The following is a 144179-nucleotide window of genomic DNA, read 5'->3' as shown; positions in this document are numbered from 1 at the left end:
TTAAAGAGGTTCTTCAAAATCGATTTCTTCTTTCAATCATTTTATCTTTATTATTCCTAGCTAAAAGAAATGAATATTTCTAAGTTTTGAATCTACATGAACAGTGCACAAATTTTATTCAATAGAGGTATGAAGAATACTCATGATAGATAGTCGTTGTCAGTACACTCCAGAATATTGTCAGCTGGCTTGTTCTCATATGTTTTGATTGTCTCCAAGTAACGAGCACACTCTTCCACACTGTAATCTCCAAACAATAATCCTAATTAAAGACAAAAAAAATCTCCCATTTAAAAGAAAATTAAAAAGTTTTTCATGCATGTTTGACCCTATGTTCTAAGTGTTCCTTGGTGGGGTAGTACAAAGGATCTGTGGTGTCTTCCTAGGCAAGTCTGCAAGAGGTTGGAACACAGTAAATTAGAAGAAAATCCTAGTAACAAATGTATAATGTATAGTAATATTAAAACCTGGAAGGATTGCTACCGAAGAGGCAAAACTGATGCTAAAGATAACAATCTAATTTTGGAAGGTGAAGTAAAAGCGATTGCAATAGATGATCTAGTACTCAATTATGAATTATTTTCCAAGACTTCAAAAATTGTGGCAAAACATTCATGTGAGCCAGTATTTTAAGAAAGAAGCCCCATTTTATACATTTGTGAAGTTGTAAAGTAAAAGTGTTAGTCAGCATTTTGACTTTTACTAGCTTTGAGGATGAGTCTCTTTAAGGAAAAGGGCATGTTGTGTGCCTAGACACAAAATAACATTATACTTGTGTTGGTATGATTTTTCACATGAAAAAATTTCCTTTGTTTAGGTATAAAAAGTAGGTTGGAATTCATTAGTGGTGACTAGGGTTTCTGATTTTATCATCCATTTGTTAGCCTTTGAATTTTTTTGTTAGAACCCTATGTCTCAGTCCTTTTAAAAACTTTGGGCACGAAATCTTTTGAAAAGGGAACTTGGGAAAATATTTTGGTTTCCTTTTATTCTACACCCCTTGGGTAGCCTTTTCTCTCACGTTCCCCACCGTCCGATTTGGAAAGATCCACAGTTATCGCTATCTCGCTATAAAAAGATGTGCACTTTTTATGCATAGCGAAGTAGCTAGCACCAAAAATTCTAAAAGAACAAGACCGTAAAATAGAGGGACAGTGTTCGAGGATTTGTGTTGCGACCAAAAATTTAGTCACATGCACCATGTTAGTACCGTCAGGCAGGAAAAGGGACCTAGTAAAAGATAACCAGAAAATGGCGTCGGAACAAAAGTTTTCTGATGCCTCACTACCTCGCTATCGGAAAAAATAAGCATTCCACCATTAGTGAAGTAGGAGTAGTCGTGCAATCAAAGAGTCCGGTGACCTTCAAGTTTTTTGATAACTATACTTTGTCCAAGTGGCATGATGAGTAATAACTGCTATTGTCAGAAGCAGTTAATAAAGGCGATGGTGATTTGATTGGTTATTATTCTTCTGGCATCAAGTTTTGTTGAAATCACCGAAGCTTGCTACCTCACTATCAAAAAAATTTGGCATCTCGCCATTAGCGACATAGTGAGACACCGTGAAATGAACACATGGTGGGACCTCAAGCAACATGGAAAGGTGACTAAGATTTAAGAAAGGTTTGGCTTGTTGCCAGTAGTGTAGATTTTCCTACATCACCAATGCCTCGGACCCACACCCCATTCATAAAGCATATAAGGGATTCTGATCGTTAGATCAAACTAGAATCAATAGTCCTCACTATCTCACTATGGAAAGTTGCAAGTTGTTTACTCTATGCGACATAGCGAGTATGGGACCCACCACTCTTTAGGGTACTTTATGTAGTTTCTCTACCTTTGATTTGGTCTTAGATCAACGGCCATTGCTATCTCACAATAAAGAATAGCTCGGAGGATATGTATAGCGAGGTAGTGAATAAGGGTCCACCACTATTCTTCAAAGCAATGTAGTAATATGTCATCCACAAGATCAACATCGAATCAATGCCTATCACTGCTTCGCTATGGCAAGGTGCTCATTCTTTATGTATAGCGAAGTAGCGACCTATCAACATGTGTCCTCAATCACCAGTGGGTCCAGACAGAAATTCCATCAAAGATAAAGCTATGTACATGGTCAATTTTTATTGGATTGACTAGCCAACTTGTCAAGTGGAATGCCAAGTTGTCTTTTTTTGCATCCCTTTATCATAGGATTTTCAAAGATCGACGGCACAGATTTAAACGCAAAATGTGGTGCCACTATGTGTATTAATTAGATTTGACAGGTACTTCACCTCCAAACTAAGGTACCCCATATTGAGTGACAATCCCAGGATCCCTAAGGCACTAATGCATCTTGTTAGGCCTATGGATAAACCCCATAATTTGAAGGTTTCACATAATTGGGGAGATGTCATCCCATATTCAGTTTCAACTGTTATCAAAATTTATGGATTCAAAGGGACACCCCATGTACTACCTTACCAGGTGCCCCTAAAGGTAGGAGTAGCTAAATTCTTGTGGCAGTTGGGAGGAGTAGAAGAAGCTTTTTTGCACAAAAGAGGGATGAGATCAATTTTTCCCACTTGCATAGTAGCCCACCAGTTTGTGATAACTAAGGAAGGATGGGTTTCTCTTTACAAATTTTTGGACCAGTATAAGATGGCTATATCTCACCCTCATTTTTGTGATGCAGAGGGTTTCTTTAATCTAGCTCTTAGGCATAGGATCAACCTTCGTCCAATTGAGCGTGAGTTTTATTTCCCTGAAGATGTAATAAGGAATGAGTACTCTCTGCAGGAGAAAGAGACAAAGAAAGAAAAATGGAGAGTCTATTCAAAAGTTTTGAATTTTATTAATTGTTTTGATGAAGATTACAGTCCTCTCAGTAATGTTGTAACTACTGTAGATAAAGTAAATAAGCTTATGAATACATTCCCTGAAATAATGGAGGTAATGAATGAGAAAAGGCAATATTTCATTAATTCTTTTCTAGATAAATCCAAAGAAATAATGAGGAGATTGGGCCTCACTCCTAATATAGGGACAAGTCCATTAATTGTTCAAAGGAAGCCAGGATATACTATCATTCATAATCAAAGGCCCATGGTGGATAAAGGAAAATAGATAGTTGCATCTACTAGTGTTATTTTTGAGGAAAGGCCTTTTGAACCTTCTCCTAAGAGGAGAAGGATAATAAGGGAATTGGAATCTCAAGATGAGGGTTACTCACCTTCCCAAACCCCTATGAGAATTGAGGAGGAACAACTCACTGATGAGAAGATTGAATAAATTGGATCACAAGGGGGAGTTTTTGTTACCCAAGCAAAGATTGATGAAGGGAACCCCCAGGAGCCTCCTATGCCAAGTTTTGAGTTGACTATAATAGATTTCAGGGGAAGGGAATTAGATCCTATTTTAGAACAAGCCAGTTAGCAATTTTTTTCTAATGATAGTTTTGTAAAGTCTAGGGCTTTCCATCAGTTTGCTTGGAGGGAAAACATGCACAATTTTGAGGAAAGATGTAAGAATATGAAAATAGAGCATCTAGAAATGGATGAAGCCTCCATTCAAAATTGAATAAAGGAACAAATGATTCAAGAGTTCCAGAATATAACCCCTAAAGAAGGGAGATAGATGGTAAAGGCTGTAAATATTTTATTATTGCCCAATTAGGACATTGTTGATGCCTTGATTTTCAATTCTGTGTCAAATAATTTGGGATTCAAGATCCAAATAAAAAAGAATTCTTGGGAACTGCATTTAGTAATGACCAAGCTACTCTTATCATGTGGTCATTGAGAAGAGGATCTAGGGCTGCTCCATCATAGCCTGATGATTCAGGACTAATAGGGAGTATCATTGTGAGGAGAGTTGTTGATACCTCACATGTCCAGGCAGCTCACATGAATGTAAATTACTCTCAATTTGTCTTGGCTACTGTAGAGAAGGAGGAAAAGGAAATGATTGAGTTGTAGAATAAGTATGAGGTAGTTGTGGATGCCTACAATAAAGAGGTAAAGAGGAGAATTGAGCTTGAGAATAAGCTAATGGGGAGGTCCACAAGACCAAGAATAACATACCCTCGCCCACCAGTTCAACGTTTTAAATCCACTCCCTTCATAGAAGTACCAGATACACCCCAAAGGCTAGAATATTATACTACTGAGGACTTTGAAGAAGAAAAGAATAAACGGTGGGCCTTGCATGTGGAATTGAATGTGAAATATGAAGAAAGATTAAGAAAGGCTCTTACATATTTGGGGGATAAAATTGAATGGCCACTAGTTTATGATTAGTTGGCTAGGGTGATCAGTATTTGGGATAAAATGAAAGCAAGTGATGAGGCTTTGAAGCCTATTGTAAATAAGTGGGTAAGAAGGAGGAAAGAGGTGACATTTTACCATTATTCTATTATAAAAGTTTCTTGTGATCAAATCGAGAAAACTTTTGATATTGTTTCTGAACTTACTGACTTTGACAATAAGAGAATTCATTTGCAAAGAATAATGGTTGGCTACTTAGATAAGTATAAGACCCAAAAGTTTAGTGTGTTTCCTTGTGCCCTAGATTAGAAAAATAATTTGAAAAGCAAAGATGAATGGACTAAGGAGCTTGATGATTTATTTTTTTTAAGAATGAATCAAGTCATCAATGAAATAGGGCATGCATGGTGGGGCACAACAACTGAAGAAATAGTGAAAGCCCAAATATTATTTGATTCTTTGAAATAGAATTTTTTTACCATTGATAATGAGGCTAAGTATGTGCTCAAGAGGAAAAATGATATTTTGCTATTCAATTGGCCAGATGACACACTGTTTGACAAGTGGATGGTAGAAATAGCTCCTGGTGAACAGTTGGAGGAAATAGAAACTAACAGTGATGAGGTGTAGGGTGATGAGATCCAAATCATTGACATTGTCACTACACAAGGCCAATAGGGAGAAGAAGACAAGAATGATTAGTCACTTTTAGTTGCAGACCCGGGCCCATAGGACACTGATACAACCAAAAAAGAGGGAAAAGTAGAAGTTATTCCCACCATGCAAGATAAAGATGGTGAAAGCCCATAGGTGGAGATTAACTTGCAATCATCAGAACAAACTTCATCATTAGTTAGCTTGGTAGTTGCATACAAAGAGGGATCAGAATAGTTACCAAATCAACAATAATGGAGAATGTAACAGAAGTGGACCCACTAAAAGGAATGTTTGATCTAGGCATCTTCTGTTATCCATATTTTTGTCATTTTGTGATAGGTGTATGTAATTATCTCCTGAAAAGGAAACCTGTCAATTTTTCTTAGCCTGTAGCTTGTTGCATCTCACATTATATAAGTCAGATTCCAGGGCTAGAGAAGGGCCTGATTTTCTAATGCTTAAATTTGGGATCTATTCTTTATATTTTTCCATTTTGGTAATGGCTATTATAGAGAATGGATAGAGGAGAGGAGTCAATTAGCCTGTAGCCTTCCTAAAGTTCCTTGGATTCTTGATGGGCTAGAGATGTGGAATTTGTTAACCTATAAACTTCCTAAAGTTCCTTGGATTCTTGATGGGCCAAAGATGTGAAATTTGTTAACGTATAAAATTTCTAAAGTTCCTTGGATTCTGGTGAGGACATCAATATGATAGGAAAATAAACATACATCTTGTTGTAACATAATACACTTACTTTTTAGATTGAGAAGGGCCCTTAGCTTGTCTAACCCTCTTGAACATAATGAAAAAGGGTCCTTAGTTTGAGCATCACTTGGTTTCAAGAATACTATAATATTCTCTACTTAACAAGGCCAACCACGTGAAGGTGGAAGCTCATCTGGCCTCACCCCCCTCCCCTTAACATCAATCTAAAGTACCCATTATCATCTAATTACATACTTCATTCATTCATTCTTCCATTTATGAACTATAACATTCAATCAATACAATCACATAACATTCATTAATATGATATAAAATTCATTAATACACAATACTAATCAAGACTTAATTAACACATAACAATATTCATTAACATAAAATAAAAATATGTATTAATACACATATTCATACATAATTACTTAAAACAAATTTCTTTCATTATCCAACAAAGTTTATCAAAGAAGATTTTTAAAACATCATTTCTTTTTTTGTTTTTCTGAGCTCTCTTAAGAAAAGCACTCATAGGAGCATCCATATCTGCATCATTCTCCTCTTCTTCTGGCACGTGTAATGTCAAATTATGATGGCTCCTTCTCTTTGGAGGAGCAGGAGGCTATTGCACTAAAGGAAGCTTTGTTGCAAGAACAAGTGAATGGGATAAATTGGCATACTCTTTTTCTTTTCCTAATTGTTATAAGTCTGTAATTAAGTACGAATACAACATAACATGCATTTTTCTTACTTGACAATGCCGCATCATGTACATTAACATTTTGATCTGCCACTGCGTCAACATGTTGAACACTTGGAACATGGTCCACTCCTTCAACATGATGTTAAACATGCTCTGAAATATTCAAAAAAAGGATACACGTTAAATTGCAATTGAAGATGTTAAATTATATTTATAATTGCATAATTAATTTCCAATAGAAAATTAATACCTCCACCGCTATAATGCACATCATGGCCTTCATCATGAGCAGGTTCTGTGGTAGGATATGAAGGCTGCAGTAAAATGTTATGCACATTGTTATGTAGTCAATTTACATTTAAAACTAATACCAAAAAAGAATCTTCTCAACTATTCAATTTCATTTACTTTTCATCTGACCAATTTACCTATGAGATAACATTTGGTGCACTAGATTCTTGGGCAAGGCTTATAGATTCTTCACGTAGGCGTGCAGCCACAACTTTATAGCCTTCTTTCAAGGCAATTTTTCTATCTTCATTTGTGACCTCCACATTGAATTCTGTGCCCTATATTTTTTGCTTGATAACGTCATTTTTCCATGTATAGTTTCATTAAACAAAACTGTTTGCAACATTATATTTTTAAAAAAATGAAATTTCATTGCTCTACTTACAAGTCGAGACTGGAGATTCATATAGCCACTAGAGTCAAGTTTGTGTTGGCCAACCTTTTCTACTCTCGCTTTTGTAGCCACAGATGTGTCCTGCAATCTATGAACAATTTCAAACATCTTAGATTATATATTTACAAATATCAATAATTAGTGCATGATTACAATGTAATCAATACTATAATGACATACCTCTTTTTGCCTTGTGCTACTTCATTATCTCTATCTTCACATAGCCTTTTCTCCTCTGCATCTTCTATTATTTCATTCCACTCCATCGGTGGAATCATAGGAGGATGGTTGTATTTTGGTTTATCCTTAAGAGCCCTTCTATATTGATACCTCATAGTCTTTATATGCTTTGCTGCTCTTTTCAGAAGTAGGTCAGTGTCAAAAATGTTTTTCCCAAATTTCTCCTCAAAAGATGCAATCAACTAATTTTTTAATTCCATATCTTGTACATTCCACCTTTTTAAAAACAAATAGATTGTTATATCAATAACTTTAATATATTACAATAAATGGAAGAAAAAATATATATGTAGCAATGATATGAAACTACGTACCTTTTACGTATGGTGGATCCAAATAGTCTCAATGTCATATGAAAAAGATGTTTAAAGAAAGCATTATTAGCTACAAAAACATAAAGGATTTATCAGTCCAAAATGAGTAATGTAAAAGTAAACTAAATTTACACTTTAAATAATAACAATTTTAAAGCACCTGGAAGCTTTCATTCTTTTAACGGAAACATAGTTTTCTTATTCAGCAATAATGTCCCTTCATATGAATCAGTACTAATCACACAAACTACTCCAGGAAATGGATCAGCTTCAGTAGTACTTCTCTCTATTGGTCTATCAACTAAAATATCATGACAATTAAATGACAATTCTAGTACTGCTCTATGTTGGTCTACCTCCTTGCCTATCTCCATGTCTGTCTATGTGTGGGTATATGTGTATGTATGTATGTATGTATGCATGCATGGTGTGTGTATGCATGTGTTTGTGTATATGCAGGCTTTTGTAGACATCATTTAAGCATTGATATGCTACTTTGTTGTTCATCGACTTGTAGAAATACATTACAAATAGCACATTACAAAATATAGCAAAACAAGGTTTTACCAATTCTAGTGGTCATAGACAAGGATGTTTGCATGGTCCTTGTTGCCGATAATGCACCAGGCAATATTGGACTGCCAACTAAAGGAGGAGTCCGCACTTCATCATGAGCTAAAGAATAGAATATTGTTAGCAAATACATTTGCAATGGATAAAGATCAAATGGGATACTAGTGAGAATTGTCCACAAAAAAAAGGTAAGTGTTATAATGTTGATCAAAACAAACAAAGTGTTACTTACACGAAGGTTGTGCACAACAACCCTCACCATGTTCACCATGTGATGCTGCAACTGGCACATATGTCTATACAAGAACCCATAAAATTAGAGATCATGATCCATAAGATACTATAAAATATTAATATCTATTGAACTTCTATTACTGCTTTAGTCAAATTACTGCTTATCTTCAAAGATTAGATTCTACGGTCCAATTCTATTCTTAGTGCCTCTTTCTCCTCACTTCTGTCACCCTCGATGATAATGTTAACAAGTTCATCAATGTATCTTTTCTTAATTTTTTGGGTGATGAATACAGGGTCAATACTAAGGGCAATATCATGTAGATATGATGCCCATATTTCAAATCACATTTGATCAGTGATCATTCTAGCTTTTTCCTATCATTTGTGACATCAAATATCGATATAATTTCATCAAAATAACTACAAAGCCATAAAGAAAAGAACATAATAATACGACATTTTTTTCTATATTAACATTAAAATTTACAATAATTAATGTTTACCTCTATTAAAGGTATCTGAGATGGTGCATCCATATCGCCCTGTGAAAAAAATTAGTAAGTCTTAGAAATCAGAAGCAAAATTGAAGTAATAGACTTACCAAAAAAAATATTAATAATAAAGTACATTGTATATGTAAATCATTCGTCTTAAGTTAAAAATTTAGTGTAACTAATGTTTATATCTAAAAAAATATTTGACATGTTCTACTTAATGTTTATATGTGCACATATGGTTTGGAAAGAAAAATTTGGTCATACAAGACCCCATCATAGTTGACATTGATCCTACCTAGACATTTCATTGATCATCATGATCTTCATCCATGTCATCATCATCATCATCATCATCATCATCACCATCATCATACTTGTCACTTTGATCGTAATCATCACCACCACCATCTTCATCACCATCATCATCATCTTGATCACTATCATCATCATGATCATCATCACCATGATCATCATCATCAGCATGACCATCATCACCATGATCATCACCATCTTCATCACCATGATCATGATCGTCATTAGCATCATCATCATCATTATCACCATTATCATTAGCATCATCAAAATCATCACCATCTTCTTCTTCTTCATTACTGGGTAATTGTCATTCCTAATAATCATTTACTTCCTCTTGTGCTTCTTCAATATCTTCTTCTTCGATCACATTATACTTTACCGACCTTCCTCTTGGGTCATGTCTAACAACAAATGACCAACCTGGTTTTTGAGGAACACCAAAGTAAAACACTTTCTCACATTGGCTTGGAAGAACATAGGTCTCATCTTTGACTGGCTCAAATGACCTTGTATTAATCATAGTAAATCTACTATTGTGTTCAATAACAGTCCTATCGGGATCATTTTGATTCAATTGTAACTTGAACCACTTGATGACAAATAGAACTATTTTGAATGAATTAAAGTCGCACTCAAGTATATCATCCAAAATGTCATAGTATCAGTTTTTAGATTGTTGAGGATGTATATCAGTTCTAGATGAAATATTTGTGACCACGAAGACAACACTTATCCCAGAATCACAAGTTTTCTTCGTTTCATCTAAATTTTTTGTGCAAAATTTATAGCCATGGTAGTACATAGCTTTGTGGTGTTTGACCTGCAATTATTCAAACATGTCAAGAATCTTCTCATTGATCTATGAGTTGATATTAAACGTACGTCTCATGATTAGTAATCTTATGCATACCTTTGTATCTCTTAAGCCATATATTAGATCAAGTACCATAGTCGTAACATTGAGATCTCCATTACGATGAGATTTTTTAACCAACAATGCAACACCATCCCATGTTAATGAGCAACCATTTTCTTGAGACTGTTCAATCCAAACTATCATGCAATCAATATTTTTTGCAATATACAAGTGTAGTGCATCCCACTCATGACCAATTATAAAGAAGACAATTACACCAGTTAGAAACAACTTATATATATTGATGATGGATAAGAATTATTAAATTACAAAAAAAAACTTATAATTACCTCTCACCCTCCTCAATCTACCTTTCCCCGTTAGGTACTCCCATTTGAATTTGTCATTACAGTTGGGATCCCAAATGCGATCTACATGGATATCTGCTGCAAACTTTGGAAGATACTAACTAATATACACCATGGTCTGATATATCATATATCCCTCTATCATAGAACCCTCAGGACGTGTTCTTTGTCAAACCAAGCCCTTCATAAATTTCAAGTGCCTCTCAACCATCCACATTGATCTAGCTTGTACAGGTCCACACAATTCAATCTCCTCAACTTGATGTATGAGGTAGTGTTCTTGAGCATTGAAAAATGTTGGAGGTAAACACTTTTGCATTTCACACATAAGCTGTGGATTTTTTCTCTTCTAATATTTTATATCTTTTTTATCAATTTCTTTAGATGATAACTACCTAAAAGAGATTCAACAGGCAAAAACACATAAAGGAGATTTCAAATAAAATTATGCAATAGATTTCAGATAAAAAGCTGCAAATCTAAGAAAAAACACTTCTAACCTCATGTATTTTCCAAGATCATATATAACTTGTTTAGAACTGTTGTCAAACTATTGTGGAAGGGATAGAGGTAGGACGAACTGCAATCATTAAAAAATGATCATATCAATATATTATTAAATAATGCAATTGGTACTACATTCAATCTTACAAATATATTGTAAATAGAGAACATGACTTACCTTGACGAAGGTATGTCAATCACGTGCTTTCAACCCAGGACCAAAATCACCTTTCTTTGATAGAAGAGTGCTTATATTTGCAGCAAATCTTGTTGGAAATTTATATTTTTTTATGACTTATTTTAATGCATCACTTTGTTACTCCATTAATAACCAAAGAAGGGAACTTGTATTTATGCAGTCTCCATTGCTATTTGATTCAATGAAAAATTTTAGTGCATGATTGGATTCATGAATGTTAGTACAAATTTTGGCAATTTGTTCTCTATCATGCCTTCCATCCAACATTTTTCATAGTGTCTCTATTACATTCTTTTCAATATGCATAGCATCAAACAAATGTGCAATTGGGAGATCCTTGTAGTATGGTAACCTACTAAATTGAGTAGGATAACTTTTCATTCCTCTAGGAAGTTGGTCATTGATGCCTTGATGACCTTCACGAGCATCAATTACAGTATTAGTAAATATAAGACAATATCAGAATAAAAAATTTAAACTTCGGGCGACAAATTGGAAATTACCTCAATGATTTAGTCGATCGTATTGCAACTTCCATAAATGAGGTGTCATTCTTCGTGGCCTTGATGATGTCTCTTATTTCCCATTGAAAAGATATTTTTTGACAATTCGATACTTGTGATTATTGTGGAGAATGTGTCTAAACTCATCAAACACCTACTTTCCTAAACTTCTCAAATGATGACATTTTATCTTCAGACCACAAACTCGACATGCAAATTTTTCCTTTGTCTGAAGACCTAAAAGATCGTGTATAATTGGATCATGTACAATTATCATACGCAACTTAAGCAGTCAATAGTAATGTGTAAGCACTATAACAGACCAAAAATATGTGATCTTAAGAATATAACATACCGCAAAAATGAGTTAGCCCAGGGGCATTATGTATTGTCCATATAAGCATTGCATGGAATTTAAATTTTCAATGTCCTATCAATCTAGAGATGTCATACATAGTGATGCCATTCCATAACTTCAACAACTCATCAATTAGGGGCTCAATATACACGTTTATATCTTTAACTTGGTATTTGCCTAGCAATTAAATGAATATAAACATTACGTAATTATTATAACCATTTTCATGCACTATTTATAAATTAATTTAGATAACTATAGAATTAAAAAAATACTTGGCACAATCATTGACAACATTATGTGCTCCCTCTTTATGGACATCCAAGGAGGAATGTTATTGTTAATAACAAAAATAGGCCACACTAAGTAAATAGATCTCATATCTCCATATGGATTGACACCATCCGCCGCCAATAAAAGCTTCAAATTACTAGGTTCTTCTTTAAAGTTTGACCATGTTTCTTCTATCTCTTTAAATGCAGAACCATCGACAGGCATTCATATAATGTCATCCTAACTTCTATTGTGTGTGTGGTAATCCATAAATTGTGCCAAGCTAGCGCACCTGAATAACTGTTAAAGATGTGGAATAATGGAAATTTACTGAAGAACCTTATGAGGCACTTTTTTTGTTATTTGATCTGACCAATATCTACTAACATGACAATCAAGGCATTCTGTTGCAAATTCATGTTGTTTATGATATAGAATGTGATCATTAGGACATGCATGTATTGTCTGATACTTCATTTCAATCTGATCCATAATGTTAGATAATTCTTGGTATAAATGAGGCAAAATTTTTGATGGTGGTAACAAAAACTCACTAATCAACCTACAACAACAAATATGCATTGTTAATATAATGAATAGTAATTGTCTGCTAACACTGAAGATGAAAAAAATGACATACCTTAGCATACGTGACATTGCTACATTGGATATACCATTCATAACCTTTAAGCTCACTAACAAAACTATAGTCGAGAGTAGAGTTATTGGGAGCCTTCGTATAAGGGCTCGTGTGCCTTCTCAAGTAAAGATATATCAAGACCATCTTCATCATCATTATCAGATTCACTAGTACCATCATTGTGAGCCTCTTCATCACCTACCCCAATACCATCTTCTTCAATCGTGTCCTTTGGCACATTATCATCTCCTTCCATGGGAGTGTTATCCTCAGCTTGGATATTCACACCTCTATGTTCCTCTAGTAGGAAATCCACATTTAGCAATGGATGAAAATCATGGCCCCCTTCAACATGACCATATTGCCTACAATGACTCTGGGCTGTTGTGATTAGAATTCTTCGATTCTTTAAGCCCTTACACTTTTTGCAAAGACAATAACATTTATTAGGTTTTCTTCATAATTGGGCCCACAATGCAGCCATTGTCTCATTGTTTTGTTATGGGTTCATATTGTCAGGCGTGGTCTTTCTTCACACGAAAATATACCTGCAAATAAATTGGACATGTTGTAATTAATCTTTATATCTGCACATATGAAAATTGTCAATTAATGTTTTCAAATGTAACTAAAATGATCCTATAATTTCTAGAAGGCCTAGATATTTACAAAATGTGGATTTATAGACAATGTATCTTAGTTATTTGAAAAATGCCTCAAAGAGATGTCACAAGGTGAAAATTACTTAGGTGCTAACAGCAGCATGCCATGACTAACCCTGATAGCAATGACTAATGTGATTAATGCATCAACTAATGAAGATGAATAAAATATTGAAACGTATTAATGCAATCTTCAATCAAGAAAATGTGAGCTCAAAAGATGGGTAAATCTCAAAAACTCGTGAGCCTAAGATCATTACAATTTCAGCCATGAAATAATTGCAATTGAAATTTGTTGAAAAATAGGCCTAAGTGGGTTGGCCTAAGGGTCAAAAGAAGAAATCAGATTTCACTTAATTAGAAATCAATTAGCTTATGCAAGTTTGGCCTCATGGTGGTTGTACAATTTTAAAAAACTTAATCCTTAGACCATTTGGGCCTAGCATCAAGGGACATGAATTTAGGACTCAAACGTCTATAAAGGTTGGATGTTGAAATTCTTTGGAACATCCAAAACAATTCCATAAACATATAAGAAGAGCAGATTGGTGAGTTCCACCTTGGAGGATGATTTTGGAAAAGAAATTAGAGATCAAGATATCTAAACTCAAATGGATTTAGTGTTTAACTTAGAGTTTATAAAGGAATATTATATTTGGAGGGTTCAAATGCTTGTATATCTGATTTTAGAAATGCAGCATTTTGTTACAAGCAACAAGGTAAGTGTTGATAAATATTTTGTGGGAATCATAGCTCTGGAGGTGTTAATAGGTGTTGGGACAGTCATAGGTCTGGAGGTTCCATATGAAGGAGGATTATATTTTATGACAAGGAAGGTCATGTTAGGGCTATATGAAGGTGTTGGATCCATTGGAAGGATTAGGAAACGTTTGGAAAGGTGAGTTTGGTAAAACCCTTGGTTTAGGCACCTAGGAAGCAGGGTTTGTTGGTTGGGTGTGTAAAACTTGATGGAATCTCCTATGAATTTGAAAATCCTTTGTTTTGGATGACAAGACAACTCTGTTTGAGGTCAGATGGTTTGTGAAATGAGATATGTTAGTGGTTGCTTTGTAACATAAGGGTTAAAAGAGGGTTAATTGTGGGGCAGCAGTGTTGGTTTGGGCATTTGGTCCAAGAGAGTAGCATGAGCATTTGAAGTATGTTGTGTATAATCCAAAATGATATTTGGATATGGTCTTAGTTTTTTGAGAGTTTTGGGAAAAGTGAGAAAAAAGTGTGAAAAACCGATTAGGTAGGGCTAATTGGGAAATAGGCCTAGTGAAGGGCTTGTAGTGGGTTTTTGGTATCAGATAATAAGATGAGCATTTGGTAACCTTGGAAATAGGTTAGTTGAAGTTGTTTGAGATGTGTGAAGGTGATAGAAACACCTAGTTGAAGTGAAGTCAAGATTGGAGCCTATTGAGGCATTGTGGGCATTTGATGGTTGTTGAACAAGATTGCTTGGTGAATCCATTTGAGGGACATGGGATGATTTCTAAGATGTAGAGCCTATGGTGACACAAGAGAATGTTATGTGCACTCTGATAAGGTTTTTATTTGATTAGATCAAGGAGAGTGATCTTATGAAGAAGCTTGATTGTGTTATGAGAACACTAGGAAAGTCCCTCTTATTGTGAATAACTGAAAGTCCACCTAGGTCTCTGCATCAATGTTGAGAGCTAAAGGTGGAATGATTTCAAGGCAGGAAAGCAAGGTCCAATAATTCCCCTTTAGAATTGCAGCCAAAGTCCTAAGCATTCCAATCCAAATGATTGTGTATCAATAAGATTTAACACAAAATAATCTTAAGAACATTAAGTTAAGCTGAAACATATAAGAAAATGAATGAGAGAAATTTTGTTACCTGTTACCTAAAAATAAAACCAGTTGAGGAGGCAAGGTGATGCAGGGGCATCATATGCTCATCATAGGTACCTGAGGGTCCACGTCATCACAGAGGACATGGAGAATCTCATGGTATCAATTGGTCCATTTTGCAACCAATCATGGCCTTTGAAAGCATAAAGAGTCATAATATTATATAATGTCTTGAAAGGCTTTCATATTGAAAAGTTGTAATTGGGCATGGAATATGATCTAGAGGTTGTCTAAGGTAGAGGAGTCATGTGATAGGGTCTAGTATGATGTCATAATAATCTCAAGTCCTTAAATAAGTTAAAACATTCAATAAGTCCCTTAAAAACATAGTTTATTGCTTTAGAAAATTCAAATCTTGAATGTAACGGCTAGATGGGCATTTTGGAGGGAAACTCCATAGTTTAAATTTTATGAAGGAATAGGAAGTGAAAGGAGTTGGATTTGGTAAGGTACAAAGAACCCTTCAATCAAGCCCCACCATAGTGAATACCCTAAAAATCACATGGCAACAGCAGCACCAATGACAAGAGAACCACCACAAAAATACTCACTGCAGCTTATAAGAAGTGAAAGACTAGTCAATCAAAGTTAATATTGGTAAAGGATGTGAATATTTGGAACTCCACCAATCAAATCACCCAACTCCAAATGTCCTATATTGGGAACTCATGGCACAATGCTAGCAATTTTCTTTCAAGCTAAACGACTTGCTCTTGCATCCTACTCAAATATTGTTGTGATGCAAGCTCTATGGACTGGAAATGAATGATTTGTGATTTCTCCTTGTGAATTCTTCACTTTAAAGACAACCTTAGTAGAACTGAACAAGAAGAATCAGTGTGCTTGAATCCTCAGTTGAGTCATCTTCTCCATGAGTAGTGAAGTAATTTCCCAGTGAGATAAATGAACTTCTACACTAAACCTAGCAAACTTATAACTTCAACAGTTCTCTTTTATTTCAATGCCAAAATCTCATCAATTGAAATGATAATTAATAAATCAAACTTAGCATACAATCATTATTTGAAGCAAAATGATAGCCCACAAATAATATTTATCAATCATTAGATAACTTGCAATACTTTCACCCACCATACCACATTTCATATCGTTTGACAATATATAATGTTACTTAACTTCTAACTTATCAACAGTTTGAAAATGAAGTACATTGGTGAACATTGAAATGAATCTACACCAAAGATGAATTTGGGTTTCCATCCAATCCACTAAGAAATCCTGAAGGTTTATGCCCTCAGGTTTCAAATAGGCAAGCCAAATGCTCGCAAACTTTTCCAAATGAAGATATCAAACCAAGTATAATCAAGCATGAACCTCTCATTCTTTAGTAGCATATCTCGATGACTTTTAATTTTCCCTCTATCTATCTCTTAATATTCTTTCTCTGTCTCTTTATTATTTGTCTCTTGAAAATTAAAATGACTATAATTTTTTTTCACTAAACTCAATCGAAGTCCTTTTATTACTTTATTAAATAATTGATTTAAGTTGTCATCAAATTTGATATAATTTGATAACTCAAAGCTTAATTATCTAATTGATTTCTAATGTCCCAAGAAGGGGACATAATAGCGGTACTACACAAATTAACTTGTAAGGGATCTTTTACTGTTCATAGTTTCACACCTCTATTATGGGGTTATTTTTTTTCCTTATAATCTCAAATTCGCTTACATGTGAGGTGCATGCCCAAGAATTTGAAAGGGAGCTTTTGTTTGAAATTGATTTTCTTAGACAGGCACAACCTTTAATAGGGAAATGCCAAGTTAGAATCAAAATGGAAGTGCCTCTTTTACATGTGTATCTTAATGAGATAATAAAATTAGAGTCTAAATTGCATGGACTCTAGTATGTGCTTCAAAAAGAGCATGGCTTTAAAATTTCACATTTTCAAATTTGTTGTTCCAAATTAGATTTTCATATTAACACTTTTGCAATATACGTTACGTTTCAATGTTACAGTTTACAAATTTCTGAGTCTTGTTTACTATATTTTCTTGCTACTTGCTTTTGTTTCTTATTGGTAAGGTATTTATGTTATTTAGTGATTTTCATCCTTTCTAATCCTCTCTTTTTAGGATAATAATTATTCTTGTTGGTATTTTTGGTCAATCCCAATTCAATGCTTATGCTATGTGAATAAATGTTTACAGTTTGTATAAGCTAACGTGCTATAATAACCCTATTTCATAAGTTAAGAGGAATAAAGCCAAAGGCCACTAAATTTTACAAGAAGTCATAGAAAATAAATTTCAAGAAGGAAATTAAGAGGAGAAATCAAATATTGGCAATATCAATGAATATTCAGGCAACATCAATTTGTTTGCCAACCTAAACATAAAATGATTACAAAGAGAAGTGATTGGTGTTTTACAAAAGAAGCAATTAAAGAAAGTTTAAATTAAAGATTTAAACTATATTGTTAGTCGACTACCTGTGGCATCTCATTACCCAAGTTTTTAGATACATCAGCAGTAAGGTGATAATGATTATGTGAAGATCGAGTGAGTCTTTAAACAATATGTTGGTCCAAACATAATAGTGATTTCACTTTATTAAGGAAGAGCATTATTGAGGCAGCAACATATGATTAATTGTTAAGGTAGCAGTCAACTAAAAGTAGCAACCTTTATTAATGGAAGTTAAAAAAATTGGTAGGCAGAATTTGTGTTTATAGTGGCAGTGTTTCCAAAGGGGCTTGGATTATGACTAGCAATTAGTATAGATGGTTTAGTAACTATCCTCAATCTAAAAATATCAAAATTTTGATTTGTTTGGACGTTTGTTTGTACTTAAATTAGATTTTTTAATTTTTTAGTATTCTAAAATTTTAAGTTTCAATTGTGTACTTTGCAAAATAATGGAAACATAATAAACTAATGCTAATAATTATAGAACAGAAAATACATGCAAAAAGTAAGTTTTTTAAAATTTTATTTAGATTAGTTATTTGGATTTAGTACATACCATGACATATTAGCACAGATCTGATTTATTAAGTATTTGCTAAGTTTAACTTTGAAAGTTACAGATTTGATATCCTCTCTTGAACAACAACGGACAACTATTTTCTTCTATTGCCCAGTATTGTCGGGCAACTCAAATCCCACTAAAATTAAAATATTAACACAAGACAAACTAAACTAATAACAAAACATAACTGCTCTTATTAGTTAAGTTTTTTGTCCGTGCAGAAGATTCAAAAATACCATAGGCATGCAACTTAATCAATTAATTTTTTTGTGTGGTTAAGAAGCAACTTTGCACTGAGACATAAATCTTTTTCTAGTATGACCTTAAAAGCTAAAAATTAGAATTGTGACAGTCCTAAGCACATGAAAATGATTACACTAAGTTATTAGATGGTAAAATGATGATTTCTTCAGTTAATGCTTCATGCTCAAAGACTACAGAGATCTCAATGCCCTTTTTATGCACAAAATATGGCTTTCTCTAGTCTATAATTATTATCAAAAAACAATTTTTTTTTTCCATATTTCACAATGATGTATGTAGCCATGTGATCAAGAAATGTACAGATCTGATATGAAGGCTTTAAAAGGATTAGAATAGTTTTTAAGATATAAAAACCACCAAAATAGATGTTTCCTTCTTTGTTGTTTGCAATGTAGCTAAGGAGTAAATTATGTCCACAAAAGATGTTCTACAAAACTGCCAAAAATTAGAATTGATGCTTATAGGAATGAAGTCCAAACCTGATATATAAAAGAGATCAATTTTAACTTTTGACATCGGGAAACTATCATAGAAGAGAACATTGTTCCAAGTCACGCAAAGTCCATTAAGGATTGTTCGGAGGGAGGCATATTCCCAAGCATGAAATATCATAGAATTCGTTGAGGAGAGGGCATCACCGGCTAGGCAATACCATATGAGGAAAGTGAAGAATGGGTCCCTTGCACTTGCTACCAAGTTCAAAATATAGGAAAGAACAAGGGGGGGAAATGCCCATCAAAGAAAGAGCAAGGAAAAATGCCCATCAAACCGATGGAAGAGAATTGGACGTAACGATTCCTTGGATTGAAAAGAAGCAGCCATGTACAAGTTATACAACTGCATTGAATACAATCATGGAACAAATGATAATGAAGAGATGAAAGAATAAGAAATCTCTTTTGGCAGATGTAAAGGCAACGAATCTAAAGAGAAAACAATTGAAACTCTACCTTATGCATTCGGCCTTTCTGTTTCCAAATCTAAACTTCCAAAATACCGATCACCTCCTTATCAAAATATCAAGTTTCCAACTCCAACCGTGAGCAAGCTAGGGTAGAACCAGGGCATCCAATTTTTTGTTTGGTGATGGCTCATCAAGTATCCAACTCCAACAAAACATCCCATGCGCATGAAAAACAACAAACATGAAATGTTTTTTTTTTTTTTACATCTAAGCCCCCCATTTCAACCAACACGGGGCTTAGTTTTAAAAATTTTTTAAAAAATCCTTCTACATTCTGACCAAACTAAACTTTTTTAGTTGATGGTCAAAATTTTTGGTAGAAAAATGATGTCAAATGTAGTAATGAGATTCTCTCTAAAACATTTGTGCAACATATTTTTCAATCAACAATGTCCTTGTATAATCCTCAATTGATCTATTTCTTCTCTAGTCAATTCCATTTAGTTGTGGTGTCCTTGGTGTAGATAATTGTCTCTTAATACCATGCTTGGCACAAAAGTTAGTGAATTCAATAGACATAAACTCACCACCTCTATCAAATCTTAAACATTTCAATGATTTACCAGTTTCTTTCTCAACTCTAGCCTTATACCATTTGAACATATCAAAAGAACATGCTTTAAATTTCATGAACATGATAGTGATCATTCTAGAATAGTCACAACAAACAAGATGAAATATATGTCACTATAATAACTTTCCATACCAATAGGTCCACATAAGTCAACATGTATTAGTTACAAAACATCATTCGAAGTGTGTCTTTCTTGAAAAAATTGAATTTTTCATCTTACCGAGCTGACATTCTTGATACATAGAATTCTTAGATTTTTTCAGATTCAGTAAGCCTCTCACTCTTTTCTTTCTACTAACTTTCTCCATATTTTCAAAATTTACATGACACAACTATACATACTCAATTTTAGCAAATAAGTATGTATCAACAATAGGATCAAGATAAAATAGATTACCTTTTGTTTGCATCCCAATTCCAATTAGATTTCCTTCATCATCAAATATGTTGACTTTTCTATTATGAAATTCTAGCTAGTGACATGAATTATTGAACTGAGAAACACTCAAAAGATTATACTTTAGCCCTTGTACCCAATAAGCATCATCACATCTGATTTGTTCATTCAACATTAGTGATCCTCTACCTTTCATTGGACATGGAATGTTATCATTACCTAACTTTACAATTCCACCATCTTCAATTTCCTCAAATTCTTCAAACTTACACATGTCACCAGTTATGTGATGTGAGCATCCATTGTCTATGTAATCCATGAATCATTCTTGCTAACATGTGAAATAATGGTAGTTTCACTCTCATACCTTTTTCCATTGGGATCTTCCTTGATAGAAACATATACCATCTTAGCTACTTCCTTATATTCATCAGTACTGGTCTTGGTGGTCCCCTCTTCAATAATGTAGCATTTTTTCTTTCCTTTTTCTTTATAGTCTTTTTTCTTCATGTTATTTTAGTCTTTCTTGTCATTTATGTCATTCTTACTTCTATTAGGACATTTAGTAGCAAAATGACCAACTTCATTGGATTCAAGAAACAAATCAAGGGTAGTTCACCTTTTTAATTTACCTAAAGTTACCTCTTGCTAACTTTATTACACACAATGCTTCAATTTTATCTAGATCATCTTCAGACTTAGACTCACTCTCACCTTTACTTTTCTTCTCTTTCTTTGAATTTCCAATGGTTAGTGAAGAATTAAAATCATTTTCAAGTGTAATGATATTGTTATCATAATTATTAAAATCAAATGTAGTCAACTAGCCAACCAAACTATCAAGCATCAAAACATTTCCAAGAATAGCTCTTACTTCTTGAATTGCAAACACCTTTTTGGCATAGATAGGCAAAAGAGTTCTAAGAACTTTATTGACAATTTTATTGTCACTAATAATACCTCCAGCAACTCTAATTGCACTCACAACCTCCTTGATTATGTTCACATATTGTGCAACATTCTCACCTTCTTTCATTCTCATGTCATCATATTTGCCTCTAAGACTTTCAGCTTTATCTCTCAGCACATTTGGATCTACACTGTGAACAAGTGTCAATTTTTCCCACATCAGTTTAGCATTGGTGCATTTCTTTATATCATCAAAAACAACATCATTGAGGGAAGATGCAATCTCAATCATCAAGGTTTTATGATTTCTCTCCTCAATCATTTGTTCCAAATTTATTGGAATGATGGGTGTAGTGTATTCATTGTCCAACCAGTTGTGTAACATTATCTCCAATTCTAGATAGATGTAGCCTCATTCTATCTTTCCATGAGGATATATTATCCTTATTTATCTTAGATACCTCTCTCCTATACATCTTCTAAACTTTATCTCAAGTTTCTTTAAACTTCTTTCTCCAAGCATTGTGCGCTGATGCCAATTGTTAGATAACTGAGGGGGTGAATCAGTTATATAAAGTTATCATATTGTCCCTTCAAACATTTTAATGCCAATAAAACTTCACAATTAACTCTTATAATCAAATTTTTAACTCAATGCCTCTATTATTACTAAATATCAGAAATATAACTTTACTGTTACCTAGTTTTTACTAAGTTATAGTAATAAGGAAATACCATGAAAAAAATAATTTACAACATTCACACATTTGACACCAATATTTTTAATGTGGAAAACCTATAAAGGAAAAAATCACTTGGGACTAGAAACCCAAAAATTTGACTCTTCTGAAGTGAGCTCTTCTAGGAGCCAGCCTTGTTAAAGGTTCACATACAAATTGTTAGTATGACATGGTTAGAGGATTTACACCAAAAGATCATCTAAACCTTATCACTCATTTATCCTATTTAAAGAGTGGCCTTCTCTAAAGGACTTACAAACATCACTAATCGATGTTATCATATAGGATTTCACAAGCTTGTTAGGTCTACTTAGTTAGGATATTTTTTTGCTACAATTTTTAGAAAGTAACATTTCAAATGATCTGTTAGGTTTAGCACTACCTTTCTTGTTCAAATATCTATTCTTCTCTATCTCTTTTTTATCTCTTTCTTTTGATCTCTTATTGGTTGATTCACAACTTAACACTTTCACTTTTCACTTAAACTCTTCTTTAATCTTCCTTCTACTCTTCTTGATTCTCCTTGCTTCATTTAGCTTCTTCTTTTCATTCAAAAAATCACATCCATTTACCATTCAACCAAAAACCTTTCTTAAACATCTCCTTAAATAGTAGTCTCTCTTCTTCTAGATTATTCCAGATTTTGTCACCTAAACACAATTGTCAATCTCAAATTCATAAAACATGCAATGTATCTAGATACTTGACAAATAGAAATTTTATTGAATTTTGTGCTCATCATTATTCCTTCTTCAATCTCCATCATCAAATATTCATTTGTATTTTTCCATTCATTGATTTTGTAACAAAGTTTGACTCGTGCCTATGAATTTCTCAAATATTCTTTATTATCATCAAAAGTCAGCCTCAAATTTTATCTTTATAAACTTGTTTTAGATGTTACTCTACAAACATCACTCAATTAATAACAGTTACATGCAAATATAATCAATATCAGAAAATAATAGATCGCATAGAAGAGAACACAAGACACAAAGATGTAATTTGGTTCACCCATTCCCTGGGCTACATCCACCAAAAAAAAGTCCAATATTATTATTATCCAGTGATTACAATACACAATCCCTTACAACTCAATATCACCATAAGAAGCTATAATATCACGATTACACTATGAAATCCCTAACCCTAAGTCTTTTATACAATGTTTTCTACTTACAAAATTAGGGCTAGAATAAGTCGTCCAATGGGAAAAATAGTAGTCAACACCTTTTACAATATAAGGGCATTTTTGGTTTTAGGGGTGCTGCCCCTAAAAACCCCTACAAGGGTGTTGTCCCTCGACCCCACCCTATACTACGACAGGGAGTGCACCTAGGGTGCTGCCCCTTGACCCCGTCTTGTGGGTGATGCCCCAAAACCCCCATAGAAATAATATGGGGAGAAAACCACACTGAATAAACCTTTGAGTATAATTAGGCTCCACATCACAACATGGTTAGCACTAAACTTTAACTTTCTTTGCCAAATTGTCAGTGACAATTGTAGGCACTTGGTGAACATTGTGTTCCTTCTTTCACCTTGTCACTCAGTGTAGCTTGTATAGCTCATTACATTACAAGATTGCATGATTGTAAAATAATCAAACCAACTTTACATTATCATTTTCCAACTCATTCATGTGCCCATTGAATACCATACAACTCAACATTTTGTCAGCAACATACTTTCTTCAAATCCTCTTCATCAATCAAGTGATATGGCACTCTATGGAATTAGCATAATGTCTAATCAACTAAGACTTGACATAAATGGAAACATGACAATTGATATGACTCTTTTACAAACATTTATAACATTGTTAGTTACATCATCAGTTGGGGCTAACAATATTTTTATGTTTTCAAGGGCAATCTCAGCTCAGAATTGTTGTTTGTGGAAGCTTTCTATTTTTAGTAAGTTGGTCATGTGAGCTTAGAATGTTCTAATTTCATAGGTGTAGGTTCATTTAAGATATGTCAACTTGTCAAACAAATTCCATTTCCATGTCATATGTATTAGTGAAGTTATTGTGGATTTTTGGTATCAAAACTTCTAGCTCAACAATGAAGGCCTAAATGGCTCTAAAACAAAGTCAAACCTTGGCCAATAGGTGCTTGTCCAATCTATCACTACACAATAATCCTTCCATTTTTGAAAAGGGGTTATGATCACCAGTGGGTCAATGGTTTGTAAGTTGTGGTCTCCAAAAGTTGGTCCATCTAAATATGTAATTTGTAAATTGTCTTGAGATGATTCTATATATTAAAGTGTAATAAAATAATATAATTTGAGGTTGCTCCACCTCAAGAGTTAGGGCTATGTGCCTAGAACCTTTTTGGGTGATGGAAAATTCCTATATAAGGAAGGCTTGTAGATTGTCTAGGTTGGTTCTAAGTGGTAATTTACAACTTTGTCTTGTAGATTTTTGTAAGGAAGGCACCCATATAGGTTTGTATATTGTATTTTTTAATTTTATAATTCCACACTTGTAGAGATAATAACAAGCCCATAATTTGTTCTCGCAAATTATTTTGATTTCTATATTTTATGTTGTGTTTTTGTGGTATTAAGGGGAGCACCCTTCATCAAATGGTATCAGAGAAGGTTTTCCTATGTGTGTCAACAAATCATTGACTATGAGGCAGTTTACACCAGGAGTGTGGTTTGGGCTAAGCATTTAGACAAATCACCAATTGTGAGGCAATTTTCACTAGGGTTTTAGTGATAAGAATGAAAATGCCTCCACAAAGGGAATGTGGTAGAAGAGTCAGAGGTGTGACACCTAAGGGTTTTAGAGCCCTCAAGAGCCAACTTCAAGCATTCAAGAACATATGCAAAGAGGGATGAATCTTACAATAAGAGATGAAAGTGAGGATGAAAGAGAAGGAGAAGTTGATCAAGAAGAAGATGATGAAGTTTTGAACCCATAGGAATAAAGGCTTAAGGATATTTCCAAGATTAGGAAAAGACCTATGTTTGAGGTTCCCATATTTTTGGGAATTCTTAACCTAGAGGAGTTGATTGATTGGATAAATGAATTAGAAACATATTTTGAATATGAAGATACTAAGGATCCTTATACTGTCAAGTTTGCAAAAGCCAAACTAAAGGGTTGTGCAAATATTTAGTGGTAGGAGATTCAATTAGAGTGAAATAGAAGAGGGAAGGATAAAATCACAACATGTGATCAGATAATAGCTAAATTGAAGATAAACCATTCCCATTTGATGAGATTGATCTATTGAAGAAAATTTAAGGGTTAAAGCAAGTAGGAAGATCTATTCAAGATTATAGAAAGGAGTTCTAATAAGTTCTCATCAGAATAAGACATTGAGAAGCTAACAAGGAGAATTTTGTTCATTATCTTAATAGGTTGAGGCCAAGAATTTAGGATGAATTGAGTCTATTCCAAATGAACAATATTGAAGAGACATACCATTTCTACCTAAGAGTGGAGGAAAATATGACCATGAATTTTGAGAACAAGAAAAGAAAAAGAGGTCATGGTGGAATATTTGGTAAATGGTCTTATGGAGGCCGAAATGAAGATCATAAGAAGAAGGATGAGGCCAGATGTAATAGTCAAAACCAGAAGGGAAACAATTTTAATCATTTCCTTGATCAAAATAATAGACATCAAAGAGGAAGAGGAAGAGGGAAAGGATCTGGAAGAAAAGGTTTTAGTGGAACATGTTTTTAGTGTGGAGAAGAAGGACATAGGGAATTTGAATGTCCCCAATGCTAAGAAAGAACATATAGGAGAATTGAAGGTTAGGCCAAAGTTTCAAATGTGGATGAAGTTGTTGAATCATCACATTCTAAAGATGGTGAAATAGGAGAAGTCCTAATTAATTAGAGATTCATGTTGAGTGGTGAGAATGAACCTAATTAAAGGAGGAGCTTGTTTTGTACCAAGTGCAAGTGTAAAGATAAGTGGCGTGATATGATTATTGATGGTGAAATAATTGACAATTTGGTGTCAAAAGAGATGGTCACTAAGCTAAAGCTCAAAAGGCAGAAACACCTACATCCATATTGTATTGCTTGGGCACTGGATGACCAAAAGGTCATGGTGAATGAACAATTCCAAGTGAAGTTCAAGATTGGAAGATACCATGATGAACTTCTATGTGATATCATACATATGCACATATGTCATATGTTGTTGGTTAGTCTATGGACGTTTGACAGGCATGTTGTGCATGATGGTCGTACAAATACCTATTCCCTGATAGAGGATGGAGTGAGACATAAGCACCTAAATCCATTCAAAGAAAAACAAGAAAAGGTATGAGTATCAACTTAAAATAGATGCACTTTCCTTTTAAGACTTTTGAGCTCCCTCCCCTTCATGATTCCCTCTTTGGACCACAGATATACTCATGCTCACTCTTCTTTTCCTCCTTTTTCTCTTCTCTCTTCCATTTTTCCACCTTATCTCTCTAGTATCTACCCTAGCTCTCTGTGGCACCTAGGACTTGTCCTCCTAGACTAGGTTGACCTAGTCCTCCTAGGTCGACATAGTCCTAGACTAGGTTGACCTAGGTTGACCTAGTCCCTAGCAGTTTTGGATCTTAGGGCCCCAAAGTCCTCAGGGATTTAATTAGTTTATGACCGTTATCCAGTCAACCTATATTATTTTCCTACCCAATAACTCATATATAAGGTGACTTGGAGTCTTCATTTTGATATCATACACACTCAATATCATTCATTCATCCAAGATCTTCTCTCTAGTGAGTATTTTCAGCCATTTTCTTTCAAGGAGTTCAAGTATCCATGCACTCAAGCAAGGATATTTTTATCTAGCATTGGAAAATCCTTTGTGAGCATTTCCTCTTCAAGATCTAGTGTATTGTTGACCATCAAAGGAGGAGTTCCACATTGAAGCATTTATCCTCCTTATTGATGCATATCCATATCCATGACACCATGATGGAGTTATGATAGATCCATTGCAAAGTGTGGAGATGTCTTACATCCCTAATTCAAGATCTATATTACATACACATGGGAAAGGTGAATCCTAACATTTGTCATTTTCTTTACAATCTTGTACATTTACATTTCTCATTTATGGTTAATTCCTTAACCTAGGGATTGACCAAGGCAAGCCCTCATCAAACACCAACCCCCAAACCTTTCTTTTTGTGTTGATTTTTAGGTTAGGAGCGAAAAGAATTGTAGATCTAGAACATACAGTTCACAAGATTTCTAGAGTCATCAGTTTTAGAGTTACAGACTATGTCAACTTGGTTGTAACATGTCCTTCCATGTAGACCTAGTCCTTTAGTCTCATATTTTGAGGAGATTTATGGGTTTTTTTCCTTTTGTAATTTCATTCCAAGACTCGCAGATGAAAGTTCAAAAAAGATTCAGATCCAAACCCTAGTTAATTAGATCTATAACACAACAACACTCTAGTAGAAACCTTCAACAAGATCTAAACTCATGCTTGAAAGCCACCAAGTGATCTCTTTTTTTCCCAAGATAGAACTACTAGCTCTTCTCAACTTCACTCATCTTAGCTACTGCATTCTGAATTGAATAGCAACTCTAGACTCCACAAGGCCCCACTTACTTATACCCAACTAAGCCACAATTCAGCCTATCAAGTTACAAATTAAATAAATCCTTATATTAAATACATATTTAAGCCACAAGTCAGCCTACAAAAGATATTAAATACCAAATACTTTAGAAGGATTACAACACTCATTAAATACAACTAGGATGAATAACCAAGACCCAAATAGGTCCACACAAACCCCCATGATCTCTCCACATCATGATCTTGTGCCACACACATTAAATTCTCCAAGATGATTAATTAAATCTATAAGAACTTTGTTCGGCAAGCCCAAACTATCGAGCATCAGTAATCACTAGCCAAGCACTATCGATCTCCTACAAGCATTGTCGAGCAACATAGTATAAGTCAAGCAACAATATATAAGTTGAGCAACAATATATATTGAGAAATAATATATGTTGATCTCCTTTAGTGACTAAGCACCTCATCCAACACTACACTCAATAAAGACTAAGAACCACCCCTTTCATGATTGAGTCCTCAACTCCAAAGCCAAAATCCCTCCAACATGTAGGATTGCTAACCACCCTAGGATGCTCTTACATCAAACACCCTAGGTGCAAAAAGATGTTCTCAGTAGTTGGAAGAACATCTTCTAGGATTGAACACATAAATCCCAAACTAGTTTTTCACATACATGTCCTCTAAGTCTTCAACTTGCATAATCTTTTCCTTGTTTTTTTTATGCTTCATTGCATCCTTCTATGGTGTTCCCACATGTTTTTTTTCCACTCTGATCTCTAACCCTCTCAGAATACTTCAACTCAACTTGGCTACCAATATGCAAGTTCTTTCTACCAAGTTCTTCATTCTACAAATGAATCAAGGAATTCTTCCTACCACCTTTTTCAATGCTAATCACATTCTTGACACAATCATGTGTAGCCCTACAATCATACTACCAAGGTCTACCAAGAAATATGTGACAACTACTCATGTCTACAATATCATACAACACTTGATCCTTATACTACCCAATCTATAGATCAACAAGACATCACTCCTTCACTTCCAAAGCATATTCATCTTGTAATCGACCAATCCTATAAGGACAAGGATGTCTCATTCTCTTCAAACCAAGCTTCTAAGCCATCTCCTCGGCAACAAGGTTATTAGTACTACCACGATCCACAATCACATTGTATATTTTACCACCAAACTTACAACGAGTCTTGAAAAAGTTACTCCTTTGACAAGGTTCTAGTACCCTCTTACCAACAGTATTCATCAAGCTAACAAGCTCTCTCCCTACTCAGGTTCATTGGCTTATCCTTCAGCTTTATTCACAACAATAATTCTTTTATCCCTTGCCTTTTGGGAACATTCATAAGCTCGATGTCCTTCTTCACCACAACAAAAAAAATTACCTTTAAAGGAAACCTTACCCATCCTATTCATCAGCTCAATAGGTTTTGGTTCATCTTTTGCACTCAATTTATCCTTTGTCGAGTGATCTTGTTTCTCTTTCTCATGAGAACTACCTTGATTTCTTCTCTTCAACTTAGCTTTGGCCCTCAGAGCATAATAATAAGCATCCTCAAAAGAAGTAATATTCATCATACCAATCTCATCCTAAATATTGAATCTCAAGCCATTAATGAGCCACCTTCTTCTTAGAAAGTTCTCTATGTCCAGACTAACTAGTCAAATTGTAAAATTCCTTGGTATAATCCCTCACAAACATATCTTTTTGTTTTAGATTGATGGTGACTAAGTTGAATTATTTTCATTTCACCTTTTTCCTATCTATCTCTTTGCAATTTTTTCTACCAAAGAGCAGCTCATGTCCTTTCAAATTAGTTTGTGTCAACCTCACTCTAAGTGGATCACCAATATCCACTAACTCAAAGTAGTCTTCCATCTCACCAATCCAATCAATCAGGTCTGTAGCATTCAAAGTACCTGATAAATTAGAAACATCCATCTTATGCTTCATCTTCAATCAAGTGTCAAATCTATCTAGCCGACCAACTCTATCTTCCATAGATCTCTCCACATGATCAGTTATGTCCTTACCACTTAATCCAGCAACCTCAAAGTCTTCACAAACTTCCTCATTAACATCTTCAGTACCTACATGTCAAGGTACACCAGCGATAGCCCTCATAATCTCATTCTTCATCAACTCCATCTTAGATTTGAAATCTATTTCAACCTTCTCTAAGATCCTTTCTTCCACAACATCATAGAGATCTTCAATCTCCTTAGGATCCAATCATCTCAAAGGAATCTTCCAAGATCTTCACAAACCCTCTACAAAATTCCACAAGATCAACCAGATCCAACCTTTTCTCTCATAATCTTCACCCTAGGTCTTGGTGTAAACTGCCTCAACTTCGGCGATTTGTCTACACACTCAAGAAAACTTAAGCTCTGATACCATCTGATGTAGTGAAAAGTAGGAGAATCCCTGAGATGTCCTAGCCCCTATAAAATAACCACACATTAGAAACACAAATTCAAGATACAAGATCTTATACCAAACTTGATTCTTTATTCATAAAATAATTGATTACATGTAATGTGACAAGTTGTAATGTCTTCCCAGTTGTGGTCAAATACAAAGAAAGTAATAGTTCTACAAGATCCCTAAAGATCCAAATCCAAACCCTTTCTAGCTAGATTTGTAACACAATAGAACTTTTGTAGAAACCTCTAGTGAACCAACCTTGTGCTTGCAAGCCACCAAGAAATATCTTTGTTTCTCAAGCCACAGTTACTAGCTCTTCTCAATTTCGTTCCTCTCAGCTACTCCATTTTGAACTGAATAATGGCTCTAGACTCCAAAAGAATTATACCCAACTAAGCCATAAGTCAACCTATAACAAATAATAAATACCAAATTCTTTAGAAGGCTTACAACACGTGTTAAATACACCTAGGACAAATAGCCAAGACCCAAATAGGTCCACACAAACTTCCACAATCGCTCTACATCATGATTTCACACCACATGCATTAAATGCTCCAAGATGATTTATTAAATCTACAAGAACTTCATTCAGCAAGCACAAACTATCAAGTGTTAGCAACCACCAGCCAAGCACTACCGATCTCCTACAAGCTTTATCGAGCAACATAGTATGAGCTGAGAAATAATGTATGTCGAGCAAGAGTATATGTTGAGCTCCTTTAGCAACTAAGCACCTCAGCCAACACTACACTTAGTAACAATTTAGAACCACCCCTTTCATGACTAAGTCATCAACTTCAAAGCCAAAATCCCCCCAACATGCATGATTGCTAACTATCCTAGGATGCTCCTACATCACTTTTGGGCTAACTAATGCACAAGGCACTTTCATGGGGCTCATGAATGAGGTACTAAAGCAATTTCTTGGTAAGTTTTCCATTATTTACCTAGATGATATTCTTATTTTGAGTAAGATATTGGAGGATCATATCATGAAAATTAATTTGTAAGGTGTTTGAGAAGTTGAGGGGAAAATTTTGCTAATTAACTTGAAGAAGTGTATTTTTGTGAAGGAGTTAGTATATCTAGGATTTTTAGTTTCTATAGAAGGTCTAAAAATAAACCACAAGAAAGTGAAGGCTATCCTTGAATGGCTTTCTCCAAGAATTTCTATGGAGATAATATATTTTCATGGTTTGGCTAGCTTTCACAAAAAAATTATCACGAGTTTTAGCAATATTTGTGGACCCTTGACTAAAAAAATGAGAGGGATAGTAAAGAGTTTAAGTAGATTGTAGGAGAAGATAAGAGTTTTAATTTCTTGAAACATAAAGTTACAAAAAAACATGTTTTAGCACTTTCATATTTTAACAAGGTGTTTCAAGTAGACTATGATGCTAGTGGTACTACAATAGGAGTTGTTTTGAGCCAAGAAGGTAGACTTGTTGCCTATTTCAATGAAAAGTTAAATGATGCCAAAATAAAATAGTATGTTTATGATCAAGAATTTTCTTCTATAGTTCAAGCATTGAATAAGTGGGAGCATTATCTTCTTCATAAAGAGTTTGTTTTGTATACTCATCACCAAGATTTGCAATATTTGAATAGTCAAGGAAAATTAAACTAGAGATATTTGAAGTGGGTTGAGTTTTTTGTAGAGTTATATATTTATTTTGAAACAAAAGAACAAGAATTCTAATAGGGTTGTAGATGCTCTTGGTAGGAGACAACTTTTGCAAATAAAAAATGAAGATTGAGGTGGTTGGGTTCAAGGAACTCACAAGTTTGTATCCAGAGGGTCCTGATTTTGGTGAAGCTCATAAAGGTGTGTGTATAGAACCCGTTGCACTTGATAGGAAAAAGTGGTTGGGTTTCATAATCCAGGATGGTATTCTAATTAGAGGAAGTTAGTTGTATCTTCCAAGAAGATCTATGAGGGAGAATCTCATCAAGGAGAATCATGGTGGAGGATTGGCTTCATATTTTGGTAGAGATAAAACCATTGCTTTGGTTAATGATAATTACTTTTGGAAATAGTTGCATAAAGATGTCAAGAATTTTGTATAGGTTTGTAGACTATGTCAGATGGAAAAAGAGTAAAGCATAACACAAGGTTATATCAACCATTACTTGTACCAGAGAATTCATGCATTAGTTTACGAATGAATCATTGTGGGAATGATTTAATCTTTGTAGTGGTTGATAGATTTTCAAATATGGCACATTTCATTCCTAACAAGAAGTCTAGTGATGTTGTTCATGTGGTGGAGTCATTTTTCAAAGAAGGGGTGAGACTACATAGTCTGCATAAGAGCATAATTTTAGATTGAGATACCAAGTTTTTTGGGTATTTCTAGTGCACATTGTGGAAGAAGTTGAAGACAGATTTGAAGTTCATCTCATCACATCATCTACAGACTGATGGATAAACATAGGTGGTGAATAGGAGTTTGGAGAACTTAATGAGATGTTTGGTTGGAGATAAGCCAAAAGGGTGGAATTTGATTTTAGCATAGTCAAAATGTGCATACAATAATTTTATCAATGGAAGCACATGTGAATCACCATTCTAGATTGTATATGGGGCAGTCCCAAAAATTCTTATGTATTGAGGAATTTGGATAGAGGAGAGATAAGTAGTGTTGAACCTAAGGATTTACATGACATTTGAAGAACATCCATGAGGAGGTGAGGAAGCACATCAAAAGTATGAATACACAATACAAGGCTAAGGAAAATAAGAAAAGGAGGCATACGGAGTTTCAAGTTAAGGATGAAGTCATGGTTCATTTGAGGAATGAGAAATTTCTAGTAGGTGCATATAACAAGCTGAAAATGAAGAAGTTTGGACCATGCAAGATATTGAAAAGGTACGATTCAAGAAATGCCTATGAAGTAGAATTGTCTACTAAATTGAATATTTCACCAGTATTTAACATGTCAAATTTGACAGAGTATCATGATAGAGGTTTTGAAAATGAGATCACAAAAGCACAGTGGAGCATTATGAAAACTGCTTTAACTACAAATAAGATTGAGGAGGTACTAGATAGTCGTGTTGGCAGAAGTAAAAGGAACACAACATATGAAGAATATCTAGTCAAATGAAAAGGAAGACCAGTAGAAGATTCATCATGGCTGACAAAGGAGGAGGTTGATCATCTTAGTTTTCCTCTAAACACTTGAGATGTGACAGGGTTGCTTCTCAAATTACCCTGTGTTTCTGATGCAAGAACATCTTGGATGTGCTCGAGTAATCTTGCACACCCAAAAAATATTTCTATTGGTGTGTTTTCAGTCAAGGCTATTTCAATGCAATTTTTTGGAAGATTTCAATTTTTAGTTTGTTGGTCATTTGAGCTTAGAATGTTCTAATTTCATTGGTGGAGGTTCATCTTACATATACCAACCTTCCAAACAAGTTTCATTTCCATATCATATGTATTAGTGAATTTATTGCAAATTTTCAGTATGGAATTTTGGTCTCAAACTAGGCTTAATGATGAAGGCCTAAATGGATCTGAAATGAGGTCAAACATCAGCTAATGGACACTTGCATGACTAGTTGTTGTAAAGAAGGATTTTTCATTTTTGAAAAGGGATTATAATAGTCACTTACGCTAATGGTTTGTAAGTTGTGGTCTCGATATATTGGGCCATCCAAAAATGTAATTTGTAAATTGTCTTGAGTTGATTATATGTAATAAAGTGTAATAAAATAATATATTTTGAGGGGGGTCGGCCTTAAGTGTTAGGGCTAAGTGAACCTCCATGGGCGATAGAAAATGTTGATATAAGGAAGGTCCGTAGGTTGTCTAGAGCAGTTCTGGGTGGTAGTTTGCGGATCTAACTTGTAGATTTGTATAGGGAAAGTGCCCATATGGATTTACATATTGTTTTTCAAAATTCTATAATTCCACTCTCATAAATATAATAAGAATCGCATATCTTGTTCTTGAAAATTGTTGGTGTTTCTATATTTTATGTTGTATATTTGTGGTAATAAGGGGAGTACCCTTCAACAAAAATACGTATCCAATCTTCCATGCCAAGTTCTAGGAGATTTCTTCAATCCATACAAAGTCTTCTTAAGCCTGCAGACAATATCCAAATAATTTGATGGATTTAATCCTTTCAGTTGTTCAATGTAAACCTTTTCTTTTAGTTATTTTTTCAAAAAAAATATAGTCACATCCATCTAATAGACTCTAAAGTTCTTGGATGCTGCAAATGCCAAAAAAGTTAACTTTTATTTGGCATCAAAAATTTCTTCAAAATTAATTTCTTTAATCTAATTGTATCTTTGCATATAAATCTTGTCTTGTTTCTCACAACATGTCCATCCTTATCTATTTTATTATAGAACACCTAGTTGGTTTTAATAACCTCCTTGTCTATATGTCTAGGAAAAGCTTCAAAACAATATTTTTCTCAATTTGTTCTAGTTTTTTTTTCAATTTCCTTAAATTGGATTTGATCACAACAAGCTTCTTCAATTTTCTTAGTTTCAATTTCAAAAAGCATGTATTTCTTATTCCTATCTTTAATGGTCTAAATTTGACATGACACATTTGGTATAGTATAGTCCTTTTTTCACAAACATCATTCTGGGGCAATGTTGTAATAGCCAAAATAAATCTTTTAATTCTATGTATCTCGCAAAATATGTCAAATCCATTGTTAACAAGTTCTCCTTCTCTATCAGTTCTCAAGTATTTAATTTTTCTATCATTTCATTTCAACTCTAATTTTGAGTATCTTGAACATAACTCAAGTAATTCTAGAACGATCATCAATTCATAACAAAATATTGTTCATTCTATAGATTCATTATTATAGTTGGACTGCCTATGTCTTTGTATACCAACCCTAATGATCTAGTAGCCAATAGATACATGTGTATTGATATTAATTTTCAGTTAATCTTGGCAGATCTCTAACTTCCTTTTCCAGCCTAATAAAATTGTCTTAGTAGGTGTGACATATTCTATGATGCCACAACCAATATTCACCAATCAGGTAATGCCTTATAGAAGTATCCACCAAGCACATATTTCTTCCAATTCTTTTTCCTACAACAACAATAGTTTTGGATCTCTTCAAAGTCACTCAACCATTGTCCTAAAAGGTAACGATGTATCCATTTTTTCATATCTATCCAACACTTCAAAGGTTATGATGCAACCCTTTTTATATAATTCATTATCAATATTATGTATCCCACCAAAAGTAATAGAACTTGTTCCAATAATCTATGTTGTCTGATCGTTTCCAAATCTAACGAATCCATCACCATATTTGTTAAGTTTTACAAACTTACTTTTTCACTAGTCAACTTATTAGAGAAACAACTATCAATCAACTATTCATTCTCAATCTTTTTAACATATGATGCATCTATTATTGATTTGTATCTTTGGTTGGATAAGTCATATCAATAAAATCAAATCATTATCTATTACAGTTCCCCGTTTAATGACTATCCATTGCAGATTGCAAATGTAATAATTTTAGAGTTCACATGATATGAATTATTAATGTTAATAGTACATTAGCCAATGAAGCAATTATCATTAACATTATTCATTAATGGGAAGGGGTGTGTCTCAATGTAGAGACATGTCCCTAAGCGAATGGGACTCATGTAGTGACATATCTCTACATTAAGACATGTCTCTACATATTGATATAAATATATATTGAATAGAAGTGCTCTTGGAAAACACATACAATATGAATTGAGTGTTATTACAAGTAATGCATGCTCTACATGCACACATACATCTGCAAAGAAAAGAGATAATTATATTAGACTAAAAAGATATCATTACAGTGTTGATTCTAACCCATTGCATTGAAAAATTAAAATTACCTCAACATACATGATATGATCTGCATTCTTAACATCATCAACAATTTCAATACTACATCTTAGACATGTCACATTTTAAATTTAGGTTCAAGTTAAACTTCTTCAACATAAAATTAATAGTCACCTTTTGAGTTATTGTTTAAGATAATATCATTTTAATTCACATGATATGTCATCTTATTGAATTTTAGTTTTGTTCATATTGCCTTATCTAGAATTCTATAATAGCAATGTGACTAACCTTTCCTTAGCCGAAACATATTAGAGGTGATATATCTTTATACTTACTATTTCCTTTCTCCACCCTCCTTACAATGATTTTTCTTCATATGTACTTTCATCTTTTGGACCTTCATTAGCTAGTGTTGATTTGAAGAAATTTCATATATAGGTTCATCATTTCCAAATTTCATCATATCAAAAGTGCTTAGAATGTCAAACAATTCTTCTCCGGTAAAATTTGTTAGGTCATAAGTTTCTTCAATTGTTGAGACCTTGTCATATAGTTGTATGGTAGAGTCCTCAATATATTTTCTAATCCTTATCATCCAAAATGTTACTAATATTTCTAAGCTCATTCACAACATCATCAATTTTTTGAAAGTAATTTTATATGCCTTATCCTTCTTCCATCCTGAGGTTCTCATATCTACCTTTCGCATTATGCATCTTATCTAGTTTAACTCTTTCATCGAGCCTTCATAAATATATTTTTTTAATTTTACCCAAACTTCTAGGAAGTCTCTAGAGCAACAATTTTCACCAATTATGTTTTAGACAATACACTAAAGATAGCATATATTTCTCTTTCATTTTCTTCATAGCATTAACCTCTTCCAAAGTAGTAGGTATTTTTTTAGTGTCGTGTATTTGTTCTCCACAAATTTCAAAGTCTTGTAACTTAAAGAAATCAAATATCCTTGTATCTTAACTTTCTATAATCCATACTTAGATCCATCAAAAGTGGAAATGGTCAATTTATGTGTCATCGGATCTCCCCAAGTAGTTAGACTCAATAACTAGGAATCAAATCTTCGAGACCAATTGCTAATGTCTCAGACAACTTGGGTGTGGGTGGGAAAAGGGGTTTAATTAGTTGTTAAATTATTTTTTATCACTTTCACAAATTCAAAACTAGTACATTTTCTCTTAATCAAGATTAGATGTAAACATGAAAGAGTGTGCACATGAATCATACACAATGGACACATTATACTTACGTGGAAAACTTGATATGGAGAATATTAACTCTTATAACTAAAAAATGGTTAAGGTGAATTTTTATAATGAGTGGCTTGTAACGCCCCGCCAAGGGATCCAAAAGAATTAACCTAAAGTTTCACTAAGTTTGCAAAACATTTTTATTTTATTTTTTAAAGTAAGAAAGTATAACATACACATCAAACACATAGTAGCGGAAGCAATAACATGTAATCATCAACAAACATACATCACAAGTTACACCTTAAGGATCCCAAGACGTTGAGTCACATTTAAATTTAATTAATTCTAAGTCTAACAACTACCACATACATATGAAAGAATAATCAGAAAGTCCAATGTCCATAATATACATTTGTTCCGAATGCCTCTTGGAAATTTAATTCGGAATGCTCAATCATCCACTGTACATGTTACAGGGTATGAAAGGCTTAAAAGAATATACATATGTAAAGATAGAGATACATCATCCTCAAATCCATGATACAAAGTATAGTAAAATAAATGAAACTAATAACATACCTGATACATCCATACATCCATAATGATAAAACATCTATCATAAAATCTAACCATCCATCATAGTAATCCAAGAACATAGTGAAGGTAAATGCCAACCAAGAAAGCTTCAGCCACGGTGACCACGGACGGATCTCAATGGTAAGAGTAAAAAGCACTACCACCCGACCGCGTGGAACCTAAATGGTCCACTCCCACCGCGCTGAGGAGATAGTCTCAAGTCCCAAACAAGGTATCAAACACAAAACACAAGTACTCTCTAAGTCTGGGAAATCCTAAAAGAACACTAACGCAAAGGTTCCAACATAGATAGACATCTAGACCCAGAGGCACCACAAAGACACGTAGGAAACCTGCTATGCAAGCGGGAAAGTGTCATCACAAAAGTCACGTAGAAGTTACCCGAGCAATCCCTTAGGAATCCCGGGTCCCTAGTGATTCCTGCGGCCACTAGTATCCTCTCGTACTGACAAGGCATACTGCGGAATGCAAGGTCGTAACCAAGCGTTCTCTCTACCCCATCCTAGCCTGTACTAGCACTCAAGGTATGGGAGAGAACATACAATTATCTTATTAGGTTCATTTAAGTCAGTATTTAGGTGAGATATTTTCACTTGTTAAAACAACTTACAATGGGTTACTCCAGGCAGCCTCTTAGGGCCCCGATCCCCATTGCAAGCCACTTCTCGACACTACACATAGATAACCTACCCTAGGCTCATGAAATCACAAATCAAAGAATCATAATAAAATCACCTCAGTCCTATACAAGCAACTGAAAAACATCATAAAAGATAAGCCACAAAAATTACATCAGTTCTTCATGAGCAACAGGTAAGCATCAAATAATAATCATATGATCACAACAGTTCTCTATCAGCAACTGAAGGCATCAATGATAAATCACAAAATCCAATGGTTCTCCAATGAGCAACCAAAAATTATCCCAATAATAAATCACAATACTGATCAAAGACTCCAAAATGGTCAAGTCAACACATGACATCATCAAGAACATAACAAACACTTCAGTCCTCTCAAGCGACCGAAAAGCAATCCAAGTATAACTGATTGAGACTCAAAAATGGTTATCAAATATAACTGATCGAGACTCAAAAATGGTTATCAAATATAACTGATCGAGACTCAAAAATGGTTATCAAATATAACTGATCGAGACTCAAAACTGGTTATCAAATATAACTGATCGAGACTCAAAAATGGTTAAGTCAAGTATCTTATATACATACACTTCAGCTTCATGCCAGGAAACTTAGAAAGCAATAACAAACAGTAATTGCAAACATGTCATAGAGCACTCCATCACATTACCATGGTCGGGTTAAGAAAGATCGAGACCAAATCATCATAACATCACATTCACAACCCCGAGCCTCTGGTAACAACCTAAACTGGTCAATACTAGAACAAAACCTAAACACCCCATAATACAAATAACACATAGAAATATAGAATAGTCTCACAATTTGATTTAATCTTAATAATATAATGTTAATTCAAATGTACGGGTTTCTATTCTCGTTTCCAGTGTATAATCTAGGTACTTATGATTTACAATATATCCCTTAACCTATTCTTATATTTAATTAGGATCAAGCTAAAACCCTAATTTGGTTTTAAAATAATTTTCTAAAATGATCTAAAGACAAGATACTTATCAAAATAAATAAGTAATTTATCAAATTACAATTTTCATTTAACTATATTCATCAATGGTTAATTTTAATTAAACTAATGTTTAATTAAATTAACTAATGATAAACAACTAAGTTCTTATATAACCAACTCTAGAATTATCAATTATTAATAATTAATATAATTTACTAATAATTTTATTAAATTTTTAAAAAAACTTATTTTAAATACATTATTATTTAAATAAACAATAATAAAATTTTGTTAACACTTTCATTTAAATAATAATTAAGAATTATTAATAATCTTATTAATAATTTTATTTAATAATTATTAATAATCTTATTAATAATTTTATTTAATAATAATTAATAATATCATTAAAACCCTTTTTTTTTTTAATAAATATTATTAATTAAAATAATCACTAAATACAATTTAATATCATTAAAAATAATAATTAAAAATAATTTTAAAAATAAACAAATAAATAAAACGTTATATAATGATTATAGGCCATCGGCCTTGCAAACCGGCCAGCGCGGCAGGCCTGCGGTAGCTTGGCTGACGCAGTCCCTGCGCTAGCAGACTGCCGGCGGCAGTAAAAAGGTGGGTGGGGTGCGTGGAATAGCCCCCACCCAAAAATAATTTTTTTTTAAATATTTATTTTCTTTTTAAAAATAAATATTTTTCTTGTAATGAATATTTTTACAAAACATTTTATTAAATGAGTTTTTTTTATAAATTCAAGAAAAATATTAATAAAACAAATTCTTGTCTTAAATAATTTTTTTTTTTTTTTTATTTTAATTAATTTTTTTTTTTATATATAAACATATTTTCTTTTGTGAAAACCTAGCAAATCTCTGATAGGAAGAAAACAATCAACCAATCGAATTTACTATCTAAATTCGATTTACCATCCGAATTTCATCTTAAAATTTTCATTTCCAAAGATTCAAACTCCTTCCAAATTTAAATTTCTCAATTCTATTTAATTCAACCCAAAACCCGATTTAATCCAATTTTCCTTTTTACCTACGAATGAGGTTTTCTGAATAGTTTTTTTTCCAATCTAGGTTTACAGATGAAATCGAATAGCAACAGATCTAGAAAGAATAATTCACACATTCGAGAAGACAAGATCTTACAATCACGAAGTAGACAAATCATATTAAATTTCTTAAATCATTTAGGGGTCAAAATACCAAACCCTACCTGAACCTGATGCTAACATGCAATCCCCAAAACTGTAAGAGGACTCGCTTCTCTTCAATAACTTTCTTCTAAAAATCCTTCCTAGAATTCTCCTTCTCAAATTTGCTTCCAAAAATTCTCTCCAAAATTCCTGTCTCCAAAATTCACGGTCCAAATTCGTGTCCCCCCAAAAATGAACCCCAAAGTTATGATAAGGAGTTTTCTCCTCAAATCGGGGCACTAATTGTGCGTTCACCCGAGAGGACTCTTTGCTCAACTACGTTAACTCAAAATTATCTTTTATTAATCTTTGCTTTATCTTTTTTATGCATATTAAATGAATCATTAAATAACTTTATTTAATTTTTCCACTTGACTTCTATTTTTAATCTTTATTACTTTTAATCCCATGCGCACTTTATGAAATTAAAATAACATTATAATTTCCTCTTATTTTATCTTTTTAATAAATTTCTTTATTTTCAACACATGCTCGCATCATGCAATCTTCCAACTTTTAATAATTAATATATTTTCACTTTTTAATTTATTTTAGAAACTTAATTGATAAAATATTTAATTAACTTAAATAACAATAATATTTAGCATTTATTTAAAAATGAACTCTAAATATATTATTATTAAATTAAATAAATATTATAATGTTCTAAATTATCCTTAAACTTTTATCTCCAAATTTAATTCTTTTTATTTAATTAATTTCTCAATTAATTAAATATAATCAAATATTAAAATATCATAATAATCTTCTATTAAATTAAATCATTAATTAATCGTTTTAATTAATTTCTTTTATATTTAAACTCATGCTTTGATCATGCGATCTAGAAACCTTTAATAATTTAATATCTTTTCCACTTTTAATTTATTTAAGAAACTTTAATTGATAAAATATTTATTAATTCAATTAATAATAATATTTAGCATTTATTTAAAAATGAACTCTAAATATATATTATTATTAAATTAAATAAATATTATCACATTCTAAAATTATACTTAAAATTTTTATTTCCAAATTTAATTCTTTTTATTTAATTAATTTCTCAATTAATTAAATATAATTAAATATTAAAATATCATAATAATTTTCTATTAAATTAAACCATTAATTAATCCTTTTAATTAAACTTAATTAATAGAACATACATCAAGGACTCATAAACCAACATACGAAAACCCATCATAGAAGAACACATACTAAATCAAACAAAAGGGTTATAATCATGAAATAACATCATTTGATGCATTCGGAGGGTACTTAACTCAGATACTTGTCCTAATTATCAATTAGGACAATTGGCTAAAGGGTTTAGGATTTGGACTTAAGAGTTTATCTCCCCTCTCTTACCATTGAGATAATGCGATAGGGTACGCTCATCCTGGCAATTCAGGGAAGTCGATACCCGGTACCTGCAACCTACATAAAATTCACGCATTTACAGACACAATATTCTAAGCTAAACAGACAATGGCAAGAATTGGTGCATCGTGTAGATCCCGACTAGCAGGTGACTACGACTCCCTTCCTTAACCACATCAGAAACACCATACATAAAGAAAACAAACACACACACCATACACATGCAGTATGGGGTAAGTATCCATAAGAAAGCACATGTGATAATAAACCATCTAACTAATCATCATCAATAATTGAAAATATTGAATAATCATCATACATGCATGAAATATAGAGTACCAAGTAATCTCATCATATAATAAATTGAGTGTAAAACAATATCTGATAATCTGAAAGTAATGCTACTAAACATCAAGTATAAAACTGGCCTAAAAGAGTTTGGCAATTAAAACAAAATGTGAACTAGGGGTAGGCACTACATGGCTCACTATGGGTGAGTTCTCTACCCTGAGAAAGAAGAGAGAAAATAAAAACCACGACTATAGTGCAATAGTCAAAGGAAACCCTTGGCTTACTACCTCTAGTGCCTAATAACACCACTCACTTTTCTTATAACTCCAATTTATACTTTTGCTAAACCTTTGTAGTCTAATTGATGAATCTTCTCTATCTCAACTTTGAACAAATCCATCACAAACAACTTCTTACATATACTGAACTAAAATTACCAAATCAACCAACATTATTTTTAAACAAGCCCAAACTTTAAAAAATTGTAGTGGGAAGGAATGAAAAGTGGACCACATCACACACATTTCCTTGAGCAAATAGCACGTTACCCAAATGCCCTATTATTCAAAGCCCAATAAGAAATAAAATAGTAGCAATTATACCTCTAGACCACATCAATCCAATCCAAATAGAAAAATAATGAAACCATATTGTCACAAACTATATTCAGAATAAGGAACAATTTGAGACCATTGTCAAACACAAGCATCACAAAATACACCATCAGAACACAATTTTTAGAAAACCAACCTTTGGACAACGAAATCCTCAAACCACATAAATAAATAAAAACATTGATCACAATACCATCCATCAAAGAAATATGTTGTGGTCAATGAAAACCATACTAGCACATCAACAGTTTGTGATCAAGGAGTAAGGATAAATCTTAACTTCTTTCTTTTTCAATGTTTGGGTAAGATTTTTTTCTAGATATCTCTGTTGTTTTGGGTTGCATGTTGGTGTGTGTGTAACTTTAGTCTTAGGTTGTGGAAGCATGTTGATAGAGTCCTCATTTTTGTTTAGTTCCGTTCCTTGCAAGTAGGCTTCCTAGATTTATCTTTTATAATCTTGTTTTAGAGTTAGGGACCCTTCAAAACCTTCTTTTGCATTAATCCAAAATAATTTTTCATCAAAGAAAACAGCCTAGAATACTACAATGACAATGAAATCATCAACATTAAAACCTCATAATTGTAACCTCATCAACTTTGCAACATCATTAACTATGCAACATATGAACTTTGCAACATCGGCAACCAACTCCTCTTGTCAATATATATCTCAAGACCTTACTCCATGTGATGTTACCACCAATTAGTATACTTTATCTCCATCTCAAGATAGCTTTCCTTTACCAGATATTTTTTCCTACATTTGTCTCTTTTACTTCAACTTTGTTGAAGACCCTGCTAAGTTCAATTGATAGATATAAGTGTCTTTGACCTTAAAATAGGGTTGATATTCCTTCTATATCTTTTGGCTCCTGATCTATAGATGATATATCTAATTATGAGCTTTGTGCTAATTTTGTATACTCTTGTGATGAGGCTAATGATTCTTTATTTCATAAAGATTTGATTTTTGATGCAAAACCTTTTACATTGCAATGATAATAGAGTTATTTATAAAAATAAGTGATTTAATGTTATATGCTAGATCTATTTTTATCTTTACATTATGTATATAACCATCATGTTGATACATTAAATAATATATTTGGTGATACGGTGATTTCTAGAGAAAAGTAGTAGAGCTTCATCCTTGTCGTTGTTATTCATCATTCCATGCTTCAACTTATGCTTTCATTGAATACCTTAAATTTGGGATCTACAACATTGTATCTATCATTGTTCTCATCTTTCACATTGTATTAGCCGTTACAGGATCCTATGAATTTTTTTATGAACCAATTAGAAGATGTTAACCATTTATTCCTAAAATACAAATTTAACAAACAATGCTAGTCCCCTCTCTCCTACCAAATAATTTATGAGATCTCTTCTCAAGTTAATCAATCCTATACAAATCTTATCTCTTTGCTAGTATTTGGAGAGTTATCTCAACAATGCTGATTTGGGGCATTTGGTGGGAGCAAAACAAAAGGATCTTCAAACATCAATACTCAGAATCAAACCAAGAATTATTTAAAAAAACAAGTCAATTACAAAAGTAGTAAATGTCTTATAAACAACAAGAGAGTAGATGCAAATTTCACAAATTTGTACTCATAAGTTTTGGAAAATTGAACATATCTAAAATTATCATTTCAAGCAATCTCTTTCAAAATCCTAGTCAAGAGCTTGACTAAAGCAAGATGACATGTATTCTATCCCCTAAAAATTGCTACAAACTAAATTTTGACAATGCAACAAAAGGAAATCCAAATAAGTCACTATGTAGTTATGTGCTCAAAAATTCTAAGAAAAGCCTACTTAATGCAGCACATTACAATTTAGTAAAAGGTACAAATAATACCCTTACAACATTAGCCCATTTTGGAGGATTTATAATGGCTAAAGAACAATTATGATTGAAGGAGACTATCTTATCATCATAAATGCCTATAAAGAAAGAAAATCATAAATTGGAAACCTGGTCTCCAATAGACATGGAGGGAAATTGATAAATTTGACTAATATGATTCATTCACAACTATAGAGGGAAATAAACTAGCAAATAAAAAGGAGGTGTGAGTTATCAAGGACAACTTCCTATTACATAGATTTTGAAGATCACCTTGAAGGACTAGAAATAATTGAAGGTGAAAGCTAAAATCCTCAATCGGATTTTAGGCTTCAAACAATGTCTCTATATTCATTGGACCTTTGAACTTAGTGGTTGGCCCTTTGTGTTGTGCATCCACCTTGGTTTTTCAACTATTGACAGGTCACTTCCATGTTGCTACATAAGTACATATCTATAACAAGTTCCAAATGACTTGGTAGCTAGGGGACTAATGTTGGTGCTTCCCTTTGCTAAAAATCTATTTTCTTGTGTGGGATTTATGTAATTCTCCATATACAAATTTTTCTAGGATACACCAATAAATAATCAAATGGTGATTGTGAAATCTAAATGGTAGATGGCATTAGATCTTTGAACCATAATTACTGGGAAAGAAACACATATGAATGACATATCATCAATTCCTAAGAGTGTCATATCATTCCATGCACTCCTTGCAATCTCATCAACATTTGGCATTTCCTATGAAGACCAAAGCAATGAGGATACCAACGAAGATGATGCTAAGGAAAAGCCTCCATTCAAGTCTCAACATGGAATTTGTACTGTACTAAAAAAGGTTAATTAACACTTTAATTTTGTCTTCATATCATTCTATCATTGTAATGATTAGTCCTCTTTGTTTGCATAAAATATTTTTGTTATTTGGCTCCTTATACTAGATGTTTGTCATGTGTTTGTTGTTGTTACAACTCTGTCTCTTTTTGTATGAGGGATAGAAGTTTCCCTTATATCTCAAGCAAAGTCTAGGTTTTGGATTTTGGGTATCATATGTTATCAATGGTGATTTGGCTCATTCCTACCATTCAAATATTGTGTAAGGAATTGGTATAATTGAGGATAAAGAATTCACTCAAGCAATGTCTAGGTTTGGTTTTGGTATCATATGTTATCAATGGTGGTTTGATTCAACCTTACCACTCAAATATTATGTAAGAAATTGGTATACTTAATTTAACAACCTTTGACCTTTCTAATATCTCTACTTTTAATTTCTCAATGATTTTTAATATGACTATTAATAAAATAGCATAAGCTTATAGTATTTTGCTCAAAAATAAATACATTCTTCCAAGTAATTCCTTTTAAATCTATCTTTCTTTCTAAAATTTCATAAATACATAAAAATATCATAGTATTCATTATCTCTATTAAAATAATTTTCTTAAATTTAAATTTATAAACTTCTTTCATTTTTCTTTCTTTCTTTCTACTTATTAAAATTTTGCACAATAAGTTTCTAGAAGTCCTTGGGATGTATCTAATGCTTTTATATAATAAGGTAGTTTGATCATTTCATTAAGAAATTGTTTTAGTCTCTTAAATCAATAGAATAATGTATATACTATTGAGTTCATGTAATGTATGATGATTCATTACATGAATCAATAGAATAGTATATCTATTGTTTAGTTAATGTAATGTGCGATGATTCAATTGTAATGAAAAATATGAAAAGTGTGATTTAAGCTTCTTGCATTTGCCTTTTTTTAATTTTTGATAGAAGATTTAACAAAAATACTAATATTTTTTCAATTTATCATGCAATCTAGGTGCTATTTGTTTGACTCCTCCTCAACTCTTATGAAGACAATATAACAAACTTGACCTCACTTTGGTCAATGTGGTGGTCACTATATATGGAAGAACCTTTTTTCCATTTCACAATGATGAGGGTTTAATCTACAAATATTAAATGGGAAGCAATTTAGTAAAGAATGATGCATATTATTGTTATTGCAAGATCGTGATCTTATGTGGAAGATGTTGGCTAGTTGGCTAGAGTAGGATCATTGATGTTGTCATTAATGGCAATATCAGACAACGGTAAGACCGCTTAAGATAAGTAAATAGTTTGGAATATCTTAATGAAAAAAATTGTCTAATTCAGGTAAACTATGAATAGTTGGATTCAAGGAAAACCAGTTGTCAGTTTGTTATCAGTTTTGGATGGAAAACTACTTGTCACATAAGTTAGTTTTATATTTTGCACGTGTTTTGGAAGGAAACCCAGTTGTCAGTTTGTTATCGCACAAACAGAGCATGCTAGACAACATGGTCATTTTGGCCATGGAATTGATTTGACTTGTCAAATCAAGGACTTGGCAAGGTATTAATGACATCCTAGATGTTCATCCTCAACTAGTAAAAGTTAAAATTAAGTTTTGTTAACGTGTTGGTAAGATGCAATGCCGACTGAACAGAGGAGTTAAGGAAAAGGTATAAAGGCAAGCTTTTTGGTTAATCAAAGATGTCAATGTTTATGTTATGATATGATTGATATGTGAGTTTTATTTATGTTGAATAGATGTGATTTTGGTGATCAGAGCAAGATCAGAGGTTTATATGTATGAACAAATTCAAGGGACAACAAAGGACTAATCATATATTTAGGATATCAACATAGTCACAGTTTTGCTAATACTGTATACTACTTGTAAAGTTGTACATTGTTGTAAGAGCAGTGAGCTCACCCAATTTTTATAATACAACTCCTAAAAAGGTTGAGGCCTCGACAATGACATATACACTATATGTATGTAGTGGTCCCCTAACAAGGTCAAAACCTTTCACAAGATACTTTTGATTAGTGGAACATTTTATGGGTACCATCCCCACCAGGGTTTCCTTGACCAAGGTTTCCCTACTCACAGGGTAAACTTTAAGCAACCCCCTCTAGAAAAAGATATGAAGAAATTGGCGAATCTTGCATTATTTTGAAAAATAAAATAATTTATATTATTTAAGTAGTGAATCTTACATTATTTAAATATTTTTAGAACTAAATTTTATTAAAATGTGGTGATTTTAAATACTTCTAAGAACCAAATTATTAGCCAAAATTTTCTAAAATTAGCCAATTGGTGAATATTAGCCACTAAAAAATACCCTGCTTAGTTATTAAACCTCACAATATTCCCTATTTCTAATAGAAGATCGTATGTTCAAGCTTCCACAACTATTTCATGTTTACAAATTCTTTGTCTAATTATATTTAGACTTCCATGAAAGAAGACCAACAAGGTATATTTGGTATTTCTTATTCTATTGCATTGCCAATTTGAGCTTCTGGAATCCAATTTTGTTGTTGGTAAATATTGAATACAAAATGAAGGTTTGGTGTGTGAAAATCTTATATATATATATATATATATATATATATATATATATATATATATATATATATATATATATATATATATATATATATAAAATTTTAGACCATTTAATTTTAATATTAATATTTTAATCAATTCAATTATGCATATGTGTGTGTTTGTGAATGATGATACTTTTTATTGTATCAAAATTATATAACCAATTGATTTTACATCAACAATCTGGTCAAATTTATTATGCATATATTGTAAACAACATCTACTTTATATTATTTTGGCTTACATTTAAATTAAACATTCCACTATGTTTGTAAATGACTTATATTTTGACTCCTATTTTGCCTCTCAATAAAATTATAAGATGCCAACAACTTAAATTGGAGCAAAGAGCTTTTGTCATGGCGACATCTATGCAACCATTGGATTCTCTAATGTCACCAAGGAGGGACTTAATTTTTTTAACATTTTCTTTTAATTTTTCAAATTAAAAGTTTCTAATGGTTACATAGACGTTGGCTTTCATCATGGTAGCCACCTAATGAAAATGTGATTTTTATTTCTCCTTTGTACATTACTTGAATATTCTAAGAATTTATAATGTACTAATTTGTTATTGATTGTTTTAATTAGGTATGTGCGGGAGAGGGCCTAGACCCATTACAATTTAGGCATCAAGGTAAATGAGATGTGCCAAAAAGATTAAAAAGACAAATCACTAGAAGAAAACAAGATTCACAAGAAGTGAACCTAACTTGAAGTTTTGACTAGAGCGGCTAACTAGTGGGAGACAAGGTTGTTGACCCAAAATAGAGATTGCATTTGCATAGCCGACAAATATCGAAAGGAACCTTGAAACCTTGAACAAATGTCTTAAATTATTAAAAACGCGGCCAAGGAAAAAGAACAAAGCACCCAAAATAGAGTAGTTAAAAGTCAATTTCCAACAAAAATTGAACGACAGAAAAAACATAATTGGGATGGAATAAAGATTTAGATTTAGAAAGCAAACAAGATCCATGTTGGGGTTACCATTGAAGCCACCTCTATAGGATCATAAACAACTAAAACTCCACTCAAACGTCAACACCATCCTAGTTAGAAGCAAGAGAAAGGCAAGAACCTGCTACTTTGAAAGACCTCAACAATTATATAACTAAAGCTACCTCTATAGGATCAATTTCAACAAAGATCTCAACATAACTTGTAGCATCAACTAGTAAAAAAGACCAGAAAGGCTCAACTCCAAAGGGCTCCATCAGCACCCAAAGCATCTCAACCTTAATAGGAGACACCAATAAGGGCTCCAACAAGGTAACAATCTACACCTTAATAGGAGACTTGGTTGATACCCACCCAAAAAAGCACATGGGATGCCTACATGCTCCCTTCAACCATCTAATCAAATCTCCTAACTTAACTCCACAATAAGATAGCCCCTACAAACCTCCAGCTACATTCCAAGGGGAATTATTGTGGAAAACCTAGGAAGAGTCATTTAGACCCCACCCCACATCCTCTTAGAACCCATAGAAACACTGGCATCAATCTTCTCAAAACCATTGATAACAAAGCTACACACACAATGGGGTATAGAGTTGACAAGATATAACACCACAAAGAGCTTCACTCACAAGCATGTGTTTGAAGATCCTCAATGTAGAAAGTAGGAATAGAAAGCATAGAAGTGGCCTCATACACAATGCAAATTGCCTTACAGAGACATGAGGACCTAACATCAATACCCACAATGATAAGTCACAAAGTAGCCACATAACCAAGGCAAATGCCAGGGGTGTGCTTGGAAGACTTAAGGAACAAGAGAATAGGGGCTAAACAAGACTCCATAAACATAATCATGGGCCCGTGAATAATGCAATAAAAGACAGCCAAAAGGCACGGTGTATTTAGCAAAAATAGGGGCTTTAGAGTCCACAAACACTTCTATCACCCACATGGAAACGCACATAACTGCATAAACCCCTTAGGAGGGGAATGCACCTCCAACACCCCACATAGTCATGCCAAGAGTAGCCATATCTACATTTGGAGAAGTCGCTTCATCATTGTTCTCTTCTTCCACCTCTACAACTACATCACCATTTAAAATCACATTGCCTCTCCCAGTCCTACTCATTGCTCCTTGATATCCTATTACTGATTCTTTAACTTCTCTAAACATTTATTATTTAAATAAAGTACTCCAAAAATAATTTCAAAAGGAAAAATACCTTCCAATGTAAAGTTTCCTAATTATTAAACCTCCATTTCTATAATTGATTTCCACTAAAATATTGTTTGCATGGATTTTAGGGATGTCTTTCAACTTTTTTGCTTATTTTGATTTAAAACACATTGTAAAATTTGGTAGTAGTTGGGCGTTGTCTTCTAGCCATTGAATTTCTGGGTGATGATTATGTTTCATTCAGAGTTTGTCATTTCCTTCTTGACCTTTTTGTCTTTCATTTTTTAGGAGATAATTAAATTATTTGTCTTGAAGCTTTTTGGAAGGCTACTATTTTTAACAGAGGCTTTTGTCTAGTGTTTATTTAGAAGATTTTAATTGCTCATTTACATGTCTAGTGCGAACTTTTTCAATGTATAGGTTTTTCCTACATGCATTGTTGTCTAAAGGTACACTGCTCTTTTTAATGGTAGATGTTCACTAGCTTGTTTTGCAAACTTTTTACGGTAGAGATATTTTCTACATGTATGGTTGTCTAAAGGTACACAACTCTTTTTAAAATGGATATCTCTAGATGTATTTCCCCCTTTTTTTAAAATATTGGCATTCTAGTTAGGTTTTATTTACAACATATATCAGAATCTAAATGTCAAATGCTGTTAAAAAAAGCTGGTATAACCTCCAAATTATTTGTGGGAGATAGAAAACAACTTGTTCTCAGAATGGTAATTATTTTATTAAAAAAATCTTACATTGAATCTGGTGTGACGACTGAATAGGAGGTGCAAAGTAACCACAAAAAAAACACCTTGTATTGAACAAACGGAGGAAGGAATTTTATTTACTCCACTAGACCAACAGTCTAAGGGACCAGGAATTGCACCCTTTACAATCCTCTAATTTTGCAGGAACAAAAGTGAGGGAAACCAAGATCGACAAATTTTCATAAAGAGTGCTACTAGGATCAACAAAGCATGCACACACTGATGTGTGCATGCACACACTGATGTGTGCTTGTATCTAAGTGAAATGTGGAATGGCAATGTCTCTTATGTCATTGGCATTGTGGATGACTTGTAGCCTCGGCAAACAACCCAAAAAGGCATTAATAAGATCAATGAAGCTCAGAAGAAACATATTAATCTCCGTGATAATCAAGTTCATGCAGATAATTCTCCCCCTGATTAGGTAGTGTAGCCGTTACACTTGCGAATTTGCAGATCCATTCTCAAGAGCATTTATCTTCATAAATTTCCTTCAGGCCAATTTCAGACAGATGTCAATGGTATATAAAACAGCACCCAAGACCAGCAAGCATCCACAAAAAAAGAATAAATCATATAAATAAATTGAAATATATGATAGATGCAGATTTATTGCATGGCTAACAGCTGTTAACATCAAACTTATGGAAAGCATAGTCCATATTTTTTATAATTTCCTGATATTTGCTTGCATAGGCAGGTGTTTCCACATACTGTCCCTCATAAACAACTGAAACTTATTGACGGAGTGGAGTAGAGTGGAGCAGGAGCAGAAGAAGGAATTTGAATTCCATGCAGGAAGACCTTCAATAGAGGCGAGGCCAAGGATGATCCAAGCAATGCAGATGAGGATGAGTGGTCTACAGCCTGGAACAAGAAGGACAAGATGCTACTTGATTTGTTGATTGAAGCTTGTTTGATGGATCACTAGCCTGCCTCCCATGTGGTTATTAGAAAGGATTTTGTGAAGGTCTTCCCTGGTATTTCATCTTGCGGTCCTACAAAGGAGCTGTAACAGGGCTTTCTGTTCTTCCAAGCAGATGTTTTCTTCAACCCAGATCCATTCTGGATCCACCCTCGGCAATCCCTATATGAAGACTCCTGCAGTCCCAATCTCTATTAGGGACATGATTGGTTATGATCGAATGTCTGTTGGGGACAAATTGGAGCATGTGGAAACCCTGTTAGAGTTGTGGCGGGAACAGGATATCAATCTGCCAACAAGCTCGTGGAAACTGCCAGGACATTCTGGAGAGGGTTTTAACTACTATATTATGATGCCTCCTTGTATTGCTACTCCTGGGACTTCGAGACTCCTTTCTCCAAGATTTTGTAGGCTTCTATCAGTTCTTCCCACAATTTGGCCACTTGAGTGTGTGTTTTGAGGTCTGTTTAACACTGTGCAAGCCAGGGCCACTTCTAATGTATTGGTGGTGGGTGATTCATTTTCTGATTCAACATGGCATACTTCTGACCTTTCCCTAGGTGAAGATCCCCCTGCCTTAAAGGAATCATGTGCTATATGAGGGTCTCCAATGCTATAGTAGATGACAGAACTTCTACCAACAGAGAGAATGCCCTTATCGAAAGATACTCAAGCTTTTGTCTGAATATTGATGATGTTCAAAGCTGCGCTCTCAAAAGATGGTGTGTGCCTGGTCAAATTCAGGTGGCTGCCATGAGAAATGTATTTTTCTTATTCTCTTCCCAAGCTCTGTAGGAAAGAAGAACAATTTAGCGAGATCCTTGGTTCCTTGGTAACTCTGATCTTTCTTTGAAAAGATGGCCAACTAGTTTTGGCAGCTGCTGTCAAGGAAAACACCATGTTCAGACAAAAAGTATCATGAATCCTCCCAAGCATGGGAAGGGTGTCAGGATGTTATTAAAGAAAACACTGATATAAGAAATGAAGGAAAGGATTTGGACATTGCATATACGGTCCTGCTGGCAATTTGTAGGGGTCTCCCTTTAAAGATGAGAAAACTAGATGCTACAACTAAATGTCCTTAGGTTGAGCCTGACTCTTCTTTGAAATAAGGCAAGATGGCCCATTCAGGTCAACCTTTTCAAAGTTCTTTGGCAAGGTTTGGTTTCAAACCTCCACAACTGTTGTTGTGGATGTCTCTCTTCTGTGGTCTTGCTGGTTGTTTCTCAGTGACTTCTTTGGTTTGAAGGCTCTTTCTTTGTTGGTTCTTGCCTCATGTTGTTGCTTTTTCTAAATGTTCAAGATTTTGGGGTCCTTTCAAGACCTTCTTCCAGTTCATAGCTCTGGTCAAAAGTGTTTACCTAATCAAAAAAAATATTGTCATCATCTTAAAAAGATGTAACAAATCAACAAAAATCAGTAGCTTAGTTTTTATTATTCTTAGAAATAGCAAATGTGAGTGAAATCAAAGACTGGGCAGGCCACAATAGTTGCATGCCACCGAAATATAAAACTAGCATTGAATTAGGTGTTATTACAAGCAAAAGTGGTGAAAGGCTTTGATATTTAGCCCAGGACTGCAAAATCAGCTCTGACATAAGATTCTGTGCAAATGATTTCAACTGCACTACTAATAATCAAACCATACTGCAGATTTTAGAAAAAGATTTATCCAACAAAAAGATTTCACATTGAAGAGATGTGGTTGTATCATATGTGCGCATGGGAGAGGAGATGTCAGATGTGCAAATACTTGAGAACTTCTCTATATATAAGGATCTATTTTATTAGGACAATGACTTGCTGAATATCATGTCGTGCACAATATTTTGGATTTAATAAAATATAACACAAGTCATTTACAAAGTTGGAACGTCCTTTATGGATCCCTGCAGCTTGAACTCCCAGGAAATAACCATAAAATCTCGACTTACATGATCATTCAAGAAAGCATACTTTGAGACAAAAACATGTGAAGCTTTAAGCTTTTAGGCATGTTTAGGGAAACTGCAATGGTGAAGAGAAACCGAAATGTCAAGTTCAAGCCAGCTGTTCAAACAATAGGATCCTCCAGTGTTGCATTCACAAAATCCGTAATATGTGGGTAACGGAGTTTCTCATCAAGCTGTGCTTGAGCCCAAATTAACATCTTTAGGAGATTTGGAAGTTTAGGGTCTGCAACAGTAACCACAGTAAAATGGAATATAAGTATGGTACAGATTACAATAATATAAACTAAAATCATTTCATAGGAAGTGCTAGGTAAGGACTGCCAGGAAAAGATCCACAAAACAAAAACATGAAATCACCAAACAATTCAAACATACATACCTTTTTCGTGATTTTGACTTGTTAGAATTGCAGCATTCAATTCACTAGCTGTCTTTTGACGCTGAGAAATGTCTAAAAATTCTCCAACAGGGCAAGATGACGGATCTTCAAAGGCTAGCAAAGCAACAGTACGCTCAACTTCTTCTAGGAAGTCATGCTTTAAGAAAGTAATAATATCATAAAATATCAGTTCTTGAGGCTAGGAGATAATCGGCAAATCACATAAACTTGAAGATAGAATCTTTAAAAGTGCTATATAAAGCAAAATTCATCAATTCTCAAGTTGAGTCATTCTAAATCACAAACTGTATTAAGATTGTCTATGTTCAATAGAAGCAAAAATTTGCAAAAAAATCACAAAAATCGTGACTTTTATTATTTTGGTGCACAAACAATTTCTTAAGAAAAAATGCAATTTTTAAAAAAGCATCAACTCAAAAAATTACAGTTTCAATGGTTTGTCACATTCGAAACATGTAAAAAATCCCAAAAGTGCAATTCCTACGGTTCAACCTGATTAACAATACATGAATTTGTTTGAATTTTATTCAAAAGCAGAAACGACTATTTGTACTTGAGATGATACAATCATGGAAAACCAAGGGTTCAACTATAGAGACCTCACTGCTTGCATCATACATTTATGCCATCATCATAGTATCTTCCAATTATCTAAGTCTTTTTTTAAAATTTATTCTTCTTCCCATCAAGTATATGACTCTTGTGGTTGCCATTCCTGAAATATTTAATAAGTTTGTATATTGCTCATAAAATTAATAATATAAATCATTGTTGTGCTTCACAGTGTAAATTTGGTTTAAGCTAATAATAATAATAGAAACAATCTATCTCTCCTAATGCAATCTACAACTTAGGGTTTCCCTTTTGTCCATTCAGCAAAGAAGGGGGAACATAAGGGGTTCCTTCTATTACACCTAGTGTCATAGATTTGGTTAACATGAAAAATAATATCACAAAGAGCCACACATAGCACAGTAAGGAAAGAAGGAGAAGGAATACAAAAGGAGAAGAATTATTAGAGGAGGAAAATGAAAAAAATGAGGGGTTGTCTCATGTAAGACAATCTTGTAAAAGAATCTTGGGAGGGAAGAAGGAATTACTAATAGGAGAATGGAAGTTCATATTTTGAAATTATATAGGGAAAGAGTTATGAATTATTTAAATGTTACCTATATTTATTTCGCGTTCCGTCATACTAGTTCAGATTCATCTGATTATGAATATAAACAACAAAAACCTATTTCCTACAATTCATGGGTTAGACACTATTTCGGTTGCTCTCAATATCTCTATGCTACGGAAATGCCCTTAAATTTCAAAGAAAAACAAATTTTGGTCTCTTTTTCTACAATTTTCACCTTTTTTTCATAATCTGATTTTTCAAAAATCCTCAAATTTGGTTTGCCAATCTTTTCACAAACTGATTTTACTGTAAAGTTTCTACAAATCCTGTAAGATCAGACTGAGTTAATACCTCCTGTAAAGCTTGCTGCAATGATCTTTTAATATTCAGACTTGTAAGAAGTAATGTCAATAATATAAATATTATTCTGAGATGTTTTATCTCTGCAAGTAATAGAATGGGGCAGAATTGCTTAAAGGAGCAGACTATATAAATTTTTTTGCCTTTATCTACAATTATACCTTTATATATATATGACAAACAAAGGGCATGTCCCTTGAAGGTACATGACCCTATCTAGTAGGGCCCTTAATAATACTCCCATAATCGGCGCTAAAAGGAGAATAGGATTTGTAACCACATTAACTAATTAAGTTTATACTCAACAACCATTATCCCTAATGAGACGTCGATCATGCCTATGAAAGGAAAATATATATATTTTATGCTAGATAAGATATGTGCGATCTGCTCAATCAGATCAGCATGATAATCGAAGTTACAATTTTAACACTCCCTCTTAACTTGATAATCATACTAAGAGATAACATATCTAGCAACATCAATTAAGACGAATAAGCATAGATTAATACCCTATATCTATTTGAATCTTCTTAGCATATGGTATCATCGAACACATGATACTATGTCATATTACTATACCTGTGATATGACTTATCACTAATACTAGTGATAACAGTATTGCAAAGAATACAATATATAGGATAAAATCTAGAGAATAATTAAATTCTTCATTTATCCAAGTTGACTCATAGGTACTAGCATTCCTAGATCACAACATGATCCTGAGTTAAGATCTACCAAAACACAAGATAAACTCTGGAGAATAATAAAATTCTTCCTTTATCCAAATTGTGACTCACAAGCATAGCAATGTCTACATCACAATGTAATCTTGAACTCATCTAGATCTGACAATAGATCTCTATTGTTCGGCACATTATCTAAGAGATCGTCATCTCTTATAATGTCTTTTATACAAGTGTTCATTATCTCAGGAATCGTCACCTCTTAGATAATGAATACAAATGGTGGAGCCCATAACAGTCAATAGCTTGACAAAAAATTCTTTTAATAATAATCTAAAGAATACGAATGTATTACAATTCAACCATACCAAGTCTTTTCCTGAAGTGATCTATCTTCACTCGAGAGAGGTTTGGTAAGAATATTTGTTGTCTAATCTGCAGTGCAAATTTATTCTAATTTTATAGTATCTTTGTCTACCATATCTCTAACATAATGATAAGGAATTTCAATATGCTTGGACCTGTCATGGAAAACTGGATTCACAGAAAGCTTGATGGAACTCTGATTATCACAATGAATAATAGTAGGATTCATGGGTTGACCAAATAATCTCACAAGTAACTTTCTAAGCCAAACTACTTCCCAAGAGGCCATTGCAGCTACAATGAATTCTGCTTTTGTGGAACCATGTGCTACTGATGATTGCTTTCTGCATATCCAAGATATCATTACTGATCTTAAACTGAAACAGCATCCTGAAGTACTTTTTCTATCATTAACACTTCCACCCCAATCTAAGTCTGTGAATATATGTAAATCCAAGTCAACTTTCTCATATTTGAGCCCAAGGTTAAGCGTGCCTTGCAAGTATCTCATGATGTGTTTAACTGCAACTAAGTGAATCTCCTTTGGCTCACACATAAACAAACTTAAGGCATTAACAACATAGCAAATATTAGGTCTTGTATTTACCACGTACATAAGGGACCCAATCATCTGTCTGTAGAGAGTAGAATCTATGGATGGTGATTCTGTTGTTGCTTCCTTAAGTTTATGTAGATTGGTCTCCATTGGAGAAGACATAGACCTATAGTTCCACATTGCAAATCTCTTCAAGATATCTAATGTATACTTTCCCTGATTAAGTATGATGTTGTCAAAATTCTGCCATATTTTCAATCCTAGGAAGTAATGAAGGAGTCCTAAATCTTTCATTTCAAATTCTCTGATTAGATCTTTCTTGCATTGATCTATAAGATGATCATCACCTATTATTAGTAAATCATCAACATATAGTATCAATATTATCATATCATCTTTATCCTTTTTATAATAGAGGTTTAGGTCAATTTCATTCTTTGAGAATCATAAACTGGTGAGATACTTATCAATTCTTTCATACCAAGCCCTTCAAGCCTGTTTAAGCCCATAGAGAGCTTTCTTGAGCCTGCAAACAAAAACTTTAGGGTTATGAGTTTCAAATTTTTCAGGTTGCTCCAAATATAAATCTTCTATATTTTTCCATTTAGAAATGTTGTTTTTACATCCATTTGATGTACTTTCCATCCCTTCGATGCTGCAATAGCTAGGACTGCTCTTACAGAGGTGTATCTGGCAACAGGAGCAAAGGTTTCTTCATAATCAATTCCCTCTTTCTGAGAGAATCCCCTGGCTATGAATTTGGCTTTCTATTTTTAAATGCTACCGTCAGCAGCATGCTTGATTTTAAATATCCACTTAGAAGAAACAATGGATTTTCCTTCAAGTCTTGGAACAACATCGCAAACATCATTCTTAATAATGGATTGGTATTCTTCCATCATGGCATCCTTCCAAGTTGTATGTTTAATAGCATCTAAAACATTGGTTGGTTTTGATTTAGACAAATCACTCATGTTTGCTGCATAACTAGAAAATCTTTTGGTTCTTTTGCTTTCTCTAAAGGTTCCAGAAGGTGCAGCAAAGTCTTATGCTTCTTCTACTGTCTTAATGACCCAAAGTGGTCTTTTCTTTGAATTTTGAGTCTCCTCAAGATTGAGATTTTGAATTTCATCTTCAATTTCTTCAATGTTCTCCCTCTAAAACTCAGATTTAGTATTTTCTTCAAAACTAGGTAAGGGAGAGGGTTCTCCAAAACTTAGGGCTCTTTTGAGTGCTAAATTTTCTTCAAATATTACATCCCTACTAAGTTCAATGTTTTTTCTGACCAAGTATGAAAATTCTATATGCTTTAAATGTTTCACTATACCAGACAAAAACTACTTTTCCTCCCGAAGAGTTCTAACTTAGTTCTTTTTTCTTTTGGAACATGTATATATATAGGGCACCCAAAAATCATAAGATGACTTATGTTAGGTTTAACCTTAGTAAAGACTTCTTCAGGAGTTTTATCGTTAAAGTAGGAGTGAGGACTCTTGTTTTGAATATAGTCAACAGTACAAGAGGCTTTTGCCCAAAGATAATATTCTAAATTTTGGTCAAATATCATAGCTCTTGCTGCTTCTATAATTGTTCTATTTTTCCTTTATGCTACCTCATTTTGTTGTGGGTTATAAAGAACGGTATACTCCCTCTTAATTCTTGTTTCTTTACAAAACTCTTTAAACAAATCTGAAGTATATTCCCCTCCATTATCAATCCTAAGAGTTTTAATTTTATGTCCTGATAAGTTTTTAGTTAAGGTTTTGAACTCTTTCGATCTGTTAAGGATTTCTTCTGATTCTTTACACTTAAAGAAGTAAATCCAAGTTTTCCTAGAGAGGTCATCTATAAAGAGTATAGTACTAGAATCCTCCAAGAGAAGGAACTAACATAGGTCCACAAATCTGAGTGGATTAATTCCAAAACATTGTTAGTTTTCCTAGTGCTATCATGAAATGGACTTTTGGTGTTCTTACCTAAAGCACATCCTTTGCATATGCTTGGATGATCTTTATTTAGCTTAGGGAAACCAGTAAACATCTTCTCCATAATCGATAAGGTTTTGAAATTTAGATGTCCTAACCTTCTGTGCCATATTTCGTTTATATCAACAACTTCATGAATTAAGGGTTGAATAGGTTGACTGGGTTCTATATTTAATTCATGCAAGTATCCCTTTCTTTGACCAATCAATTTTGATTTCTTAGATGAAGAGTTCTTAGACCAAGTCATTACTTTACCGTCTATGAATGCAACATTATGTCCATCATCTTTAAGTGCTATAACTAAGATTAGATTCCTTTTTATTCCCGGTACATAGAGTACTGCTTTGAGATGTAGAGCACTACCCGACTTCAGTTTCAAGGAACAATTCCCAATTCCTTTGACGGAATGTGTTGAATTATCACTGATGGTAATTTCGCCATCAACTTCTTCTGATATAGAGTCTAGTGTCGAGATGATCCACTATCAATCACCCATGCCTTGCTTGATACTTCATTTGATAGTGCAAAATAAATACACGATTCTCAGGATCATAGTTATCTTCTTTCCTAGTAATATTTGTACAGTTTACTTGCTTCTTAGAATTTTAGGGCAATTAGATCTATAGTGTCCAAACTTCTCGCATTTGCAGCATTTTATTTTGGATAGATATGTCTTAGGTTTGTTATTCTTTTGATTACTCTTCTTCTTCTTGAAGTGCTTCTTCTTAACTTTATAGGAATTTGTATTAAGAACATGAAGTTCTTCATCTTCAATTTTCAATCTTCCTCCTTGCTTAAGTTTCCTACATTCTTCTTGCAGGCAATCTCCTTTAAGTTTATTAAAGTCTGGAAGATTGTCTCTAGCACTTACTACTTGTGAAAATGTTTCCCATGCATCTGGTAACCCATCTATAGCCATAAGTGTTTGTTCCTTGTCTTTAATTATGGTCCCTATACATGCAAGTTCGTCTTTTAGACTAGCCACCCTTAGGAAGTAAGAGTTCATTGATTCTCCCTTCTTTATCTGTATATAATTTAGTTGCCTTTTGTGTGCAAGGGTTCTAGTTGCATTGTTAACCTCATATGCATTTAATAATGCATCCATCATATCAAATGATGTTTGATGTTTCATTAGCATAGGTACTATTTCATTTTTCACTCCATCTAATATGCTCTGCATGGCTTTTTTGTTTCCTTTACTCCAGATAGTTTTATTAGGTTCAACAGCAAGTTGCTTGGATGCTGAATCAACATACTGTTTCACATGATTGTCTTAAAGAATCATCATAATTCTGAATTTCCAAGCAATGAAGTGTTATTTCCCATCAAACCTATCCTCGGGTCTGATTGTGCTTGCCATTGAAGATAGAAAGATGTTGCTAGATATATTAAGTCTGATTGTCAATTTGCACAGCCTAGGTTCAACTACCAAAGCTCTGATACCATGTAAAGTTTCTACAAATTCTGTAAGATCAGACTGAGTTAATACCTCCTGTAAAGCATGCTGCAATGATCTTTTAATATTCAGACTTGTAAGAAGTAATGTCAATAATATAAATATTATTCTGAGATGTTTTATCTCTGCAAGTAATCGAATAGGGCAGAATTGCTTAAAGGAGCAGACTATATTTTTTTTTTGTGTCCTTTATCTACAGTTATACCTTATATATATATGACAATCAAAGGGCATGTCCCTTGAAGGGACATGACCCTATCTAGGTCAGCTCTTAATAGTACTCCCATAATCGGCGCTAAAAGGAGAATAGGATTTGCAACCACATTAACTAATTTAGTTAAGTTTATACTCAACAACCATTATCCCCAATGAGGCACCAATAATGCCTATGAAAGGAGAATATATATATTTTATGCTAGATAAGATATGTGCGATCTGCACAATCAGATCAGCATGATAATCGAAGTTACAGTTTTAACAATTGCTGCTATGGGACTCTACTCCACAGATTGGGAAAAACTCAATTAATACAAAGAATATAGGGGAACGGTTTTTAGTAATACAGCAAAGCTAAAGGTAGCTTCTCAAGTCGTCACCCTGCACAACAGCTATTGGTGTATGATACCTCCCTTGTGGAAAACCATAACGGAATAGTTTTCCACTTACAATACAAATATAGATGTGAAATTGATTTTGAAAAAGTTAACTACAGTGGTACATAAATATGGAGCTAGTTTATAAATCTTCAGACATTTTTTCTTAACAAGAGTTTAGTTAAAAAAACACAAGTTGTATTCGTTTTGATGTCACCAATACATGGAAATTGAACCATTCTTCACCAACTTGGCAAGTACTTCGAAGTTTTGTTCTGCCAGCAAGTTTTAGCCAAATTCACTCGCTGTGTTCCTATGCCAAAAGATATTGAAAAACTTAGTGAATCCAATGCTTGACTCATCATCCTAGAAACGTGCATCAAAAAGAGAAGTGCCCTTAGCTGACTCTGCCATCTCCGTACAGGGCAATCCTTGTCGACATAGAAAGAAGCTTGACATTAGAAAATTTGGGACACGTGTAATGTCCCCCTCATTAAACTGATCCGCAGTTGGTAGAGGGTCAATCTATCATTCAAGTTCTCGTAGGTCAACAACATGGTTAGGCGACTCATTCAGAGGGTCATGGAGCTTTGTAGGGACTTTGTGAGCCGTTTCAGACTTTCAAATGACAGTTCCTACATTTGAGCGAGGGGTCCTATTTTTTAGGGAAGTTTGTCAGTTGTCTGATTGACCATCCGGAGGACCATGGAGCAGATCAGGATCCCTTTTAAGCAGTTTCAAGTGATGTGGGGCAGTATCTTACTTTTAGGGAGGATGCCTACTTTTGAAACCGTAGACAAGTTTGAACTAGAGGAGAAATAAAAGAAGTTTAACGAATTCATTTTTGGCATCCGAGGTTATTGCTTTCACTCCAGAATTGTGGTAGGGCTCTGATATGCAGGGTTTGTAGCATTCTTTTGCTTTAAAAACAAAAACTCTTGAAGTAACCAAGCTAGACGTCCACCTAGCTTGACTGTAGCATGGGATCACCTTGATTTATCAGCTATTTGGAGCAATTTGGCATCAAATCTTGATGAGGTGATTATTTGGTTGAAGGAAAAGGCGGCATTATTACATCAGAATTAACATACGAGGTATGTGACATCAATTTAGAAGCAGCCAGGCATCCAGATCATGGCCATACAGCACTAAGTGAGAGTAGACGCCATTGAAGAGAGTAGAAAATTGCAGCAGCAGTTCAATTTGGGTTTGACGCAGTCCAGAATCAGCAGACCGCATTGTTTGTCACCGTCCTTACTCATGGGGAGAGCCCCTACAGCCTTCTGTACAGATTTAGGCATATCCATATCATTTCCTAGGCTGGCGTCCAGGAATGGCAGACAAATTAGAGCAGATCAGACTTGTAAAATGGGTCAGTTTGTCCAGAATCAATCAGCAATTGCAGATTAGGTGTGGAAAGGGTTATTCGTATGCATTTTATTTGTTTACCAAGCCTGTGCAGTCCGTACAGACCTGGTACAGGTGTGTTATCACTCTAAGTATTAAATAAAATCAGTATTTCCTTATTCATTTGGCATTTGCATTCAAATATCAAAAAAGTCTGAAAAAACCAAAAACACAAATAATCATAAAATTTGCAGAAACCAAAAACCAAAAAGGCTCAGAAAACAAATCATTTTGGTCTCGGAATCCTATAAAGGATCTTTCAATGGTATCAAAGCATAATCTTGCCTGCCTGAGGGTTTGGAGTTCAGTTCTATGCATCCAGGCAGATTTGAGGCTTACAGATAATACATCTGCACAAGAGAATAGGCGTAGACTGAGTTTGATACAGGGTCCAGAATCAGCAGATTGCATTGCTTGTCAGCATTCTTACCATAGCTCCCAAACTCGGACTTGGCAAGGCCGACTCGACTAGCGACTTGGCTGCGACTCAGCAACAACTCCACAAAATGAAAAACCCTTGAAATTTGGAGATCTCAAACGATTTAAAACCTGTTTCATGCACCCCTTATGGAATAAATCTTGAAGTCACTATAACATCATCAAATAGAAGCTAATTTATCATCACATACATAAACAAGAAACATAAATGATAAATCCATCATATACATAAAACATAAATTGTAGTTGAGTTTGTAGAAAGCCAAGATAGGTTAGGGGGGTTAGAGTGTTGAAGGTGTGCCAAATCTTGGAATTTGGTAGAGTCCAAATTTTTTTGGAAAACCCCAAAATCTAGATTTTGAATCTCAACTCCTATGAAACTGAAACCTATCTCCAACGTCCTGACAGTATTTATACAAATATAACTTAAAGTATGAAAAAGGAACTTATACTTAAATTTTATATTTGTATAAATCCTCCAGAACCTGAGCCAAGTGTTGAATTGCAGAGTAGTCTTGCAAGTGTATGCTCGGACCTGGCTGAGTTATGCATGCTCCAACTCAGCAAATTGGACGAATCATGACCAAAAACTCAGCGAGACAAGTTGTGGAGTTGACAAAACTCAGCTGGGCTGACCCAGCTCACCAACTCGCCCGACTCACGGCAAGTTTGGGGACTTTGGTTCTTACTCATGGGGAGAACCCCTACAGCCTGCTGTACAAATTTAGGCACATCCATATCATTTCCCAGGCCGGCATCCAGGAATCGCAGACTAATTAGAGGAGATCAGAATTGCACAATGGGTCAGTTTGTCAAGAATCAATCAGCAATTGCAGATTAGCTGTGGAAAGGATTATTCATATGTATTTTAATTGCTTACCAAGCCTGCTCAGTCCATACAGACCTGGTTCTGGTGTGTTCTCAGTCTTAACTGTCGAATAAAATCAGTATTTAGCCTTTATAAAATCAGTATTTAGCCTTTATTGGAAGTTAGTTAACTGCTGTTTAAAATTCTTTTTCAGTATTTCCTTATTCATTTGGCATTTGCATTCAAATATCAAAAATGTCAAAAAACACAAAATCATAAAATTTGTAAAGACCACAAAAAAAAGTTCCGACTCTAAATGCCAGTCAAAGTCCAGAAAAATCAGAGAAAATAAATCAGTTTTGGCCTTGGAATACTCTAAAGGATTTTTTAATGGTATCAAAGCCTAAGTTGCTGATTCGGGTTCAGGGATGGATTCGGGTTCGTGGGTTCAGGGAAAAAAAAAATCCGATTTGGGTTTGTGGTTGGGTTCATGAGTGTGTATATATATATATATCCAAAAAAAAGAGAAACATGCATAGTTGTAAAACTAACTTACGTAGTCATTTCATAGTATGAATATATCAATGTTGCTGATCATTGATCAATGCCAAATGTCAAAGATAAACATTAAATATGCTCATTAATCAATGTTAATATTGTAAAGAAAATCATACATTGAAAATATTAAAAAAATGATATTTTAATGTAATTTGAAACACTTTTATGGCCCACAGTCCCAATCAGGGACCCTGCCCAGACCCAAGCACGAATCCCAACCCAAACGAATCCGGATCCGGACCCGAGCTCCAAGGTCCGAACCCAGTAACTAAGATCAAAGCTTAATCTTGCCAGCCTGAGGGTTTTGGGTTCAGTTCTATGCATCCAGTCAGATTTGAGGCTTACAAATATTACGTCTAAAGCTAAGTTACTGATGCAGCCTCCTGGAGCCTAGAGACGGAGCCAGATGCGGATGGATGCGGGATGCATTTGGAAGAATTGTGGATGCCGGCAGGATGCATTTATCCACAGGCTCCTTAATATCTTCTATTTTATTTATCCGCTTGTGGTCTTAGAGTCGTCGTCAACTCTGTGTGTTTGCTTGTGTATCCCAATGTCACTGCCAGATCAAATGATACTAACACACACAATGAGAACACCCATCTGTTTGCTTGAAGATTACAATAACAATTTGTTTCATCCGCAGCTAATGCAGTTTGCTATTCAGATATCCAACTGGCTCCGCATGCACTGTGGAGGTAAATACTGGAAGAACCAGATATCACAATACTCTATAATCCACACCTGCTCACATCTCTCCTTGGGTTTGGAAACTCACTAGATTTCTCTGTCTCACTGGCTTTGTTACGACCCACTACACCCACCCAATCTCTGTCAGAGTTGATTTGAAAATATATTTTGATGGACAACTTACGTAGAGATGCCCAGCAGGAAATGAAGATGCAGAAATCTGTAGGAACAGATTGATGTGCTAGCATGATCTGATTTTGGGAGAAAACAACTGTGAAGGTTTGGGATGGACTGCAGAGTGGAATGAAGAGCATAAACTTCTACATTGGCATATAGCGATGAGATGCAGCGAGAGGCAGAGCCCAGTTCAAGTATGCAGCATGAAGAAGTAGAGAGGAATGTTGGTATAAGCAGATCTCTGTCCAGATACTGCACGTATTTTATGGTCTCCGTACCTAATCCTATAGCTTCCAATGATTGTTTGAGGCTTGAGCAATCTCCTTCAGCGTATAAAAAATAATGCATTTGGAAACATATATATATATATATATATATATATATATATATATATATGTTTCCAAATGCATCCGTATCCAAAAATAAATGAATCAGCAGGATACTGATTTTGATGTCAAGTATTTCAAAGGGAAGAAGAACATTGTTGTCGATGCACTTTTGAAGGGCCTACAGCTGCTGCCCTATGTTCCTTGAGTGAGATTTCGGCAGATTGGAAGTCTCAACTATTGGTTAGGTATTTCAAAAATCATTTTGCATGTGAGATCATGGATGGTTTGGTTCAGAATGACAGATATACAGTGACTGATGATGTTATATACTACAAGAACAAAAATTACTTGGTTCCAGGCTAAAACAAAACGAGTGGATATTACGAGCCATCCATGATACGCCACTTGCAAGGCATCAAAGGTACTTCAAAACATAGGCAGATTAGACAGAGGTTCTCATGGAAGGGTGTCAAGGATGATCTCTCGAGTCGTGTGTGATTGTGTGACTTGTCAGTAGAACAAGTTAGAGCACATCTTTCCCACAAGTCGTCTGCAACAATTACCCAATCTAGAGAAAGTGGGAAGGTATATCTATGGACTTCATTAAAGGCCTTCTGAGATTCCAGGGGAGAGATTGTATTTATGTGGTTGTGGATAGGTTGATGAAGTATGCCCATTTCTTTCCTATCGCAATTGATTTCAAAGCATCTTAGGTAGCAAAGTTATTCTTTCTACACAGGCTTCTCAAGACCACCGTCAGTAACTAGGACAACATCCATGAGTATCTTTTGGCAAGAGTTATTTCGGTTAGCTGGTACACAATTGATTCCTAGTACCACTTACCACCCTCATATGGATAATAGACAAAGGTAGTTAATAAATGAGTTGAGGGTTATCTTGCAATTATGTCTCTAGGCGACAGAGAGCATGGGTGCAATGTATGTATTTGGGTGAGTATTGCTATAATACTACATACCATATGTCAATTGGCATCCTTTTTTATCTTTATATAGTTATGATGCACTATCACTTGTGGATTGGCATTGGTGATAGTAGAGTGTCTAGAGCTCGTGATATGTTACAAGACTGTCAGGATATCCTTAAGGCACTTAAAGATAATATTCAGCATGAACAGAATCAGCAAAAGATATATGTGGACTGTCGCAGGATTAAGAGGTCATTTGAGGTGAGAGACATGGTCTTCTTGAGCCTTCAGCCCTATAGACAAAGTACACTCAAGAGTGGGGCAAAGAAACTCGAGCTGGGATTTTATGGGTCATAGAAGGTATTGAGGAAGATCGAAGAGGTGGCCTACAAAAGCTTGAGTTACCTTCCAAAAGAAAGATACATAATGCATTCCAGTATTGTGCTTAAAGAAGGCTTTGGGACAGCACATTGTATCTTCACCTAAGTTACCTCTATTGGATGAGGGCATATTGATTCTGATTCTACTGAAATTTGGACATGAGGGAGTTGAGGTTGAGGAGCAAAGTTATCAGGGAGAACTTGTTTCAGTGGAGAGCTCAGAGATCTGCCCTTAGAGGATGCCTCATGGTAAGGAGAAGCTATACTTCAGCATTCAGCCTTCTACTTGCTTCTCAGCAAGCAACTCTCAAAGGGATAACTGCAATGTCCCCTCATTACACTGATCCGCAGTTGGCAGCGAGCTAACCTATCATTTGAGTTCCCATAGGTCAACAATAAGGTTAGGGATCCTGCTTTGCTCCATGGTCCTTCAAGTGGTCAACAAAACAATTGACATAAAAAATAGCACCCCTCCCTAAAATGTCATTATATATCTCTCACAAGAAGTCCTATCCATGTTGGCATATAGATCACACTCAATAGAAGCTTCATGAAACTATGAAAATATTCAACATGATTCCAAAAAAATTCATCTAACATCATTCACTTTCCTATCATTTGACTTCACATAGGCCAACAGTATGGTTAGGGATCCTACTCTGCTCCACAGTCCTCCAAGCGGTCACCGAAACAATTAACAGACCTCTTTAAAAAATAGCACCCCTCTCTAAAATGTCATTGTATATCTCTCACAAGAAGTCCCAGCCATGTTGGCATATAGATCACATTCAATAGAAGCTTCATAAAACTATGAAAAAAAATCAACAAATTTCATCTAACATCATTCACTTTGCACTTGTAGTGCTAGATTGCCTCCATATAGACCATATTTGGGCTAATGACCATGATAGAAAGTGTGTTCCAAACCTTCAGAAGTCCTCTCAAGACAATTGTCTTAAAGACAAAACAGGTCCAAACAACCTATTTAAAAATCAAATTTCCTAAAATTAAAATTAAAATTAAGTTAAAAACAGTGTTATTGGGGTAAGACCCTGGCTCAACGGGTGAACGTATGTCCTAAGTGTGGGTAACTCGCACACCCGTGCTCTGCCACCGCCACCTCATTGTTGCCACATTGTTTGGCGAACCCGGTGGGTGAGCTTAGGTTGCTTCCAGGGGACGTGTAGGGTCCATCTGGTGCCCATGTTGAAAAGTCATTTCTTTTAAAGTTTTTTTATATTATCTTACCCGTGAGGAGTCTAGTAGTTCTAGTCATGAGGACTTCAGTTTAGGGGATGATTTGCAAGCTTCGACCCTTACATTCTCATTATTGACATTTTGTAGATTGTACTCACTTTGATATGGCCATAATATATTATTTGAATTTCATTTCACTCTTTCATGCTTCTTTGCTCATTGTAATCATGAGCATCTTGATCTTTATGATATATCAGATTTATAATTTGAACAATGCATTTTGAATCTTTCATCTTTGTCATTTAATAGTCAATAATTGATTTACATGGTACTATGTATGACATTTTTTTTTTTTTTATTATCATTATGTTTAAAACTTTCATGTTATTAATGTTACAACTTACTATGAGTATGTTACTAAGTTCAATGGTCATTGGTTATGAAGTTTCAAGTTTGAAGGTTGAACTTATGGTTCGTGAATTGCATTTCAATTTTCTATATTCATTGTTCAACTATGATTTGGTATGTTATATTGAAGTATCATTTCATAATTAGCATTTCAAGTCATATATGTATACTATGCAACCGTCGCCTCACCCTCGTCGTCTCCAAATTGAGCGCCTTTTTTTACCTGCACCCGAAACTCATCCCGATATCCCCCCACACTGGTGTAACACGAGTTAAATACATTACTAAAGCAAAACATATTTTATCAAAATAAATATTATCTTCATTTACCTTCAACAACTCCAATTTTGAGAATGTTTTGAATATGCCTTGTGACATATGGTGTTTGGTGATGAACATTTGGATCTCTCTGGCCTAAACACACACATGTTTGATCCAATCAATTTTGGTGCCAGATATTTGAAGCATAAAGTTGAGAGTCAACATTACAAGGTGTCCAAGATATGTGTGAATAACATTCAAGTTGATAAGTGGCAGATATTTTTCCACAAGTCAAATTGTGATATTACTATCAAGATTTAATTGTGTAGTTTTTTGAGTTAAACAGCTCATTGACTCATGTTTCATGAGCAATGATTCACATGAATCCATCTCTCATGACAATAAATGAAACACTTAGCACTCAATGGGTGACCTCCCAAGAAGTCTTGATGCTTCACCTTTATGAGCATCACCTAGATCCAATGAGTGCTCAGTGTTCCATTTATTGTCATGAGACATGGATTCGTGTGAATCACTACTCATGAAACATGAATCAATTAGTTTGACTCAAAAAACTACACAATTAAATCCTGATAGCAATATCACAACATTCAAGTCAAAAACCAACTACTCTACAATTTTGGCATTGTTTGTTATGACTCGATGACTCGAACAGAGTTTCAAAGCTAGACTTTCTCAATGGTTGTCATGAGAATGTTAACAATAAATGTGAAATGACTGAGCCAGTTTTCTACACCATAATTTTGCACTTTTCCCAAGGTTTAATGGATAGGCATTTCGTCAATAGTTTGCAAGCACTCTCTAGTGACGATTCTAATATGGAATATGCTTTATGTTTGGAATGTTGGGTGTGTAGCACAACGGTCTTACACAAACATTAATAAACTAAACTTGTTTATTCATATGTGACATAAGAAACAGTTGTACTAGTCACTATAGTTGATACATTGAATATTTTCAAGCAACAAATTGTCGTGCAAATAGCAAATTACAAAGATGAGATAAGATAAGATAAATTTATTAATGTCCAACAGGAGACCACAAACGGATCTAACGGACTACAAAGAGTACAACAGGGCCACAACCAACAGTGGGAACACCAAACAGTGTCTATGGAAAGAACAAAACAAGAAAGCAAATAGAAAGGAGACAAAACAAGAGGCAAGAAGAGCCTGAGTACTTCCCATAGGCAAGCAGTAACCAAGAACCAAGGGATAAGGCCTGAGGCGGATGCACGTACAAGTCTTGGACCGCCTCGAAGAACTGTCGAAGATAGGGTGGAGTTACTGAGTGTAACCATTGTGAGGTCTCACTGACTAGTTTGACTCTGAGAAGCAAAGGGACGGCCCAGCGGCCTCTTTGTGCTCCGAGTAGGGGGCACAGGAGTGAAGAAAGAGGGAATGAGCTGGTGGGAATCTCAACTCGAACACTAAGGCTCGAGAATGTGGGCCCAAAGCCACATGGCCTCCTGCATGTAGAGTGCAAGGCACCACTAGTTAGTGTATCAAAAAAAGGAGGACAAACTTCCACACCCTCTGAACAGGCAGTAAAATCTCCCCCTAATCTCATAATAAATGGGGCAACAAAAGACAAAATGTGTCTCTGACTCCACCTCACTAGCAATTTGATGGTTTCTCTAGATGCGAAGCTAATGTGAACCCACCTTGAACGAGCCCAAAGAGGTGCGAAGGGCATGGGTCTAGCAGCACGTGAGGTCCTAAGGGCGAACAATGATCCCATCCTGAATATCCATATAGTGCTCGGCATAGAAGGCTATCCTCGGCAGGAGACACCCCCCACTAGTAATCCAAGTCATGCTAATGTACTACCTATAGATGTTTTCTATAACAATCCCATTTAAATCCTCCCGGGAAGGAAAGAGGTGAGTCGGGGCATACAGGGAAAATTGAAAAAGGGGGGAGATGATCAATCAAGATCCTAGTCGATCCAAGAAGAATAGAAGCCTGAGCGAACCAACAACGGACCCTACTAGCAGGGTTGGACCCGACAACTGCCATAGAGGAGCAATATGCCAAGTAAGAATATTTGCCCCAACCCTCAAAAGAGTCAACAAATCCCCATAATCGGTGAATAAGCCAAATCAAATTGAAGATGGTCCCAAGCATGAAGGGAAGAGCACCAAACTCCACCAAAATGATATTGTGGGAGTCAACCAATGACATCTGAGGATGCGTCGGAGCATGAGGGTTTGAAGTCTCTCAACCAAAGCCCAATCAGACTCTAGGAGAGACAACCCACAAATTATAGAAGCGTAGAGGATAGTGGGTCTAACCAAAGAGTCAATCTAAACACCTATAAATTTTTGTCATCAAGGATTAGCAAGATTCACCCATTTTGTGTGAACTAGAAACAACATTAAATACCAATATTTCACCTCTTGGTGAACAACCATAGTGAGGGAATGCACCTAATTTCTAATGCTTACAACCTTCACACGTAGGGCCAAAAATATGGGGTCTAGCATTCATCTTGTAATATTACTGTAGATGGCACCCAAAAGAATATCCAATAAATAACTTTCCCTCAAAAACCTAGAGAAATAGTAATTTACCATTTGCCTGCAATATCTCTTGATAAATAATTTAATCTTCAATCATTCAACTCCTACATAAAACCTGTGTGATTCCACCTACAGATCAGCTAAGGTAGATATCTCACTACTGAAACCAATTCCTTAGGGTTTTTGTCCTAGGATTTGCTCTCACATAAAGCTTCAAACCTTCACAAAACAAATCAAGTCTAGCTTATGCAAATGAGCTCTCAAATCATCATTTATATTTTCTAGTATAAGTTTACCGAACATACTTTTTAATTTCCTACACAAATATAACATTAAAAACACTTTTACAAATTGACTTTATAGTGTTTGCCTCTTAATGACTTAAATAAATTAGTTACAATAAACTCATCCAAATTTTTATTTTATTGGACAAAATTTTGATTAATTGATGTATTCCTTGTAGAAATAGGCTCATCACACTAGGGGGGTGACTCACGAGGAGACCGAAATTAGCCAACTCAATCCACTACTCTAAAAAACATTGCTCCTTTAGGGGACACTACAATAACATTAATTGATGGTTGATTTCTCGCATCCTCCCATCCATCAAAAACAATGGACACCACTTTTTCATCCCATAGATTCCTTACGGGCTTCAATGACTCTAAAAGCTTCACCTCTTTTTCCAACAAGGTGCTACGCACTTTTTCAAAACCCACACCCTAGTACCCTTTTGGAGACATCAATTGCTTTCACCATTTGTTGCCAACATGGTGAGCAAACAACATTAAAAGCTAATCTGTTCGCAAATGCCATAGAGACATCTTGCTATTTGTTGATCAACAATCTCTCATGAATCATTCAGAAATGTCATTTCTAACAGTCCCTTTGATCTCTTGTATAAATCCCACAAGTTTTTCTTTAGGTTTTGTCAAAATGATTGGTTCCCTACGTAGAAGGAAATAAAATGTTAGAATTTTCTAGCTAGCATGAAAAATAGCAAAATTCAATGGCCAAACTAAATCCATACCAAAAAAACCCCCTAGCTTAAACTGGTAACACTGATTTTATGTGCCAAAACGAACTTACTTTTAAAGCTAAACCGATGAATGTGTTGTTTTGAGTTGTACATAATCTTCAGAGGCAACTCCTAAAAATTCATGTTAAAATCACCAAGTAGATAGGGTCCCAACTAATGAAGATAGAGTCAAGGATAAAGGGCACCATTACATACTATAGTAGGGTACTAGAGCTAGGTTCTATAAAAAGAGCACATAAGGATTAATATCCAATAGAGGAACATTGGAAGGACAAACAACAACAATTCTCTCCTTGGGCCTCACTTCCCCTCTCAATAATGGGTCATTATGAGCACCATGAAAGGAACCACTAGAATCCCTTTGTAATGTCCCAAAGGCAAACTCAGCCCGAAGGCAATCTCAACCCGAAGGCAATCTCAGCTTGAAAGGGATCTTGTCCCAAAGGGGATCTCTATCCAGAGGCAATCTCGACCCGAAGGGGATCTTTGTCCGGAGGCAATCTCGATCCAAAGGCAACCTCTGCCCAAAGGGGATCTCGACCTGAAAGCAATGACTTCCCAAAGGAAGGGGATCTCGACGATCTCGGCCCGAATCTCTATCCAAAGGCAATCTCGACCCGAAGGGGATCTCTGTCCGGAGGCAATCTCGATCCGAAGGCAATCTCGACTCGAAGGGGGATCTCAACATGAAGACAATGACTTCCCGAAGGGGATCTTGACTTGCAGAGGGTCTCGACTCGAAGACAATTGCTCTCATACCACTGTAATGATCCTAACGGCTCCCAAGTGGTAGAGACTATCTTTCTTGTAGTATCCACACAAAACTGTTATGCGTAAGTAAAGGGGTGTCTGTACAATGGCAAGAAATACCTGTACAATGCCATAGTTTTCTGTACGGTATTGGCAAGGTGTTGTCATACAGTGTTAGTAGGTCGTACGATGGGTAAGATTATCACCGTATGGTGAGGGTGGGTGCAATACGGTGGATATGGGGGGCGGGGGGGGGGGCGTACGGGGTGTGTTGGAGGGAAGATGGACCGTAGGCTATGCATGGTAGGGAGGAACGGTGATGACCGACTGGGTTGGTTGTATGGTGGTGTTGGAGGGTGTATGGAGGTGGGGGTACGGAGGATGGCAGAAGGTTGTGCGATCCGACAAACTTTTTTCTATAATGGAGATGTTGATCAATCATAGGATCTCAATATAAGCACAAAACATACACTGGTGCACCCAAACTATACAAATTTAAAGATATACTCTAAAAGACAATGATATTAGCAAACAAGATTAATGCACCGATTTGCCAAATCCAAGCCAAGCAGTACACAGACGGAATAAGATAAGGGTTGAATCCCACCGAAATCGGAATAGTCAAGTAGGGAAGATCTTTCAGTTCCGAAATGGCGAACAATCCAGAGCTCCAAAAGAAATTCGCAATACAAAGAAATAATCCAAATTGCATGACAACTACTACCTACATGTCGTGCTTAAATACCCTTTGGAGGAACTCCCGAGGGTTTACAAGGATAGTCGACTGCAACACCTACGAAAACAATTAAAATAAAAATGGGTTCGAGATATACTAAATCAATCGGCCCACAAATACAAATATTATTACCTCAACCCCATATTTATTAATTAAAGTAACTAATAAAAAGTCATTTTATTATATTATTTAAATTATGGGACCAATTAATTAATTAATTTAATTTAATTATTGCATTAAAATTTGGGGACATGACACCCTTTCTCATCCAATATAAACTAATGTATTACCTCTATCTTGGCAATGTTGGGGCAAGGGAGACAACCCTAGAGATTGTAAGGATTTAGAGACTTGTATAGCAACTCATCCACATAGAAGCATTAGGGCACCTTGGAGAAATCTTTCACTCTAAGCTACATTTCAAGGACATTTTACAAGATACCAAACCCATATCCATTTTTGAATTGGCATCAATTTGAAATAAATATTATGGTCTCCTAAAGGACATTGACTATGGTAAAGTCTAATCTCCCTTGTAAACTCAAAAGCTGCCAAAAGATTAGGAAGTTAGATTGGCCCAACCCACTTTGGATTTCAAGTGGGAACAACTTGTAGATTCAACAAGCACAAAGATTTTCAAACCTCCCTCCAACAAGGTTAAGACGCCAAGGTTGGAGGAAGAGTGTCCTTATTAGAGCACAAAATTGAGTAGATAAAAAAACTCACATCTACTTTAATAGTAAGGGTCAAGTAAGATTGACGCACTACCAATAGTGATTGGCCCAACTTCGAAAACATAAATAGTTTGTCTAAGCCACCTATGGCCCAACTTATCTACAAAAGTAGAGGACAAGTTGACTTAAAGAAATAACCTTTCTCCTTTCTCCTTGAGAATGGGTCACATTCTTTGGTCAACATCATTTCATGTACAATCACCCCTTAGTGAATGAGAAATTGGAAACATACACTCCTATTTTTAGTTCCAATACCTAAATGATCATAACATTTTCCCCAAGAGTAGCTTTCTCTATCACTTAAACATATAGTACTTGCTTTGATGCAACATCAAAAGGGTTCCGAAGCAATTGAATCATTCAAATTGGTACAACTTCTATCCAAATGATACAAATTCAGCTATGAAAGAGCCTATTCTACAAGTAATGCCAATTTATCTCTCTGGATTGGCTCTAAAGGTGACATCTATGCTCAATTTGGTTGATCAAGAGATTGTACTTTTTGATTATGGTATGATATTGCCAGAACCAGACAATTATACTTCATCAATCTACAATGGAATTATCAAAGTAGGTTGATCTAGTAATTAGGGGGCAGCCATTGTGTCGCATTCGATACTAAGGTCAACCATCAGACCACTAAAATTCCATCAATGTGGCCTACTACACAAAAGAAAATCAGATTTCACAAAATAAATTGACATGTGTAGGATGAGCCCTTTATTGCATTTATAATAGTTAAGGCGGGAACAATCAATAGTAGTTATATCAAAGAGGAGAATGTGTACTTGATAAATCCAAGGAAAGGTATAACATTAAATCCACAAATTATGAGTACTTTCAAAGTTATCCAGAAAATGTATATTTTCTTCCTTTGATAAAGTCTTTCACCTATAATGCAGGGCAAACTCATGCACCTCTTGTGATTGCTAACGATGCAATGGGCTGCTCTAGATTGCCCCCTTAAGCAGTGTAACACCATAACTGGAGTGCATCGGAACGGCGGGACACCAGGACGAGTTTCCGAGACGAGGGGAAAATGGACCTCAATTTTGGGACAGTGGGGGAACGGCCAAGGGATGGCGGCAAGGGGGAGGACAAGGCAGGGATGGGTGTTGTATAGTATACATATTGAACTTGAAATGCTTGTTATGAAATGATGTTTCAGTGGAACATACCAAATTAAAATACTTGGACATAGCAAAATTGCAGCATGAACTAGAACCATTAAACATTCAACATAGTAACATATTACATACCCAATAGTAACATTCAAAAATCAAAATTCAAATAGAAATCCAAGTACCCATTCCAGCGGCAGCATGGTTGCGGGATGGCGGAGGTGGTGGTACTTGGGTGAGCAAGTACCCGGTACGGGGATGTCTCGGGGATGGGTACTTCGAGGTTTGCAAGGGGGTGCGAGTCCTCGGGTTACACTGCTTTTAAGATACATCTTCTAACAAGGGCTTGTCAAGGCCCGTGGATTCTTCCTCATCAGTAGAGACTGGGGAATCACTAACCACCTCAATTTTCTAACATTGACCTTTAATAGAACTTATATTTTTCTCAGGTCTTGGCTCCTCACATGAACTGCAACATCTTTGCTTGCACAGTTCTACTCTAGCAGCCTTATTTAGATTTAGGTTACCTATTTGTAGAATGTTTAGCCTCAATTGAGTTACTACCTTAGGAAGTCCGCTGTCTTGATGAGCAGTGAGAGTGGCCTTCTTTTTGCTCCATCTTTAAAAGGTTTTTTCATTACATCTTGCTTCTGAAATGGCTTCATCAAGGTCCTTAATCTAAGAGCTTCTATGTGGCGTTCCAATTCCTCTTGTAGGTCATCAAAAAACAACAAAACTTGTCATGTGGCAGACACACATTCATAATCTTCTGAATTTTGTATTATATTCATCCACAGATTCCTAGTGTCCTTGATGCAAATATGAAGTTCCAGAAACTTCGCATTTGCAGTCCTTTTGCTGAAAACACAAATAATCAACTCACTAGATTCACACCCAATGAATAATTCATCACATTCGCCATCCTATGCATCCAAGTTATACTGATGCCATCATTCATAGGTATCCTCCTTGAGAAGAAGTAAAGCAGACTGTTCTTTGAGTTTTCCATATCAGACAGAGTACATTCAAAAACACAACCAGGTTATGCAGCAACACTTCTAGAAGATTTTTCAACATACCATCATAAAATTTAATTTCAAGTTTACGCAATGTTGTGAAGCTGTTCTGATGTAGAATTGTACACCAAAAGTATTGTTTGTTTCCCTGTAGACCTTAAAGTCATGCTCGACATGAATGTCTGCATCATTGGCATTGTAGGCTCTCCAGAACCTTCAAATGGGAAGAACATTAAAGTCCCAAGCTTCCCACAAAGGATTTCAATGTAGCGGAGGAGATGCATCATGGGCTGGCCTTTGCAGGTTTCAACAACGGGATGGAGAAGATATAGACAAAAACCTATGACATGATTCAGCTGCGTCATAACTGTGACTATACTGTTAGCAGTTCCCAAATTGCTTGGTCGTCTCCCTGACAATGTGATACTTTAGCTGGATTCAACATGTGTACTTTTTTAGTCAAACTCATTGGGGCATCTCATTATAATTTCCAGTACTGTTTGTATGAATTCACGTATACTCTCAATAAATAGCCAGCATGCCTTTCCTTGCTCATAATTTTTATTCTGCTGATCAGATGAATTCAAATCGGTAGGATTAGTGTTCTACTACCACCATAGTGAACCCAGACAGAAAATCGTCTACATCCAGTACACAAATATGGAACAAAACATACAGCTGGAATATAAATCTGCAAACGTTATTTTCTTTATAAGAGTACTTAGAAGAACAACAGAAATAAAATATGTTCTAGTATCACCAATATATAGAACAGCCTAAACTCTTCCGTAAGCTACCCTCATATGGAAAAGTTCTTTGTTTGAAAGACCCTTTTGAAATGATTACACAGCTTCTTAATGTGGAAGGGTACAGGATAGAAGAGGAAATATGGTGGCAGTAATCTTCCCTCCCTGAGCAATTGCCCTCAACCTCTGAGTGATCGACCATCCCAATTCAGTTTATGTTAACTTTCCCTTATTTAAGGAACTCCTAATATTTGCTCACGTCCCTTTATTTTAAGAATTTTAACTGTTTATTTAACTATGTGCACAGATCCTGACTAAAGCTCTAATTCAGTACAAACTATCCTTGATTGTTGAGAAATGAAGCTAATTTACTGTTTACAGATAGCCAGTTCATTACTTATGAACATTTTAGCATTCTAAATGAGGAGTTATAGCCAACTGAAGCCATCCAAGACAGAAAGATTTCACATACAATATTACAAAGCCTTATCTTACGAAAAAGAGGAAACTCGTTATAGTAAATTACCAGTGTCGAAATGAAATTAATTACTTTCATGAAAGTCTACACAGAGTCCAGGCAGGCTAGTGAACTTATGTTATGGTTCTTATAGAATTCAAAATACTTCACAATTATGGTGCTTTTTTATTGCAATAATATTTATTTCTTGGCGGAGTTAAGTGACTCAATCTGGAAATAGAAAATAAAAATATATAGTGCTTGAATAAGGCTAAATCTAAAAATTGATGAAGCAGAAAATACATACATTTTCTTCTCCTCTTGGTGCCAATTCCTCCTGTGCAAATTCAAGAGCCTCTTGTAGCTTACCATTACGTATGAGTTCAATTAATGTCTGTTGCTGTAGATGGAAATACAACTGAGGATTCATCTCCAAAATCTGCTGCACAACAGGCTAACAAGTTAATCTTATAAATCTAGTAGACAGGCATGTAAATCTCTTTGCCCTAAACCAATAAGCTCTACTATAAATTAAAGCTACAGTTAGAACAAAGACCTTACAAAATTCCAAAGCCTAAAGTATTTGATTGATACTAAAAAGATCAAGTTGGTCTCAAAAAAAACATAAAACAAGGGAAGCTTAGAATAAAAAGACAAGCAATACACGCATTCCAAACAGATGTTGAAATATTAAATTGAAAATTATCATAAGAAATTATTTTTTGAACATATTCCACTTCTCTATCAATATCTGCAAACTGGAAAAGTTCAGGAAAATGCACATCCTGTACAGAAAGTGATGAGCAAAGTGCATACGAACAACACCACCTCTGCATAGTACACCAAATCTTTATTAATAGGTCAAACCCCAAGGAACAAAAACTTGAGTTTAACCCATATCAATCTCACTCATTCTTGCACTCACAAATGAATTTCTGCAATTCATATTACAGAAAACCTTGAATATTCAGTTAGATCGTGCAAGTTAGGAAAGCTGACAGCTTTTGATAAGACAAAATTAGATCTTCAAAAGATAAAAGATAAATCATGCAATTGTTACAATACTAGTTATGTGCATTAACAAGCAAAAATCAACTTCCCTAAGGACCTGTTTGGTTGCAGGCATAGGAATGGAGAATAGGGATGCAATATTGGGAATAGGAATGGCTATTCCAATAACAACTATTTTTTGGAATGGGTATAAGCTCATTTTAGAGGTAAAATGGGAACATGTATTCCTATTCCCTATTCCATTTGACGAACCAAACAGAGAATAGAAAATGTATTCCAAAATTTCTATTCCTATTCCAGCAACCAAACAGGCCCTAAGTAACTTCGTACAGTTTTGTTTAATATAGCATGCATGTAGGGTCATAAATGAAAGTTTGCGTGGGGAAGAAACTCAGTAAAAACATCATAATCCTCAGGAAGATCGCAATACATATAAAATATAAATGATAAACCAAACATAGAAAAATCTTAGCATAGAAGGAACAAGTAAAAGAGGCTAAAATATTTCATTTTAGAGCATCAGCCAGCCAAATAGATAATTTTTATCACTACACATCAATTCTCCTATAGGAACCATCAATTGGCCATAATTTTCTCCAGTTTTAATAGGCCCTTCGTACTGGCGAACCTGTCTGGCACACTTCCACGGAACATACTAGTAAGAGACAAACAACAACTATTAACTACTAACTACTGCTAACTCACTATCTTTAGTATATGAATTAACCAGACTAAACTTTCTGACATTGATATGTAAAACCTAGGTTGACATGACTCTCAAAACTTGCAGCAGAAATTGAGAATCACACTGAGAAATGGCAGAGTAAAGCCCAAATTGTTACTTAACACTTCATCAATACAGGATAAATAGATGTACAATGATAATGATGTGTGTTATATACAACCAAGCACAAGCACAAGATAAAAGATAAAAGTATCAAAGGCTATGTTTACAGTCCAGCCCCTGCAAAGCTCAAGTCCCAATCAGGGCACAGGTGTGGATCTGGATTTGACACGTCTATGGGTCCAAGTAGAGTTCTCGTAAGTGCATGTGGTCATCCAAAGCCAACCCCAAGGTGAATTCAGCAAGTACTTGCACAAAATCCACACATTTCACCATTTTTTATTTCTTTTCACACTATAAAGTTACTCACTCACCATATTGGCAACAAATGAAGAAAGCAATTAATGAGTCTCAAAAAGGTACAAGAGCCCAGGTTGTGAGAAGGTGCTTAACAGCTGGGTGGAAAAAGAGGTGAAGTTAGTTGAGGAACCCTTGAAGCCCGTAAGGGATTCATGGATCAAAACAAAGATGTCCATTTTTCATGCATGGAAAGATGCAAAAGTTTGACTGCCTACCAATTTTATTTCCAATTCTATTGCAGTGTCCCTTAAATGGGCAGTGTTTTTGAGAGCAATGAGTTGCAATGGAGAGATGAAGGATGCTGCCTTCAATGCTATCCCTTATCAATCCATTGAGGAGGTGGGCCCTCAAAATGTTGTGCAAGTAATAATAGACACTTCCAATAAATGTAGAGCAGTTGGCTTATTGGTTGAGGAGCAGTATTCACACAGAAAATTGGCAAAAAAATTGATTGAATCAAACAAGTGTCTATTGAGGCAAAAGGATACAAATGTCTGTCCCCAACCACAATATGTCACAAAGCATATTTAGAATATTCTTAAGAGTTTTTGAAGTTGAATAATAAATGTTTCAAGACCCGTTATGCTCCAACACAAATGCGTTGAGAAGCCATGTGAAGGTTCATTAGGCACTTTCTAGCATAGCCATCAACCCAAAATGGTCCATATGGAGGCAACCTAGCATATACAAGAGCAGCAGAAATGATCCCAGATGACATTTTTTGGGATCATCTTGATATTGACCATGATCCATTACACCGACTTGAATAGGCCTTGTTTGGGTGAGACCAATGACAACATCGGCCTAGTGATTGAGAAGATAACAGTCATCATAAATGTAGAAAAGCAAGATCTTGAAGACACTTTCTTCAAACAACTTCACAAAATCATTGAAGAGAGATGGAACAAAATGACTACTCACCACATCCTTTTTCCTTTGCATTGAATCTCAACTATTATAATGTTGAGTTCCTTGCAAGGACAAGAGTTTCCATATAGAGATGTTGAAGTCAGTCAAGGGTACAAAAAGGCAATTCACAAACTCTTCATTAATTGTGACATGCAAGATGTGATGAGGGCAGAGTTCATGGTATTCGCATCCTCCAACATCTTTGATCTTAATGCTCTTTGGGACAAACATAAGATCCATGCTCTATTATGATAATAAATAAGCTTCTATTATTAGTTAATGGTTATCTATTTGTAATATATTGTGAATATTATAATGTTTCTAATATTACTTAGTCTGTAGTTATCTGTTAGCTTTCTTTTAGCTAGAATAGAATGTTGTTATTCTTTATGATCATTTTCTAAGGAAACGTCATTCAATTCTTTTGTATTTATTGACCTCTCGATCTCTATTAAATATTAACTATTTTTCCAATTACTTCGTAACATGGTACCAGAGCAAGGTTTTTTAAATTTTTTTGAAAATAATATCTTTTCCGAAATCATCTGAAGCTATTTTCAAAATTATTTGTCTCAGATATTTGCTTCAAATTAGGGTTTGTCTAGACTTTTTGTCAAAACTCACGCTTATACACAACAAAGGTCTATTTTTTTTATGGTTGTTTTTGCATGCTCGTGACTGAAAAAATGCATCTTCTACTCTGTTCTACACGTTTTTCATGGTCGTTTTTTGTCATGCTGCCCACAACTAGAAAAATCGGTTCCTCTTTTCCCTCTATTCACGTGACCTCTAGGCGTCATTTTCTTGTGTATATATGCTCGCACGAGTTTACTTTTTGTGGCTCTGAAACAACAAATTCATGTGGTTTTTGTCCTTGTCTTTCCTTTCCATATTGTCACAACCTCCTTCCAGCACTGGTCGCCTGTTGAATCTGCCATTTTTCGACCCAAATTGTGCAAGTTTTTTGCCTAAATCTGCCTTTGTTGGTCAGCAAGGGTTTTCTGTTCGAAAACCCTAATTTTTGGGCTCAAGATTTTTTTTTTAATTATAACTTCTTGGTAGATTTTTCGAGAGCTCAACTGGGTTGTCATTAGATTTTACTGGGTGCCTCGATTTTCGAGCCAATGGATCCAAAAACTGACCACATACTTTTTGAATTTTTCGAGCTCTCTTTTGGGTACCCCTTCAATTTTTTGGGCCTTTTTTTTTTGCCTCAAAGTACACGTACCTTCACAGATTTTCACGATTTTTCATTGAAAAATGTGCTATGGCATCTCTGACCGATATTTTGCTCGAGAGCAATTCAAAATTCAATGGTTGGAATTATGGCACTTGGAGGCAACGGATAATAGCAATTTTTGAACATTGGATTTCTAATCACATTGTTCTAGGTGTTACACAACGTCCGACTGCCCTTGGTACTAATCAGGATACATGGGATCTAAATAATCAGAAGGTGGTAATGCTTCTCAAATTATCCATAGCTGATGATCAACTCTCTCAAATTCCATCCAGCAAGACAGCTGCCAAGATATGGGCACATCTCAAGAATCTTCATGAGACTTCTGACAAAAGCAAAGCTTTCTTTTTTAAGAACATTGTTTTCTATTATCATGGATGGGCAAACATTGCTCCAAGCTCATCTAAATAGGATTCAAGAAATTCGTGATTAGTTGCTTGTCATTGATCGCAAGATTTAGGAAGAGGACATTGTGATCATTACTCTTAGGAGTTTACCCAAGTCCTATGAGCATTTTATCGAGACTCTCAACATTACTTCTTCTGGTGTTGATCTGAAATTCACAGATCTCTGCACACTCCTGCTTCAACAAAATCGGTGGAAACAATAGTTCGATAGCAGTTCCAGCTCCACCTCCACAAAGCAAGCCTTTGCTGCTAAATCATTTTAGAAGGATAAAGGCAAGTTTCAGCAGTCTTCTCAGGAGAAGTCATCTGCTCCAATTTCAGAAGGCTCCCAGAAGAACATTCAATGTAACTATTGCCACAAGTTAGGTCACATGAAGGTTGAATGTCGGAAATGCTTAGCTACCCAATCTAAGTAATCAGGTTCGCAGCCCAAAGCGAACAGTGCAGAGCACACTGAGCAGATGGAATTTTCCTTTTACGCCTTAATGGCTAAAAGATTTGTAGATCAAGTGAAGTCGTCTACCTGGTATATTGATTCAGGTGCCTCTCATCATTTCACCCACCATAGAGACTGGTTCATTGACTACCAACCTTCCTTCACACACAAATAACCTCTTATGATCAAAATTTTATCCCAAGTTTAATAATATTTATCTTTTCAAGTTTTATTTATAACTAATTTTAACTTACATTTTTTTATTTTCACCGATAATGGGCCAAGCCAAGATTAATTATTATTCATTGAGATTAATTATTATTTGTTAAGTTTGAGTAGACTTGAACTCGACCTCCTAGATGAGAGGCTCACAATTTACCATTGTACTATAGGTTGTTACCTACTTACATTTTCTAATTCTACAGCTCTTAACTATCTAATTTTGCCTAAATAGGTCACTATTTCATCTATATCCAAAAGGAATTGGAGTGCATGCTCCATCTACTCAGCAAAGTGCAACTGAATACACTGAAAAAAGGTAAAGGACTTAGCATATGTGCATTCAAACCTGCAACTCCTTCCCCATAAAATGGCTACAAGGAAGGGGACACAACTAAGTGGTATATTGAGTTACAGCATATTCACTAGGATGCTTCCAGTTTTCCCACTTAAAAGCATTTGATGTTTGACAATAAGCCATCTAGCGAGCATGAGAGTGCTAGTGTCAGTGCCAATGGCACAGTTTGAATGCCTACATCATCTAATATGGACGATGATAATAATATTTTAGAAGACCCGTATGATTTTTTATCAAATGATGGTTGTTGTTGACACTTGACATTATTTTTTTCAATTTTATGGTATACAACGACATTCAAATTTCACTTATATTTGACTATTAATATGGTGGTTTTGTTTGTTATACAATATAAGAAATTATTTCTGGTGTATTATGAATTTAATTACTGCTGCAAAAATGTATATATTATTTATTATTTATTTTTTATTTTAATATGTTTTTGTATGGACAAACCAAAAGGACGCAGCTGTAAAATACTAATGAGCAAACACTCGTACCCAAATGTAAACTAGTAACTTAGATGGCAGATATTATATTGTGTGATTTTTTTAACCCTTGCATTGATAGCTGTTTTCACGATATCATGTGCATGATAACTTTAATATTTGACTTTGTTCTAGTTATAGTTGCTAATGGTGTTTTCAACATCTGTCAATTTTTTGGTTGATTATTTTTTTATTTGTGGAGTTTTGCTTTCATGACATTTATTCAAACTTTGCTTAACATATTTTGCCACTATCCTATCATGTTAACCTTTGCCATAGTTTCCTTCCCTACATAAAACTGATGCATCCTACCCGTTTCTACTTCCTATCATGTGATCCACTTGGATCCTTTTTTCTCTTTCCCTTTCCCCAGTGAAGAATAATTCATGTGTGTTCCTTACCATCTTGTTTCCATCCTATACCCATTGTGTGTTTTTAATATCACATTAGGAATTTGTTTCCTGTTTTTTATCATGTTTGTGCTTCTCTGTTTATTTTTCATGTTGTCTAAGCTTAATGTATTTATTATTTTCCATGCTTTGTATCCTAATATCATTTTTTCATTTCTATATAAGCTGTGTAGAATAAGCATTTGTTTCCATGCACTAACTACATTGCCTTGATAAGATGCATTGCAAGAATAGGTACAAGCACAAGGAGGAATGACCAAAAAACAATGAAAAAGATCTATATCATTTTTTTGTGGATCCTTGTTTTGATATGATGATACATTTAATTTTAATATACATTTACTTTAGCATTCATCTTCCACTTACCGTCCTAAATCCACTAAAGTCGGGAAGGACAAAATTTAAAACTATATAGCCTACAACTTCCTCATTATGTTTATGAACTTTTTTAGTTGCCATAATGTTAATGTGTTTTTAGTTCACTTAACCCTATTTTTAGCCTCCCTAATGATCATAGTTGGACAATGCAAGTTTCCCAAAACCTCACTAGACCCCATAGACCTCTCCCCAAAAGCAAGAATTGGTTGTTTTAATCATCAATATCCCTTATACTGGCAACCAAAGTCACAAGGTTCGAATTCAAATTTGAGTTTGGCAATCATAAAATTCGGATAAAATTCAGTAAAGGTAAAATTCAACAATAAATTTGCTTTATATAATTTTATTTATTTTTAAATATAAGTAAATATATCTACAAAATTTTCAAAAAAAATATTAAATAATATAATAAATATCTCAATATCATCTTAAAATAAGACAATATTATATTTATTATTTAAAATATATTTATTAAATTCAATTTAAATAGTTTACTTAATATAAGTGACAATAATCGAATGTATGTGATTTGATAGAACAAATTTTTAATATAATTATGTATACTATACTTAATTAAATATTATACTTTAGTACTTATATTATTAAAAAAGTAAATATATTTTAACAAATGTAATAGTTTTCAATGTAACTTAACTTTTCACAAATAAATCATATCAAAATCTTATAACCAAAAATATATAAATAAATAAAAGCAAAGTGGAAAAAGAAATTACGGTTTCGTCTTGCTCGCTCATGTCGTCTTTTCAACATGGCTCACATCATTGACTTAGGTAGCCTGCTCAACCACAAGGAAGGAGCCATATTTTATTGTTGTGAGTTGTGTCATTCTTGCTTGTTCCTCATTCCCACTCTCACGTGATCGTTCTTTTTCATTTTTTCTTTGATTGCCTACGATGGCTTGCACAATCATGCATGATGATTGTTGTATTTAATCAAGGAAAAAATTGTAGCGAAAGTCGATATGTATCCGTCGACGAATAAAGGCCAAATATTAACAAATTTAATGAAAATATTAGAAATTCACCAAAATTTGAACTTCATCCAAGAAGTTCGGCGAATGTTGTGACTTAGCTGGCAACATATGTTTGGTTGTTTGTTGTCATTGATGTCAAATGATGTGTTCTGAAAGTGTTTGTGTTTGTTCAAACACTGTAGTCTAGAAGCTTACTATATTTGAGGAAGTAAGATTGTGTGCTAGGCACCCTGGTGCTATATAACCTATAGAATAGTGCAAGACAAGTATGTATTCAGTGTTAATAAATAGTGGAACACGAGCATGTATTCAGTGTTACAGAATAAAGGAGACAATTGTGTATTCAATGCAATTGCAAGTAATAGGTATTCGATTATGTTATCCACAAGATTTCTGCTTCAGAAATTGATGTTGAAAATATGCAAATGTGATTTGAATTGTATTCAGATTTTACTCTTGGTTGTGGTGTTTCCTGGTGATTCAGTAACTATTCCTAGCAATCCAGAAACAATGTCTTTTAAGTGTTGCGGTCAAGATCAATTCTTGGTCTAGTCTGGAAATGCATTGTGACGACTTTTGACATGGATTGTTGGCAAGTGATATGACATATGACACAGCGTGTGGATCTCCACGTGGCGTGTGGAGGTTGGGATACAGTTCGCAAGTTAAGTGGTTCTTTAGGTTGTGTTTCTACTCGTTAGAGTTGGCTAAGGAAGTTCCAATAATTACAAATCTAGTATCAAGCTCTCTCTCTCTCTCTCTCTCTCCCTCTCTCTCTCTCTCTCTTAGAGTAAATCATGCTTCATATTCTTGTTTTGGGTAGTGCAATTAATGCCTAATATCTTATCTGGATGGATTCGCACTATGTGTGACCTATGTATTTGATGTTTATATCTTATCAAGATTTAGTCATGTTAGGTATAATCATTGTTTTGGTCTGGATGCTTCTGGCATAGGACCTTATTGCATTGTCATGATTGACTTGTAACTTAATTGTAATATGCTTTTGGCTTGGTCAACCTTGTTGTAAACTCCAATGCTTTATCTTGTATATAAGTATAGTTTGTGCTCTGGCAAAATGTAAGAGTATAGGAGAGAGGGAGTTTGTGGTATTCAAGAAAGTGGAGATCTATAAGCAGAGTTTCCGAAGAATAAAAGTTCAATTTATAAAGCCAGTAGCAATGTGTTGTTAAGATTGATAGTGTTATACAAAGCAACTACATTATCCAATGAATTTATCTTTATCGATTCTTAAGAGTTCTATGTAGGTTCTCCCGGAGACAATGAGTCTTGGGTGCACAAGTTCTTTGCAGTGTCTACTTTGGCAATGAGCCTTTGTTTGCAAGTCTGGAGCAATAAGCTCTTATCTATATTCATTTTTGTATTGGCAGTGAGCCTCTAGTTACAAGTTTGAAGCAATGAGCTCCTACCATCTTTTGTGAGTAGACAATATACATTAGTGAATTATATTTGTGAGAAAGTGTTCACCATGGTTTTTCCCAGTTTGGGTTTTCCATGTATAAGATCTTGGTGTTCAAATATTTCATGAGGTGAATAGTGAAGTTAGTTGTTTACTCAAGTGTGATTTTGGTTTTAATTCACCTCCCCCACCTCTTAGCATTGGAAGTGTATTCAACAATTGGTATCAGAGCCTAGTTCTTCTTGAAGAAGCTTAACCACTTGAGGCAAATCCGAGATGGGGCAGAACTCACACTTTCAGGCTCCATATTTGATGGCAATAATTTTCCTTAATGAAATGACAAGATGGAAGCATATCTAGAAACATTGCAGAATGGTATTTGGGAGGTTATTCAAAATGGTTTCTATTTTGCTTTTGGGAAACCTTTGACTATTGATGAACAAAGACAAAAAGAAGCTAATGTGAAAGTAAGAGCAATTTTTTTCGGTAGTTTATGTGACATGGCATTTTATGGACAATACTTTTCTATAGATGATGAGATTTAAAACAATTAAGTATTCTCTACTTATGGCTATCTCTCAACAGATTGAGGAGATTGCATTATGTGCTAAAGTTGTTGTAGGTGCATGGATTATAGATTCTAGATGTTCAAATCATATGACAGATGACAAGAAAAGATTCTTTAAGTTGAAAAAGTATGATGGAGAAGCAATCAGATTTGCAGGAAAAGAATGTGGTCAAATCAAAGGCATTGGAACCATTTCAATTCATGGCAAACATAATACTAATAATGATTACTATGTTGAAGGTTTGAAACATAATCTGCTAAGTGTTAATCAAATGTGTAAGAACGGTTATGAAGTGTTGTTCAAGAATCATGGGTGCATTTTTTAAAGGAAAATGACTGGGAAAATGGTTGCATAAGGCTTTAGGACAGCAGGGAGCATCTATTATATTGAAGACAAGAATGAGAGCCTATGTTTTCTAACTCAATGCAATGAAAGTTGGTTATGGCACAAAAGATTAGGACATGCGAACTTTGAAAGCATGGTCAGAATTACCAAGACTGAAGTTGCGAAAGATTTGCCAAAAATTGTCAAACTTACTAACACTGTTTGCAAGGAGTGTCAAATTGGAAAGCAGACAAGAATGACCTTCAAAAACAAGGAATATTCATCTAGCAACCCACTGGAGTTAATCCACACTGCTCTACGTCGACCAACTAGGACAAAAGGTCTCAATGGAGAAAGGTACTTTACGTTGTTAATTGATGACTACTCTAGAATGACTTGGCTTACCTTTTTAAGAGAGAAGTTTGAAGTATTTAAAAAATTCAAAATCTTTAAATCACAAGTAGAAAATTATATAAATTATAAGTTTAAATGCTTAAAATCTGATTGATAGAGGTGGAAAGTTCATTGCAAAGGAATTCAGAAAATTTATTGAGAAGAATGGAATAAGAAGACAATTTTCTGCTCCAAGGACTCAGCTAAATTGAGTGGTTGCAAGGAAGATTAGAATTGTTGTTGAAATGGCTAGGACTATGTCACAGGATGTAATCTAGCAAATGGATATTGGAAGGATGTTGTGCATACTACAGGAGATTTCTTAACAAGGTTCAAATTAGTGCAAATCATTCGAAAACACCTTATGAAATATGGCTTGGGAAATCACCTACTATGAGATACTTCAAGATCTTTGAAAGCAAGTACTACATTAGAAGAGATGAAGATGAATTGGATAAATTTGATACAAGAGCAGATGAAAAAAATTTCTTGGATTATGCAACAGAAAACAAAGCTTACTGATGTTCCAATAAGAGGCTGACAAGATTGCTGAAAGTGCAAATGTAAAGGTATGGAGTCATCTTACTCCGGTGGCATAAGGTGATGTTGATTTTAGTCCTATCTTTGAACAAAAGGATGATTTGAACGAAGAAAAGAAGAAAAAACTATTGAAGAAACAAAACCGGAAGTCATTGTCCTGCTAAATATGTTCAAAGGCGTCACTCAGAAGATCAGATAATTGGTGATAAAGACAAGGGTGTCCAAAGAAGGAGAATGATTGTCAGATTGCAAGAACAAGTAAATTTTTGTTTTCTATCAATAATTGAACAAAAGAACTATTGAGAAGCAAGCAAGGTTTAGAGATAGATTAAATTATGAAAGAGGAGTTGAATCAAATAGAGAAAAACAAGACTAGTGAACTTGTACCTAGACTGGTTGTAATGTATCGACCCTGTCGTTGACAAAGATACTGTGCTACCCAACAGGCACGCAATTGATTGTAGTTTCCTTGGTTATGCGGTGAAGGTGGAGTACAGTTAGAGAGGAGGGATGAGTTAGTCATATGTTGTGGGTGCAACCAACTGTGGACGTGGCAATTGACCGTACGAGGGAGGATCTCATACGATGAATTTGGAAAAGGCCACACAGTGATGGTAGTGTAGGTCATAGGGGGATTGCAAGTTATGTCATACACTGGTTGGGGTAGATGATGATGGTGAGGGGGTTTGGGGTATACGATGTGGTGTCTAGGAGACCATACAAAGCCTCAATACAGACCGTAGAGTGTAGGGATTGACAAACTACTACATGGTGAGATGGCCTCAGAAAGTTTGCTTTCGTTTGGTTCTAAGAGTGATGAGGACTGATCCTACTGTTTATGGTGGAGACACTGATGAATATCAATGATAACAATGTTGTGCAATGCATAGAAAGTAATCTTTGACTCAAATAATATTGCCTCAAAGTTTCCAAGTCTGAAGCCAAGAGTAACAAAGTAAAATAGGGTCGTTGATGTTTTGGTAGCTTTAGTAGGATAAACCTGTGAGATCAAAGATAAATTAATATAATTATATATATATACAACTATAATTAAGTTTTCCATTATATTAATTATATTGATGAATAGACATGTCTTGTGAAGGGACATGTCTCTTCTCTTGGTTTATTCCTTATACAAATACAAAAGGACACTGCCATTTAGAAAGTACATACCAAACATTATGGCAGTACTATTACATTTGCAATGATCTTGAGAAATCAACATGGTATCAGAGCTAGATTGCAAATGTAAGAGAACAATAGACAGAATAATAATCCCATGGTTGCAGAATAACAACAAATTGCAATATGAAAAGTATTGTGTGTCAGTTGAACGCTGAAGAGACTTCACTTGCGTGGATGGTTGAGATTCAAAAAGTTCGATACTGCAAAATATATGACAAATCACATAAGCCATTGAAGAGGACCCCCATATTGACATCGAGAGTGTCAAAGAGTTTTAAAATTACTCTGCCCTACAAGACATACAGTGAATACCACAACTAGGGAATATCAAACCCAAGGGGAGGAATTTCATTTGAAGACCGTGATGAGTGGGAGGATGAAAGGAGAAGTCAAACCTTGAATAGAGATAGTACAAGGGAAATTAAATAACATATGCCGATATTGTCCATTATCATTCCCAAACTCAATAGGGACGTACTCAGTTTTCGCAGTATTGTCCACATTGTTGTCAAGACTTATAAGAACACGTGAATGGAAAACTCCACACATACAATTTGAGAAATATAGCGAAAAATTAATAAGGTGAACATAGACATATGAATGACAACTGTCTAATGTGGCATCCACGCAACACGAAGGACATCCCAGAAAGTAGTATAGGGAATGTTGAAAGGCGTAAGGACCATGTAAAACCTAGAAACACATCTATGCATTAAAGCAGGCATCGGGTAGTATTAAATAATTATATTACTCCTTGGGTACCTTTGCACAGGAAGACAAAATAGCCAAGTAAGGCGTGTCGTACTAGTGAGTCACGAGAATTGGGTGGGATCAAATAGCACCCACATCATCAAATACAAGCCACAAACTAAGCTAAGAAAGGGAGATAAGACCCCTCCTCAATGGGTTCACACACGACACGAGATAAGAGGGACCCACCACAAAAGAAAATGTAGAAATCAAACCACAATAATTCGAGCAAGAGGATCAACAAAATAAGAGGACTGTGGGACCACCACTAAAGCGCCATTGAATCTACACAAGAACCAAGGCATCGGGGCTATAACCGAACACACAGGATATAAGTAGGGTGTTTAGTAAGTGCTAAACCAAAAGGGAATAATATATGTTAAATCAATTCCCTGTGTAATACATTGATGGCAGAGAGGATAGGTGCCAAACCAATTCTTGGTGAAGGTATGATATATTTTGTGTTTTATTCCATTGTTATAAATCAATTAATTCATACTATATATATATGATAGATGTTATGAATTAATTATTATTGAGTATTATGTTATGAATAAAATTAAGTATTATGTTATCTTGATTTCATTATTGAAAATATAAAATAAAGAGTTATGTTATAATCATTTATGTTGTTAGTAATAGATATGAGATAAATTTACTAACATCCTAATCAATATTCTTATTGGTATTTCTATATGTACTGTTAGAGCTATTTGCCTTAATCTTTTCCTCTGAGAATGTTATTGCACGAAAAGGGAGATTGATATCAACTTCAAAGGGAGTCTAACACTTCTTCAAAGGTAAAAGAGCTCAAAAGATTGATGTTCAGAGGGAGTCTGATACATTCGTCTAAAGGAGCAGATAGAGGATACGTTACAGTTGATCTTTGAAGATCTTGATCATATCAAATTCAAAGGAAGTATGACACTTCATCAAAGGTAACTTTGGTTGAGGATCTCAGATGATTGATTTTTAGGAGTTTTGAAAGTCCTTTTGTGTGATTATATGACCTTAATGGGCCTACCCCCTCTATACATCATGAGGAAGTGACGACTTCCAAATGATCATCACTTGTATTTGCAGTAGTTATTGAAAGGAGACGATCTTAAAATAACTTAATTTTCTATTATGATGGATATCTTATGATGTCTATGCAGATCATGATAGATTATACTTTGCATGGTGGATGTTTATATGGTAAGCATTATCAGAATGCATGTGCACATACCTTATAAACATTTTTAGTACATGTGAATGTAATGCAAATTGACATTCTGGAGGCCATTACATAGAGTACTTGGTGAATATCATGCAACTTGATGTTCAGGAGACCATTACTCATAGTACTTGGTGAATATCTTGCTTCTCAACATTCTGAGTGCCATTACTCAAAGAGTATTATGTTAATATCATATATTGTTATTCTAGAGACCAATACTCAAATGCGATATCAAAATGGTTAATATCATATGTTGATATCCTAGCGACCATTGCCTTATTTAGTACATGGTGAATATCAAATGTTGATATTCTAGAGACTATTACTCAGAGTTTTGGTGAATATCATATGTTGATATTTTGAAGGCCAATACTCTTGATATCATATGTGATATCAAAATGGTGGATACCTTCTGATCAAAAATATCTTTTAAATTTGTCATACCTAATATTCCCAACGGTGTAATACGTGTCCAATGTTTATCCTCCCTGGCTAAGAGGGAGTATTGATGTTTTGGTAGCTTTAGTAGGATAAACCTATGAAATCAAAGAGAAATTAATAAATTATATATATACACAACTATAATTAAGTTTGCCATTATATTAATTATATTGATGAATAGACATGTCTCATGAAGGGACATGTCTCTTCTCTTGGTTTATTCCTCATACAAATACAAGCGGATGCTGCCATTTAGAAAGTACATACCAGACATTATGGCAGTGCTATTACATTTGTAGCAATCCTATGAAATCAACAAGGGGGAGGGATGAATCCTACCGAATCTGTAATTAGCCAAATAGGGAAGATCTTTCAGTTCTGAAATGGCGAACAAAGTTGAACTCTGATTGGGATTCGCAATACAATAAACAATCCAAGTCATATGCTAAAACATCCTACATGTCAGTCATAAATACCCCCAACGGAGGAAAACTCAGGGGGTGCACGACAAGTGTCGACATGGCAACAAAACACCTACGATCAAAAAATAAAGACAGGGCCAAGATATACAGAAATAAATTGGGACCCCAAAGGACACAAATATTATTATTTATTTTATTTAATGACGGAGACATTACACTGATGGACAAGACTATGATAGGAACCAAATGGGTATTCAAAAACAAGCTAAATGAACAAGGGCTAGTTACAAGAAACAAGGTTAGACTTGTATGTAAAGGTTGTTCACAAGTTGAAGGGATCGTTTTGAAGAAACTTTTTCTCTGGTGGCTAGGATGGCAGCTATAAGTATGTTTCTTGCTTTTTTGCTAACATAAATTTCAAGGTATAACAAATGCATGTAAAATCAGTCTTTTTGAATGGAGAACTGGAAGAAATGTTATAGAGCAATCATAAGGTTTTAAGCTTTCACAAAAAACTAATATGGTATGCAGCTTGAAAGAGGCACTATATAGACTAAAACAAGCTCCTATGACCTAGTCTGCAAGATTGGATAAATATCTAATACAAAAGAAATTCAAGAAAGGAATTACTGATAGTAAATTCTATTTTATATTAGAAGATGACAGAGTGTTTAATAGTTGAAGTATATGTTGATGACATCATAGTTGGTGGAGAGCATAAATATTGTAACCAGATTGTTGCAAAAATGTAAAAATCATTTGAAATGTCAATGCATGGCAAGTTGTCATTCTTTCTTGGGTTACAAGTCAGTCAATCTAATGATGTAATCTTTATTATCTCAGAGTAAATATATAAAGGAGATTTTTGAAGAAGTTCAGTATAGTGATTGTAAACTTGTTGCAACTCCTATAAATGTTGGTTGCAAGTTAAGCCAGAATGACGAGTCTTCAAAAGTAGATCGGACACTGTATAGATAACTGGTGGATTGTTGTATCTAATTGCTTCGAATCCATACATTGTGTGGGTTGTGTGTTTTGTTGCCAAATTTCAGGCTAAACCAAAGCTTACCCATGAGCAAGCTATGAAAAGAATTTTCAGATATTTAGAAGGAATAGAGGATTATGATTTATGACTTTATGATACAAAAGGGAAGGAAACTTCATGTTGAAGGCCTTTACTAATGTTGATTCGGCGTGAAGTGTTGATGACAAGAGAAGTACTAGTGGCAGTACATTCTCCTGAGGTGACAAAGTGGTTTCATGGCATAGTAAAAAACAGGATTCAATGTTCTTATCTACTGCAGGGATAGAATACATTGTTGTTGCATCCTATTGCACTCAGATATTGTGGATGAAAGAGGGACTCAAGGACATAAAAGTGAAATGTAATAAGGTCATTCCTTGATAACTAGGAGATGATTTCCACAGCAAGTCAAATTGTGATATTGCTATCAGGATTTAACTGTGTGATTTTGAGTCAAACTCATTGACCCATGTTTTATGAGTAGTGATTCAACATGAATCTGTCTCTCATGAGAATAGATGGAACACTTAGCACTCATTGGATCTAGGTGATGCTCACAGGGGTGAAGCACTAGGACTTCCCGAGAGGTCATCCATCCCAGTATTACTCCAGCCTGAGCACGCTTAACTGCAGAGTTTCCTCCATGGTTAAACCCAAAGCTTGCAACCCCATTTGCAAAACCTTCACCAAGTGTTGTGCCTTATGAACCATTCATTAGAAAGCCCCTTAAGCTCATCAATTGATAAGTAGGAGATGATTTCCACAGCAAGTCAAATTGTGATATTGCTATAAGGATTTAACTATGTGATTTTGAGCCAAACTCATTGACCCATGTTTCATGAGTAGTGATTCAACATGAATCCGTCTCTCATGAGAATAGATGGAACACTTAGCACTCATTGGATCTAGGTGATGCTCACAGGGGTGAAGCACCAAGACTTCCCAGGAGGTCACCCATCCCAGTACTACTCCAGCCTAAGCACGCTTAACTGCAGAGTTTCCTCCATGGTTAAACCCAAAGCTTGCAACCCCATTTGCAAAATCTTCACCAAGTGTTGTGCCTTATGAACCATTCATTAGAAAGCCCCTTAAGCTCATCAATTGATAAGAAGGAGATGATTTCCACAGCAAGTCAAATTGTGATATTGCTCTCAGGATTTAACTGTGTGATTTTGACTCAAACTCATTGACCCATGTCTCATGAGTAGTGATTCAACATGAATCTGTCTCTCATGAGAATAGATGGAACACTTAGCACTCATTGGATCTAGGTGATGCTCACAAGGGTGAAGCACCGAGACTCCCTAGGAGGTCACCCATCCCAGTACTACTCTAGCTTGAGCACGCTTAACTGCAGAGTTTCCTCCATGGTTAAACCCAAAGCTTGCAACCCCATTTGCAAAACCTTCGCCAAGTGTTGTGCCTTATGAACCATTCATTAGAAAGCCCCTTAAGCTCATCAATTGATAAGTAGGAGATGATTTCCAGAGCAAGTCAAATTGTGATATTGCTATCAAGATTTAACTGTGTGATTTTGAGTCAAACTCATTGACCCATGTCTCATGAGTAGTGATTCAACATGAATCCGTCTCTCATGAGAATAGATGGAACACTTAGCACTCATTAGATCTAGGTGATGCTCACAAGGTTGAAGCATCGGGACTTCCCGGGAGGTCACCCATCCCAGTACTACTCCAGCTTGAGCATGCTTAACTGCAGAGTTTCCTCCATGGTTAAACCCAAAGCTTGCAACCCCATTTGCAAAACCTTCGCCAAGTGTTGTGCCTTATGAACCATTCATTAGAAAGCCCCTTAAGCTCATCAATTGATAAGTAGGAGATGATTTCCACAACAAGTCAAATTGTGATATTGCTATCAGGATTTCACTGTGTGATTTTGAGTCAAACTCATTGACCCGTGTTTCATGAGTAGTGATTCAACATGAATCCGTCTGTCATGAGAATAGATGGAACACTCAGCACTCATTGGATCTAGGTGAGGCTCACAGGGGTGAAGCACCGGGACTTCCCGGGAGGTCACCCATCCCAGTACTACTCCAGCCTGAGCGAGCTTAACTGCAAAGTTTCCTCCATGGTTAAACCCAAAGCTTGCAACCCCATTTGCAAAACCTTCACCAAGTGTTGTGCCTTATGAACCATTCATTAGAAAGCCCCTTAAGCTCATCAATTGATAAGTAGGAGATGATTTCCACAGCAAGTCATTCCTATTAAGTGTGATAATATAAGTGCAATGAAAATTTCCAAAAATCCAGTGATGCATTCAAGAAGAACGCATATATCAATCAGACACCAGTTCTTGAGAGAAAAGACTATTGAAAAGTGAGATTACAGTACATTTCTACAAAAGAGAAAATTGCAAACATATTTACTAAAGCCCTAGAGAAAGATACTTTTGTGTTTCTTTGGGAGAAGCTTGGGTTGTTGCCCCTCCTCTCTAAGGGGAGCTTCTAAATTGATACTAGTAGTTGTTCTCAGAAGGAGCAGCGGCAAGTACTTATTTGGCCTTTGTCCTTGATGGAAAAGGGGGAGAAAGTTAAATGTGATTTAGGATTGTTTTGGTTGTCTCAAAAAGGGGTAGTTGATAGTAATTAACTATCTTAGTAAAACATTTTTTGGTTGTTGTTTTCCATAAATAACAAAAAGGGGAGATTGTTAGAAATATATGTTTGGTGGTTGTCATTGATGTCAAACATTGTGTTACAAAGGTGTTTGTGTTTACTCAAACACTGTAGCCCAAAAGTCTGCTATATTTAGAGAAATAAGATTGTGCATTGGGCATGTTGGTGCTACTAAACCTATAGAAAAGTGGAAGTCAAGCTATTGAGCCTATAGAAAAGTGGAAGACAAGTATGTATTCAGTGTTACAAAATAGTGGAAGACAAGCATGTGCTCAATGGAAGACAAGTATGCATTCATTGTTACACTATAGTGTAATACGAGTATGCATTTAGGACTGTTTTTTGAGCTCTCTTTTGTACTTCTAGGTTTTTTGAGCTCTCTTTTGGGTACCTCTTCATTTTTTCTGGGTCTTCTAATTTTTTGCCTCGAAGTACATGCCTTCACAAATTTTCAAGTTTTTCACTAAAAAACGTGCTATGGCATCTTTGCCAAAAATTATGCTCAAGGGAAATCAAAAATTCAATGGTCGGAATTATGTCATGTGAAAGCGACAAATGATAACAATCTTTGAATATTGGAATACTAATCAAATTCTTCTGGGTGTTACACAGCATCTGATTGCAGTTGGTATTGATCAGGATACATGGGATCAAAATAATTGGGAGGTGGTGATGTTTCTCAAATTATCAGTACCTGATGATCAACTCCCTCAGATTCCATCCGGCAAGACAGTTGCTGAGATATGGGAGCATCTCAAGAAACTTCATGAGACTTCAAACAAAAGGAAAGCCTTTTTCTCAAGAACCCTCTATTTTCTAATATCATGGATGAGTGGAAATCGCTCTAAGAACACCTGAATAACCCTCAAAAGTTTACCCTAATCCTACGAGCAGTTTATTGAGACTCTCAACATCACTTCTACTGGTGTTGATCTAAAGTTCACAAATCTTTGCACACTTATGCTTCAGCACGATCGGTGGAAACAGCAATTCGGTAACAATTGCAGCTCCTCCTCCACTGAGCAAAACTTTGCTACTAAATCCTTTCAGAAGGATAAAGGCAAGTCTCATTCACAACAAGTTTCTCAATAGAAGTCCTCTGCTCTAGCTTTTGAAGGCTCCAAGTAAAAGAACATTTAATGCAACTACTACCACAAGTATGGTCACATGACGGTTGAATGTCGAAAACATTTAGCTGCCCAAGCTAAGCAATCTAGTTTGCAACCCAAAGCAAATAATGCAGAGCAAACTAAGTAGATAGAATTTGTCTTTTACGCCTTCATGGCTAAAAGACCTGCAGATCATGTGAAGTCATCTGCCTAGTACATTGATTCAAGTGCTTCTCGCCATTTCACCCATTGCAAAGACCGGTTCACTGACTACCACCTTTATTTCAGATTCAGTGTACTGGGAGGAATCTCATTTTCCTTGATGTGTACTATGTTCTAGGGATGGAACTCAATCTACTCTCAGTCAATCAGATGCTGCGACACTCTATGTTTGGATATCACCTTCAGTTCACATCTGTGCACTATCATTGATAGGGATACTCAATCTGTTGTTGCAGTTGGCCTTGAGGATCATAGTCTTTTCAAACTTGCTGATTCTGGTGATTCTCAAGACCTATCTATGGCTGTCAGGCAGTCTTCTATCAACTCACTTTGGCATCAACAATATGAGCAGTTAAATGTTCATTATCTCTCAACTTGCTCGGGAAGAGCTTGTCCTTGATTTGCCAAAGATTCAAACTCAACTTGGAGTTTATGATGCATGTCAAGTTAGGAAGCAACATCGTACACCTTTTCCTGTTGGCGATTCATAGTGCACTTCTTAGGTACTTCAGCTTGTTCATGTTGATATCAGCGGCCCTATGGCTACTCCTATTCTTGGGTCCATGTAGTTTCTGTTGTTTGTTGTTGATTTCAATAGAAAGACGTGGGTATATTTTCTTAAAAAGAAATCAAATGTGTTTACTGTATTTCAAAAGTTGAAACCTGTAGTTGAAAAAGAGTCTGGGAAATCTATTAGTGCTCTTAGGCCAAATAATTTAGAGGGGCGGGGATTTTGTTGTACTGAATTCTCTAGCTTCTTTGATACTCATGGCATTAAGCGCCAGGTAACCACACACCACACACTACAACAAAACAGTGTAGTTGAATGTCGAAACAAAACAATCACTGAGATGGCTAGATCTGTGCTCGAACATAAACAAGTTTTGAAGAAGTTTTGGGTAAAAGCAGTTAACACTGCATTCTACCTTTTCAATCGGTCACCCACTGTAGTGGTCAAAGGTAAGACTCCATTAGAGGCTTGGTCAGATCGCAAGCCCAAAATTAGTCACTTGAAGGTTTTTGGCTCTCTTGCCCATGTTTAGATCCCTGATGCGGCACGCACCAAGTTGGATGCCAAGAGTCAAAAACTCATGCTTGCTAGATGCAGTAGTCTTTACAACGCCTACTACTTGATAGACACCAAGACATATTGTCTCCAGTACAACCGTGATGTAGTCTTTGATGAGCACCAAGGACCATTCATACATGTTTCTCTTGTTCTAGATCTAACAAATGAAGGCTCATGATTTGGGAGTTCGGCTTCCATTAGGTCCACCTAATGGGAGGGCTCCAATAGCTCCTACAACTCCAGCTATGCCAATGCTTCCTTTACAAACACCTCCAACTTCTCTTGCAAGATCACCCAAGTTTGTAGATGCTTCACCTAAGTTTGATCTAGATTCTTTTGATGAGGAACCTAATCATGGAGCATTTCTTGATGCTAATGTTGGTCCTTCTTCGCTCCGGCCTAAGTGATGGGCTACGACACTATTTGATCTTCGAGATGATGAGCTCATCAATGGGAGAACTGTTCAGAAAAACAGCAAACCTACAGAATCAGTTAATTTTTCTCTTTTGGCCAAATTAACAATGTGCTTGAAACTCAAGCATACTCAGAGGCTAAAGGAATTCCAAAGTGGGAACAGCCCATGAAATTTGAACACCAAAGCCTGCTAAAGAATCACACCTAGGTCCTTTCTAATCTTCCACCAGGGGAGAAACTCACTGGCTGCAAATAAGTTCACAAAATTAAATATAAGCCTGATGGTACTTTGGATAAGTACAAAGCTCGTTTAGTTGCAAAGGGTTTTTCTCAACGTAAAGGTATTGATTATGAGGAGATCTTTGTTCCTACAGCAAAGATTAGCACTATCAGATTAGTTCTAGCATTGGCTGGAAGGTTCATCAAATGGACGTCAAGAGTGCTTTCCTAAATGGTGACCTACAAGAAGAGGTCTGCATGACGCAGCCTCCTGGTTCCAAGGTTGCTAGTAAAGAACATCAGGTTCTTAGATTAGTGAACGTGCTCTATAGTTTGAACCAAGCCCCTCGGGCATGGTACATGAAAATTGATAAGCACCTCAGTGATCAAGGCTTTCAAAGGAGTTCTTCAAACTCAAATTTGTACATCAAGACTACTAACAGTGACATCATCCTTCTAGTCATTTATGTAAATGATTTGATGATCACTGGCAGTCTAGTATCTTTGATTTGGGGAATCAAACAAAGTTTATGTCAGTCTTTTAATATGACTGATCTCAAGCTCATGCATTATTGCATAGGTGTTTTGGTTTGGCAGTAGTCTTTTGGTATATTCATTTCTCAATCCAAATGTGCTAGGGCTTTGTTAGACAAATTTTGTAGGCAGGATTGCAAGCCTGCCTCTACACACATGAAGAAAGGTTTGAAGTTATTAGCCAAGTTTGATTCTCCTCCAATTAATGATACTACATACAGGCAACTAGTAGGCAAACTCATCTACCTCTCTGCTACTAGACCTGATATCAGCTTCGTAATCAGCTACATCTCACGCTTTATGCTCCTAAGGTTGACCATTGGATGGCAACAAAGCATGTGCTTCATTATGTGAAGAGCACCACAAATTATGGACTTCTTTATTCTCTGAGTTCTAATCCTAGACTTAGTTCACAGATTTAGATTGGGCAGGTTCTGTTGTTGAAAAAAAGTCAACTGTTGGATATGTGTTCAGTTTGGGATATAGTATCATCACATGGACAAGTACGAAGCAGCAAACGGTTCCTCTCTCCTCTACAAAGGCTAAATACAGAGGGATAGTCAAGGCAAGTTGTGAAGTTGTTTGGCTTCATCAAATGCTTGGGGATATGCAAATGTCACAAACTGACCACTTTGTTTGCTGATAACAAAGGCATTATCAAATTAGCACGGAATCCAGTCTTCCATGAACAAACCAAACATGTGGATGTTCCTTGTCACTACATACAGCAGCTAGTTGAAGACGGACCAATAGACTTGCAATATGTTCCTACTGCGGATCAAACAGCAAACATTTTCACCAAGCCTCTTAGTCCAAATAAGTTTGTCAAATTCAAAGGACAACTTGGTGTTGTGGATAGATTAAACATTAAGGAAGGGTATTATGATAATAGATAGATTCTATTATTATCTATTATTATTTAATGGTTATCTATTTGTAATCTACTGTAAATATTAGAATGATTCTAATATTTAGTTAGTTGTTAGCTAGAATAGAATGTTTCAATTATTTACGATCGTCACCTAAGGAAACATCATTTATTCTTTTGTATATATTGAACTATTGATCACTATTGATATCAAGCAAATATTTTACCAATTACCTTGTAATAAGTTCATATTCCCTCTCTCTCCTAGAGTGGATCATGGTTCATATTTTTGGTCTAGGTATCGCATTTAATTTCTCTATCTTATCTAGATGGGTTCATGCTATGTGTGACCTATGTATTTAATGTTTATCTCTTGGATCCACGTTAGGTATAATCCTTGTTTTTGGTTTGGATACTTCTGGCATAGGACCTTATTGTATTTTGTCATTGTCATAGTCGACTTGTAACTTAATCGTAATATGCTTTTGATTTGGCCGACCTTGTAAACTCCAATGGTCCATCTTGCATATAGGTATAGTTTGTGCTTTGGCAAAATGTAAAAATATAGGAGAGTGTGTGGTGATCAAGCAAGTGAAGATTTATAAGCAGAGTTTCAAAGAAGAGAAATTTAGTTTATAGAGGCAGTAACTATGTGTTGCTAAGGTTGGCAGTGTTATGTAGATCAGCTGCATTATCAAGAGAATTTCTCATTATCTATTGTGAGGTGTTGTATGTACCTTGTCCTTAGGACAGCAAGTCTTGGGTGCACAAGTTTTTTGCAGTGTCTTGATAATTTGGTAGTGGGCATCTATTTGCAAGTTCAAAGCAGAAAGCTCCTTTCTGTATTCATTGTTGTATTGGCAGTGAGCTTTTGGTTGCAAGTCGAAAGCAATGAGCTCCTACCATCTTTTGTAATCAGACCACATATATCAGTGAATTATCTTTCTGGGCAAGCAAGTGCTCACCATAGTTCTTCCCAGTTTTGGTTTTCCACGTAGAAAATCTTGGTGTTCATGTGTTGCCTGTTTGTTCACCACCACTTTCTTAATATTTCGTGTAGTGAATATTGATGTTAGTTGTTTACCTAAGTGTGATTTTGGTTTATGTTGATTCCCCCCCCCGTCTCTCAGCATTTGAAGTGTGTTCAACACCCTATCCCCGGTATTGTTGAAGTGCACACAATATATTAGAAGGTAGAGAATTAAAGCCAACATTGTGTACAATTTAATAAACATTGTGAGGGAGGTTGATCATTAGTTACCACTAATAACTTCTCCAACCATAATCATTTAAAACAACAATGTAGCTCTAACAATTTTCTTAAGATGTAGCAGAAAAACAACACATGAACATCAGATATATGAAGAAACCCAAGATGGGAAGAAACAAAGTGAGAACAGCTACTTGGATTAACCATCCTAATCCAACCTCAAAAAATAATGAATCAACTTACAATAATGAAGTAGGCACCAACCTTTGGGAGACATCAATCCCCTATTGCATTTGTAAGGACCAACTTACTAAACATCCAATCCCCTTTGTCCAGACCTGAGTATCAACTCGGTCACTGGTCTCAACAACAACAAAGATATGAATTGAGAACCTTCTGTGTGAAAATCTATTGCACTTGATCTGATCAAACTTCAGAGCACTCTCTCGTACAACAAATGATCTTCTAATAAACCCTTGCAAAGATTGAAGTGCAACTCACATTGCATGCATCTGACTGCTCTCAATCATCAATATGTACCGAATAATAACATCCATGTACATACACATAGCTTTTCAACCCTTCAGGACGGGTCCTAGAACCCTGTATATATGTATACAAATACAATTACATTCACATGTTGGCCTATGATAGACATAATACATATGCAAGTCAATCACATCAATTAACCTTAATGAAACATGTAAGAGACCAGGACCCCCAAACTACTCTAGAAGAAAGAATATGCTATGTGATTCCCAATGAAGCCCTATATGGTTCCAACAGTCATCTGCATGCTACCTCCAGAAGGGACACGCTACAAGCCTTTGCCACAGCAATCTGGAACAGCTACATACCTGATTAACAGTCACAGCGACCCTTCTGTCACTTGAAACTTCCTGTTTCATGAGCAGTAAGTCCTGAAACTTCAGGATATGATAAAACATGTGTTTACATACTCTCCTTTAAACCGCAGATCATAACTCTCAAATATGAAGTAATGCTGATCAAAACAATATGCTACTGCATGCTCACTGTCTGGGTAACTTGCCTTCGACAACTCCAGATAACATTTCCAGACCACCTCTACCAACTGGACTAGATGCATGAAGATACTAAAAATATAGTGATGCAGAGATAAATTCAACAGAAGCAATATCAAAAAGAAACCAGCACCAGCAAGAAATATATATTAAAATTTCTTCTTAATTAATTCTTCAAATGAACAGTAAATACATTTGCTCTCCTACAGATTTCTTCTCCCGTAATTTCATATTCTAAAGACTTGCCCTGAACCTAAATCTAAACCTAAAACTCTATTTATACCTGTGAAGACGGTCTACGAAAAATTCTAGATTATTACAAAATAGGAAAAACAGTCTATAGAATACTCTAGATTGATATAGAATGGGGAAGAATGACCCCACAATGATATGTACGAATCCCAAGAAAAGATCTTATCATAATGACAAAATTGGGATAAATTTCTCAAGTCAGCTCGTGCATAAAACTTGACCTAAATACTTTATGTGGGTGCTCCTGCACCATATAGTCCAACTGTTTCCATTGTCATAGCAATCCACAGTGCTGCCAAAACTCGAAATGCAGATTGGACAGATCTGACATGACATGAAAAGTAATTTACGTTCCTCAAAAAACCTTGTCATTATTGACAACAGTTTGCTGACACTTCTTGACATTCCTTTGACATCAATGACAACAAGTGTTCAACACATGTGAGCAACGATGCCCATTAGTGCCCTTAGTCACATGACCATGGCTGTCCTCATAGCAAGCACCCCCAATTTCCCAGAGTCGCTTTACCAAACTTTACACAGTATTTGTCACTCTTATCCTAACTAGTTTTTTATCAGCACCAACCCTAAAAACATATTCTGGGATCACAATTAAGACCATTCTTCCCTCTAATCACTCATTAGTTTATCCCACTCAAAGAATAGAGAACTTAATCACATCTCTTTTCTCAGAATTGGAGTCATCCATTCAAACAAAATGGCAGCAAACTGGGACTGGAGATCTTAAGTTATGGAAGTTTCTTGTCTCATCCAGGCCATTGGATCTTCGTCATTTCCCTATCCTCTCTACATCTATTTCCCCCGATTCCCCCTTTATGAAGCTCTTGTCCTCTTCCATAATCATCACAAATCAGAAACCTACTATTTCAAATATCCCTAGATCTTAAAGCTCTAGCCCTCTTGCATCTTCCTCCTATGATCATGTTGTTGCCATAGATTTTACCCTTCAGGATTTTTGGTTATGCCTTACACACTATCACCTGGGTCTGCACACACTATCCGATTTCCTAATTTGTTTTTTGTGGAACAAGTTGGAATATTCCCACAGCGGGACTAAGACAATCCCCTTTGCAGCCCTAAACATTTTTCATATTCCCTAGCTCAGATCTGTATTTTGCCTTCTGAAGGTTGCAGAAATAGATTGCAGGCAAGAACAGGCATTGTGAGTGAAGATAAAACTTCAGTGAAAATTTCAAGAGTGCTCGACAGAAAACAATGTGGACACCTATGACCCACCTGAGCTCTTCTAGCATAGTCAGCCCCACCACTACAAATCTTCTCTGACAGCTCCCCAATCTACTAAATGGGCTGTATGGTCTCCTCCAACTCATTTAAACTTTCAGATACAGTTCACATCTAGTGCACATGTTCTTTTTCCTCACTTTCATTTCAATCAGCATTGCAACTTCTATTTTTTCTCTCCTGGTTCCTTGTACCTACTGTTCATAAATCAAATCTAATAGTATTGACTTTTAGATTTTAAATGGCAATTGCTAACTGATTTGTAACTAGTTTGTACATTTGAAGGAAATACTATCTTGTACAGATGTTTAAAGGATAATTGTTATTTTCTTTCAATCTGTTTCAATGATCTTATGTTTCTAATGTTATCAAATGAATTTGTGATATGTTAAGGGTTTGCAAAGGAGAAAAATTCAGCATGATGGTGGGATTATTTGGCAAGGAAGCTAAAAGTATCAGAACATGGCCATGCGGATTTCGAATAAACCTTACAACTTAGCTACTTATAAGTGCTCTCCTTTACAAAATCAAGGTTAGAAGGTACTAATTAGCCATTAAAATAATAATAAATAGTATATTATGGAGATATTACTCTAATACCCTCCCTTAATCGTCAATCAATCAACGACACCAAGAAGCCCCCTGAACTTAACAGACTTCTCGTGAAGTAGGAATTTGGTGAGAATATCAGTAATCTGTTCCTCTGTGGGAATATACTGCAAATATACGAATTCACCTTAAAGCAGCTGACGGATGAAATGACAATGAATGTCAATATGTTTGGTTCGCTCATGAAGACTCAATTTTTGGCAAGTTTGAGGACCCCTTGATTGTCGCAAAAGAGGGGTGAAGGACCTTCCTGAGACATATGGATGTCAGAAAGCATCCTTCGAAGCCAAATTGTGTCACAAACTGCTTTGACTGTACCCCGATGTTCAGCTTCCATTGAGAAAAGAGATATGGAGTGCTACTTCTTATTGGTCCAAATGATAGCACACGTGCCCAAATTGAAGACATGCCTGTTGATGTGAGTTTTGTTCCACTAAACATGCAGAATCAAATACTTAATGTTTCAAGGAGAAACACTAAACACTCAGTCCTCTCTTGATATAAGGTTCTCATGCCAAGCTTGCAAAGTAAGATCATGAAATGACTTCAAGGTTCCTTCTTAATCATGGACTTCACATGTGATATGCTGGTTATCACAAAGGGACTTATGCTATTCATTCAATGGATATCAATTGTTGCACTTCTAAAGGTTTGGCTTTACACTGTGCAACAAGAATATAGCTTCTAATTTTCCCAATCTTTCTACATCAACTTAAACTTAAACTTCTACTACTACTTCTACCTCTAACTAGTAATGAAAAGAATCGTGGATGCCTTGGACTCTACTAGATGTAATCTCAGCAACGGCTCCACCCACCTAGTGCAAGCTTCTAAGGAATACACAAATGATTTTCACATCAATATCCTCTCTCCAATCTCATCATCTCGATGCAAACCAAAGATTGAACATCAACTGAAGTTAAGTGTTTTCATTGGCTTACCACACAAGGCACCCTTAAAATCGGCAAAAGGCTACTAGCCCGGATTTGTTCAAATCGAACAAGAAAACATCCACAACAACTTCCACTCAACTAAACTAATTCAACATGAAAAGAAATCTACTTCAAGTGAAAGATTGAGAAAACCATGCAATGCTACAAAGCAATACTAAGTAATACACCATGAAGAACCAACAATGAATTATCAATTACTTTGACAAGCATTATAGCAACAATTTGATCAAGTCTCTCCCTTAGCTATCCTACTCTAATCTCCTAGCTCTCTACTACCTCCAATCTCTAAACTAATCTCATCTTATCTAATGAGAAGGCCTTGACCTTTTATACTAGCTCTATAACAACAAAGGGCCAAGATCAATTCAAGATCAAGGGTCAAGATTTCTTCCCACAAACCCTAATTAGGGTTGCCAAATTTCCAACCAATTACATGAAGGCACCAATTTGTGGGCCAATAAGAAAATTATTATAATTTTCTTAGCCAATGAAAAAAAAGGACACTTGGCATGATTTGATTGACTGTGCCAAAAATTGAAATTTTCTAATTGGAGGAGGCAAATAATTGCCACCTCATCATCCTTTGAAATTTCCTCATGGAACTGACTTGAATCGCTTGCATCTTTGTGAACTTGTGAACTTGATCTCTCTTGATTTTCCTTGAATATGTTCTCATGTAGTTGGATCCTCTGTGCTTTCCTAAATTTCCTCTTGATTTCAACTTGAGTTTGTGGGTTGAAAGCTTGACCATGAATCCTTCCTTCTCACTTGCATCCTCGAGATCGATCCATCTCCTTGTAGTATCCATTTGAAGTTTTGAGGCCTTGATCATCACCTTGGCCTCTAGCTTCTCCTTCTTGAGTTTACCTTGCAAAATGATGGAGAAAAGCATTAAGCTTGTGGAGAGAAATCTGAAAATAAATTCACATTGATAATATACAAAATTCATCACAATTTAAAACCAATGATTTTGTAAAGTCGAGGCAAATCTTAATCTCATCACAATCCAAAACCATTTTTTATTATTATTATTTATTTTTTCTTCTAATTTTCATCACTTTCTCTCTCCTCATTTTTTTTTTGTGAGGAGTGGGTAGTTTTGGTGATTAACAAAGATTGATAGTTGGTTAGGGAAATTTTTGAAGATACAAAATTTCCCCAAGACATGGTGTTCTTAAAATTTCCTCATTTGAACATTCCTTGGCGATTCTTTGCTCTATTCTTGCTCATGGTGTTATCCTCGTGCCATAAATCGATCTTCCAATGCCTTTGAGAATGACAAAACTTAGGAGACTCAATGCAGGGAAATTTTCGAAGATGCAAAATTTCCCTCTTAAAGAATTTGCATTTCATTTTGCTGAAAGGGGGAGTCTTGAGATTTTTGGGGGAAATGGGGAGGTAGGGAAATTTCAAAAGATGCAAAATTTCCCCAATTTCCACAGGAAGGAAATTTCCAAAGATGTGAAATTTCCCCAAGATAGGTTTTCTCACAAACTTCGTCAAACATGTAAACCCTTCTCTCCCAGACTAAAATTTCAATCTCCACTTAGACTTAAGCTACGAAAATTCCTTTAAGTGGCATAAAAATGCTTACATAAACCCTAGGCGAAAATTGCTTCCCAATGAGCCAAAATTGCTCAAACTCACCCCAGACTAGGAGACTTGAAAAAATAATGCCAACCAAAAGCACCTAAGACAAAGGCTCCTACTTGCTAAAACGAAAAGAGGGGGTTCCCATTTGCAATGGGGCAATGGTGTGCAAACCACATAACAATACCCGAAACTAGACTTGTTGTCATCTACAGTGCCTCCCCAATCTAAATTTGTGTAACCAATGAGTCGAGGACCATTGCTTTGTCCGTAGAGGATACCAAAGTCTAGAGTACCCTTGACATACCCAAGGATGTGTAATGTTCTCGAACGGTTTCAGTAATGCTCCCGAATGGTTTCTACTCTGATCCCACTATAATGTTCCGTTCCTGGCAGTATTGGGTTGTCCGTGCTACACGGCCTTAGTTGCCCATGCTGCATGGCCTCAGTTGCCCGTGCTGCGTGGCCTCAGTTGCGTGTTGTGTGGCCACAGCCCGTGTTGCGCGGCCTTAGTTGCCCGTGTTGCATGGCCACAGCCCGTGTTGCGCGGCCTCAGTTGCCCGTGCTACACGGCCACAGCCCATGTTGTGCCGCCTCAGTTGCTCATGTTGCACCGCCTCAGTTGTTCGTGCTCCGCCACCTAAGTTGCCTGTGTTGGGCGACCTCAGTTGCCCGTGCTACGTGGCCTCAATTGCTCGTGCTATGCGGCCTCAGTTGCTCGTGCTGCGCGGCCTTAGTTGCCTGTGTTGTGCAGCCTCAGTTGCCTATATTATGCGGTAGTCAATGGGAGGTCGTACGATAGTTCAAGAGAGGCCGTATGGTAGAGGTAGGACAAGTCGTACGTGGAATGAAGGCAGAGTCGCCCGTACGGTAGGAGGGAGGAAACCGGCTAATGGTGTACAAATAGAGGGAAGAATGCCCAATCATGCAACCATAAACTTATAGATCTGAATTCGTTAGATAAAGCCAAACAAGAATGGAGATTGAACATGAATAATCCTTCAATTAATATTTGCCAAAAGATGGTGCTCGGATTTGCCAGATCCGAATAAAGTATTATATACAATGGAATAGGATGAGGGCTGAATCCCACCGAAATTGGACAAGCCAAGTAGGGAAGATCTTTCACTTCCGAAATGGCGAACAACAAAGAATCCCAACTGGAATTCGCAATACAAAAGAAATAATCCAAATTGCATACCTATGACTACCTACAAGCCGTGCTTAATGTAATATCCCTATCCGGATATTTACTAACTTTCTCCTTGAACAATAAGATCAGAACTAAAATATGACAGATGTACTTCTGAACAAGGAAATCCAGCAGAAACCCCAAAAGAAATTCGACTAACTTCTTAGATATAACATTCAATTCATATTTAGGCCCAAGGAATACAATACTATAATTAAACCAGAAAGTTCTCCACAAGTATATAACCCATTATTTCGCAATAACATTCAAAATATCGCACATGCAACCATAAATTACAAACTGGTATGATAAAACCAGCAACTCTTAAAATTCCTTAAACAGTGTTATTGCCTTATACAACAACAATATAACAATCAACAACTAAATGTTATTGTATTATACAACAGCAATACAATAACCAGTTCACAGAAACCAATCCTAAATACAGATTTAACAGTCGGATTGGAATGATAGGATAAGAACCTGTAAGCACAAATGAAACACCTGAAGTGATGTTTCCTGAGACAATGGATTTGTGTCCACTGCCTACTAGCACAAGGGGCTACGTCCTCCAACTAGCTGAAAGCTGAAGCTTTCTGAGACTCTCGCAAGAGAGGAAACTAAACTGGATAATAAATCAAAAAACATATCCAACAATGAGCCACTTTCTCCTTTTAAAGCACAAACCAAGACCCTTCGGCTCCTCTCTGGTTTCGTCTTATTCCTTTGTGGCTCTTCAACTTCCCTAAAGCATTTTGTCTTGTTCCTCCTTGCCCCTTTTGTCCTTAATATAACATTATATCGACCTTTTTGATATTTTGAGCCTAAGCCTCAAAGTCAATTTAATATTGCATGAAATAAGACTTCAATATTTCTAATGTTCCAAAAGGGAACATTATAAATCTCCCCTCCTTAAAATTGCTTGTCCTCAAGCAATTCATACCATGATCCCATACGAGTTTGCAAGCAGCCCTGTAATCCAAACTGAAAACAATGTTGGCCAAACTGCGAAGCCAAATATCTCTTTGCAATCTATCTCTCAACCAGCTCCTTGGATCCCATATAACTCTCTGAAAAATCTCAGCACCTACACCTATAAATTGCTCAATACTGATCAACACCATGACCACAATAAAATCCTCATCCCACCATAGATACAATCTGCCAACCCTTGGATCCCAAACTCTATTGTCCTGCCTCGCTACTATGATGAGATAGAAATACATCCAGGGTCCATGTATAATCCAGTAGAATGTGAAGACCTAACCTAAATGGACGATGTAAGAAATGAGTTGCTCAAAAGCCGAAATCACCATCGCATAAACATCAAAATTCATACTATCGGCATAAACTTGGAGAATTCCCAAGCGCATAAGTGCTATGAATATGAAGGATGCTAAGAATCTAACTGCAAACCTCACATAAATACTCCACCAAGAACTGTTCAGAGGCTGATGAAGAAAATTCACCCAACTCCTAAATGGGGTGAAATTGGAAAATATGTTGGGGTTGATCAAATGATAAGCAACAGAAGTTGATTCATCAGTCCCATGCTGAGATCCGGATTCACTTCTAGGTTCTGAGCCAAGATCCCAAAGTCAGAAATCAAACTCTTCATCTTTATGGCAAATAAGAGAAGATCCATCATGTAACACAAAAAGAGAATTGTTGTAAATCCAATCAGCAGTAGCTTCAAACAAAGGGTTGTCAACAAGCTGAAAGGGTTCTGAAGCTTTGCTACTTAACAGTTTGGGGCAGCTATCCAAATCATACATCTGCTGAATGCTCTCAAATTCATCAATTACCTCTAGAAAAAACTCCTGCCTCTCTTTATTCTCCTGCTCTTGAGAGTGATTCATGATCCTAATCTGATTTTTTGCCTCCTGAAGAGGAAATCGAGCATCATCTAATGCCTCATGGGTATCTTTAAGCTCCCTTTTTAGCTCCATAATCTCATTCCTTTCTTTATCCAACTAACCAACATGAACTTCAGCAACCTTAAGAATGTTATCTCTGTCAGAAAGCAAATGCAAATAATCTGATTTCATAGTCTCAAGAGCTATTATGATCACCTGCTAATCAGCAACAAGCCAATCTCCTTCCACTCCCTTCCAAACCTTTCTGTATAGATCTTCTACCAACTTATGAGTGTTGTCGTAATGTAATAGAGAAGACACAATACTATTTTCATTAACCTTCAACTGACTCCTTAAGGTGTGCATTTCATGATTGTTATTTCGAAGCAGTTCATCGTTTTGAAGGGTCATCTCGATATGTTCTTCTAATCTTATGTCATGAGCATCGGATTTAAAAGATTCATCATGCAAGGATTCTAACCAGTAATAATCTCGAGTGCAACCGCCCTCATCTGCCTGTTTGTCAACGTTCACCTCCATTTCACCAACATAAAAACTTGTACCTTGTGCAACGTCTTCTATATGATCGCGAGAAGGCTGCCCATCTCTGGTAGTTGTCTGCTCTTCAATTTCAAGATCATCCAAATGATAATTCTAGCCTATCAGAATTTCTTCATACACCCATGTGTGTTGTTCGTTTGCAAAGAGATTCTGGGCCAACTCCAGATACTTTGTTTTTGCCATATCAATAATATTTTGCTGACCTAGAGAAAAATCCTGGTAGTCGCTGAATGATAAAGTGTTCTGAATTCGGAAAGGAAGTTTTTAATACTCTCCATGAATGTCAAGTATCTCTGCTCTTACAACAGATTCTGAATTTTGGGCTAAATGTTCTTGTAGTTTCATAGTGCCTTTCAGAATTTTGTTCAAATCTCTTCCCATTGCTAAATGTCATTATCTTGTTACTGTTAGTCTGACAAATAGCTAAATTCTGGCCCAGAATTGCCTTGATGTTTCATGAACCTTTAAGATTCGTAGATTGGCATTGGGTAATTTGTTTTTGCATCAATTTTTGAATAATTAGGAATTTGTTAAACATCAACTACCAATAGACTCAATTCCATAGTGTAATTTGATCTATTCTTCGTAATAAGAGTCCTACAACTTAGAGCCACAATGACATTTATGAAATCCCAACAAACACTGACCGCTGCTCAAAAACCTTTGCCGCTTGTATCGGTGGTGTCTAGTCAATGTTATAAGAGGAACTGTGTTGTTCTGTCTTGTTTGTAATGAGGCCAGAAACAGGATAACTACACCCTTTCACTGCCTTGAGTTATTGTCACTTCCTCCTAAGCGAAAGGTATCTTGACAACTGAAATCACCAGTCAACCACTACCTGAAACCATGGTACCCCACAGAGTTAAACTACTTTCCTTCTAGAAAAAAAATTATGTTTCTTTTTCACCATTACTGTGGTCCTGCTCTATAATACAAGTTATTGCATCAATAACAAGTGCTATGACATCAGAGTTCCTTATTGCTCGAAGTGCTCGATTCACAGACAGTGACTTAGTTTTACTACCCCCTAAGGCTAAACTGTTATTCGCCTGATTCCAACTATGCCAAAGAGTTTATACCTACCTGGAATCTGTTTTAGAATCCAAGTAAGCAGTACTAATGATGCAGGAATGTGCCAGTTGCAATTCCAGATCTTCGCATGTCTCACAACTGTCCCTGACGCTTCCCTCTAGCATCCACGTAGGGCAGAGTTCATATGTGTCCTGCCTTCCAATTTAGTCACAGCTCCCAATAAGACCGACGTTGGCTCTCAGCGTGACCTCTGAAATTAATCATAGGCCCTTTTATTCTCAATGCATACTCCTCAAACTTGATCGCTGGTCCACCAAAACTGTTCGTAACCCCTTTAACTCATTAACCCCAACCTTGCGTGTGATAATCTGCCCAATGTCTGCAATTTTTGGGCTTTTTTCTTTGGGTAATGCATTCTTTCTAGTAAGCTCGAGGCTTTGCTAATTTATTTTTCAATGCTCGACCGGCTAGAGTGCACTCAAGTTCACATTCACCATCTTAATTTCCACTCTCATTAGAAGCTTTCCGTAACTGCATAATGGCCAGTGCGTTGACGTGTCTTCCGCAAACTGTTACCACAAAATGTTAGCATTTGTCGACTACCGAGATTAGAGTCATCCCACTGATAGAAAGAATAAATGTTCATGAAGTTGAAAAATCCCCCTATGTTTGACTGAATCACAACCTCCTCTGACGTGGTCACAGTTTCATTTTTTTTAATTTTTCTTATTTTTGCTCAATCCTCCTGCCATGTATCTCCTTCCAACACTTACGGCATGCAATTGTCGATTCACCTTCAAGGGATCAAGGAGGATATGCAAGCACACAATTTCAACATATGCAATGCCCGGCCAACGAGGATATGAAACGCACGATGTATATTTAAGCAAGTATAGTCTTCTTCACTTCTAGAATGTTGCAAACTTCTGACTCCCAGCACCGGCGGCCTTCTACATAGGCGCGGACGTTACTCGTTTAAACTTTTCAATTTTTTTCCGCCCAATGATAGTTGGTCACCAAAGTTCCTTAATAATAATTCATATCGGCATTTTTCAGATAAGTCTGAAATATTTTAACTTCTGGCAAACATGTTCTATTGCACCCAAGACACCTATTACTCCTGACATCATGGTCGTTCTTCAGTCCTGCTAATTTGCGTTCACGTGAAGACCATATATGGGGCTGGTCTGATGTGAAGAAACATATGCCAACTATCCCGTATCCCCTCCCGCAGATGGCATTATACTATTATGTTTTGGAGTTGATTCAAGTCTACAAAACTTCTTGAAAATGCATTTGTCTTTTCTAGGTGACGTCTAGCAAGTCCTACTGTAACGGTTCTGCTAACTGATGAAAAGGTGAGGCCAAGTCCGCAAATAAAATATTCCCTTTCAACTCATTTGAAAGAGTTTCATGATACTCAAATGCAAGTCCAAGAATTTCTTGAGCCAAATAGACACAAACATTTTGCACAATGATATCAACTTGACTTAACGTGTTTAGCTCCTTAGCTTTACTAGAACAATAGTTCTATATAGTAGAAGGGCATCTCGTGCAGCAAGATAAAACTCCGACACTATCTGAATAGGCGATGAACACGCATCCTTTAGTGCTTCAAGCACTATCTCCATTAAGTGTTTCGCAACCAATGAAATAGCACATGTTGAAAGGCTAGAAAAGTAATTCAACAGCTGAGATTGAACTACTATCTTTCGAACAGTTGCTAAGATGCAATTTTTTTCTTTTTGTTTGAAGCGAAATGAATCTCAACATTTAATGCAAAATTGGTCAGTCTGTCATCGTTATCATCAAATGCAAATATCAATGTCATATGCTTTAATTCATGCTTAAAGTCTCTTGTCAATTTCACCACCTTCTGGAACTCTGTAACTTCAAAAATTTCATCAGGTACAGCCTTGACAAGACAATTTGTAATAATTGCCTCTGATAACTTCGATCACATTAACTTCCCAAAAAAAAACTTCATCCAGATCCCATTTTCAAAGCAAATATACTGATATACAAACTTCAGAACATGAAGCAGCTTTGAATACAGAGCTTCAGGAGATTCACCACCTATTTGTAAAAAAAAAAATTATGTTTCTTCTAGAGAACTTGTAAATTTTTGACAAGAATAATCTCTTCTCCTTTGCCACATTCACCAACAGGATTGAACACCATGAGTTGAACGTTTACTCCCACTTGCAGTCTAGAAAGACCAACTCCATTAATCCTGTAAGTAATGCTCACTTAATGTTCTGCCTAACATCTTGAATATCTTCAGAATTTGTCTCTAATAAATTTTGATAAAGGTTTACCATCGATTTCCAATAACCACACAGGCTAGCAGAAAACACGGTTCTGATATAACCTCGCAAGCTGGCAGGAGAACTAGCTCTGATACCACTGTAATATCCCTATCTGGATATTTACTAACTTTCTCTTTGAACAATAAGATAAAAACTAAAATATAACAGATGTACTTCACAACAGGGAAATCCAGCAGAAACCCCAAAAGAAATTCGACTAACTTCTTGTTAGATATAACATTCAATTCATATTTAGGCCCAAGGAATACAATACTATAATTAAACCAGAAAGTTCTCCACAAGTATATAACCCATTATTTCGCAATAACATTCAAAATATTGCACATGCAACCATAGATTACAAACTGGTATGATAAAGCCAGCAACTCTTAAAATTCCTTAAGCAATGTTATTGTCTTATACAACGACAATATAACAATCAGCAACTAAACGTTATTGTATTATACAACAACAATACAATAACCAGTTCACAGAAACCAATCCTAAATACAGATTTAACAGCCAGATTGGAACGATAGGATAAGAACCTATAAGTGCGAATGAAACACCTAAAGTGATGTTTCCTGAGACTATGGGTTTGCGTCCACTGTCTGCTAGCACGAGGGGCTACGTCCTCCAACTAGCTGAAAGCTGAAGCTTTCTGAGACTCTCGCAAGAGAGGAAATTGAACTGAATAATAAATCAAAAAACATATCCAACAATGAGCCACTTTCTCCTTTTAAAACACAAACCAAGACTCTTCGGCTACTCTCTGATTTCGTCTTATTCCCTTGTGGCTCTTCAACTTCCCTAAAGCATTTCGTCTTGTTCCTCCTTCCCCCTTTTGTCCTTAATATAACATTAAATCGACCTTTTTGATATTTTGAGCCTAAGCCTCAGAGTCAATTTAATATTGCATAAAATAAGACTCCAATATTTCTAATGTTCCAAAAGGGAACATTCCACTTAAATACCCATCAGGGAAAACATTTCTGAGGGTGTACAAAGATAGCCGATGGCAACACTTACCAACGGACACTAATATAAAAATGGGTCCGAGATATACTAAATCAATCGGAACCACACATACAAATATTATCTTAGGCCACATATTAATTAATTAAAGTAACTAATTAAAGGTCCTTATATTATTTAATTTCTGGGACCAATTAATTAATCAATTTAGTTTTAAAAATTACATTAAAATTTCAGGACATGACAAATCCTCGTTGCTCAAAGATTGTTTGCCCTCAAGCAATCCGTCATCTAACAGAACACCAACAGCTCCAAGGTCCCAAATCAAACGCACAGGCAGGACAAGTGAAAGGATATCAATCCTCCGAGCACCACATTGCTATCAAACTTTCGTTGCGCCACTCTGATATAAATATTATCGTATCCCGAGTCACTAGGATGCCAAACCAAACACGCAGGTGAAATGAGTGAATTGTCATCAAAACTCCCTTGCACCCAACTGTCATTAAGCATCCATTGTGCCACTCTGATATAAACATTGTCGTAGCCTTCACCAAGATTCCAATGACACAAATTGATGAAATCTTTCATGTCATTATGTTCAAAAATCTCTTTGGGTATGGTCATGCACACAGACATTGATGCTGGCACAAACTTACCCACTGACACAACCACAACAATCACTATTATATTCCTGACGAATGAAACCTTAACGAAGAGAGCTACAGTAGTGAGAATGTCGACGAAGGGGGGCTCGACTGTGACAACCTCGGTGACATGAGCTTCAGTGAAGGGTGTAGTGATGATGGGAGTCTCAGCAAAGAGTACCTCAGTAAAGGGAACCTTGGCCAAAAAAACTTCAACAAAGAGTACCTTGGCAGCAAACAAAATTTTAGCTGTAGGTAAAACCTCAATGGCACGCAGAACCTCAGTTGAAGCCTCGATGATGGATAGAGCCTCAACAACAAGCAATGTCTCAATGGCGACAAACATAGCTGTTGCGATTGATGCAGCCACAATGACAGACACAATTATGACGAAGACAGCCATGACATCGTCGATGGATACAACTACAGTGACGGATACACCCTTGACAACAGATACAAACTTGACGTCGATGACAGACACAACAACGTTGGCAGACGCAACAACGGTGACGAACATGATGATGGACTTGGCAATAGACACAGCTGCTACAATGACAATGGACACAATGAAGATGACATACATGATGACGACGACAATGTCAGACATGGCAATGGACAAGACAGCGATGATGACAATGTACACAATGGCGATGACAGATATGGCGACGGTGACAACAGACACAACGATGGTGACGGGCACAAATCGGTGTCGATGACGGACATGACGGTGATGGATACGAACTCGACAAGGTATACAAACTCAATGTCGATGATGGATACAATAGTAACAGACAAAAACTCGACGTCGGTGATGGACACGACGGTGACAGACACAACAACGATGACTGACACGAACTCAACGATGGACTTCGCGTTGGTGACGGACACAGACTTGGCGTCAGTGATGGACACGAACTCGATGACAAACACGTACTTGACGTCGATGACGGACACGAAGGTGATAGATATGATGGCGATGACGGACATGAACTCGACGACAAACACAAACTTGGCATTAGTGACAAACACAACGATGACAGACACAAACTCGACAACGGACATAGACTCGGTGTCAATGACAGATACGACAATGGTGACAGACACGAACTCAGCGTCGGTGACGGACATGACAATGGACACAATGGTGACAGACATAATGACGGTGATGGACATACAACCTCAGAGACGGACAAGACCACGATGATGGATATAGCTTTGGTGACAACCACAAAGCCTCGGCAATAGAGAGCTTCTATGATGGACACAACTTTGGCAACTAATGGAACTTCCTCAACGGATAGTGCCTTGGTGACAGGCACAATCTCGGGCACAACTTTGGTGATGGGCACAACTTGATCCGTCCATATCTTCACAAGATCCATGCAAGCAACCTCTTCATTTTTTTGGTGTTCCTCTTGGAGTGGCCCTATAATCATGCCTTCATTCTCCTCACGTAAAGTATCACCCTGATCATTGTCAGTCATTCTCTCCCACTTGTACAAATGAGATATTAGTTTTTCTTCACAATGCTTGAAAACATTACTAACCAATCTATATGTTGCTATAGAGGGAATACATTCTAGATTACGAACAGCCCATAACATAGATGTGATGGGTTGGGATATTTCATCCATCTCTTCAATGCACGAAATCTTAAGACTCTCCATAGCAACTGAAATCTTAGTATCATGATCTTCCTTGATGGTGACCAAGAAGTGATGAAACATATCATGGACCAAATTTTGCAATTCAAGATCTAAGAGAAGGTTACTTTGACATTTGCACAATTCTCCAATATTGTAGATCTCCTACCAAAAGGGTCACTACTGAAGTCATTAAGACTCTGAAAGTTGTCAACTATCAATTGCAATATCTCTATCATGGTGTTATCATCATACGATGCTTTAGGAGCTGAAATTCTCAAGACCTCGCTGAGACATGCTGCAACTACCAATCTTTTATCCTTGTCATGGTGTCTCAAAAGCCTGGGTTTACTTAAGGCCTCCTTAATTGGCGAGAGGATTCTCTGTATAAATCTTGAAAGTAATTGGTCCACATGACACAAACATACTTCCAATATATCTAATGGAAGATCAACACCCTCACTGAGCTCTTTGCCAATCCTTTGTAGTGCCTTCAACCACCACTCTCCATTGCTGTTCGAGGCCATAGTGTGATCCAAGTACCAAAATCTCTCAATCATCCTAGCAAGCTAGCAAGATCACTAGCTCTGAGTAATGTTCCCGAAAGTTGCCCGTGTTGTATGGCCTTAGTTGCCCGTGTTGCACAGCCACAGCCTGTGTTGCGCAGCCTCAGTTGCCCGTGCTGCATGGCCTCAATTGCCTGTGTTGTGCGGCCTCAGTCGCCCGTGTTGTGCAGCTCAATTATCTGTATTGTGCGGTAGTCACGAAAAGGTCGTACAATAGTCCAAGGAAGGCCATACGCTAGAGGTAGGACAAGTCGTACGCGAAATGAAGGAGAGTCATCCGTACGGTAGGAGGGAGGAAACCGGTCGATGGTGTAGGGATAGAGGGAAGAATGCCCAATCATGCAACCATAAACTTATAGATCTAAATTTGTTAGATAAAGCCAAACAAGAATGGAGATTGAACACGAATAATCCTCTAATTAATATTTGCCAAAAGATGGTGCTCCAATTTGCTAGATCTGAGCAAAGTGTTATATACAATGGAACAGGGTGAGGGTTGAATCCCACCGAAACCGGACATGCCAAGTAGGGAAGATCTTTCACTTCCGAAATGGCAAATAACAAAGAATGCCAACTAGAATTCGCAGTACAAAAGAAATAATCCAAATCGCATACCTATGACTACCTACAAGAAGTGCTTAAATACCTGCCAGGGAAAACGTTTCCGAGGGTGTACAAAGATAGCCAACGGCAACACTTACCAACGGAGGCTACTATAAAAATGGGTCCGAGATATACTAAATCAATTGGAACCACAAATACAAATATTATCTTGAGGCACATATTAATTAATCAAAGTAACTAATTAAAGGTCCTTATATTATTTAAATTCTGGGACCAGTTAATTAATTAATTTAATTTAAAAATTACATTAAAATTTTGGGACATGACAAGATGCGCTTGGCTGCAATCTAAAAATTTGAATAGGAGTTATCATGAAGCAAAATATGTAACCTACTACAAAGCTGAAATCAGGTCTAGTGGTGGTGGGATAGATCAAACTACGCATTAGTTACTCCAATGCGGATTCATTCTCAACAAGAGCACCAGATTTACCTGACAACTTTAGACCAAACTCCATAGGTGTAGATGCAAGTTTACAGTCCTACATTCTAAATTTATCAAGTAGAGCCCGTGCATACATACACTGAGAGATGAAGATGCTATGTGACTACTAGCAAACTTCGAGACCTAAGTAGTAGTCCAAAAGCCCAAGGTCGGTCATGTCAAAAGTTTGGCATAGATTTTGTTTGATTTCTTGATGATCAAATCATAAACATAAATAACTAGATCAAATCATCAACATAGATAACTAGAAGGATGATATCACTACCAATAGTCTTGACATACAAATTTGAGTCAGGAGGACTCCTCTACAAACCCTTATCTATAAGGCATTTATCAATTTTTTAGCAAGCTCGAAGACCCTGTTTGAGGCCATAGAGTGCTTCCACTAGTTTAAGTTCTTTGTGTTCTTTACTAGTAAACTTCAAGAGGTTGTGTCATGTAAACCTCTTTGTTAGGATTAATCACGGATAGTAATAACAATTACATGCAAATATAACCAATATCAGAAAATAATAAATCAAACAAAAGAGAACACATGACACAAAGATTTAACTTGGTTCACCGAATCCCAAGGCTACGTCCACCAACAACAAGTCCAATATTATTATTATCTAGTGATCACAATCCACAATCCCTTACAACTCAATACCACCGCAAGAAGCTACAATCTCATCATGCATCATGAAATCCCTAACCCTAAGCCATTTTATACAAGCTTTTTGCCACTTACAAAATTAGGGCTAGAATAAGTCATCTAATAGAAAAAATAACAATCAACGCCTTTTACAATAGTAAATTCATTTTTGGCTTTGGCCCCTCGAAAACCCCCGTGGGGACATTGCCCCTCGACCCCACCCTACACTACGATAGGGAGCACACAGACCCCGCAAGGGGCTCTGCCCCCAAACCCCCATAGTCAAATCTAGGGGGAAAGTGAAAGAAAAAACCCTCCAAGTCTAATTAGGTTCCACATTGCAACACTCTTCTTGTAACTCACCATTTAGGAAAGCACTCTTAACATCCATTTGATGGACTTTCTAGCCACATTGAGTTGTCATGGCTAGGATTAATTTGATGGTGCTCATCTTTGTTTATGGAGCAATGGTCTCTACATAATTAATTCCTTCACACTAAGAGAAGCCTTTGGCAACAAGACAAGCCTTGTACTTATCTAAAGTACCATCAGCATTGTATTTGAATTTGTAGACACACTTGCATCCAATGGGTTTGTTTCCTAAGGAAAGATCTAACAAAAACCAAGTGTTACTTTTCAAAAAACTATGATATTCAATCTTTATAGCTTTTTTCCACTCATGTATCCCTTTCACCTATGTGTATGTTTGAGGCTCATACACACTGTGGTTGTTGGCCATGAGCATAATTTACAAAACCAAAAGGTTTGCTCTTCTTCCAAGCAGTTCTACCCTTGATGAACTCATCAACATGAAGATCGCTAATCATCTCGGTCGACTGTTTAGGTCAAAGAGTAGAAGTGCCAACATCAGAAGCAAGAGGTGCAACAGGATCATCATCAACAAATAGGAGATTGGATAAATCTTAAGGAAAATCAGATAGAGTAGTTGCATGTCTAGGTAATCCTACAAGAGAAGGAATTGGTGGGGAGGTAGAAATAGAAACTATTGGAGCTCTCCAATCAAGTGGGCCTAATGGAAGGCAAATCCCTGAGCTTTGGGAGATTGATCGTCAAAATCCAAAGTTGGAGGAGAGAGTCAAAATGGCCCTCGTTCCTCATCAAAGACCACATCACAATTGAAGATGAGACAATTAGTCTCAAAGCCAACCAGTCCGTAGGCTTTGAGATTGTCACTGTAGTTGAATATCATGAGTTTCTGGCTCTTCACATCTAACCTGGTATGTTTAGCATCAAGGAATGAGAAAAAAGCAACAGAGCCAAAAAAAATTGAGATGATTGTTTCTAGGCTTACGGCCTAACTAGGCCTCTTCTGGAGCCTGCTTCTTGACAACCACTATAGGAGAGCAGTTGAGAAGATAGACTATAGTGTGGACTACTTCAAACCAAAAATTCTTTAGAACACTCGCATTCAAGCATAGACCAGTCATTTTTTGGTGATTGTGCGGTTTCTATGCTCAACAACACCGTTTTGCTGAGAGGGGTAAGGTGTTGTTAATTGGCACTTTATGCCATCTTGTTCATAGAAATGGGAGAAGGTAGAGGAACCCCCCATTGTCAGTTCTAAGAGTAACAATATGTTGACAAAACTCTTTTTCTACAAATACTTTGAACTTTTGAAACAAAACAAACACCTACAATTTTTTACGAAGGAAATATAGCCACATCCTACACCTAAAATCGTCAATAAAACTAAAAATAACTAGATCTAGTAATAGGAGTAGCCATAGGTCCACCAAGATTAGCATTGATTTGTTGTAATACCTTAGAAGCTCTCCAGAAATCACCATCTGAAAAAGGAGCGTGATGTTGCTTCCCAACCTGACATGCACTGCAAACTTCAAGGTTCTAGATCTGAATCTCCAACAAACCAATGATAATATATTCTAGAACAAACTGAGAAAGGTAGTGCACATTTAAGTGTCCAAATCATTGATGCCAGAGTGTACTAATAGAGGAGCATTGAACTGTCACAGCAAGCTCCTGAGAATCACCAGAATCAACAAGTCTAAAAAGACCATGATCCTCAACACCGACAACAATAGTAGACTAGTCTCTTGATCAATGATACTACACTAGTGTGAACTGAAGGTCGCGTCTAGTCAAGGGGAATGTCTCAAAATTTGACTAATTGAGAGAAAGTTGAATTCCATTCCTGAAACATTGTATACATCAAGGAAAATCAGTTTCCTTCCTCCAGACTAAATCTTTATATTGCCTTTTTGACAACGGTGTACTCTTCCCCTCCAAAAACGATTGAATCTGAGAATGGTTGAAAATCTATGATCCAATCCCAACAATAAGTGAAGTGGTGAGAGGCACATGAATGCTAAATAAATATACTAAGGAGAGGATTTTACATGATCTACAAGTCTTTTAGCCATTAAGGCGTAAAAGGAAGACTCGCCCATTCAGTGTACTCCGCAGTATGCGCATTAGGCTATGAACCAAATTGACTGGCTTGAGCAACTAAGCATCTATGGCTCTCCAACTTCATTTGACCAAACTTATGACGGTAGTTGCACTAAATATTTTTTCTTCTTTGGGCCTTCGGATGACTGAGCAGGAGGATTTTGCTAAAAAACTAAGAGAACTAATAGTTGTATGAACAATGTTAGCTGAGAAAGCTTGTATGTTTGAAGACAAGTTGGTAATACTGTGGAATTGTTGTTTCCAATGATCTTGTTGTAGAAGCATTATGCATAAATTAGAAAACAAAAATTTGAGAATTTCAACAAAGTGCTCATAGGAAGATGGTAGACTCTTCAGGGCGATCACCACCATTTCTTCTTCCGTTTTGCATGCAATGGCCTCCAACTAATCTCAAATGTCCTTAATTTTATTAAGATCCTACAGAGACACCTATTCATCTATCATGATTGTGAAAAGCAAGTCCGTTAGGAAGAACGTGTGACTCTTATCAGAGATTTTAAGCAAACCTTTGAGATGCATCCAAATTTCAGCAGTTGTTTTGCCAAAACTTGAAGTAGCACCAGCGACTAAAAGTTTGATGAGGATAACTACCTCTCAATTTTTCTCATCAAATTTATCATATTCTTTGCCTTCTTCCTTGGGACGATTAGTCTAGCCCAAAATAATTTTGTCAAGCCATTTGTGTTCAAAAATCAACATCACTACTTCTAGATATTATTGTTTTTATTGTTGAATTTTTGACTCCCCTTAGGCAGAATATTCATTAGAGATGACATTGTAGAAAATTGAGGTCAAAGGTGGTAGACAGAATGGTTGCATGAATATCAAGGCAAAGTACATTCAAAATGTGAAAATCATGTTTTGAATAAGACTAGGATAGAAAAGGGGTAGTGATTTTGAGAATGAACGAAAGATTTGCAGGCACAAATCCTAGAGCCAAAAATTTGGAAGACCCAAAGAATTTTGAAAGGTACCCAAAAATCCTCTCGAGAAAACCACCAAGAACTTATAAGCAAAAATTGAATTTAACTACAGTTGCCAAGGGTTTTGAAAAACCCCTAATTGGCTATGAAGGACTGCAAATTGTACAAAAATATATACTAATTGGCTATGAAGGACTGCAAATTGTACAAAAATATATAAGTTCAAGGTATAAGTTGTGTAAGAACAACTTCTATAGAGACCCAACAACCAAAAAACATGGTTGTGCTTGCAAGAAAATGAGTTGTGGATGAAAAAGGGTGAATGGGGATACACGAGAATCTTGTCAAAGCAAAAAATGCACAGGTTATCTAGAGAACACGAACCCTAATCGAATGTAGATGTTGCGCAAGCCAAGAAATTGGGTAGACAAAACACAATGAGCAACGAAACATTGAAAACAACCTCGGCAAGGCAACGAACAAGTCGTCACTTGCAAAGGAAACACCCTAAAAGGTTTAGATACAATCAGGAATCATTTGCGGAGGAAATTGTGAGTGTTCTAGCAACCATGAACAAAAAAGGCCAAAATGCGTTAAAATGCAGAAAATGGTTGTGGAGGGAAAGATGACCAATATTTGTTCTTGCAAAACACCAAAATAAAGGGGTATTGGGCTCATGAGTGATTGATTAACAAAAAGCCATCAAAGGAGAAAAACAACCCACGAACCTTTGTAAAAAATTTTAAAAAACTAATCGCAAGCAAAAGAGCCCACAAGTTGCAAAGAAAAAAATTGAAATTTTTTAAAACTAATAATTTCATAAAGAAAATATAATTTTTTTGAAAAAAATCAACTTAGCTCTAATACCATATTACACAAGTATCTGGTAAAATATTCAATGCATAAAAGAATGAGTAAAACACTCATTTATAAATTATAAAGATGGTGTTTTTATTACAGTAACAATTGTAGTTATTAGAAACATTCTAATAACTAAAGAATATCTACAATATTAGAAACATTATAATATTTACAAGATTTACAAAGTTGACCATTAAAATAATAAAAAACAAGTTATTATGGAAATATGTACCACATCTAGCACAACATAGATGCATTTAACATAAATTTCAACGACACAAAGAACCCCATACTGAGCACCAAAAAGTGAAGTGTGTAAGTGTGTAAGTGATACTTGTTTCATTTAATGCACTATGCTCGGTGATACCAATTTCTGAAAAAATACAATAAGTTGACTTCCATGCTTAGGTTTTAACTATCATTCTAAGTATTTCAGTTCACATCAAATAATATTCTTCCAAAAGTGCTCACTCTTTGCATTTACTTTAAAAATAACAGCAACAATGTCATGTATATCGGTTCATAGGGGCCTCAAATTTAGTTATACAAAAAACTGCATGAAAGTATGTGAGAATCGAATCGAAGTTCTCATGACAAACTTGAGCCCTTCACTTTCATTATATGAAGGCATCCAGAACTATTTTGGTTCACCTTGGCAACTAAAAACTATAAGAGTAGCCGTCAAAAGGTAAAGGCCTACAAATACCCATTTTTATTGTTTATAAATTATATTCATAAGTATAAGATTTCATTGACTGATACAGTCTCAGAATCTTGCTATTGTGTGTCTGAGCTTGCTTTTGGAGAAGATACATTTTTAAACAATACAAGGAAGAAGAAAATGTATAGAAAAGCACATCTATTTTTTACTTAATAAAATTGGTAAGTAATACAGTCAAAAATATTGAACTATGCTTTGCTTTCACAAGATGTCAACATGAATGACTTATAATGTTTTATTGAACCTTGGATAGTTAAAATATTTTTAATTTAAGAAAAATACATCCACACTTTGTTAGTACTGGACTCACAAACCCACACATTTACATGTGTGCATGTATGACCTCAAAGTAAGAGAATATCTGGAAATACTAGGCAGAAGAGAGAATGTTTATATGAAAATAGAATACAGTTTTATAATTTTATTTCTCTTTATATCAAAGTATTTACCAGAGAACACCTTTTAAATCCAACCTCTGCACCAGAAAGAAATCCAAAAGAGGAATGGTAACAAGATAATCACACGCAATTGTGTTTCTCATCTATACTTTCAGTGCCCTTACTCTAGAGCAATTTGGAACTTGTGGGGGGGAGTGTGGAACCATGCATGTGTCCGTGCTACCTCTTTCTTAGAATTTTGGGAAAGTCTGAGCCGTCCTCCAACTAAGAGTTGTTTTTACAGGTTGCTTGGGTTCTTGGTCCAACCTTCAACATCTGGAACTTGTGCTTGGAAAGAACTTGAAGGATCTTTCAAGATTCAAAAATGATAGGAGCTCTCCTGTGGAGAAAGATCCTTTGCAGGCTTCAGAAAACTATTTTTGCAAACTATGATGTTTCTATACCTATGGACTCTAGTGATTTAAATGTGATAAAAACTTGAATCTAGCTAGCAATAGAGTGGGCCCCTCTTTCAGGAGGAGATTGAGGCAAACCAAACAGGAAATCCATAAAGAGGAGAGATGGCCCCCTCCTCCTAGGGGAGTTGACAATGATGTTTCTTCCAGAGAAAATGCTAGTCATCCGAGAATTGGTGGTTTTGATAAGAAATAGCAATGGAGATGATGCATTCTTCTTTTCTACACATAAGGGGCATCACTCTTATCACCTTATGGAGGTCATAGCTGTTCTTCAAGCTATTGAAAGAGGGTGTTGTCATGGATGGAAAAAGATTGTGAGTTTGATTCTCAAATTGTGATTGATATGCTGAATGTGCAACATTTGGATGCAGCTAATTGGCATCTAGCCTTGGTGGTAAAGCCACTCTTGAATCTGTGTTCTTTTTTGGATCATATTTCTTTTTGTCATTTACCCTGTGAATGGAATAGAGTGGCTGTGGAGAACTTGGATACGTGGGAGGTGGATGACTGTATACAGAAACTTTGGAAAAGTTAATTATGGAGGACAAACTTGTGTAGCTGCTTTCCCTGTTGGGGTTCCTTATAAAACCTCGTCTTGTTAAGTGTTGGGTCTTCATGGTCTGGCATTGGGCCTTCTAATTTGTACTCTCTGATTTGTTCTGAATAAATTTGTAACCCCTTTTTCCAGAAAAGATAATCACACATAATTGGAGGATTTAATATTCAAACATAAAGCAACTTTTCTAAGTATCAGCATCACTAATTAATCAACTGCCATGACTTTAAGAAGACGATGACTAGAAGTATTCTTTTTTCAGAGTAAATGCACTTTGAATGTCACAAGCTGCCAAACTGATTATCACAGAAGAAATTGGAGGAAGCTGACCTCTGGATTTAAATCATTGACCTTCTCAATAGCAGCTTCCACATTGCCATATTGAATAGCTGTGCGCACTGCCACTCGATCTGTTGTTGTACCAAGATCCATATCTGCTGTTTATAGCTAAGAAAACAATTTAACACTGTTGACAGAGTCACAGAACTATAGCTTCTTCAGAACAACAAAGAAGAAGAGGAATTAGATGACCAGGAACATTGGTTCTTCTTTCTGGAGCGGCTCAAGAAATATTCCTTGCACAAAAGCAATCCTTACCTTAACAGCGACCATAAAAGAACAAATAAATGTGGTTCTACAGTAGCAAACTATAATAAGACAAACAAAAATTCGGCCAGTAACATTTTTTATCAAACCCAAACTTCAAATTGAAGTTTTGATAACGGCGTGTTAGTTTGTATTAAAGTTAAACAAATAAGGAAACTGAATGTAAACATAAAGATACGCTCTGTGCCGGATTCGAGCTGAAACTTCTCAGCTGCCTCAACATAGCCTTCTGTGACAAAAAAATTCATTATGAGCTTATTCATATCTTCTTTTCTAATCTTTACATCACTGAGCCTCCTCTCCCATTCGTCTTTTTTTATCTCCTTTCTTGCAGATGACTGCATCAAGAGTTGGCATATTAGGATCCACGTGGAAACTATATGAACTTAAATCCAAAGAAAAAGAAAATAGGCTTTTCATAGAAGAAAGAAAATTACTTTTAATAAACAAGCTAGATGTCCTGTAAATGGACTATTTGGAATCAGGAAGTAATGGCATTGAGTAGATGAACTTGAGCAGACTTTTACCTTGGGGTATGCTAATCATCCCAAGGCATTCTCATCCTGAACAAAAGGCTTTAAAAAGTAATCCAAGCACTGTGGGTAAATTAAGATTCCATAGGACATGAAAGCAATGTAGCCTTTTGCTTAGAATATAGGTCTTACACAAACCTCTAGTAACCAGGCAGCATGTCTAACCTAATTATGGGAATGAACTCAATGTATGTATAAACATTAGAAAATTCTAGTGGACAGGCACAGTTATGATGATCAATTGTTATCAGTACAAGTGGAGAAATACAGATAGGACAACATAAGATAGTGTAAGGGAATAATAATCTTTTATAAAGCAGCAAGGTGTAATAAGAAGATGCACAAGTTGACTTATTGATAGGCCAACATAAGAATATTATTGGTTTTAAATTTTAATCCAACAAAAGAATATATTGATGGACTGAAAGAAACTGATTTGCTTTGGCTGGAGTAGGTCCACAATATTGCAAAGTTGCATGGATACAGATATGGATAGAAATACAAATACGGTATTGGGTACAGATACGGCTGGATACGACATTAATAAATATCACATACACATATTTAACGCAATTTTCTAAGTTATTAGAGGAGTTTTTCATTGCTTCGAAAACAATATTGACACATAAATGCTACATAAATATTTATAACTTAATTGTAGAGCTGCATTAGAAGATAACCCAACAAAATGGGTTGCTGAATAGAAAAACATTTTCTTTATCTTTTGCTGTGGGTTTTGTTTATACCATTTTTTTTTAAAACAATTGTATTAATAAAGTATTTTTAATTAAAAATTGGTAAGATTTATGCCACATCTTAATAATATCGCATTACATAGTATTTGGCACGCTTGGAAAATCTACTTAGTTTAGGCAAGCATGGATACAATATTCAACGTGTATCTAGGCAATAGCGGATACGTTTCCAAATTGGATACGGGGATACGTGCACCCAAGGAAGGACAGAGGAGTTTCCAGCAACTCTGCAATATTGTCAATCCGGCCACTTGATTGGAATCAAACCAATAGATATTACTTATTAACTCCAGCCACTTATTGATGGTTGATCCATATTTGGAGAGATGGTGAATCTGAGATCCTTAAATGTTGATGTGAAAGAATCGACCAATTGATTCTATATGCTTACCAAACACTACTTAGATTAAAGGAATTATATCAGACTCCAGAATGCCTTTTCTTCATCAGCATCAAAGGAAATAGTAAAAATGAATGGAGCAAAGGGATAGAAAAGACCAAACTTCAGAAAGAAAATGATTCTACAACTGCTTCTGTAAATTTTAAAAGGAGTAATTTTTAAGTCCCAAGTACAAACGGAGGAAAACAAATAGCACATTGAAGTAAGAAGCATTCTGGAAGAGATAGGTTGCAATTGAAATTTCATAGGTTGCAATGAAATTTCAAGAAATCCGCTGAAGAGCTCCAAGAAAAGTTGGACAACATAAAGAAAAAAGTGGAGAGAAATAATCCCAAACCCAAGAAGCTACAGGCCTGTGTAGCTACAAGGAACTACGAGTCTATATGCATTGCCATCACCAAAGATCATAGAGTAAGTGCAACACATCTGGATATTTTTCACCATGATTCCAACAGTTCATTGATAGAGCACCCAAGGCTAGAGAATGCTTGCAAGCTTGCTCATTGGTGAACGGAACCTATGTTATGACTTGGTCAAAAGGCTTATCATTTGTAGACATTATAAAATATTAAATAGTTGTTTTCTTTGCCATACAAGTATCTAGGGTCAGTTGCTTTAGATTCTCTATAATGTGTTTTCTCAAGAACATATAAATTTTATGTAGATACCTTGTTACAAATGAGTGTAGCATGATTTGATATATTTTATACTTGTTAATTATCAAGATTTTAAAGGAATTTTTAAAAAAATAAGCTAGGCATTGTTGAAGATTGTAGCTGCGACAGAGATCTTTATCACTGATTTTATCAGAGAGAAATTTGTTTGTTATGACTGTTATGGTCATCTTCAGCTGAAAGAGATATTTGTGATTATATTTAAGTTATTATTTTATGTAAACGGACATGTGTCATACATCATGCAAAGAGTCGTGCATATGAAAATATGAAGTGTTGAATATGTGGAAATATGAAGGGTCTTATTATTGGGACTCAAAGAGACGTTCGTGTGATAGGTGAAGAGTCTTATGCACTCTATTTATATGATTGTTTGGTATATTGTAAATCAATTAAGTGGAAACCTATGTACTTGAACTTTTATGATCAATATAATGATATTTTGTTGTGTGGCTGGGTTTTTCCCTTCATTCTAGAAGGGTTTTCCCAGGGTAATTCTGGTGATTATTGTTTCAGTTTTGGCTCTTTCTTATTGTTGTTTATCTTCATTGATTTTTGGGCTCAAAACTTAACATGGTATCAGAGCCAGGTTTTGGATTACAGCAATAAGGGAATTCTAAATATCTCCCATCAGTTTTGCCAGTATAGCAAAGATTGAATTTGGAGAATTAGAGCAGTCAATGTGAAATCAAACTTCATCTATTTTTGGGTTTGCATCCAAATTTTTTTTTTAAATCACATTGAATGTCTTTGAAGATGAATTGTCTATATTTCATATCCATCCACATAGTAAACGTTGAGCGTCTGGTGTTGTATTCTTAAAGAAAACAGTCTTGTAGTCGAGAGAGGGAGCTTTGATGGGTGCGTCATACTTCATGAAGGGCTGGATCAAATAGAGAGAGTTTCTGCCTTGTGCCCATTGGAGATTGGAGCACACATGTCTATAGCAGCAGTTTCGAGTGTGATCATTGATGGAAAGTCATTGCTTGACCTTTTGTCATATTTGCCTTGGCTCAATGCTGTCAAAATAAAGGAAGCTTCTGCAATCACAAGCATTAAATAATGCCTTAAGAAGTAGTTCATACACATTCCTTGAAGTCTTTGCTGCGGACAGTGCATGTTGTTGTGAATTCTTTCAAGTATCGGTAGCTTTGGTATTGATTATTTTACATGCTATCCTTGGTATCACAAGTGGATGGGAGTTGTCGGAAATAATTAATTTTGAATATCACGTTGTTGCCATATCACCGTCGATGTGTATGTAGCAGTTCATTTTGTAACTGTCGACTTCTCTTTTCATGTTCGTCTATCAAAGAGGATTATTCATCTTTGGCATCATGATTAGTAAGCAATACTTGCTCTCTCATTTCTATTATATATATTCGGCATTGGAGAAGATATTCATTCCTTCATGGTTCTTGAGAGTGTTTTCTTCGTTTGAGTATTATCTTCGAGTTGCTCATATTGTGGAATCTTACCGTCTTCAAGGTCGATAGTTTGTAACGCTCCCGTTCACCCCTCGTGCATGGACGTGATTTAGTAATGTCTTCTTCCTTGGAGGACGGTCAGGATATGTGGAGGGAGTTGATAACTTTAGAACTTCTCAGATCTTGGAGGAGCTCGAAAATTTTGCAAGAGAAAGTCTTGTTACAAAAGTTCCAAGGATCACAAATAATATCTCAGCTTTAGGGATTGCCTCTGAAGGACAAGAGTGAGCAATGGAGGGATTTGACAATTCACTATTGCCTAGCTTCAGGATCTGTTGATTGTGAATTATCTGTTGTCAGTGCTTCTTGGTGTTGAGTTCTCTAGTGTGAACAAACAGCTAAGGAATCTAGACAAGGAGATAAGCATTTTGTTTTGATCATAATTCTATTTTATGACAATACTTTGTTTGCATTTGTATAACTCTGATTAATTTGTGATTATGAAGCTTTGACAGTTTAGCAGTAATAGGGTTATCTATTCATATGTATATTCCTACCTTTGTGGATTTCATGGCAATGATGATCTAGCATCGTCTCCGTTGAACCTTCATGGAAGTTTATTTTTTGCATGCATGACAGTTTACTATTCCATAGTAGTTCTTGCATCCCCCTATGTTATCTCTAGGTTGATGGAAAGGTAAGTGTCGACATTACGGGAAGGTAATATATTTTTACTTCAATCTGGCTTCCGTGTTGTTATTTCTGCATGGTTTCTCTGATCAATATCTCTTTTTCTCTTCACGCGTTTAGGTGCCCTACCTCCTTCGTTTCACGACTATGTTGGTTTTTCTTCTCTCGCATTTGTGCTCGGGCCGACGTCTTCCATTCCACAGTTTTACAGTTTTGTTGGATTTTATTCTCACGCATTTGTGCTTGGGTTGGCATCCTCCATTTTGTGGCTTTCGGGTGTGACAAATTACAGTTGTTCTTGCTCGGGTGTGACAAGTTTACCATTTTCCTTTTTGCGATTTGCTTTGTCAGGCCTGTCTGCTTGTTATAGTTTCATGCACATGGGTTTTGTGAAACTGAACAATACGCAGGTGTGTTTCTGGTTACAGCGGCTCTCTCTAATCATTCTGATTTTGATCTCCTCCTTTGCCGATTGGTGTCTGCTCTCACTGTTCAATTGCTTCGGCTCCCTCCTCCACAACTGTTCAGTGGGTCTTGCCAGAGGGTTTGTTTTACCTCAATTTTAGATCACTGTTTGAGGATGACTGCAAATGGTGATGCAGGCTCATCATAATCACAACCTCTGACCTACCAGAGGCTCTGTGATCGGGTTACTTAGCTAGAAACAGATAATCAATTGCTCAAAGGGAAGTATTGTCGTTGACCGTGACAATTACAAAACTAAAAGATGCCCCAAGCTCGAATACCTCTCAGAGCAAAGAATTATTTGATACTTTTACTTCTGAAACTGCAGGTTTAAAATCACATCTCGAATCCATTATCAAGCAGTTTGAGGGATTAGATACAATCAAAGTACAGCAATCAGAAATTGCAACAAAACACTCATCTCTGATTTCGGACACTGAACAGAAAGTGAGATCATGGGCCTCTCTCACCAATACTTCAACTACTACTGCACCCTTGCCGAATCTGGATAAGATTTTTTAGGGAAAGATTGAGGATGAACGTGTGAGACATGCTCGTGAGCTCAACCTGCGAGTCTGTGGTCTCCCTTCCACTTCCAACCCTCTTTCTACTGGAAGTTCTTTCCTCAATGATCAGCTTGGTCTCTCCAACATCACATTGGATAAATGCTGGTTTGGCCATGGTGACATCCTTTTCATTCGGTTTCTCACCTTTTCAGATTGGCTTTGTGCTCTCAAAGCAAAGAGGAAGTTGTTTTCTCTCCCTTCTAAGATTTTTCTAAATGAAGATCTCACGAACGCTTAGGTTGCAAAGCTGAAACATACTTGTGGTATTATGGCAGAAGCTAGATTGGCTGGGAATTGGGCAGTTATTAGGGATCTCAAAGCAGTTGTTTGAGATTCCTCCCCCAGTAGATGGGAAGCAAGACAGGCCTCCAAGACCAAATGATGGTCTCACCGGCAATCAAACAAGAGGGAGACCCCCACTTGCTCTCTTTTTGTTAACTGTTGCAATGGTAATGGTTCTTTATGGTCATTACCTGGACTCTTCCACGATGCAGTGGGATCCACTGATATACTTGTCATCACTGAGACTCATGAGAGTCTCGTGCGTCCTCTTCCAGGGTTTATAGGTTATCAGTGGTTATCTATTTGTAGAGAGGAGGTTCGTGCTTCTGGTGGAGTCTGTGGGTCTGGTGGCGTGACTTGTTTGACTAGAGATGATATTTTCAGCTATACTTTTGTTGTCCATTCTAATACGTATGCCAAATTCATGTGGGTCCTTATTGGCAGTAAGAGCCACCATCAGAGAGATTTCTTTATTGGTGTCTGCTATTTCCTGCCAACTTCCTCTCATTATGCTATCCATGGTACCGAGGACAGTGACCCTTATGTTGACCTATGTGAGAGTATCTCTTGGTTCATTGCTTTGGGGGACATCATCATTCTTGGTGATTTCAATGCGAGGACCAAAGAACTCCAAACTCCGCTATATGACCGATGCTTTGATTCCATCTACTTCACATAGATTAATCCGACTACTTTGGGACTTCAGCATATTTCTAATGATGCTCTTGGGCTGATTTCTTCTTATGGTCACCATGTTCTACAACTTTGTGAGTCCTCTAGTCTTGTGCTCTTGAATGGTCTTCCATGCTTTCTTGGTTATGAGCTCTTCACTTGTTGGCCTCATTGTGGGGGTGTTAGCGTTGTTGACTATGCCCTCACCTTTCCCTCCTTTATCCCCTTCATTCATTGCTTCATCATCTTACACCTTACTCTTGCGAACCATGCTCTCCTTAGTATTTGCATTTCTTCTCACTCGTCGCCTCCTCTTCAATCTTCTCACCTCTTTCCTCACGCTACCCATACCCCGGCTTGCTTCCGCTTCCTTGACGATGACAGTGAGCCCTTTTCCTATCATCTTTCAAGGCTCCTTAATCCTACATGTTTCACTAATTCTGGTGAGACCTCCTCCATGCTTGAATTGCTTGCATCGGCCATTTGGAAGTCTGTCATTCTTTCCATACCTCACCGCTCCTCTCTCCCTCCGAAGAAAACGCCGTAATACATGCCCTGTGAACCAATGGTTTGATGTTGACTGCAAATTTTTCCATCGCTCAGTACATTCTGCTTTTGATGCTCATTCCCCCGCTTTTGCTCACCTACATGTTTCTTACCTCTATTTTGTAAATGGTAAGAAACGATCCTTTATTGCGTTCTAGTGTAAATCCCTATGCTCCACGCTTATCCACAATCCCCAACTTTTCTGGTGCACCCTGTTTCCTCGCTCTCACACTCCATCCTCCATCCTTGACTTTAGCTCCCTTACCTCTCACCCCACGACTCTTTATGACATTCCTGGGAAGCCTTTTATCCACCCTATTCCACCTCTGTATTGTCATTTGTTCACCCCTTCTAACATTTACGAGGCCATCAAATCCATGAGATGCAGCAAAGCGGCGAATGAGGAGGGGTTCCAAGCTGAACTCTTCAAGTTTGGTGCCTCAGTTCTAGGCCCCTATCTCTCTACTCTTTAATAGAGCGGTTTGCATTGGTTTTTTGGTTTCTTGGTCAAGGCATCTGATTTATCCGATTCACAAGACCAATCCTATCTCTGATCCTGGTAATTATAGAACCATTATGATCAGACACACATTTGCCAAACTATATGCTACAGCCCTGAATGCTATGTTATCTAGTGAGGTTGACAGGAGAGGTTGTAGAGCTAGAGGACAAGTTGGTTTCCAGGCTATCTATCAGACCATGGATCACATTTTCATTTTATGGGTTATTATTGAGGAGGCTAGACACAGATTGACGAAAGTGTACTGTTGTTTTGTTGATTTTTGCAAGGCTTGTGATTGGGATTTCAAAGTGTTACTTATTGGTATCATGAGATTATACGAAACTGTAGTGGGTAGATTTAGGACTCCTAAGGGATTCTCAGTTCCGATCCATGGCACCATTGGGGTTAAACAAGGCTGCCCTCTCTCCCCCACTTTGTTCAATTAGTATATTGACAAGCTTGAAGACTTCCTTCTAAAGTCCTCGCTCCTAGGGGACAATTGCTACTTACACCAGATCTTGATCTCCATTCTTCTTTTTGCGGACGATGTGGTCATTCTTGCTTCTTCTCCAGAGAGTTTATAGAGGCTTCTTGATGGTTTAGCTTCCTTTTGTGATCAGCGACAACTAGTGGTTAACCTGGGTAAGACTCAAGTTATGGTCTTTAATTGCTTAAAGACCTCTCATCTTCACTTCTTCTTTCAAGGATAGGAGATAGAGATTACTTCTTATATGTATTTGGGAGTGAAGTTCTCTGGACCTCGCTTCAATATGAGACCGGCAATACAATCCAAAGTTAGTAAGGGTATGAGTTCTCTTGCTATGCTTGAAAAACAATGTTTCAGACACCATTTTCAGGATACTTCATCCAAGTTATCCCTCTTGGACTCACTTGTTCAACCGACTGTTCTCTATGGCTTTGTGGTTTGGGGGCCCTCTCTTTTGGTTTTTGATTGGGCCTCGATCGAACAAGTACAGACTTTGCTTTTACGGCATATCATTAGATGTCACAAGTTCACTCCTCATAATATCATTCTTGCTGAGTTCGGTGCTCATCCCTTCAGTCTTGCAGTCATTTTTTATCTGGTTTGGTTTCTTCATCACCTTCGTGGTTTTGCGGATTTGGTTAGAGAACAAGATAGATACTCCTACTTGGCATATTGCTCTTTTGTTGCTACTGCAGGTTCTGATACTTGTTCTCGAGCTCATTGTTGGTATGCGCAGGCATCTTCTCTGCTAAGCTCGATTGGGATTGATATTATCATTTCTCACTGAATGCCCCTGCTCATCTCCTCTCCTCTAGACGAGTTAAATGAGCATGGCAAACTGGATATCTACAGACAGTACATTATCACCACCTGGACTAACCCTCCTAGTGGGTTACGTTTGAGGATGGCTTTCTATGTTGAGCATTTTATGGAGATCTGTGATGGGATTATTGCTCGTCCTAGTTACCTTTCTCGACGGTGGTGTCATGCCCTACGTTTCTCTCTAGGGTCCTTCAGAGTTGGTTCTCACCATCTTTGGGCTCAAACTGACCATCATATTGACAGCGAAGAATGGATCTGTAAGCTGTGTACTTTAGCGGAGGTTGAGACAGGGACTCACTTTATTTGTTGTTGCCCTATCTTTTATGAGATCAAAGGGAGATTCTATTGTTTATTCTGGGACTGTTTTTCTCTTTCAGCTTTCTTCAACTACAGTGATCAACGATGTCTTGCGCTTTATCTTCAAGAGGCCACCCTACTGTGCAAGAGTACTCTACAATCACTACTTCCTTCCCGACATAACTCTGATCAGCTCATTACTGCTTTTTTTCTCACCCTTATCTCCTTTAGGTGGTGTGAAAAGGTTGTTCAATTCTACTAGTTCTACTGATCATTCCAGGTCTGTCAAACTCTATAGCAATTTCTTACATCAGCGACACTCTTCTTCCAGGAACTCATAGAGACAGATCAAGGCTCTTATCAACCCACAGTCTTATCCATCTGTGACTGATTTCTTTTCACTATTGAAGGACTCCTAGTCTTTGCTTTGGCCTTTCTCTGCGCCTTTATTTTCCTCTTCATGCTTTTTGTTGTTCACTTTCTCGGACACCATTTGGTGCTCCCACTATGGTCTGTTCTCTTGTTGTAATCTCTCAGTCCCATAGACCTTTTGTGGTCTTTTGTTGGACATTAATATTATTATCTTATCTTGACTCTTCTTTTTTTGTGTATTCTGGTCTCAATAGATGAATTGCACTTATTCAAATATCTTGTATATTTGAATCTTTATATTTCATGTGTGTGTAAAGATTTATTGAAATATTGGTTGGCTTCATCATAATAAGGGGCTTTGGTATGCTTTATGAGAGAATCTTATTATTACAAGATGTTGATGATCAGTTGTAAGAACATCCATAAGAGGTTTTAATATTAAGTGTTGTCAATCATGATTACATCATGTGTATACTAACTTGAACTTGTGCAAGAGCTTGTGATTAGATTGGCAGGTAGATCATGTTTAAAAAGAGATTATTCAGCTTCAGAGGGAGATTACATAACAGAGGGAGATATCAACCCCTTTGCAAGTTTAGGCAATAGTCAACCATCTTATTGTGATGATTAAAGTAGTTCCTACTGAGAGGGAGACACCAATATTAAAGTTGTCCCTGTTAAGAGGAAGTCTATTTTAAGAGAAAATCTCAATTATTAATGCATTTTTCTTTGGGAGAAGTTTGAGGTGAAAGCCCTTGGTCCACCCTCTACAAGTAGGTATGGTGAATCACCCTCTGCGAGTAGGCACGATGGATATGCATTCTTCTCTGGGAGAAATCTAAGGTGAAAGCCCTTGTTCCACCCTTTGCAAGTAGGTATGGCGAATCACCCCCTGCGAGTAGGCATGGTGGATATGCATTCTTCTCTAGGAGAAGTTTTGAAATAAATGTCTTTGTTCTACCCTCTACAAGCAGGCATGATGAAAGTCATGAGTGTGACTACATTCTATGTGCTCATGAAGTAACCATGGTGGATTATGTTATGCTGAGATAACATATGTGAATTTGTCATCTTTGATTGCAAGTATGTTTTGCATGCCTAAGTAAAGATCTCTCTCTTGCTAAGAGGGAGTGCTGAAGATTGTAGCTGCCACAAAGATCTTGATCTTTGATTTTATTAGAGAGAAATTTGTTTGTTATGAACGTTATGGTCATCTTCAGGTGAAAGAGATATTTGTGATTATATTTAAGTTATTATTTTATGTAAAAGGACATGTGTCATACATCATGCGTACGGAAATACGAAGTATTGAATATGTGGAAATATGAAGGGTCTTATTTTTGGAACTCAAAGAGACCTTCGTGTGATAGGTGAAGAGTCTTATGCAATCTATTTATATGAATGCTTGGTATATTGTAAATCAATTAAGTGGAAACCTATGTACTTTAACTTTTATGATCAATATAATGATATTTTGTTGTGTGACTAGGTTTTTCCCTTCATTCTAGAAGGGTTTTCCCTGGTTAATTCTAGTGGTTATTGTTTCAGTTTTGGCTCTTTCTTATTGCTGCTTATCTTCATTGATTTTTGGGCTCAAAACTTAACAGGCATGGCATTGTAACTACAATTTAATGATGCATATGCCCAAAACATGGTTAATGATCAGAGACAAATGAGGAAATTAGAAGCAACTACACAAAAAGTACTTCTTACTACAAAGGAAACTATTGTGCCATAAACTCACTGACAGAATTTAATTCACGTCCAACATTTACTAAATCAAATCACTAATAGTTTAATACACTTATACCACAAACCTATAGCTAGAAGTTCTCATCTACAGTTTAGATTATTCACGCTCACTATCTAAACATGAAAAACATCAACTGAACACACGGAATGACGCCAAAGGCCAAATACTGATGCCAGTGACTACAGCAGAATAATACCCAAGTAAACAGTCCATTTCTCCACCTTGTCATAAGTATGGCTTCTATAATCCTGCCAGCTGTGCTCTTCTCATATGACGGAGCAACTTCCATAAGAATGATAACCTGGGTCCAAATCTTGGTAGTCATAGTTCCCAAGTAAGTCAGTTGCGATAATGCTGGTTGCTAGTCCCCGTCAGCCACAGCATCTAAGCCAAACAGTTAATCAACTTTCTTCTCCTTTGCTTTCGTCTTTTACCCAGCAGATTCAAAATGTTTGATTAAAAAAATGATTGCAATCAATAATTATTAATTTTTCACTGCCAGACACTGAATTTTAAAAAACTTGAAAACGGAGTTAAAACAAACTCAAAGCATTGCTGCAAATGCAACAAAAAAGCTCTTTGTGTGTAGATAACAAGCACTGTCACACTATTTCTTTCTTAGTTTAGCCAAGTCAAATGTAGTCAAACTACTTTGCTTGACAATGATAGAAAACCATGCAAAGGTGAGAAAGTCATTTTCCAGATCTTGAGTGAAATGTCTGAAACTATGCGTTCTCTTTGACCACAAATTTTGCTGATCACGTATGTTGTGTGATATTAACATTTCAGTAGCTGTGCTACAAATTTTTAGTTCTCCTAAAAATTGTTGAAATTGTTTATAGTAAAACAGCTCTTTTGAGAGCATGATATAAAAGCTAGGCATAGCAGATGATAACTCAAAAGAACATTTTGAACTAATGAAAGATTATCTATTGCATGTATTAAATGCACAATTACAAGATTTTCCAAACATGCATACTGCACTGACACCGGGCTTGCCCCAGGAACAGGAACTTTAGGATTGAGCCCGGATTCCCATTTTCCCAATACCCAATTAAGCATTAACTATTTGGATGATTTCTTTCTGAAAGAGACAGACCCAATACAATTTTTTTGATCAGTTATTAAGTAAGAAACTTGAACACGCATATGAATAAAGGCCACAGATAATAAATCCCAGAAAAGGAAAGCACAATAGATTGACAAAAATGTTGGTGGAATCTATAGCTCCAATTAAATTAAGCAAATGACACTTTACATGCCAACTACCAAACAGAATCACCTGGAATTAAATTTGTAAACTTGGAAGCAAACAAGATCAATAGATCTTCATAACAAACCCAGCAGAATCTACCGGGTTCGAATTCTCCTCACCACGATAATCTAGCCTAACAGGCTGATATGCTCATTGAGTACATACAAGCATGACTTTTGTTTAATAAGCTTACGACTGTGATTCCAATTTATCCCAGAATGCTGCCTATAACCTTGTCCAATATTTACCAAAACCAAAAAGCGCATCAAAAGCATAATGAGATTCACATTTTCTAATGAAATTTCAAACTAAAATAAAGAATATAAAACAAAAATAAATACAAAAACTAATGAGACTAATGTTTTGTAATGAAATCAAGGGGTCGTCCAAATGAATCTATGCTTACCAGCTAGCCTATGGAGCGTATCCACCATTGATTTATTATGTGCAGAAATTCGGACGTGCTCATGTGAATCGATCATTTTATAACAACCAAAGAATGAAACTTGAATATAAAGCGGAAAAATATGAATAATGGGGGCTATTATAGTATAGCTTACCTCTCCTTTGCGCATGTTGAATGAGAAATATTGGTGCTCCACCTTGATCAATATTAACCAGAGCTATTGTGTCCTCGAATTCCTTCCAGCAATTAGAACCTGTTGCCCATAACTCATTCGTATGTACAGGAATCTCAGGTGTAGACCCCACAAGGTGAAAGTGCATTCGTAAACAACCCCAGTTGAATGAATGTTAAAAATAAGCAAATGAGCTTGTTTTCGTTTTATTTGCTTTCAAATATAAACCAAGTACTGCTGCGAAGGAATCTTCCTCACCTCAACAATGCAGATGAATGGAATAATGTCTCGCAGATCCCCTCTGCACTATCGAATACAATGAAAGCGTCCAGAGGAGAAATACCAGCAGCGCAAGCAACGCTTGAGTGTCGTACTATGCTCAATTAGTCATGACAATAACGCCTACCTTAACCCTTGCTGAAAGTAAGTTTAGCATTGAGGGAAACGAAAGGTTCTTTTCAAGGTTAAAACAGTCAAAGAAGCCTCATTTTTCTTGAAGTGAAGGATTTCGTATTTTAGTTTTAGTTCCTGCCAACGCAGGAATATTTATGCATTCATGTCAAATATGACATTAATACTAATTAATCAAATCAAAGAATTTAAAAGATTATATGAGATTTTAAATGTTTATAATTTTTTTCTAATTTTTCATTACTTTACAAATCACATTTTTCATCCATTCTATTTCATAATTATTTTTGGTAAGGGAGAAAAATAATTTTCTTCAACAAAAAATACAAATATTTCCTAACAACTTCATCTTTCATTAATAAATATATTAATTACAACTTTATTTTTTCTAAATTTATGACAAGTTGATAAGATTTTATTTTTTCAATCATTTTATCCTTCATCTCATCAATATTAATTATCACAATCTATTAAATATTTTTTATTTTTTATTTTAAATATATTTATTATTAATTTTACATTGATGTTTATTTTTGACTATTTGATATAACTTGTTTTAAAACTTCAAATTATATATATATGTCTTTTTAATATAATTTCAATATATTATATCTTTGTATTTGAATTTCTAATTTTAAAAGAAAAATCTTCCTTAAATTATTACTATTATTTTAATTTTATAAAAATAAATTAAACAATACTATTTTTTAATTATATTTTATAATAGTGTTTGTAATATGTATAATTGATAAGTGTTACAATTTATAAATTATATCATTGATTATTATTATTATTATTTATTTAATCAATTTATCATTTGGTTTAAATACATTTAAAATTTAAATATATATTTTAATCAATCTGAATAAATTTTCACAATCCATTAGACTTTTTAGACAATTTGCTTCTGGATTTGATTGTGTTTGTTATTTTTAATATTAAATTAATAATTATATTTTATATCAAATAAACATACTAAAGAAATAAGAAAAAAAGAAATAATTCAATTCTAAAAGATATATAATTTTTTATTTTTTTTAAATTTTTTTATCGGTAAACGACCATGACCATGATTAAGATATATAAATTATTATTAAGTTTTTATAAACTATGTATTAAAATTAAATAGTTATATTTTATTTCTTATTTATTACATCATATTTATTCATCAACATCAAATTCATATGTATTACATCTATTTATTATTTACAAATGTACATATTAAATTATATAGATATTATTTCATAATTAAAAATTACTTAATTTTATGAAAATTTTGGAAATACAAAATATTAAATAGTAAACCTTTTCTAATTGTGTAAAATTAAACAATTAGTTTTACTTATTAAATATTTTTATATTTCAATACATTTCATTTTTCTTATATAAATGTGACTTTTAATATAAAAATTAAATTCTTAGTTTCATTAATTAAAATATAATATATTTTAATTTTTTATTATAATCATAATTTTATTTTGACTATTTGTTTTATTAAGAAAAATAATTATATTTAATTCTCTCTCTCACACACACACAACTTATGTTGGTACCACTCTATCTTACTATTTTATCTCTCTTCCTCTTCCTCCTCTATATTATCTATCCTTCTTTTTCTTCTGCATATATGTTTATGTTGTTATTGTTGTATACTACTATTTATCTCTATCAATATCTCTATCCTAGTTTTTGTCCAGTGCTAATGATTAAAAATAGTCTGAGTTCCATTTGATAATCAAGATGAGAATAATACATAATTGGGGTAGTTATTCCAACTACTTATGGTTCTTTAGTAGCATGCATGGTATGCTTAAACATATAATGTGATAGTCCAAATGCTTCATCACTTCTTCAAGTTCTATAATTCAAATATTGGTATGGATATCTTTCCTCATTGCACATAATTTAAGTTGTCAATGTAGAAGGTGCAAATTTGTCTAAAGCATATGTATTGATCGTAATATGATATTAAGTACTTAGTGCCATATTGGAGACTTTGGCCTCTTATTATTGGGCTTAAATAGCCAAAGATATAATAATATAGCACAAGAACTTAACAACGAAATATGAGCCATCCTATCAAATCACAAGCGCATTTCTAGGATGAGAATTTAACAACAAAATATGAGCAATCCTATCAGATCACAAGTGCATTTCTAAGCAAAAATTAATGCATTCACAATGTTAATTTAGATTCTCACTCATCTACACCTCTACAACCATTATGCGTTAGGTAGGAACTATGTCGCATTGCATCTCTTGTTTAAAAGTGCATACAACACATGTTTATAGTTTTTTAATTTTTTATTAATTTTTTTGAGGAATGTATGCAATTTAGTCTTCAATTTTATGTTTCCCCTACATATTTTATTTTAAAATTGAAGCATTTTGTCATCTTAGATTTCAAATTAATACTAATTCATTTTTCAAGATTCATTTAGTTTAAGGGGTGAGCATAATTGTTGGAGCTTGGGTTTTCATTCGAGACTCAAGTTAAAATTCTAAAAGGATATCTTTATTAAAAAAGTATAAATCGTAAGTATGGTGTAGAAGTGGTTTCTAAATAAGTGAATTGTTGAGGTGTGGCTCTTGATCTTTCGTAT

At 35.7% G+C, this 144179-nt stretch overlaps 1 protein-coding gene across 3 annotated transcripts; it reads right to left on the bottom strand.

The window, feature by feature from the left end:
- Positions 1–53974: 53974 nt before the first annotated feature.
- LOC149549283 (protein GID8 homolog) lies at positions 53975–141692 on the bottom strand. 3 transcript variants are annotated; one of them, XM_089792710.1, is made up of 7 exons: positions 141424–141692; positions 141148–141246; positions 128268–128427; positions 127814–127920; positions 78666–78797; positions 54491–54647; positions 53975–54334 (listed from the first exon to the last, which is right to left on the bottom strand). In XM_089792710.1, exons 2-7 carry the CDS (start codon positions 141160–141162, stop codon positions 54213–54215), a joined length of 693 nt encoding a protein of 230 aa, XP_089648836.1. In that variant the 5' UTR covers positions 141163–141246; positions 141424–141692; the 3' UTR covers positions 53975–54212. The 3 variants fall into 3 exon arrangements, with proteins under 3 accessions (XP_089648836.1, XP_089648837.1, XP_089648835.1); XM_089792711.1 differs by having other exon boundaries at positions 127814–127917; positions 141424–141596; XM_089792709.1 differs by lacking the exon at positions 141424–141692 and having other exon boundaries at positions 141148–141362.
- Between the last annotated feature and the right edge of the window lie 2487 nt (positions 141693–144179).

The sequence above is a fragment of the Cupressus sempervirens genome, chromosome 7, assembly GCF_028749045.1.
Source record: "Cupressus sempervirens isolate cs-2001-9-10 chromosome 7, ASM2874904v1, whole genome shotgun sequence".
Classification (NCBI taxonomy): Eukaryota; Viridiplantae; Streptophyta; class Pinopsida; order Cupressales; family Cupressaceae; genus Cupressus; species Cupressus sempervirens.
Note: the sequence above shows the minus strand (reverse complement) of the source record. Positions and strands in the feature narration are given on the sequence as shown.

Bases quoted from the DNA above. Each gene is read 5' to 3' on its own strand.
- LOC149549283 (XM_089792710.1), bottom strand. The intron at 127,921-128,267 runs GTATCTTTATGT...AGCTATAAACAG, and splicing joins GCTCGAATCCGGCACAGAGC to CAGATATGGATCTTGGTACA. The intron at 78,798-127,813 runs GTCAGCTTCCTC...GTTGTGCAGCAG, and splicing joins TCAATGATTTAAATCCAGAG to ATTTTGGAGATGAATCCTCA.